Here is a 144,179-nt window from a genome sequence, read left to right as displayed (position 1 = left end):
AAAACACCAGGGCATATTTCTTTACAAAGAGAGTTTCTGACTCTGGAATGAATTGCACAAAAATGTGTGTGAGTGTGGAATCAATATAAGGGCATAAAAGGGGAGCTGGACGAGGTCCAGAACCTTGACCAAGATGTCCAGTTGTCCATGAAAACGTTGATAAAGTGATGCTGTCAAGAGAAGAGACCCAATTTGTTCTAATGACATTGGTCCAAACTTTCCATCCATTGCATGAGGCTCTTGAAAGGCAGCAAATGAAATCTTTTTCCCATTAGCACACAATAATGGGAATAATTTAAGTCCAATGCCCCTGCTGAAATTAACCTGCACTTGTGACTTGAAATGTGCACCTGTTAAAAGGGTAAGTGATCATTGACTCCAACCTCTGCTAGAAGGCAGTGTGGAGCTTGGGGAATATTGCTTTAAGAAAAGGCACAAGAACAAGTACCCTGCTTCACACCTTGAAACTCTAATGAAAGAGGGGAACAACAGAAAAGACATCCTGCTTATGTATTAGGCATCTCGTGCTGTAATGTGGAGTGTTACATGATTCACCTAGATTAGGAGCATCAAGAAAACATGTCTATTTATTAACAATTGCACAACAGCTCAAGCCAATGTACATATATTGCATTACTCACTCAGGGGTCACTCTGGGCCAATGAAACACCAATGGAATGAGAGTGACTCAAAGGCTCAATGCCTGAAATGATGCCCCAAGGACCTGGTGTCAGGCCCAGAAAATGTATTGACCTCATACAAATCTCAACTGCCAAGAACTGCACTACACTGCACTCAGCACCCTCATTGTAACATGCAGTAACACAGTTCCCTCTCTCTTTCAGCTAGCACTGGTCCACAGTTTGCTGTAGCAGACTGGAGGGAGCCAGGTTATATGCACAGACCAAGGCAACTTGAGGAGAAATAGCTTGGGATCATTGGGTTGGCCATCAAAGAGCACATGGCCAGTGGAGAATCAGAGGTCTTTTCTGGTAACTGGGGAGTAGGAACTTGAAGGAAAAGAGACACGTGATCCATCTGTTGCTCACATCCACCAGCTGGATCCTAGCAGGGAATACACAAAAATCAAAAAAACTGCAGATGCTGGTGAACTGAAATAAAAACAGAAAATGAGGTGCTGTTCCTCAAGTTTATGTTGGGTCTCATTACAACAGTGCAGGAGGCCATAGACAGATGGGTGAGAATGGGAATGGCATGGAGAATTAAAATGGCAAGCAATAGGAAACCCAAGGTTGCACTTGTGGACTAAAGGCAGGTGATCCACAAAGTGATCATCCAATCTGCGTTTGTTTTCTCCAAAGTAGTGGATACCACATTGACAGCACCGAATGCAAACCACTGTTTGGAAGAAATACACATGAATCACTCCTTCACATGGAAGAAATGTTTGTGTCTCTGAATGGTGGGAAAGAAAGAGGTGAAAGGACATCCCCTCATAAAGTGAAGTGAGAAAGGGAATGGTTGGTGGAGACAGAACAGAGGACCAAAGGATCACAAAGTAAGGGTCCCTTCAGAATGCTGAAAGGGGAAGGAAGCTGTTTCTGGTGGTGGAATCTCATTGAAGAAGGAACAAATTGCAAAGGATTGTTCCTTAACTCCAACATTGCACCAAAACCTTCAGCAAACAGAATTTCCCTCTCCAGTGAGTTTAAAGCTTTTTCTAGAGGTGCACAAACAGTGGAAATTCCGGTCCAAAATCTACTTAGGAGTGCGTTCATCACACTTTCATGCTTTGAGACAAAAAGCTGGCGTGATTGCCTCTGATTTAATCAGTGATGATAGAGGCAAAAAATCTCTACCTAGTGAGTGGTAACTCCCTCAGGAGGGGACATGCCCGAACCCCAATGAGAACCAACATATCTGAAGCAGAGGGACCTATACCTCAGTGAGAGCCACAACATTCAGGAGCAGAGGGTGCCTGAGAGAACTTCAGTAGGGAAGGACACTACTTTTCTAAATTTAACAACTGAGCCTGCAGTTTTTATGAACAAATTTCCCTTTGATCAGAGTTGAAACTGGGATCATTCCTGGAACCACTTCAATTGTATTTTATATTTTAAATTAGATTTTGATGGCCTACTTAAAATTTGAATGTACATGTTCTTTAATATTCAATTATTTTAAAAAACTGCAAAGTGCATTATCTTTGAAGGATATGGAACACTTCCAATTAATAAGATACCCCTCAGAAAGGTTATGGTAAGAAATGATTTAATGAGCAGGCTCTTACTTAGTTAAATGAGTTCATTTTTTCTTGTAATAGAGTTTGACTCATTGCCCAACACCCAGACTTGATATACTGCCCAGGGCACCCTTGAGGACTTACTGCATGTAGAGAGGAGGAATGTGTGGGGAGATAATGGTCTGTAGAGTATCCGCAGGCTCTTTTTGTTGCTGTTCATTAAGAGAAGAAACATGAACAGTGCTTCCAACAAAGCATCCTTTCCTGAAGGCAGTCAACAGCCAACTATCAGTGGCAGGTACAACAATGTATCAAAAGTACCATATGATCATACCACATAATATGCATATGTATGATGGTAAATTCACATCATACCCTGCTTCCTTTTAAAAAAGTTACAAACCCATTCAAACCATCAACTATCTACATGTATTAACTTATACCAGTTATTTACATATATAAACTTATACAATTAACTAATTATTCACACACACACACATACAAAGCAATTCTTTTATTTGCCTAAACATAAATTTACTTATTTCTTTCATCCTCTAAACTACAAATTCTTCTCATCAAGCTACACTCTGCAGTATCCATTCCAAATACTGCTATCCCCACTAATGACGTCTCCAAATAAATTTTATGCATAACTCACATTCCATACAGCAACTTTTAACTGTGCACAACCCTAAATGCTTCATATAACATATTTTCTAAACATCAACTGTAATACTAAACTTAACATAGGTTAATAATAGCTACTATAGGCATTACAATTATACATTGTTTGCAATATATTCCAAATTCCATAAACTTACTAATGACATGTTCGTATTTTAATCCTTAAGGCTCCTCACTTTGTGCTTCTATATTCCCTCCATTTCACATCTTGACTTCCAATATGGTTTTCCATGAACATCAGATCTTCTCTCTGCTGCCCTTTTCAAAGTTAGAAGGTCATCACCTCTGACCTTCCCTCTCTGAAATATTTCCAGTACTTGTAATTCATCTATAACTATTTCCAAGCTCCCTTGCTGCACTTTGGCCTCACTATATTGAACTGACATCAGTAAGTCCAGGCCTAGTCGGACAAGATCTTCAGAATCCTTAGATCACCTCCAAAGCACAACACAGTCTTCCCTCAAAGCATCCTGCTCAATCTGGCCTTAATTCTGTCTGCCCAGTAACTCAGTGAGGAACAGGTCTGCTTGGCATAATGCTCTTTCTCAGGACATACAGGCTCATCTACCGCACTAGACATCACCTGACTGGATTGAATTGGTCTCATAGACTCATATGGAAGCAGGCCCTTCAGCCCACTGAGAATGTACCCACCATTAAGCACACATTTACACTAATCCCATTTCATTCTCCCTACACTCCCATCCCCTGAGATTCTCCCATTTACCTACACACTGGGAGCAATTTACAGTGGTCAGTTAGCCTACCAAACCACACATCTTTAGTATGTGGGAGGAAACCACATTCTTCTTCAGATGGGCTACCATTAAGCCTTACCTGTAATGGTGCTGATGTGTTCTTATCTGTACCTTGATAATTGAAGAGAGCCATCTAATTTTGTCATACTCTTATCCCAAGTTGAACCTTCTCAGGAAGTGTGATGTCAGCCACCAGTTTCTCATTCTCCATGATCACATTGTTACAGCTGCCTGTGACTCTGGTCCGACAGTGTCCGTGAACTTGAGCCTTTTGGCACCTCTCAAGCTCACTGACCAGTCATCTGTTTGGGCAGGGCTAGTGCACCCTAAAACTTGAATGGTTCCTGGATTTCTTCACTGCCTGATGCTGCAATTCTCTTGCTCAGTCCAAATGCCCATGATCACCAGTGCACCCCTCTGACCCATAACCACAATTGGTAACTGGGTCCTCTGTCTCCACTGGCGATTAACAGTTCATCTTTCCCTCAACTTGGAGGGTCACCTCTGCAAAGTCTGCCTCAATGGAAAACATTTTTGGTGTTTCAAATAAACATCTTGGCTTACAACAGATTAACCTGGTGCAGTGTCGACATACATTATGATAATGTTGTTCTCAGTGACAACGTGACTATTAATGTACTGTCATTAAAGTAATCCTCACTTGTGTAGTAAATTCTTTTCAAACCAATTCTAATTCTTCATTTTCTGACTGCAGTACTTGGATGGTATCCCCACACTTTGGCCCCTTTGTGTCCAAAGCAAATGGAGATCAGTGCCCTTGTCACCAATTACCATCCCTAAGATTTATATTCTGCACAATGTGACTATTTTGTGACTATTAAAGCATCTTGTTCAGGCATTCTGAGACCAGGTTCCCACAACATTCAAGGCAAGAGCTGCTGCCTTTTACAACCAACTGACCCATTGCCTTCCTGCCTTGATTTAGAGTTTTCGCTGAGCCCACTTGTAATATCCACGTGAATCAGCTGCAGAGAAGACCACTCTGCCATTGCCATTTCTTGGTGCCCACTTTCACAGAAACATGCCCTGAGCGAAAATATTTTACATTTCAGCTACTCCATCAAGCAGCACTCTCACAAACTCATTGGCAATGTTGTGTCCAAGGATTCTTTCATGATTATTATGTGTTGCCGTTCTTTAAAGTAAGTGACAAGGATAGAGCTTCCAACAAAACATCCCAAATGAAGGTAGTCAACACCTAACTTAACAGCAGTGGCTGGTTCAGCATGGTATGCACAGTTCTCACATTCTCCTATACGGGGGTGTCTCATCATGTCTAATGGATTGGATGAGTGCGAAGTGCAGTCAAAGGTAAACAGATTTTCTGATGACTCCAAATTACCTCCAGCTTAATAGAGAGCTTAGATTCAGTCAGGCGTTGTCTTTCACCACTAGTTCTCACCCATCTCCTCCAAAAGATGCTGCCATTCTCTGGGCTGTAGTTCCTGTCCTTTAGGTGTCTCTCACAGAGCCATCACCTGCTCTTTGTTTGATTACTAAACACTTTTTCTACATGCATGTGTTCAGATAATGAATGGGAGGAATGACAGCACAGTACAAACTTTCTCTGATCTTACCCAATCACACATGTTTGGTTTCCAGCAGGCTCACTGGATGGAGATCAGATACAAGAACCCAGGCCCATTCTTCAATCACCTCATTCAGAGACAGGTGATTGGCCCATTTCTGTGATTTGTACACTGAGGTTGTTTCGAAATTGTACAATGATTGTGTGATACCTCAGTGTTCCGATCTGTGATCCACAAATATGTGCATGATGATCAAAGTACTGTAGAGTCTGGAAACCTGAAATAAAAATTCCACCAGAAAATAACCCATTCCATCTGTGCCATTTTCATTACATTCTGTAACATGTTTCCTCATTGGTTTGTTGACACCTTGTCCACAACTCAAACCCAACAAATGTTAAAACCTCCTCTACATCTGATTCTGATTCTGATTCATAACCAGGTTCAACCTATCCAACACAACCTTCCTCTGCCTCTCAACCTCCATATTGTCTGGTGCCCCAATGCATCCTCTGTCTCTTTGTGGCTTAGTCCAAAGCCACCTCTTACCAGCCTGTGTCCCAGGTTACACACCTCATTCGTCTTTCCACTGTGTCCTCCCCACGTCACCATCATCAACCCCATTGGAGGCCACCACCTTCTCACACTCTGGAATTCTTATCCTATCCCATTCCCATCACTCCTCTGTCACCTAGACAACAACAACGTGCATTTTAAAAGACCTTTAAAGTTGTAGCATTTCCCTAGGCTTTTAACAAAGTTTTGTCAAACAAAACCTGACCCCTAGCCATATAAGGAGATATTAGATTGTGGGGTGGTAAGAAAATGGTAAGTTCTATAGATCATCTCATGGGATGAGAGCGAGGAAAAGAAGCTGAAAGAATCATGGAGAGAATTCTGGAGTTGAGGGCTCTGGTAATTGGAGGAGCATTGATAGTGAAGTGTAAGAGACCAGGATTGGAGGAGGGCTGTGATGCCAATGGGTTCACCTGGTTCCTCTGGAGGTACCTCAGTTCAAGTCACTATTGAGATCAAAGGAGCTATTTGGAGTGGAGCTGAAGAGGTGAGCTTCTTCCCCTGATGAAATACAGGTTGAAATCTGATTACAAGTTTTTCAACCATATTTTTGTGCTCCTGTTGCTTGAAACACAAAATGATCCCCTGAAACACTGTAGTCATTGCTCCTGAGAAGGGGTCAGCAATGTTGTAATTCAAGACAGGAGCTCTGAATTGGTCATTTTACTGTTTAATTATCTGGTTAACTGACTGGTTTTTAATTAAGCTTCTAGAAATTCTTTGTGCTAAATCTATACATTGCAGTAGTTAATCTTGCAATCAAATTAATGAGAATCAGCCTTCCTAAACTCCAGATACTCCCATAAATGTCTTGCCTCATTGATTTTCTTTTGTCGGCTAGTAACTAGCTTCCACAAGCAACTGGCAACCTGAATAAAAGTATAAATAACAACACACAAAGCGCCGGAGGAACTCAGCAGGTCAGGCAGCATCTATGGAGGGAAATAGACAGTTGACATTTTGGGTCGAGACCTTTCAACTGGACTGAAAGATAGAGGGGAGAGAGCCAGTATAAAAAGGTGGAGGAAAGGGATGGAGCAAGAGCTGGCAGGTGATAGGTGGATCCAGGTGAGGGGGTGATAGGCAGATGAGGGAGGGAGGAGAGTGGGAATGATGTCAGAAGCTGGGTGGTGATGGGTGGAAGTGACAAAGAGCTGAAGTTGATGGAATCTGATAGGAGAGGAAGGTGGAGCTTGGAATCAAGGGAGAGAGGTGGGGAGGGGAACCAGTGGGTGATGGGCAGATGGAGAGGGTGGGGAGGGGAAAGAGGTAGGGTGATGGGAGCCAGTTGGATCAGGAGGCGAGAAAAGAAAAAAAAGGGGCCAAGGTGGAGAGGTTGCTGGAGGTTTGAGAATTTGATGTTCATGCCGCCATGTTGCAGACTGCCCAGGCGGAATATAAGGTGCTGTTCCTCGAATTTGCATTTAGCCTCAACCTGGCAGTGTTAAGAATATAGTCAGGCTCAAAAAAATTTCTGAGGGACAGGATTAATGATCACTTGGAAAAGCAGGGACTAATCAGAAATAGTCAGCATGGCTTTGTTAACTGTAGATCCTGTCTGACCAATCTGATTGAATTTTGTGAAAAGGTAACAAAGTGTATTGATGAGAGCAGTGCAGTGGATGTGGTTTACATGGACTCCAGTAAGGCCTTTGACAAAGTTCCATATGGGAGACTAGTCCAAAAGGTTAGGATTCATGGGATTCAGGACAAGTTGGTAAATTGGATCCAAAATTAGCTTGGCAATAGGAGACAGAGGATGTTGGTAGAGGGTTGTTTCTGCCGTTGGTTACCTGTGACTAGTGGTGTTCCATCAGAACCGGCACCGAACCCTTGCTCTTTGTAATATGCTTGAAAGAATTGGATGTGGATGAAGGAAGCATGATCAGTAAGTTCACAGATAATATGAAGATTGATAGAGTTGTTGAAAGGCTGAAGGGCAGTCTTAGGCTATAGGGTGATATCAATGTGCTGGTGAACTGGGCTGAGAAAAGGCAGATGGTGTTTAATCCAGATAAATGTGAGGTGACAAATTTATGGGAGTACTAAAGAAGCTAGGACACACACCATGAATGGTAAAGTCCAAGGGAGTATTGAGGAACAGAGCGATCTTGGTGTGCAAGTCCAAAAATCTTTTAAGGTGGTAGTGGAGGTAGATAATGTAGATAAGAAGGTATTTTGAAGGGATACTCGCCTTCATTAGTCAGGGCATTGAATACAAGAGCAGGGAGGTTATGCTCCGACTAGTTAAAACATTATTCAGACCTCAGCTGGAGTACTGCATGCAGTTCTGGTCATCCCACTATAGGAAAGATGTGACATTGTTGGAGAGGGTACAGAGGAGATTCACCAGGATGTTGCCAAGGATGGAGCATTTCAGTTATGAGGAGAAACTTGAGAGGCAAGGTCTGTTTTCCCTGGAGTTGAGGAGGTTAAGAGGGGACATGATTGAGGTATATAAAATGATGAGGGATACAGATAAGATAGACCACAGGAAACTTTTCGTCCTAACAGAGCTGGATAAAACTTGAGGACATAGATTTAGGGTATGGGATAATTAAAGGGGATCTGAGGGGAACATTTTTTACCCAAAGGGTGATGAGTATTGGGAATACACAGCCTGAGAAAGTAGTGGAAGCAGAATCACTGGATTTAAGAATTGTCTAGACAACCACTTGAATCACTCAGGCATTGAAGGCTATGGGCTGAGTGCTGGAAGGTGGGATTAATATAGATGTGTCACCTCTGGTTGGCATGGACACAGTAGGCCTGCTTCTATGCTGTATGATTCTATGACTCTATAGCTAGTGTGTCTGATACTCTGCTTGGAAACTGAGACCCAAAGGTTGCAGGGAGCGACTAGAAGATCACATAGACTGGGGTAGGGTTTCTGCCCAGCATTAGGCTCACATCCATTGGGGACCGCATGCAGCAAGTCTCACTGCATTTCATGAGCAGACTCCATGGACCAGATGAAAAATTATTTGTGAGCTACAGGCAGTAAGCATTTACCTGACTTCTGCTGCCCAACACTTAAGGGCTTTGAAGGTTGGTCAGTAGATTACACTTGAGATGTCCCAGGAAAAGAAATAGAGTTTATTTCAGAGAGTACAGTGCAGAGTTCACAGGGACTGCAACACCAGCGGAATATTGGAGCAGTGACATATTAATGTGCCCCTGTTGAAGCCCACAAACATGTAGGCCAGCATTTCTGAACAGTTACACCTGAACGTACAGTCATTTTGTGCTTTTACAACATAAATTCTATAATAGAACATTTTAAACTGGCCTGTCTGACAATAAAGGGGATTTATTAGAACCCTTAAATTTCAGTGCAGTCAGTTTGATTCAGCAACCCCTTGCCCATTGCTTCTCTGACTTGGAGTTTTAATTCAAACATTGATACCTAATGCCTGGCACGGAAATAGTGGGCTGAAGGGCCTGTCTCCCTGCTGTATGACTCCATGACCCTAAACCTTGGGAATTAGTATTAAATGAAACAATTACAGGTAACCAGCTATTTTTTTTCTCTCTCCATAAATGTAGCTTACCATTTGAATTTGTTTCTTTTATTTCCTCTTCTATCTCTAACACTGGTACTTAAGTTAACTGTTGCCTATCAGTTTTGGTCTGCACCCTATCACAGGCCTTCCCTTTGTTCCTTCCACCCCTTCCCCTCTCTGCAACTTCAAAAGCACTTGTTTTCTCAGTTTTCCAGTTCTGATGAAGTGTCCTTGACCTGAAACATTGATTCTGCTTCTCCCCCCCACAAATGCTGTCTGACCTGCTGGGTACTTGCACCATTTTCTGTTTTTTTTTCAGATTTCCAGCATCTGCAGTTTTTTTGCTCCAATCGTTGTCGCCTTTCCTTGGACGACTGCCTGAGGTCACTGTCACCTAAGGAATAATGTTACAACCAATATCTTATCCCTCCATCCTGGGCTATTGTCAGCCTGTCACTGACCAATATTGGCAATGTGGGATGAGATGAGGCAGCCAGGAATTCTATTGGAATTGGAATTGGTTTATTGTTGTCACATATACCGAGATGCAGTGAAAAACTTAGGTTTGCAAGGTATCCATACAGATCATTTCAAAACATAAGTACATTGAGGTAGTACAAGGGAAAAGCAATAACAGAAAGCAGAATACAGTGTTAAAGTTACAATTATATAGAGGGTGCAGTGCAGGTAAACAAGAAGGTGCAAGCACCAAGATGAGATAGAGTGTGAGGTCAAGGAGTTCATCTTTAACGCACAAGAGGTCCATTCAAGAATCTTATAACAGCGGGATAGAAGCTGTCCTTGAGCCCAGTGGTCCATGTTTTCAAGCTTTTGTATCTTCTGCCCAATGGAAGGGGCGAGAAGAGAGAATGTTCGAGTTGAACAGAAGGATTGTGAGGGAGGAGTTTTCCTGATGTCTCCTGCACGCTTATGTGTTCAATCTCACTCTCCTGCTCACTTTCTGACTCAGCAACATGTAAAGGCCTGGGGCTAAATTAATAAAATCCTGAAATATTGGAATAAAAATGTTCTCAAGTGCATTCACTGTTACTGGGAATAGAATTGCTGAGACTGAGACTTATATGACTTTGTCCATGGATGACATCACATGGAGGCTAACTATCACCGTTCCTATCTGCAACTAAAACCAATGCCAGTAGGTTTTATTGTTTGAAACCTCATGAAATTGATGTTAATTATTCCTCACGTCATCCACATATGACATGATTTTTGCCATTGGCTATCTTAGAGGAAGATGACAGGTTGAAGTTGGCACCATTCATCACACAGACAATCCTCAGGTGCATTGCTGGACAGGATTCTACAGCTCTCAGAGAGAAACAGAATAACGCACAGCAGAGGGAAAACTAGAAGGAGTGTGAGATGGAGATGGAAAAAAAAGCAAGTGAACTTGTAAAATGTCTTTCATAACCTCTGCATATCCCTTTATAGCCAATTAAGTATTTTGGAAGTGCAGCTACTGTTGTGATGAAGAAACAAGGCACTAAATTTATACACAGCAAGCTCCCACAAATTGCAATCTGCTTATACAGTGGTTTTTAGGAGCATTAATTGAGAGATGCACGTTGGCCAGAAGTGGAGATGGCTCGTCTGCTCTTCTTCAAAACAAACAAACATCAGGCACAGAATCCACCCAACACCAGGCAGCAGGAGCCCAGGTTGGAACTATGGCCGGATGACCAGGCCTGCTGGATTGGCTCTGTCATCTGCCTCATGTATTCCTACTTTCTCTACTGTCTCTTGGCTCTTGTGCCCTAGGCCTGGCCTTGTGTGTAGTACTGTGATCTCAGAATCAAATTTTTGTCTGTGCAAGTCCTATTTCTGATGTTTGAGCACAAAGCTAGGCTGATGCACTAGTGCAGTACTGAGTGAATTTACACTGTTGGACATGCTTTTTTTCAGGTAACACATTAAACAGAAGCCCCACCTGACTTCTCAGGGGCCATGGGCCTATTTCAAAGGGTCATTATGCTCTAACTAGTGATCGTCCTTCAACCAACAGGAATAAAACAGTTAGCAGATTAAAGTGGGAGCTTGCTGTGCACAAATCAGCTGCTATGTTTTCTGCATTTCAACTGTGTTTAATTGGAAGTGTTGTGACCTTCCTAAGGTCAGAGAAGGTGCTATTAAATTGAAAGTTATTTCTTTACTAGGATTTCCATGCAAGATTGTTCCTTCTTCAGTTCCTGATATTTTTAAGACACTTGCTTTTGTCATTGTGGTGTGTGCTAAGGGAAGTGCAACTAAAAGAGTGGTGGGTTTCTTCAATCTTATAAGACTTTGTCACGTGTTTATATCTCGTATTCTCTGCTACTTGCAGTTCCATAGACCGATGACCACAAAACAATATTGTGTTAACTTGAAGTTTGACATCTAGGTGTGTGAATGAGTGACAGTGATTATCTGCTCTTGGGACCAGTGCAAAAGAACCCACAGAGCACTACAGTCATCTTGCCCTGGGACAGGCTCAGGGATTGGACACTTACCCATATGAGTGTGCATACTGAGAGCTTGTTGAGCATGTCCTGATATTTTGCCAGCTTGCATGATGGTCTTAGTGGCTCCATCTTTGTACTGTATTATATCCCAGTTAATCCACAGTCGAGCATATAATAGAATCATAGAACAATACAGAGTGGAAGGTGGCCATTCACCCTGTCCATGAGAGAACACTTCAGAACCCACAAAATATAGGTAGAAGCAAGTCATCCTCGATCCTAAGAGACTGCATAAGAAGAAGAAGAAAAAAAGAGCTGTCAAACATGGCACATTCTTCAGATCTGCAACTTTTATCCTTATTGTGTTTTAATTTAACTTTCTTTTCAAAGTTTGCTCTTGAATCTGCTTCAACCATCTTTCAAAAAGTGGATCCTTGGATTCTGGATTGTATCAACTTGCCGCAATCCTTTTGAACAATTCTGTAAACATTCCATTAACAGAATGCTTATGATCAGATCAGAACCAGTTCTGATTATTTTGAGGGTTTTATTTCTTCATATTTATTTATTTGTTCCTGGTCTCTGCTGCCATTATATCAGCATCCAAAGTTAGATGGAAATTCCCTTAGGGTTCTAATGGTGCAAAATGCCCAGCAAAGCAATGCTGAGTCCATCGGTGAGGTCTGTATGTAGCTTGAATGATATTTATTTATCTGTCATTGTCCAGGACATTTTATTGAGCTCACTGTATGCACCAATTATCAACAGGATATCTTGCCCAGGTGTTCAGAGGGACCTGCACGTCCTTGTATATAAAAAAAATCACGGGAAGTACGGGAAGCAGTTAGAAAGGAATCACTATGTTTGCTTATTCATTATTTCATTACAAAGTCCAGTCGCAACCAGGTTCAGGCCCTATCCATTCTGTTTTAAATTCCCAATCTACCTGTGATTCTTTTGGATTCCCTAACCACTGCCACCCACAAAGATACGTGAAAGTCTTGAACATAAAATTAAAGGAGCATATCCTTCTCATTTGGATTGTACAGTAATCAATTCCTGAAGATTGTTCAATGTAATCAGTGGATTGGTTGGAATTCTTATGGAAATAAATTTACAAAGATCAAGGATGAAGATATGCTGCCAGTAAAGCAGACAAAAAGCTGTCAATTATTTCTGCCTAATTATAATTGGCTTGAAGTGTTTTGCCTGTAAAGACCTTTGATGTCCATCAAAAGGCTTAAGATCCACTGCACATTTGCAGATTTGCTGCAGTAATTGCAAAGTCTAACTCTGATGATTTAACTCAGTAACTAGCCCAGGTCATGGAGTCAGTATGAAGCAGTCAGCAATCAGGCCCCAGATAGCCTCTTGCTAAGTTCCCAATAAGAGTCCTGATATCAGCCAGAATGATCAAGCTACAATGGGAGCTCATTGCAGATTCACATCAGGCCTGTGCAGACAGTCAGATTGAGCTCATCCACCGATTTTCTGTCCTCTTGTCACAGAGCATGTTTCCATCACTAATCTGGTACAGGTCGACACGTGTCCTGTATCTGACACAATGTGTTATGTAAGTTGGGTACAAGGCTCAATTCACTTCAGATCAATAGAAATACACTTGCTATAATAGCAACAGAGACAGGAATTTCCACCCTTGCTAAAACTTTACATTCTTCTTGGTGCCACTGACGATTCATGTTCAGATGTTCTTTGGTCATTCCTCAGGTACTGTATTCCTGGTGAAGACAAACTGTTTCTGTTTTAATTGAATATCCTTCCCACAAGAAGTCACTTTTGGTGCATTTTTACCTTTTATCAAATAGAAAGCAGAATCTTTAGATTGTGTCTCTGGCATCTACAGAATTGTTGAGTTGAAATATATGAAGGAGCAAGGTAATGGTGCAGGGGTCTAGCCAGGCTTTGGATGTGTCAGTGAGGTTGGATGAAGGTTTGGAGGAGGCTCATGTTGAACATAGAAGTCAGCATAAATGCTTTGGGCTGAATGGCCTGTTTCTGTGCCCTAACACTATGGTAATACTTTCTGACATGTTTGTTTGGTCCATATACATAAACCCATTTTCTGCTGGTTGTTCAGTCTGTGATCTGTCACTATGTACTTTGAGTCTGCATTTGTTCTACTGAGGAATGTCCATGGCAGCTGGAGGAGGGGGCAGGAGGGAATCGAGCTCCCCCATTAATTATTAAACACAATAAAGATCTGGGCCCGTGGATGCATATATAAAGTGTAAGAGTGTTTAACATGCTTTTCCAAAAGCAGTCAGTTTTAAGTTTTTCTCAATCCTGCTTATAGACAACAGAAATTAGTCCTCTTGAATTGAATGCATAAATATAGTAGCAACTGTCTGTTATAGTCCATTGTGAAGTTCAATCCCATTAACTTCAAACAGACAAATTTTAGAAGCAGAGCAAACTGTGCAGATGTTGTATTGTATATCTCATTGAGTGCAAGCAACTAAGGAAGAGTTTCTACCCCAATGTGCCTACTAATTTCCAAAGTAACTACTTCATACTTCTTAGTTTATTAGAACATTGATTAGCTCCCTTCTCTCGGTTCCACACAAAAATCTTCTCTGCAATAGTGATTCACATAAGGATTTTAAACCCTTCAGCCAATCTCATTGAAAAAGATGAAGCTAGGAAGAAGAGAGATGAATAGGCCAGATACCCTGAGGTCTTAATAGTGAATGTGTTAAAGCAGCTAATCAGCAGAGGTGGAAATCATCCCTCTCTCTCACATGGAAGCTTTGCACCAGCTAAATATCAAGTCAGCCAAGCTTGCCTTGATGCCACAGACTCCCTCTCACCGAAAAATCTGCTTCTGTGATCTAATGTGCACGAATCACCCTGGGCTTGTGGTTCTCCATTAGCTATATCATCCTGACTGAGCAGTTTTTAAATGCTTGTTTTCAAGATATTTCATGTCTCTGTCTCTTCCAAAGTCTCTGAGTTCTTCCAGTACTGGTCACTTCACCTCCATGTCTTTTCATTACTCCACCTGTAACCACACCACCTTTATCTGCCGATGCTCAGAATTCCAGAATTCCCTCTCCACCTTCTCAGAAATGATCCTTGAGACCTACCTGTCTGTATTTACCTGTCCCAGTGTTTCATTACGTGGCAGGCATTAAATTTTGTTTGATGATGCTCCGTGAAATGCTTTGGACTACTCAACCTTGTTAAAGTTGGTACATACAAGCAAGTTACTTGTACATCAGAGACAGTACCTTGCTTCTGTGTACCAATCCATTACACGTAGTTGTCTCCCAATAACTACAGGTGAAACAACTCTCACCGATGCAGCTAGATAGGTGGAAAATGAAGTTATCTTCTAAAGTTGGCAATGGGGATACCCAAACCAGGTGGGGAGGGAGTATGCAGTAAGACTTAGTATTAATCTACCCATACTACACCCAGACTGACACATGACCTTCCAATGAAGTTAATGGAATTGAATATTTTAACAGGTTTAATAGTCACATGACCATCCAATGTTCATTCTGAAGAGGTCATTTGTGATGTTTGCCAGGAATGTAAAATGGGAAATCTCAGGCATGCTGCCTTCAATTTTCTGGGCATTGTGGATGGACAATTATGCCCATAGGACTTGCCACCACTCATAGTGGCAGCATGAGGATTGCATGATGAACCCAGGTCGTCCCCAAAAAATGGGCTCAACCAAAAAAGGGGCTGAAATAATTAGGGTGACAATTCCTCCAGGACAAAGAAGGTGCATGGAGAAGGATGAAGAGCACCATTGCTCAGACAACCATTGATATTGAACTCATTATCACTGAGGTGGCCCAATACAAGGCAAATAGAGTGCATGGAGAATGACCCTTGAGTAAAGATGCAAACTTGATGTGCTGCTAATTTTAGCCCTCAGACATCATTATCATTGAGTTGAGATTCTTCTGGATGGATGGATTTGACAGTCGAATGGTTGAATGATCAACGCCAGCCCTCATATGTGTCCTCAATGAAATTCAGGAGATTTGGGGATGATAGGAAAGAGGACAGTCCTGAGTTTACCATGGATTGGGAGTGCAGGGATTATGAGATTGAGAGGGGTTGGCAGTGATCAATGTGAGGAATTAGGTCACAATTGGAGGGAAGTTTGAGCAAAGGTGGGTTGCGGCCCTGGGTTATTTTGTAGGGTCAGGATTTCTGAAGCCCCCAACCCCTCCCCCCAATTTTGTTTAAGTATATTTTAGATACTTACCTCATTGGAGACAACCTGAAGCAGTTCCTTTAAGAACTGGGTACTGTGTTGACCTGGCATTCCTGGATGCATTTGAGGCAGCCTCAGTCAGCCATATGGGAAACTAATATTGCGAAAGTAATCCTTAGTGGCATACACAATGGATCTATTGTCTGTATTTGGGATTAACAATGGTCGATGAGGAATTTGCAACATGTGATGAGCACAGACTTGTGCCCAGCATTCTGGGAACTCCTCTGCCTGTGCACTGCATGGAAATTGACAGGGTACATTGAATTTCCAGGCCATTGTAATTTTTTTTTCTGTAAGGATATTGAAATTGTCACCAGGGGTTCACACGTTTCTACTGAAGCAACAGTCAATGGTCATTAAATAAGGAAAAGAATCAGATGTAGGTTATTGAGCTCAGTGATGCAAAAAGCTATTGACAGATCTTCTATCAACTGCAGCTTCCTGCAATATCCCCAAAGCTCTTGTTTCTCTTAGTGTTCAAATAGTTTCCCAGATCATGTGGTGTCTTGGATGTGGAGGGAATGTTTTTTCTTGTGGGGGAACCTGGAAGTAAAGGTGTATTGAAGAACAAGAGGTATCCCATTTAATACAAAGATGAAACAAAGTTTTTTTCTTTCAAGGGGCCGTGAGTCTTTGGAACTATCTTTCTCAAAGAGTGGTAAAAGTAGAGTCCTTGAATATTTTTAAGACAGAGGTATATAGATTCTAGATGAGCAAAGAATGAAAGGTTCCTGTGGTAAGCAGGAATGCAGAGTCGTGATTACAGTAAGATAAGCCATGATCTTATTGAAAGACAAGAGTAGGCTTGAGGGTCTTGGTGACCTACTTTCATTCCTAATTTGTATATTTGTAACTATTGGTCTCTTTCTTGAAAATATTCAACAACTGAGCCTCTGGTGTAGAAATTTCCAACAGAAGATTCACAAAGATGTTTTTTCCACATCCCAGTTCTATTTGGCCAACCCTGCATTATGAGTCAGTGCTTCCTAATTATGGTCTTCCAGCAAGGAAAATCATCATCCCAGAGTCTATCTTGTCAAGAATTTTCAATGAGGTAACATCACATTCTTTTAAATTTTGCAGATTGCAAACTTGACTATCTCAATCACTCCTCATTATAATATCATCTCATCCCAAAGATTAATCTAATGAACCTTTATAATACCTGTGTTCCCTAGTTGGTTCTTTAACCCACAGATCTAGAGATGACCTTGAATGTCTTCCGTGAACTTGGTCTCCACTGTTGTTGATGGTTGGTCTCCCATTCTGTAGGAAGATTAAAAACTGCAGAATTACCATGTTCCTGTTTATATTTGCTGCTAATTTCCACAATTCTACTCTGCCTGTTTCTACAACTACTTTCTAGGGTCCTAGTAACTTCTTCCATCTGCCCCTTGATATTTCTTATCTTTACCCAGACTGAGTCTACATCTCAATTTTTTCAGATTAGTTCCTTTCTTTGTGCTGTTCTTATCCCAATGTTTATTTTCAGAATGCCACCAACCTCACTTCCTCACTACTTTTCCATCTTGCCTCTATTTTCAAAAGTTCCAAGTTTTTTTTGAAACATTTAGTTCCCATCCTTGGCAGCCACATCACTATGATGCTATTAGATCAAACCCATTTATTTCTCCCAGAATTGTTAATTCATATATTTTATTTTGTCTCATAGTGAGATGTAGTGCTTTAAGTTTTTTTTCTTGTTTTCTTGTTGTGGATAGTGTGGAGGGCTGTCGGAGCTTGCAGAGGGATATTGATAGGATGCAGAGCTGGGCTGACAAGTGGCAGATGGAGTTCGGTCCGGAGAAGTGTGGGGTGGTACACTTTGGAAGGACAAACTCCAGGGCAGAGTACAGGGTAAACGGCAAGGTACTTGGCAGTGTGGAGGAGCAGAGGGATCTGGGGGTTCATATTCACAGTTCGTTGAAAGTTGCCTCACAGGTGGAAAGAGCAGTTAAGAAGGCCAATGGGATGTTGGCTTTCATAAATCGCGGGATTGAGTTTAAGAGCCGCGAGGTTATGATGCAGCTTTACAAAACTCTAGTTAGGCCACATTTAGAGTACTGTGTTCAGTTCTGGTCACCTCATTATAGGAAGGATGTGGAGGCATTGGAGAGGGTGCAGAGGAGATTTACCAGGATGCTGCCTGGATTGGAGGGTATTGAATATGAGGAGAGGCTTAAGGTGCTAGGGCTTTATTCACTGGAAAGGAGGAGGATGACAGGAGACATGATAGAGGTATATAAAATATTGAGAGGAATAGATAGAGTAGACAGTTACCGCCTCCTTCCCAGGGCACCAATGCTCAAGACGAGAGGTCATGGCTTTAAGGTTATGGGTGGGAGGTTCAGGGGAGATGTCAGAGGGAGGTTTTTCACCCAGAGAGTAGTTGGTGCATGGAATGCACTGCCTGGGGTGGTGGTGGAGGCAGATACATTGAACAGGTTCAAGAGCTTGTTGGATAGGCATATGGAGGAACGTGAGATAGAGGGATATGCGGGAGGAAGGGGTTAGGTAGTGTGAGGGTGTTCTGATGGACAGCACGACACGGTGGGCCGAAGGACCTGTTTTGTGCTGTATGGTTCTATGGTTCTATGGTTCTACTTTTTTCCTGATGTCACCATAGTCACTACTACCCTCTTCCCTTTGTTAAGTTCTCTGTCCCTTTCAGAGTGTAGTGTGTAAACACATGGACCTTCAAGAATTCAGTCTACCATAACCTGGATACATTGTTGTACATTGTTGTACCAGCTACTGCTGTTATTAAGAGTTTGCTTCCTTCAATAAAGATAACATTATATCTGTTAATTGTCTTAGTAAACAGCTAGACTAAACAACCTGTGTGTTATACTATCTGCTTGTTTTTTAATCATATTAGTATTTATTTCTACAGCCTTGATTTTCCTTTGAATTTGTCCCTATCTGAATCCTTCCATTATCTCCTCCTCTATCATCTGTCCTAATTATTCAGATCACCAGAGTACAGATCCCAAAATTCACATGTGATGATCCACCTTGGGTTTTATTCTCTCTTGGATCCCTTCTTTGTGATGTCGTGCTCATGTCCTTGGCAGTTTGTGGATGTAGTGTAGAAAAGGTTTCATTGGTGACATTCAGACAGCAGGAGAATATTTGCTGTTAGAACAATGACTGATGATAAATGAAGTCAACAAATCTCTAGGAACAGTAACTCATTAAGCCAATCCTGAACCTAATTAAACAAAGCAGTTTCTCTCCATTTAATTTTTTGACATATTTTAATTGGAAGTCCTGGGGTGAGTTTAGCAAAGCCTCATTGAGTGGATGCTGAGCTGCTGAGTTTGGAACTCCAGTAATGTGTTCAGAGTGCAGTGAGATTTACTGAACATCTGCAAGTCTCATCCATCATCAGGACCTCATATCAACTCTTACTCTGTTTACAATGTATTTCTGGCTCACTGTCCTTGATACCTTATCTGGAAAAGAATAAGATTAGATACTGATGCTCCCTCATCAGAACACAGACTGAAATACTGGAGATAAAGATCCAGTTCCATTTCCAAGATACTACTGCCTCATCCCCTCACTTCAGTGGCTACAAGTGAACATGATTGTTCAGATCAGAATGGAGGTTATTGGATAATTCCACAGTCAATCATGCATGGAGCCCGCTATGCTGAAGGTGACTGGGTTTGGCCATGCACATAATTTTGTGTTTTATAATTAATTTCCAATTAATAGAGTGAGGAGAAATAATCCTGCTTTTAGTGAAAGCATGTGCTTCATATGTGCTCATGAGTTCATAGAGATTCTGTTTGAACAATATCTTTAAATAGACTCAGTGGACTGATGGCTGGAGTACCCGGTGTAAGCAAACTGATTTAGAAATACTAAAGCCCCCTGATATGTCAGCTCCATAGACATCAACAAATGTTTTGTTTGTGAGCTCAAATCCTACAAGCTTGAGTTATACCCATGATCTCAGCCTCAGGGACAACTGAACAAGCAAACAAGCATTTTGTGCTTTTGAACAAGAGGATGGGTTCAAGGAATCATGATAGCCAGCAAATATAAAATCATTGGGGGCTGGTCCTGTTGTCAGTGTGGAGGGGTGGAAAGATTGGTCTTCAGTGGATTATGGAGCCAAGTGATTAGGGGTCAGGAAAGCAAAGGACTGGGGCTTATGACGGTGGGTGGGGCAGGTGAGTCAGTTACAACAGGTGTTGGTGAAGAAGTCAGCCCAACGTGGATGGGCTGGCGTGTGCAGAAAGATGCAAGATAAGTAAGAACTTATCTTGACAGGGGTCCTAGTGAAGTGTTGTATTAAGAAGACCTAGTTGTTTTTGGAGTGACCAATGTTGCTGTTTAGTAAATGATCTAATTTCCAATACAATGCTCCAAAAGGAACATTATGCAATGTATTGTGTCATCCCCGAAATTATACAAGGCCCTGGTGAGCCCCCGCCTCGTCTCCCTATCTACATAAGGAAATACAACCCATAGTGGGAATGTGGTAATGGTTCGCCAAATTGATTCCTGAGTTTGTGGGATTTGTCCTATGAGAAAAAGGTTAAGTAGGTTTGGAGTACATGAGTTTAGAAGAATTATAGGTGATCTTATTGAAGCAAGCAAAATTATTCTGGTGTTCCATGGGATTAATGAAAGGATGATGTTACCCCCGGCAGGGGTGACTGCAGCCAGGGCCAGTCTCAAAATAAGTTGTTGGCCATTCAGGGCAGAGAGGAAAAGAAACATCTTCACCCCAAAGGCGATGAATCATTGAAATTCATTACCTATGAGAGAGTGTGGAGGTTCAATCCCTGAATATATTCAAGGCAGAGATCAATCAATTTTTGGGTATTGAGGAGATGAAGGGATATGGAGTTGTGCATGAAAGTGGTGCAGGGGGAAAATATCAGCCATGACTTTATTGAATGGTGGAACAGGAGCAAAGGGCCAAATGACTTGTCCTGCTATTTCTTATGTTCTTACATTCTTATTCTATGTGTCTGTGATGCAGAAATCGTGTCAGAGTGTGTGACTAATGCCCAGAAGCACCTGGTCAGATTTCCAGGGAGATGTGAAACAAACCAGAAATGGTCTTTATCGTGTATCACTAGTGAAAATAATCAATTTTCAATCGCATAATGCTGATAAAAAAATACGGAAAAGAAACAAGGTAGTGCCATTAAATTTCTAGGCCATTCTGTTTGTTGAGTAAATAGTCTTTGTTTAATGTTAGTCTTGCCTTAAATCCAGCTCTTCCTTCAACAAATTGACTGATAGTGGTGTTGATACTCGCTTCACTTTCAACAACCTTTAAAGATTTTCCCATTGCAACTATCTGCAAGTTTGTTCTGCTATTTTGTTTTCTCTTTCCTGCTCCCTCCAACACATTGACAAGTTGTTCTGATATCCTCTGGTTGTCCAGTGATGCTTCATCTTTGACTTTATTATTCGCTTCCTCTCTGCAACATTGCTTTTGCGTGGACTGAACTCTGGAGCATGTTCAGTAGTAAACATGGACTGCCCCTTCAAGGATGCAACTGGTAATTCGTAATTGGTTTATTATTGTCACATGTACTGAGACACAGTGAAAAACTACTCCTACGGAGATCTAGACTATAATGTCATCACGAATGCATTGAGATACAGCATCCTGAATATCTTTTACATATTGAGTCTCAAAGACTTGCCGCTGATTGAATGTCTGTCATAGTGCCGTTACAATATTGAGAAGCAGGCACACCTCTCCAGTCTAATTGGAATACAATATGAATGGACACATGGCTACAGAGGAATCACATGTTCCATGCTTCAAAGTACATAGCACTCAACAAAGTCTTTCCATTGACTAACTTTGTATTGTGTTGACGGTCAGGAGTTGCTGACCATCTTTATCAATATTTAGTTGTGCAGCGGTATGGGAGAGATCAATTTTGTGAATACTCTTGATCCTGCTATCTCATGTACAAATCAGGCAAAGTAGTTAGCAGTTGTTGTATATCATCTCCAGTTGATTTAGTGTGACGTCATAGTCTCCACACAGCCACATGGTTTTGTCTGACTTTCTGACTTAGGCATAGCCTACTCACTTTGGTTGGTTGTTACAATCACACCAATTTGTTCTAGCCTGTCTAGTTCCTTCTTAACTTGATTCTTTAGAGCACACAGGACAGGTAAGGCCTTACAATAGACCAGCTTACATCTGATCTGATGCCGATGTTTTGCAGTACTTTGTTATCTAGTGGAGCAATCCAAGACTTTCCAATGATCTGTCAAAGTGTGCTTTCGAAGCATCATTGCTGAAAAATTCCTTCGCATTGAGCTGGAGTTGTCTCACCTAGTCCTTTCCCAGTAAGCTCTGTCTGTTTTCAAAATTTACTGTAATGATGGGTAGCTATACTTGCATAGTGTTGCATAGCCTGTAAAAACTTACCAAAGCATGACCATGTTTTCTGTCAAAGGACAGTTTCTGGTTGAACTTGCTAGGCTAATTGTTAGTCATAAACAGTGTGTGCAGCATCAAGTCACATATCAATCAATGCACTGGTTGTTAATCAACATGTTTACTTCAAGGTCTGTCTACCATTACTGCTTGTTGCATTGTTACCGTATAATCCCAGTTCCTCATTATCTGAATGAATTTCCAGACTGTGAAGCCCTTTCAGTTTTCTTTTAACTTGATTTTTTTGCTTGTTTTAGCCTCAGATCTGCAGATGTCAAATTGTGATTTTTAGTTTAGCAGCCAAAACACTTGGCTGGTGTAAACTGACAAGGCTGTGTTAAAATGTTGGCCTTGCAATGATAGCATCTGACTGAACTGGTCTCACATGGAAACGTAGAAAATAGGAGCAGGAATAGACCATTCACCGCTTTAGCTAGCCATTTAATGTGATCATATTCCTGCTGATTCCCCATTCCTCTTGATACTTGTATGCCTAGAAATCTGAATCAGAATCAGATTTATTATCACTGACTTACATGACGTGAAATTTGTTGTTTTGCAGCAGTAGTACAGTGCAAAAACATAAAATTACTTTAAATTACAAAAATAAATAAATAGTGCAAACATAGGAATAACAAGGTAGTGTTCATGGACCATTAGGAAATCTGATGACAGAGGAGAAGAAGGTGTTTCTGAATTGTTGAGTGTGGGACTTCAGGCTCCTGTATCTCCTCTCCAATGGGGATAACAAGAAGAGGGCAATCTATCCAACTTCTTAAGAGATCCCCATGACTCTTCCAAACTCTAGGGAACACAGGCATGCTGAACCTAATCTCTCCTCATACAATAGTTGTGTAATCCAGGAATCAGTCTGGTGAACCTTCATTGCACTCCCTCTGTGGCAAGTACATTCTTTCTTTTGTAAAGAAACCAAAACTGCACACAACATGCCAAGGGTACCACACGGGGGTCTTGTATAAATATAGCAAAGCATCCTTGCTCCTAAACTTAAAACTTCTTGCAATGAAGGCCAACTTATCATTTGCCTTCTTAACTACTTGTGCACCTGCATTTTTGCTTTCAGTGACTGGTGTACCCAGGTTGGTTCGTCCCCATTTAAATAATACCCTGCCTTTTTGCTTTTCCTTCCAAGGTAGATAATTTCACATTTATCCACGTTATTCTAGATCTGCTATGTATTTGCCCATTCACTCGATTTGTCAAAATCATATTGAAGTTTCTTTGTGTCCTCCCTGCACCTCACCAACAAACTTAGAAGTATTGCTTTTGCTTCCCCCATCCAAATCATTGATATATATTTTGAATAACTGGGGCTCAAGCACTGACCCATGCAGTTACCTGCCAGTCATTGCCTGCTACTCTGAGCAAGTCCTGTTTTTCCCTACTCTCTTTTTCCTGTCAGTATGATTTGGATTCAGTTAGCACAAAGCTCTGTCTCCCTAGCATCAGTAGAAGGTATTTGCATTAGGTGAAATTCTGTAGTATTCACAAGATCACAAGACAAAGGAGCAGAAGTAGGCCATTCAGCCCATCGTGTCTGCTCCTTTGTCTTGGATGCCATTTCCATTAACACAGCTACTTTGAATGTCAGATAATCCATGCGCAACAGTCTTGACTGAATTTGTTCATCCAACAGCCTGTACAATCTAAAAAGATGCCAAAATTACAATGAAAAGATATGTTCTTTTAATGAAACAGTGTACTCGCTAAATGTCACACCCTGCTTCTGGCTCCTTGTCCCAAAATTGCACTTTTCAACTATTTCTGATGGCTTTGGATTAAAGTAATCTTCCAGTTTCTACACACAGTCTCTAAACAAGACATCTTTCACTTGTGTAGTGTAAGATTTGTCAGCATGCCATATGCTTCTGGTCCAATCTCTATCAGGGGTATTATATTTTTATGCTCACATATTGCATTGTTTTAAGCCCTCATTATATCATCTACTCTTTTAACCCATAGGATATTGTTTGCTTTGAAGAATGTTTAAGTTTGTTCAACGCACAAACCGGTTCTTCTGTTCTGTAATACATGCCAGGGCCTTCTCAAAACAGTGGCATGGCTGAACTTAATGCATGTGATTGCCCAGTAATCGGTTAACACCCCCATCCTTTGCCACGGTGGCTTGCTGTGTTATGCATTTCATCAGTTCAGAGTATGCACACATGAGAAAATGTGCAAGAGGTCACAGGACAACATTGTGAAAAATCAGTTTTAAAGCTGCAAATGTCCTGAAACTTGCTAGATGACAGTCAACAATATCTTCATCAATGCTGAAGGAAAACTACCAGCTGCATCGCCAATTTGTACTATCTTCATGAATGCACTGAGATACAGAAAATGTATATTCAAATGAGGCAGAGTTTATTTACAAAGCAACAGCCTTAAAAGGTGTTGAATCTTTAAGATGCTGCAAACTGAATGTCTATTTGTGACAACGTTTCATAGTTGAGTAGGTAGTCCACATGACTTTATTATCCAGTAGGATCATAACATGAATACATGCATTGATATAAAGAGAACTGCATGCTGCATTTTTAAAGATATGGTACAGGTCGAAATGGTTCTGAAGATAAGTTGGAGACAAATAATTGTTGTTGAATCTTTTCCAGATTGGCTGACATTTGGTTCTTTTATTGGTCTTCAGATTCTCTCCAGGTCAAGAAAAGCTGTTATAGGTAATAACTGCTTTTCTTTTTTTTTTGTGACCTCTTAAATGACTGTTGATGTGATATTGATTTTGTACAAAGTGGATTTGACCACAGGTCCCAGAGGGTGATCCACTCCCCAGCCCACTTAAAATCAGAGCAAAGAGTCCTGTATCCCCTCCGGCTGAGAGTGGAGTGATGCATATTAAGATCCTCCCACAGCATTGTTGATATCACAGAGCAGGGGGAATAGAATGGAAACTGTTCTGCAGTAATGCTGATATGAATATAGATGGCATTGCATTAGAAAGACCAGAATCAGCATGTGGTGTTAACCACTCAACATGGAGATCAACCACTCAACAAATTATTACCTTGTAAAACTTCACAGTTACAATGTCATTGATCCTTTGCTAACTAGGGGCTAGAAATTATGCTCCAGCTGTACAACTCTGATTAATCTCCCAACCGGAATATGGATGGCATTCTTGAACATTGCACATCTGAAAGGATATGCAAGCCTTAAAGAAAGTGCAGTATAAATTCACCAGATTGATACCACGATGAAGGTCTGTCCTCGAGCGAACAGACCAGACTTATAATTCCCTGATATAAATCAAACTGCTTAAGATGATTCAATAATGATAACTATTTCCTCTATTTGGGAATCTGTAACAAGAGATATCATGAAAATGAGAGCTAAACTGCACCAGAGTTGTGTCAAGAATCATGTCTTCACTCTGTTGTGGAAATCCAGAGCTCTTTGTTCTTTAAAAAGCAGTATGATCACCTACTCTTCCTTTGTAAGGTCTCTTTCTAACAATGGATGCCTTCTGTTGTTGAGCCTTGCACAACATAGCAAGTAAGCATAACAGTCCACAACAGTAAAATGTCAGCAGTCTCTCAAAGTTAGAGTCAGAGTTAGAAGGTTGTGAGCTCAATCCTTGCTGCAGCAAAAGTGTGTCTTCCTGACAGAAAACAAGCTGCTGTGTTGCTCATGTTATAACAGTGATTACATGTCAATAGCACAATGTTGGAAAATTGGTGAAAGGTTTTATCGACGTGTGAATCTTTCCTACGTTAACAACAGGTAAATACATCTTAAATATGAGTAAAAGAAATAACCCTGGGTATTTCCTCTGGGTATCTCTTGCTCCATTGTTGTTCTGTTCATTACTAGGGTTTTCGAGAAAGTCATAGTGGGAGACTCTCCAAGAAGATAACTTTCATTATTGGGCTTTACTTGAAAGAAGGTGTTCTCAAACTTACAACAATTATCACCTGAATCAAACTGAATGTGCTGCGTGATAACAATATTTTTTCTTTCATGTACAATGATCTGGCATTGGAGTGGCAAGCATTGGGTCCAATATAAATTAGTGATGGGATAGGCTGAAATAGTTGAAAATGTTTTTTTAATTGCAATAGTCCAAAATGAACAGAAGGTGACCTACTGTTAATCAAAAAAAAAATGCCTTTGATGAAGAATGTTCTCCTCTTTGGCCAAAAAAGAAATGAGAGAATGTAATGTTACCTTACCTTCTCTGGTAAGGTTATTGAATTTAATAAGGCATTGGTCTTCAGTCCTGGAGCTAGAGTTGGTATATAGTGTCACTGCTCAGACTCTGTGAAAATGGTATCTTCTTCGGGTGCCAAGCCCCAGTTCCTAGTTCAATCAGTTGTGACATACTTGAATGCTAACAGGGATAGATTGATGCACAAACCTCACTTACTCCTCACCATGTGCCAGTCAGCAACCTCTACACAGAAAGAAATTAAATTAATGTTTCTGGTTAATCATCTTTCATTTATCCTGCTGAGCATTTCTAGCTTTATCTGTTTTCATTTCAGAGTTCCAACCTCTGCAGTTTTTTTGTGTTCTAATGAATTAATGGCCAGATTAAGAAGGGAATTGTTTATGTTTCTGTAGAGTGAGGGAGAACTTCAGGAGCTGGTTACATGTGGAGTCCCTCAGGGCTCTGTGTCAGGCCCATTACCCTTTACCATCTTGATTAATGACCTGCATAAAATGCTGGCAGAATGTTTTGAATCTTTTGCTAATAATGTGAAGATACTGTATGTATTGGAGTCAGGGCCTTGGATCTATACAAAACTTAGAAACACGCCAGACTCGTTTGGCTATTGGACCATTTTCTATATTTGATCTTAAATAAGCAATAAATTTGGCTAGGGATAACTCTGAGTGCATAATCACTGTGTGGAGTTCCACACATAAAGTTAGGAAATGGGGAAGGAGCTGGTAGTTGAAAGTCCAAGGCCAGTGTCACAGATTTATTGCAGAATTGGAGATGGATTGTTTATATATTTAGTAAAACATGCATAAAGGATATTTTGTTCTCCGTTATTATCCTTTAGTATTTTTACTCATTTTTTACTTTGGCCCAAGACTGGCAGTGGGGACAGGGTAGTGGGTCAATAAACCGACTTGACTTGACTGTGATGGGTTTTATGATATAAGTGGCTTTATTCCATGTCTGAATGGGACAGGCTTGATGAACCAGCTGGTTATTGCAGTCCAGGAAGGAAAAGGGAGTGAAGCAAGAGAAAAAAGTGGAGGAGTGAGACAAAAAGGAAATTAGAAGTCAATGTTCCACATCATAATCATCTTCTGTAAAAGAGATTCTCGATTCTCAATTCAAAGAATTATTTGCCATGAAGCAATAACGGAAGATTTGTATGGTATGTTTTTACATTGATTAGATCAGTCTCTAGCTATGATTGGGAGTTGTATTCTCATAGCCCAGTATGTAGGCTTGTTATGAACCATCTTTAAGGTTTCATGTACAATATTATGACATAGTAGAAGTTGCTTGGCCCTTTGTGCCTACCCCATCTCTTTGAAAGTGCTGTCCAATTAGTCTCACTCACTTGCTCTTTCCCCATGGCCCTGAAATTTTCTCCTTTTCAATTATTTATCCAATTTCCTTCAGAAAGTTACTATTATATCTGCTTCCAGCGCCTTTTCAGGAAGTAGGGAAAATCTTGCTGCATAAAATAAAGTCCTCCATCTCCCCTCCAGTTCTTTCAGCATATACCATAAATACGTGTTCTCTGCTTATCAACTATCTTGCCAGTGGATACAATTCCTCCCTTTCTCCTTCGTGTTTTTGAACTTATCTATGAAATCTCTCTGACATATTTGATTCATAGAGGCATAGAGCATGAAAACAGGCCCCTCGGCCCATCACATTCATGCCGCCCCATCCACACTAATCCTATTTTTTGTCTTGCATCTCCATCAGCTAGCCCCTTCTCGTTCACCTGCCACCCACTAGGGGCAGTCCTGGTGGAAACCCATGCAGTCACAGGGAGAACGTGCAAGCTCCACAAAAGCAGCACCCAGGGTCACAATTGAACCCAGGTGTGTGAGATGTGAGGCAGAAGTGCTAACCAGAAAGCCAGCACAAAGGAGAACAATCTTGCTTCTCTGATTTCTCCGCATCACAGGCTAGCCAGACTGTGAGCGGGTATTTTATAGTACTGTTTATGGGAAGGAAAAATATTAATGACACAGACTGAGATCATTTAGCCCATCATGTCCATGCCAGCTCCCAGGGGAGTAATCCCATTAGTCTCATTCCCCCTCCACTTATCTCCCTGCACACGCCCAGCAGCTCTTCCCAACTCTTCGCATCATTAACCTATGGAGAGATTGAATAGGATAGGACTGTTTCCTCTGGGAGCAAAGGAGGCTGAGGGGTCACAGACTTTTTCCCAGGTAGGAGGGTCTAAATAGTTTTAAACAAGGTGAGAGGGGAAAGTTTTAAAGGGGAATGAGGGGCAAGTTTTTCACACAGAGAATGGTGGGTATATGGAACAAGCTGCCAGAGGAAATGGTAGTAGCAAAAACAACATTTAAAAGACATTTGGACAGTTCTATGGATAGGAAAGGCTTAGAGGGATATGGGCCAAATGCAGGCAAATGGGACTAGCTCAGGTAGTCAACATAGATGAGGTGGGCCGAAGGGTCTGTTTCTGTGCTGTATGACTATCACTGTATGACTCTGCACTAATGGGCAATTTAATATAGTCAATTTATTTACCAGCACAGTTATGGGATGTGGGAGGAAACTGGAGCACCTAGAGGAAACCCAACCAATCACGGGGAGAACATCCAAGCTCCACACACGAGATCAGGATCAAATCCAGGTTCCTGGATCACCTTGCCACCCATGAAGTGTCCCATGAAATTCAACTTCAATGATAGGGAGAAAGTCAATGGTGCAGAAAGCAGCCAGAGGACACACAGATATTCTTGCTCATTATGCAGGAAGGTTCCCAGTTGTCCTGGAGCCTGAAGATGTTCACCAATAATTTGGTGGTGTCTCTAAATGATCCAACATGTCACTTCTAATTCAAATCCCTTTTCAATGTAACAAGTTAATGACCACTCTTTGCTACAGATTACACCCTTTGGGTGTTTGTTTGTTGCCTCTTTAATGGGACATGTGCAATATCTGTCAGCTAACACCTGCAGAAAGAAGCATCTTGTGTTTGTATTGAAAGAAAATTGGAATGTGTGAAATTTTCCTTTAGAGTGCCAGTAGTAATGGCTGTTTGTCCAGAGGATTCTCATTCTATCACAGAACATACAGGGGACAGATAATAGGTCCAAAAGAATACCCTGAAGGAGCGGGGAAGGATCAGTAAACAATTTCAGAGATAAGTTAATAAAGTGAATAGAAAGAAACTATCTTCTCTGCTGAGGTGTCCAAACTAGTTGGCATAACCCTAAAATCAGAGCTTTGTTGTTACACATGATAACAGCACTTCACACAATGGATGTTGGTAACCTGGAATTCTTTCACCCCAAGAGCTGTTGTACCTGAGGATTAATTTAGAATTTCAAAACTGAGACTGATTTTTGTTAGGCGATGGCATTAAGGAATAGGGAATCAAAGTGGATGGGATGCATTGAATATCATGGTGAAACAGACCTGAAGAGTAGTGGTTGGAAGGCAGGGAAATTGTGAGGGGAAATTATGGAGCAGTTGCAGAGGAAATTGGAAATCAGAACACAAGGAAATTGAAAACATTCATTTGAAGATTGGTGAATGTGGGTCAACTAAATGTTAGGATGCTGAAGAATGAGGTAGAGCATAAGTAACCTCTGTTAATAGTAAAACCTGTACAATAGACACAACTCTCCGCCACTGTATAGATCCTCTCCCTGTTTCCATACTTTTGTTTATGACATAGAATTAGGCCATTCACCCCTTCGAGTCTATCCCATTCCCCCATTAATTTTCCCTGTATCTTTTTCCCTTCATTCCCCTTGCATTTCCATCATCCACCCACCCCCCCCCCCACACCCCCCACATCCAGATTCTACCACTCACCTACATCAGTGGCAATTTACAGTGGCCAATTAACATACCAACCCGCATGCCTTTGAGATACAGGAGGAAACCGGAGCACCCGGGAGAAATCCATGCAGTCAGAAGGAGAGTTGCAAACTCCACACAGCACTGGAAATCAGGATTGAACCCAGGCTGCTGGATCTGTGAAGCAGAAGCGTTACAGTTGTGCCACTTTGCCATTCCCGCTTCACTCTCCTATGTACTGATAAAAATCTGTTAGGATGTCAGAACCACAAAGAGGGTGCAGAGCAGATTGACTACGTTGGTGCAAGGAATGAGGGCTTCATTATCTAGGTGGTACAGAGAAGCTGAGATTATTCTCCTGAGAAAAATTAACAGAGATGCTTAACATTATGAAATTCCAGATAAAATACACAGGACAGGGAGAAAGCAGAAGATCTGATAATCAGAGGACACAGAATTACCATAACTGGCAAAAGAGCCTGAAGGGATTTTTTTTCAAGTCTCTGTATATGTCAAGGCCTATGATCTGCAATGCTCAGCCCAAAGGATCAAGCATCTGTATCAACTTTTAAAAATTCAGAGAAATTTTTGAAAAATAAAATGTTGCAGAGTTACGTAGAATGATTAATGGGGTGTGGAACTAATTGAACAGCTTTCAAAAGCCTGATACGGGCACAAAATTAAAAATGGTTGCCATATATGTAATTCTCTTAAGAGTTCTATCTGAATGAGTGTGGATCTTCTCAATCCACCACAGAGTGAGCTTGGACCCAAGTTATGGGCTCCCTCATAGTGAACCTCACTCAGAGAAAGCAGAATGTCAGGTGCAAGAAATAAGAGAATATAAGTGTAATGAGATGGTGCTGACTCTTCCTCTGAGGTGTGGACTGAGTGAACACATGAACGAATGTAAACTTTACAATAATCTCTTCTTCCTTTCCATTGCAATTTATGAGTCTCCAACTCTTTCTCCTGCATAGCACAATATCAAATTCAATTTTAGACCTTGAATAGGCCCTCCCCTTTAAAGTGAAAAGACCTAAAGTTACAAGAGTAGGGATCATTCTGAAGCGAGACAGAGTGAGTATATTAAGATGGGGTTGTGATAAGTGAAATCCTGAAATGGCAGTCTGAGTTCAAGTATAGAAGATCTATACTCTGAAGTTAGTTATACAATTCTGTGTGGGGAATCAGCTAAGTAAATCTGGGCAGAGGAGATAGATGGACCCTTTTATGCTCAAATCAGAGCTTGGAAAGAAAATAACACAATTGTACTTGGAATTTCAATTTATCAGAAGTTCATTCAGTAGATTATTAGTTGGAATAACAGAAGCAACTTTCTATTTCTCAACATGACCATGGGCTACTGCATTAGTCCAGTGGTTGTGTAAATAATAACAGTGAAAGTATTGGGCTTACTGAGATGCAAGGATTCACAATAACAGTGATGACTATAATGTACACTTTCTGCCTCCGTTGGAAGCCCCCTGAGAAGGAGCTAAAACATTACATAGTGGTCTCAGAACAGAGACCTGGTAACAATCAAAAGGGAATAGACAGGCTGGGATTAATTGTACTAGAAAATTGAAGACTGAGGAATGACCTATTCATTAAAGATTATGTGTGCAGTTTATGTAAATATGTTGATGATGTCATTGATGATGTAATGGTTACACTGGCTATTTCAACTGAAGCTGGCAACTAGAAGGAGTCATCACATAAAGTGCCACACCTTGTACAAGCTCCTGAGTTCTCATCTATTTGGTGAAGCAGACCTTTCTGTGGTTTCATCAGGAGCCAGCGCTAATAATGAACAGATATGATAGGGTGCAAGTAAGAAAGGTGGTTCCTTGTACGTTTGCACATTAGGAAGAGAGGAAGAGTAGGATCTGCTTGGATGCAGCATAAATGCTGGCACAGAGCAGTAGGGCTGAATGGTCCATTCCTGCAATATAATTTTCCAATTTTTTCCTCTCTCCAAAAAATTGGGAAGTGTGGAACTGGGAGAGGGGAGGCAACATGCAAGATAATGCTACCTGCATTTGGAGCAGTTACATGAAGCAGCAGTTCAGGTACTTAGGGGGGAGCAGAGCAAGAATATGCTAGATGACCATAAAATTCAATGAGACGAGGCAGAAAGTCAATCTGGACAGAGGAGAAATAATAGAGGAGATAACAAATAATTAAGTATTTAATAAGGCCCAACTAAACAAGAAGGATAAAAGTGATGAAGAAATTGATTTAAAGCCAAAACAATTCATGAGGTTATAACTGCAGTACAAAACAAAAGAGTATTTGAATGATTTCTATAATATATTCCAGGAAAATGAGAGACAAAGGAGCAAAAGAAACCCTAGGGAATCTCACTGTCTATGTTTTCCTGGAATGTATTATAGAAACTGGTCACATTCTTTTTGATATTTTCTGTAATTGTAATCTCATGATCTGTTTTGGAAGATGTCATGAATAATTTCTAAATGTCAGTATTTACAAATGGATCTGAAGTCTGCCTTCTCCACACAATGTTTATCTTTAAAGACAAGGGGAATATTAACAGGTGAACTTAGAAATTAACCAGAATCAACCCATTGAGAGCAAAGAATGTGAGAAGGAAATATCATTACTCATAAATGGCTCAAGATCCCTCAAAGCACAATCTCCAGAGCAATTTCTTCAGTTTGCTGCTGCTTTAATTTTTGAATGCATGAGTGCCGAAATTACCAACAGCATCCTTTTAAGATCTGTTGGCCAAAGTTTGGCTAACCTTACCTCTGGTGCATTCACAAGGGACTACGTTATATGCTGAGATGATATAATGTCATCAGAACATCACGGCAGAGCACCTGCCCAAAGCTGTAAAAATACAACTAACCCAAAGAGCAATAGAGCATCTACTGCTAAGTATGGACAACATTATCTCCTCCTAGGATGTTGCATCATCCTTGTTCCTCCCTTTGGAACATGAGGAATAGAGGTCTGGGGAACCCATGCAGTCCCTCAAACCTGTTCCAAGATCATGTTGCTTTACCACCCAAACCCCAAATGCCTTTAGTTTCCAAGAAAGTATTCAATGATAGCTTATCCATAGCCTTCTGGAGTTAAGAACACCAGAAATTTCTTTACAGTTTATTCATGAATAGCTAGATCCTTATCGGGACTACAGCCACTCGTTTTATACTCTCCAACAAATGGAAGCCATATCTACCTCATCTATTCTGTTCAAAGTCATTTTATTTCAATGAGATCATATTCTCTCTCTTCTACACACTGCATTGATTACAGCCAGTTCTTACTCCAATCTCCCTTCATAGGACAATCCCTTCAATCCAGGAATTAATCTAATGGATCTACACCCGCATTGCTTCAGAAGCAGATATATCCTTTCTTGTTAGGAGACAAGAAAGATGCACAGTACTCCAGAGTGGTCTAAGCAAAGCCCTTTGGTCTTCTTGGTCCCAGCCTCAATCTGATCTCAAGCTCATTAAATTAGGACAAACTATTTTGATTTGTGTCCTCTTGAATAAAGATTTTACGTTACATAATTGAGAAATTATTCTGAGCCTATCTGACTTCTATTCTCAAAAATAATAACTTACATGAAGACCTTCATGGAACAAAACTTCCAAAGTCTTTCACAGGAGTGTAATCAAACAAAGGGTGCATGTCCAAAGATCGATAGATTTGAGTTTGAAGGGATCTACCTATATATCAAGAGTTAAATTTTATATTTAGAAAGAACTTATCTGTTAAGAGCTAAAATGGGTACACAGAAATAAGATGCACACCAGCTGTGGTCTACTTGAATGGTAACACAGGCATGAGGAGCTGAATAGATTTCTCCCATTTCTTCCTTGCTTAATATATAGCCCATAGCCTTGAATAGTAAATTTCTATCCATCTCCCTGGCTATGCCACCATTCTGTTGTCCAAAGCCCGAGGTGTCATATATGAACTCTAATGGATAGTACATCACTGCAGAATACAGTTGAAGTCCCAGTCCAAAGTTAAGCAAGGACCGCTGATGTACCTTGAATACTGGATAAGCTTACATAGAAATTGCAGTACAGAATCCAACCATAGTGCCCATCTGGTGCTTTTGCTCCACCTGAGCCTCCTTCAATCTCTCTTCTTCTCATTCTTTCATATGTTTATATTCCAGTCTTCCTTCTGTGCTTAACTAGCTTCACCTCAAAGGCATCTGACATTCAGCTTAACTACTCCTTGTTCTACAATCTTACCACTCCATAGATAAGAAAGTTTCTCCTGAATTTCCTTTTGCATGCATTGGTGACTTTGTTACATTTTTAGCCAATAATTCTAGTTTTTCACTGTACACATTCATTGATGCCATTAATCTTATGAAATTTCCCAGTCCATGGATATCTGTGACGTGGTTGAGATCACTGGGGAAGAAATGATATTTTCTTCACATGACAAAGTTATGTATTGTGCAGCAGACTGCAATTATCTCCAAGGGAGTAAAATGACTTGCAATCCCAATCGCAGTTAGTTGGTGAGGATGCTGTAGTAATCTAGATATTGTAGAAACATATGCTGTGAAAAATCTGACATGGATAAGACATTGGAAGTGTGGAGAATGTCAAGCATGTATGGAGATGAAGGTAGTTAGATGACAGAGGAAACGGGTCATTTTTCAGGTCACATTTACCCATCAACGTTTTTCTTCATTTAGACATTCATCGGACATGGCAGGCAATTGCGACGTTTATTATCTGTCCCTAATTGCTGCCAAACTGACAAAGCTATTGTGGGTCAAGCACACTGGTAGGTCTGGAGTCACATGTAAGTCAGACTAGGTAAGGAGACATACTAATGCAGCAAGATGATCAGCTATGATCATATTGAACAGTGGGGCAGGTTTAAAGGGGTGGAGTGTCCTGTTCCTGCTCCTATTTCCTTGTATTCTAATTTGTTTTACAACAGTCCCCTAGTTATGTGCTCCCTGTTACTGAAATGAGTGACTTTTTAATTCCAGCTTTATTTAGTTAGAATTTACATTCCCAGTTTGCATGTTAGGATCAATCAAGCAAAGATAAATTATCTGATAATCTGAGTCACTGTCACTTGTGATATCTTGCTGTGTGAACAAAGCAATGGAAGAAACAGGAGCAGGACTAGCTGCATTATTCAGTAAGATCTTAGCAGATCCAATCTTGGGTGTCCACACCACTTTTTTGCTCTCTCCCATACCTCCTCACTCCCTTGTGGTTCAAATGTCTGTCAGTCTCCATCTTGTATATATTCAATCACTTTACTTTCACAGCTTTCTGGGGTAAACCTCCTGAGAGAAGTCATTCCACCAGAAAACTCTTCATTCTAAAACTATGTCTCCTAGTTCTAGGTGCTCCCACTAGGGAAAAGATTCTCTCAGCGTGGCGTACAAAATCTTCTCAACATAGCAGTCAATTAGCAGTCCATGATTCCTTATATTTCAATATTCTCCAATCTTCGTTGGCTGGGGGGATCTTTGGGAAGTTCAGAAGATGCTGTCACAAAACAACAAATTTCATGACCTATAAGTCAATCATAATAAACCTGATTCTGATTCTGAAGATGCAGAATATTATCTTAAGTATGAAAGTTTGTTTTGTTTAATCAGGGTTTTATTTGAACAACCCAGTATGGGTAACATCATTCAGCTCATCTGCTGCTGATGTCCTGACCCTTACCCTTGTTACCTCCCACTGTCCGACAATCACTTATACCACCCCAGTCTACCCAAAATTCTTATTCTCCTGTCTTAACTTGTACAGAGTTCTGTCCACCCACCAGCCCTGTGCTCACTGACCTTCACTGGCTCCTGGTGCAGCATTCTCTCAGTATTAAAACTCTCAGCCTTCTTTTCAATTCCTTCCATGGGAATGGATCTCCCATTCTCTCTAACCTCCTCCAACCTTACAACCCTCCTTGATCTTCGCACTCACCCAATTTGGCATCTTCCTCAATCCTGTTTTGTTTTGCTTCACCATTGGGTGATTATGCTTTCATCTGTCATGGTCCTAAACTGTGGGATTCTCACCTGAACTTCTCCAGCTATCCACCTCTTTCCTCCTTAACCCATAATGCTTTGACCAAGCTGCTGGTCACTAGTCATAATATCTCTTTTTGATATGCAACATTCTTCAGTGGGTTTCTAACCTTTATAGAAGTCCACTACAGACTTTTACATGTGAGACATGATGAGCACAGACAAAGTGTAGTCTATTCAAGAGCTCTTCACAGACTGTCTCTGGAACTTTCTACAAACACAGTGGGACCCTCAAGCTGTTGGTCACATGACAAAGGGGTGACAGCCTTAATCAATATTACATAAACTACAATGTCAAATTTCTCTTGAGAACCTTCCTGTGAAACACCTTGGGACTTACTATTTTAAAGAGACTGTTTTAATATAGGTTAGTCCAGTTTCCTGGAAAAGGTTCCAAGATAATTAGCTTGCTGCATGTTATATTATCTTACAATATAATGAGATAGAATGTGGGGCTGAGGAAGGTCTTGTGGAGGAGAGAGAAGTGGAGGAAGCAATGTGAAAAAGCTGGATGTAATAATAAGATAGTTTCTGTCACTGGAAATCCTGCAACAGTAAATCACACCAACACTAATACATCCTAGAAACAATTCAGTTCCCAGTGTACTCAATAGAATCTTAAACACAGCAAAAGACGTAAAGTATCCAGGTGACAAAGTGGTGTTAAAGACAACAATAAATAGAATCATTCCGATGTTTTCCTGTGACCAGCACAGAATACATTCAAAGATCAACACTTGACAGAAGAGTGCACTTGACAGGCCTGGCTCACAAGGGCATTCACAACAAACCTGGATGACTATACACGAGGGGCTACACCGCAGGGCTGGGACATTGCACATGAGTGACTCCACTAAAGACCTGGGGCACTTTCATGAGGGAGAACAAGCCAGTCTAGCTCTTTATTTACACAGAGCTCTGTACATGAGGGAAGGAGCAAAGGCCTGGGACACTTTTCTTGAGGGAAGCTCATCAGGACTAGGATGCTGAACATGAGGCAGGTAAATCACACATTATAGGCCCAGAACATTGTACACAAGAGAGGTACCAAGGCCTGGAGCATTTTACACAAGAAGGACATTACAATCTAGGGCACTGTAATTGTGGGAGGCAGCAGAGACCTGGGGTTCTGCACATTTGGGAGGTAGGAGAGGCCAGGGTCACTCTGGAATTACCTATTCTTGGGAGCAGAGGCACATAAATAGCAGATGAACTTGCCATCTGGTCTCAATAAAATGGAGGACAAAGTCTGAAGGGTTGTTTTTTCTTAAACCGGGGCCATCTCCAAAGTCTGCTGGCCATTGGGGTCAGAGCAGAAGTGGCTGGTCAGTGGGGTCAGTATAGTGATTGGTCAGTCAGATGGATCAGCACCAAAGTCAGTTGGCTTGGCAGTGCAGAGTTGGCAACTCACTCGGGTCAGTGTGGATCTACGCTGCTCATCAACCCATGCTTGCTACAAAAATTTCCAACCCATGGTATCAGAACAGGTCTGAGGTGACCAACATCTGATACCAGACAATGCTTCATGTTTCTCTCATTCACTGCATGCTGGGAGTGCTGTGATCTCAGTGTGCACTCTCTGCTCACCTCACCATCCACACCCAAAACCCAGCGGTCCACTATCCTAGCACCATGACCACATGCTAACTTGAAGACAACACGAACAAAGTTACGCCATGCTTTATATTATCTCATGATGTGTCAAGGTGCATTAGAGCTGATGAAATGCTTTACGATGTATAGTCAGGAAATGCAGAACTAATTTGCTCACATTTCCACAAGCAGTAATGTGACTCTGACCAGATAATCTGTTACAGTGGAGACTCAAGAAACTTCAGACACTGGAATCTGGAGCAAAAAACAAACTATCCCGTTGTTATAAGATTCTTGAAAGGACCTCTTATGCAATAAACTCTTGCTCTGTCACTCTACTTCATCATGGCCCTTGCAGTTTATTTGTCTACTTGCAATGCACTTTCTCTGTAACTGTAACACTACATTCTGTTTTTTTCTCCTTTTGGACCACCTTGATGTACTTACGTATGGAATGATTTGTCTGGATGGTAACACAAACAAAAGCATTTCACTGTAACTCAGTTCATAAACCAATTACCAATTACTGCTGGAAGAATTCAGTGGGTCAAGCAGGCTCTGTGGAGGCAAAGGGATGGTTGATGTTTTGAGTCAAAATCCTACAGCAGGATTGGCTTCCTGGAGCAGGGTCTCAACCTGAAACATCACCCATTCCTTTGCTTCCACTGATGTTGCTTGACCCTCTGAGTTCTTCCAGCAGTTTGTTTTTTAATCTGTCACAGTGTTGTTGTTGGCTCTATTCATTGGCCAGAACACAAGGTAACTCCCCTGCAATTACAAATCATTCAGTGGCGGAAATAAACACAATCCACCCCCTCGACCCCCCCATGACAGTTTAACCTCTGAAATTAGCCACATCTTGCTCGAAAACCAGCTGATTCTTTATTACATGGATATTTTGTTATTGAGACCGGCTGTTAGTCATAGAGCCTATTAAAAGGCCCAATAGAACACAGCAACAAGGAGAGAACCAACCTTGCAGATCGATCGCTCACTAAATGCAACCAAAGCTGAGACAGCTTCTTTAGGAGTTCCACGTGTATTGTTCATATTAAAAATCACTAGAGTGTGACTAAGCCAGCAGCCCAAATCCCTCCACAACTGTCCCAAATCCGATAATGAGGGACGGGTGAGAATTTTATTGAAATGTCTGCACTAAGATGTGTGTTGTAGGAGGCAGCCTGCAGCAAGCTCATGCCTGTTTCATGGGAATCATTTCATTGTCCTACTCAACGGTGTGTAAATCTGATGTAAATTTTTGTCTCTATGGCTCGGGCAGTCAGGCATCAGGTTCCAAGGGAATGGGGCAAGTCTGATTTACATGAAGGGATGCTTTAAAAAGCACACAGAATTACACAGCAAGGGAACAGGCCATTTGACCCAACCTGACCATGCTTATTCTCTATACATAGCTCCATGTCCTGTACTTTCTACAGAACATATAGAACAGTACAGCACGGGAACAGGCCCCTCAGCCCAAGATGTCTGTGCCGAGCATGATGCCAAATTAAACTAATCCCTTCTGTCTGCACATGATCCATATCCCTCCATTCGCTGAATATTCATGTGCCTATCTAAAAGCCTCTTGAATGCCACTATCATATCTGCTTCTGCTACCACCCCTTGCAACACATTCCAGGCACCTACCACTCTCTGTATAAAAAACCAGCTACACACATCCCCTTTAAACATCTCTGCTCCTGAAAGCTATGCCATCCAGTATTTGACATTTCTATCTTTGGACAAAGATTCTGGCTGTCTACCCTATCCATGCCTCTCATAATTTTATAAACTTCCATCAGATTTCCCCTTTTTGCATATCCCTTTGTCTTTCTTTTCCTTCAACCACATGTTAACATGGTCAGCAACTCCTGTAGTGCATCACACAGTCTCTCACCATCCTGTGCAAAAGATTTTCTTGTCCTGGCCTTATGCAGCCCCTCACAAACCCAGTAGCATATCTTACTGTTCCTTTTCCCTCAATTGTCTATCTAGCTTTCATTGAAATGCATCCCAGTGAGAGCACTTTCTGCAGTCTCACTGCTATCTAGTTAAAGACATTTTTCCTGAATTCCCCACTGAACTTGTTAGTGACTTCCACATATTTAGGCCCCCCTCATTCTGGGCTCACCCATAAATGCAGCCTCTTCTCTACATCTATCCTATCAAACCTCTTAGTAATTTTAAAGTTGTTTGTCTCTCCACACTTTCCTTTTCAAGTGAAGTGAACCCACCTGTTCAATGTTCTCTGATAGACGTACCCTCTCAGTTCTGGTGTTAAATTTCTGACATGCCCTCTTGTGCACAGGACAGGCTTCGTTGTCCAACCAATCCTTTCCTACCATTGTTTTTCTGTGTTTGTATATCTTTGGTGCCTCATTCTGGAGTTCACAGTTACTGAACCCATCTGCTTCTATGACCCAATCCCTTCATAATTTTAAACATCTCTTTTAAGTCAGACTTAATCCTCTCATTTCTATTGAAAGGAGACAGGCAAGCAGCCTGTTAAACCACAGGACTTTGAACTCGGCCGGGGCAAACACTGACGATCTCTGGTACTGACCTCAAAGTTTCTGAAGTCAAGGAAGGTGATGTTATTTAAATAGTGGTTGCAGACAGCCACATCTAAAGGAGCACATCTCTGGTACCTGGGAATTCTGGTGGAGAGTGCTCAGCCTGTAGAAGAACACATGCAGGGTGCACCCATTGTTTTCCCTTATGAAGGGGATGAAAGTCCACAAGGAAATGTTTTAACTCTTTGGGTGCACAAGTAATGACCAAGACTACAGTCTCCTGGGCTGGTCACCAGATCTATCATTGGGTTGGTTAGTGTGCCTGCTTTCTGTCAATATTTTGCCTGTCACATCAAACATTCCCAGGGAAGGAACAGCATAGCTTAGAAACAGAGACGAGATTATCTGCATTGTCAAACACTCCCAGGGGAGATGTAGCACAGTGTTAGACACAGAGTAAAGATCCCTCTATACTGTCCCATCAAACACTTGCAGGTCAGATGCAGCTTAGAATGGATACAGAATAAAATTCTCCCCACATTTCCATCAAACTCTCCCGTGTATTCTCAACACTCGAGCCCAATGGAAGCTTTCAGAAAGAATCTAAAGCAGGAGGGTGCCCCTGAATTTGCAGATATTGAGCCCAATGTATTGGACACCAGACATCCACTAAAAAGCAGCAAAACCAGGAGAAGTGTAATTTATAATCTACAGCCACAGACCTAATGTCTGCCTAGCACCCTGAGATATATCCCACTTCAATACATGTTTTCATTAAAAGTAATAAAAGTTGTAAGCAACTTGAGCTTTATCTTTTTTGCTGTTTGTTTGTATGAGAGGCACATAACATCATCATAACATTAAAAACTCACCACAGCAGGAAGCAATTTGGCTGATGGTGCTAGTGCAGGTGCTACTTAAACTGGCATGGTCTCACCTAATCCCCTGCCTTGGCCTTTTTTCCTGCATTCTTCATCCTTTTGAAATGTTTATCTACTTTCCCAGCTGTCAGTGGCTGTGACAAAATGACACTTACTAGTGGGGTTAATTGTATGAATATTAATAGGACCCAAGGGGTTAATCCAATAATATGAATTACACAGCAGCTTTCACGTGTTAAATTTGAAAGCAGAGGTGATTACAAATTCATCAATTTGTGACCTTGTCACTCAGGGCAACTTGGGAAGTAAGTATGTAACTGAAATAATTTTGGTGCCATATGAATAACATGTCAAATTGGAGAACAAAGAGCAGCAACATAATAATTTTACATTTGACCCTTCAGAGGTCTTTTCACTGCCAAAGAAGTTTGGATGTTTTCAAACTTCTGTTTGTATGTCTAATTCATATTTTTTCCCCTGGTTGTGGTGTTGGTTTTGACGACCCTTGATGATTCTCTCCTGAAAACACTGAGGACTGGCTTAATCGTAATTCCCATCACTCATCCAATCACTCCCATCAATCACTCACTTTCTGGGTTCATCATTCACTCCACCATCCCAACACCCTCCCTGGGAACTGACCCCAGCGAAGCCCCTGTCGCTCACCCCTCCATATTATTCCCAGGACCGCTGCCATTATTCACCCCAACAGTTTTACAACTAGAATAGTCCCCAATGCCCCAATACCATCACTCCCGGGAGATGTCCCTCTCTGGTCATCTCAACACTCCTGGGACTGCTGTGGTCTCATCTCCCACCCCAATGACATCACTCCCTATTCAGTGTGAGCTGAGCTTCCCGTTCCCTGTACCTTTGTTTCCCACTTTGATGATCTTCTGGTTTCACTTGTTGCCAGTTTAGTGCAAAGCAGGGCAGTGTAAATTTGATCTTTTATATGAACACTTTTTATATTGAGTGAGGCACCTGGATTATCAGCAGCAAACTATTAAATGACTCAGCAGGAAGAAATAATGACACACTGATTAAGCTTCGGTAGGAGACAGGTAAAAACCGTTTCCTGTAACTGAATATGTAATCCCTCGGTTTGGCTCCTTGGACTCCATTCCCACAACCAGTAATAATTTCATGCTTTAAGTACAAATCCTATAGCGTTAAAGCTCTCTCAAAGCACATGAAACATATCCTTGGAGTGACTTCAATATAATGTCAGATTTAACATATATGGTAGTGATCACGTAGAAACAAATGAACAAGAAAGAAAACAGCACCTTATCTTCCATCTGGGCACATTCCAACCCTTGATACTTAATAGTGAATTTAACTATTTCAGGTAACCAGTAGTTCCTATCAGCCAGCTCTGATTAAGGCTATCCACCTGTCATGTTAACTCAGTTTTTTTTCCCCACAGATGCTTCCTAATCTATTGGATATATCCGGTACTCTCTTTATTTCACATTTCCAGCAACTGCTGTGCTTTACCTCTCACAGTTCCAACATGTGCTTTTATTTTTTTGCCTTTCTAACTGCCAGCACCAAAAGTAATGTTGTCTGGACAACCTTGGTCTTCTTCCTATCACAGACATTCCCTCTCTTCTCTGTATCCAAGCCTCTTGTACTTCTGGCCCCCACCCATTGACTCTCTACAACTTAAATTACTTTCCCAGTTCTGATGCAGGGTTGTTGACATGAAGTGCTGACTCTGTTTCTTTCTTCACAGATGCTGCCTGACATGTTGAGTTTTTCTGCCATTTTCTGTTTTTGCTTAGATGTCCATTTCTGGTTGGCTGATTGATTATTGTCACATGTACTGAGATACAGTGAAAAGCTTCGTTTTGCATGCCATCCAAACAGATCATTCCAAAACATAAGTACATCGAGGTAGTATAAAGAGAAAGGCAGTAACAGAATGCAGAATATAATGTTACAGTTACAGGGAAAGTGCAGTGCAGGTAGACAAATAAAGTGCAAAAGCCATGATATGATAGATTGAGAGATAAGAGGTCTTATAAAAGTGGGATAGAAGCTGTCCTTGAGCCTGGTGGTACTGCAGCCTTTATTTGCTTCAAAGAGAAAAAGAAAGTCTGAATCAAAGATCATGACTGAGAAGAGTAAAGAGGAGCAGAGAGATAAAAAAATCAATAATAGGCCAGATCATGTTCAGCTGTGGCTGACAGTTCCACAGAGAACTACTGGCAGGGTCCACCTCCTGGATCAACCCATCCCTCACTTTAGTGCCTGCTTCTCAAAACGTGGTAGTCAGGAATGAACCAGTGCAGCAACCTCCAGCTCCCTGTTTAGACTCATCACTGATTCCAGCAGCAGGGCACTAATGTAATGAGCTGAAGAGCTGTATGCACTTGGCATTTAGCCCCTCTGCTTTACCCCAGTGATGTTTGGAAGAGGTACTGTCACTGCATTCATTTGAAATGGAGTCACTGACCTTAAATTTAAAACGTCAGTGCATATAAGTGGTTTATTTTTCTTTATTTTGGCATTTTAAGTCAATTTCTAGCTCTTTAACAGGTTTTTAAATATTACTTTTATAATATTTTTTAAAATTATTTTAGACTGCTCAGCTTTTTTAACCTCACTGATTATCTCTGTTTCTTTCTCTATCTCTCTCTGCTATCTCTGGGTTACTCTCGATCTCTCTTCTGGTGTCCCAGGGTTACTCCAGTGTCTCCTTTTCCCTGTCCTCCTTGTCGAAAGGCCATCAGAATATTCTGGCAGTAGGGCGTCGGCTTAGCTCAGAATGGGCTGCTCCTCAAGTTTTGGGTGCATTTCAGCCCCACCCTCCTGATCTTCGGTCACCTGGTGCAGAGGGTGGTGGGCTGTTTGGGGGATCAGCTATCCCAGTCCTGATGCAGGGTTTCGACCCTAAACGTCGACAATTCCTTTCCTCCCACAGATGCTGCTTGACCCACTGAGTTCCTCCAGCAGATTGTTTGTTGGTAAAAAGTTGGACAAGCAGAAAATTAAAATACAAAGAGAGTGAGAGGAAAGTAGAGAGAGAGTGGTAGAGAAACAGCAAGAGAAAGAGAGAAAGAAGGAGGAAGTGAGGGTGGGGGATAGAGAAAAACAATGGCACAGAGAATGCAGAAGCAATTGAAGGTGACATCCGTCGTCTTGGGGCAAACTCTGCTGCACATTTCCAAGACCCAGATAGCCCGTCAGGTGGTGATAAGACACTATTCTTGGTGCTCCTGCTGTTCAATTCTTCCCCTTCAGGAGCTCTGCATTCTGTTGCTCATGTTTGCTGACACAACACGATATCACTACCTCCTGGCTTGTGCAGTCAGCTATTAGCTTTACCCATCTGTCGACATTGATATTATCTACTGGAGGTTGTTTTGAAAATTGGGTCCATGATTCTGCACTCTGCTTCCATTTGTCTGATCCCAGATCTTTCTGCTTGACTTTGGCAGTCTAGAATTAACTCTGGCACCCACAGTACAAACCCACCAGTTGAATTTTTTGAGATATTATCCAATAAACCAGAGGAATCTCTCCAGATATTATCTCTGTGGATTTGAAAAGGTAATCAATGAGGTTTCATGTAAACAATTCTAAGAAACAGTATTTGTGATATTAGAAATATTAAGACTAAGAGCATCATGAATTGCTGTCAAAATCTGGTTCCTGTCTTTAGATTCCCTCCTCTCCCATGATAGTGGCTGAGGAACTTGGTGGCTTATTTCAGGAGCCAGAATCTGTTTTTGTTTTGCTTTGTTGAGTAACAATGGGTCTGAGGACAACAAAAGAGTCATTTCCCACAGCAATTCCTTTACTTTGAACAACTAAACCTCCAATGCGCACCCTTTACAAACTGGCTTATGGCTATAAACAGATGACAGTCTCATTGTATGTTATAGCTTGTTACCCTTCTGGAGGGCAGTGGAGTGTGAGGCTGGGAGTCCACCCTGCTCCTAGTGAATAAACACGTCCAGGAACCTTGGCTCTCCAGTGAGCCACAATCAACTCCAATAAGCTACTGCAGATCTGTTCTCTGTGCGTGTGTGTGCGTGTGTGTGTGTGTGTGTGTGTGTGTGTGCGTGCGTGCGTGCGTGCGTGCGTGCGTGCGTGCGTGCGTGTGTGTGCGTGTGTGTGCGTGTGTGTGTGCGTGTGTGTGAGAAAGAGATTTGGGGAAAAAGGGAATGGTGATGATTTTCTTATTTTCCACTGCTGTTTTCCTTAGGTTGCTCATTTCAGCGATGTTGGTTCACTCAGATGAACTGCTGGATGAACCCAGCCTGCTCACCTCACTGACAAACCACCAAGATCAGTGAAAAAAACAGCCCTTTGACATTTTACTGATCATTGACCAAGCCCCTCTCCCAGACCCCAGACCATGCAGCTTCCCCTTCATTTGTTCCTCTCACCAACCTAGAGGTAGAGAGGTGCAGAAAAGAATTGCAAAGTTTAGGACCAAGGCAGCTGGGAATGAATCAGTGATGGAATGAATAAAATCACATCAAGAATTGATCAGCTTGGAGGGTTGTAGGGCTGGAATGGATTACAAGAATAGGACAGGACCAGGATGTGGATGGATTTAATAGCAAAATAAGAATTTTACAATTGACACAATCCCCAGCCAGGAGCTCATCTTGGTGAGTGAAAACATGCAGCTTAGGATACAAGCATCAGAATTTCAGGGGAAATCAGTTTATGCAAGATAGAAGCTGGAAGATCAGAGATGTGCACATTGGAATAGCCAAGTTTGGAGGTAACAGTGACATGGGTGAGACTTTCAGCAGCAGACAAGCTGAGGCCAGGTGGAGGCAGGCAATATTATGGAGCAGGAAATAAGCCGAGATCTCACCTTTGACTTGGCTGCATGTTTATCCTACCTCTGTTGAAAACACCACAAAATTGTGAATCTACTTAAGTTGTTTGGTCTAAACATTTTACATTCCTTATTTAGAGAGGAATTAATGCATAACATCCCAGGTATATGATTAAGCATTTGAGCTTCAAGTATCCTAATGAAATAGAATGAAATCTATTAGATCTACAATCAGTTAGTGCATGAAATTGTAATACTGTTATCTCATTAATATTCTATTCAAAGTTAATTTCATGGAATCAAGCTTGCTCTATGTTATCGAGGAATGTATTGAGCTGAAATTGTGGAGTTGAAGAGAGACTACACTAGAGTAGTAATGAATACTGAATGTTTTTCCGGTTCTAGGATTACATTTGCATCTTCCAACAAAGAATTCTAATACAGCAACTTAATAAAGAGTCTGCTGTGTAAAATTACTCCCACAGAGGACACAGAATACAAATCACATCAGCCTGACACAAACTTTCTCTCTTTTTGAATTTTAGAACTCATTCTAAATGTCCATAATTAACTATCGATTCTTTTATCACAATTGTGATTGTACCTAGTATGTTAGCTAAGCATTATAGCTGTCTGTCTACTCCAAATACCTATATAAAATCCAGCTCAAAATGCAGGATTTTCCACTTCCCATGAAATCATGAGCAGATGTTGGGCTGAACACATGTCACATCAGCATCTGCCAAAGTTTAATGGGTTATCCTGATTCAAATGTTTGACATGGAGTTCAGAAAGTAAGATTAGCTTGGATTGATACAGGACAACAGGAGAGAGTTGGTCCGTGGATCTAGTCTGGGATTCGTCAGGAGAACGAGCAAACAGTGAAACTAACCTAAGATTAGTGCAAGACCATAAGGAAAGAGCAGGCATTGGGATCAGATTGGGATTGATACAAGGTTATGGGGAGAGTATGGAATTGGGAGAATAGTTTATTATTAATGTGCACCTGATCAGAAAGCTCAACTAGATTCAGCTGTGGAGGTGCTGTAGGAAGTAAGGGACAGTGGAGGCTCTGGATAGCATGGAGCAGTATCCACCCCAAGAGACGCCAACCCAGAGACAGCAAGTAATAAGCAGAGGCAATCCATATCACCCCCCACACAACAGCTCAGCATTCAGCCACACCTATCATGAATACACAATACACATAATTTCTGTTACATGCTGAACATCTCACTCTACATTGTGACCTACCATCAGTTGCCAGGAAAATCAAAAAAGTGACTGGTATTTATAACTTGTCATTCATCTTTCTTGCGAGACATCCTCGGGCACTTTAATGAAGTATTTGGAAGTGCGCTCACTGTTTTAATGTAGGAGCCAATTTGTGCACAGCGAGCTCTCACAAACAGCAATGTGATAACAATTCAATAATTTGTTTTAGCAATGTCAGGTGAGGAATAAAAGTTGGCCAGGACACTGAGATAGCATACTGCTCTTCAATTCTGCGAAGGGATCCTTTTCATTAATTTGAGAGAAAAGGAGAAAGCTTGGTTAAATCCCTCATTATAAAGTGACACCTGCAACAGTACATCACTCCTTCAACATTGCACTAAGTGTCAGCCAACACTTTTCCGGTCATGTCTCAAGAGCAGGAGCTTCTGACTTAGTGGCAAGAGAGGTGGCACTGTCATTGCCCAGGAGGCAGTGCCGCTCTTTATATTTTTTATTTCAAAAATAAACTTTATTCATAATAAAAAAATATATACAAAGGTAGAAACAGCCCAAAAACCTTTACATTCATGGTCATTACATTCAGTAGTGGAAACTTTTTTTTAATAGCTCCATGCCATTCGTGTGACCCCCGGGGTGATAACGCACTTTTCATTGTTCGAGGGACTTCCCCACCCAACTCTGCCTCTCCCTGTGCGGTAGCGGAAGGAGCCTATTCTGTGGTTCTTCCCCACAGAAACTTAACATTGGCTGCACTGAGTTTCAGTGCATCCCTCAGCACATACTCCTGCAATCTGGACTGTGTCAGTCGGCAGCATTCCCTTACAGACATTTCACTCTGCTGGAAGACCAACAAGTTTCAGGCAGACCAAAGGATGTCTTTCACTGAGCTGATGACCTTCCAGCAGCACTTGATGTCTGTCTTGGTGTGTTTCCCTGGGAACAGCCCATAGATCAGAGAGTCCTCTGTTACGCAGCTGCTGGGGGTGAACCAACGCCAACTGGATGAGTTCCTCTACCTAAAGCTTTATATCCACTCACTTTACAGTGAAGCTTGCTCCACATTGAATTGGTCCCTATTCCCATTACTGGACGTGTGGTGGCTTCTCAGGTTCCTGTTCATCATGGTTTGTGAGCCTTTTGAATGGGAAGACTCAGAAACCACTCACAAGGCTAGGACTCATTAGCATGGTGTCAGTCAACTGCCGGGGTGTGCTGCCAACAACCACTGGTGTTGAGGATGAAATGTGAGGGTTTCTTTGCAGAATCCAGCTTGTACATAGTGGAAGATCTAATGAGGCAAAAAAAGTGATGCAAAGCATTCATGCTCCCCCCCCACCCCCCCCCCCCCCCCCAGCTCCTATGCGGTCAGTCCCACACTTTGTTTCTGTGTTTCAGTGTTGTATACAGCTGTCCATCAGAGGACTGCAGACCTTGTCTGCTGCTCATGATATACTGATCAATCCACCTGGACGGAACTTAGGAAAATACTGGAACTAGAATTAGTTTATTATTGTCACTTGTACCAAGGTACAATGAAAAACTTGTCTTGCATACTGTTCATACAGATCAATTTATTACAACAGTACAAGGTAAAACAATAACAGAATACAGAATAAAGTGTAACAGCTACAGAGAAGTGCAGTACACGTAGACAATAAAGTGCAAAGTCATAACGAGGTAGATTGTGAGGTCAAGTCCATCTAATTGTACTAGGGAACCATTCAATAATCTTATAACAGTGGGATAGAAGCTGTCCTTGAGCCTGGTGGTACGTGCTTTCAGGTTTTTGTATCTTCTGCCCGATGGGAGAATGGGAGGGGGAAGAGAGAAGGTCTGGGGTGGGTGTGGACTTTGATTATGCTGGCTGCTTTACGGAGGCAGCGAGAAGTATGGATTAGGTTTTAATAAAATTATCTACTGATATGCTGATACATCCCATCCTTCTTGTTGCATCTATTTTGTGAAGATCCTACCTTTGCACTAATTCATGTCATGAAGCTGACACCCATTCCCCAGCTGGGCATCATGACTTGGAGATGGGCGTATGATGGAAACTGGTGCATGGTAACCTAAACAGTGATGTTGATGTTGAAGGTTGTAGCTTGCTGACCTCTGCATAACAGGCACAAGGTTAATGCTCTGACTCCGGGTGGAAAAACAAGATATTCCACTACAGACTCATGAAGGTGTCTTACCCCTGACCACAACTGAGCACACTCCTTCATTTAATTCCAGAAATTCCACCCCCAAAAAATAGTTCCTACAGGAGGTAACCCAATGTTATTGAATAATTTCAAAGGAAGCTCAAAAGGCCTTTTGTATGGGGCTTGCCCAATACTATCAAACCCCCTCATGGAAAGGGAGTTATAGAGTCATACAGCCAAATAAGAAAGCTGACAGTCAGCAAATGCAAGAAACAATTGTGAGAAATTAGTTTCCATTTATTTTCCATTATCCATTAGCTCCTCTGGCCTTTCAAAAGACCTTCAGAACTCCATTTCCATCAGAAAAGATCTTCTAAAATAATCCAGGTCTTGCCTTCTGATTCGGTTAGTCCTTTCACTTTGTAACATGTGACTATAAATGCTTTCTGAGACAAGGTGTGGTCACAGTAGGCTTCTGACTATGTTAGAGGGAAGGCCAGTGACAGTAGCAACTCTTGTCATGGAGGAAGGGGGCTTGACTAAAGTAGAGAGAAGGGTTACTTATCAGAACACTAGGTGCATCTGGGCTCCTGACCAGGAATCAAAGAAATGCAAATGGAGTCTCACAGAACTTGGGAGCAGCATTCAGAGTCGGACAGCATTTGACTAACACTGAGACTTCTTGAAGAGAGAAAAATGATTGCAACAAAACAGGAATTGAACTCCTTGGGGAGGCGGATGTAACAATGAAGGAGATGAAGAGTCCAATTTGAAAAAAGAAAGTTATGCCCTTACTATCTGTTTCATACTGCTAAGCCAGTTTTGGATCCAATGTCACTCTCACTTGGATGTCTGTGATATTGAACCCTATCAAATACTTTGCCAAAATCCATCTAGACTGCATTGAGTGTGATACCCTCATCAAGGCACCTTGTCAGCTCCTCAGAAGAGACATTCAGATACATTGCTATCACAAGATAGTGAAGACATCTCTCAAGAACTTTCCTGGGAGCCTTTTTAAATAAATTATATGAAATGACATATGATTTACAGGATTAGAAAAAGGCCATTTGGTTGACTAGTGTTTGCCAGTATGTGTGACTAACACAAACTTCCTCTCTATTTTCATCTAACCCTAACAACATAACCTTTCTTTGGCTTTTCCCTCATATGCCTATACTTCACTGTAAATACATAGTGATCTTTGCTTCTACCATTCCACTTGACAGCAAGTTCCACCTTGTCACAATGCTCTGTGTAATGAAGTGTTTCCTAAATTCCCTTTTGACCTAATCATTGATGATCTTATACTTGTGGTCTCTAATTCAGTCTCACCTGCAAGTGAAAGCATCTTCTCCAAGTCTACCCCATCAACCCTCAGCCTTTTTTTTGAAAGGAAAAGAGTCCTGCCTCCTTCACCTTTCCACATAGTTATAATTTCTCAGAGCTGCTGTCATCTTTATAAATTATTTTTTGATTGAGGCTTGCTTAAAAGGGTAAAATAAGTCACAATTCATTGGGCTTCAGCAGTATTCAGCTGAAGTGGAGCAAATACTCAGTTCACACACTGCTGAAATGAAACATTGTCTGCCGAATGCTTAAATTCCATATGCATAAAAAAGTTTCATTTCAGTGTAAAAATAAAATTCCTGCCTTATGAGCAATAGCAGGAAATTGTTTTATCAGTAATTACTTCCCCCACAATAAGATTACTGCCAGATACTAGGCAGTAAAAATCTGCTGAGCTCAAATCCTCAAAAAACTGCAATGAAATAGAATATCTATAATCATAAGATCAGTGTAGAGGATTTATCTCAAATACAGAAACTGGCAGGTGTCACATGAGCTGCAGAAACTACCCCATCTCTCTCTGGCAGTACCATGGACACAAAGCTAGTCTAAGGAAAACCGAATCTCATTTATCCACTCACTGCGCTTGCTGGCATTGACATTTTCTCAATTTAGAATCAGTCTTTGTTTCAATGCCTCCCTGGCCGCCGTCCTCTCTATTTCAGTAAACTTTTCCACCCTGGAGTCCCACAGCTTACAAGATTTCCTCCATTTCTTGCTTCTTGCTCATCCCTGATCTTCATTGTTCCATCAGTGGAGGCTCTGAGTTCAACTCCACTGGTTCTAAACTCTTGAATGTTCTCCTTGCATTCTCCCACTGCTACACAAAAGTTACCTCATTGAGCAAACATTTGGTCACTCTAATATCCTGGAGGTTACTTTTAGAGTTGCTGTGACCCTATTGATTACTTCTCTCTAGGCGTAAGATGATGACATGGAGATGGCTTCACACATACAAAACTGAACTGTGGGTATTGCTTTGCTCAGTGTTTACAAACACTGAATGGTGCCACTTTGAAAGCCACCAGTTCTAATGTGGCTTTGTGTCAATTGTTGTCTGATCTCACTCCCATCAAGTCTCTGGGGAGGTTTTATCAAGTTAAAGGCACTATACAATTATAAGTTGTTTTTGAAGGAAAATTAGCTACACTGCACAATGAAACAGACATAACAGCTCATCCAGATGGAAGTTTGCAACATTAAAGCCACAATTGACAGCTCCATGTCCTGGCACAAAACTGCAACTGATCTCCAAGCAGGAGGATAAAGGTGCTGAATAATTAAACATGGGCCCAGGAATTCCACGCAGCCATTTCTGGGAATATGCAGCATAAATCCCTTTAATGCACCTGAATGGGGAGATAGTTTTTCCCCAACTGTGGTGGAGAGCTGCTTCCTGAGATTTTACTTGCCAGCAGAGGAATTTTGGTCTAACTGGAGCTAAACTGAGAGTTCATCAGTCAACTGTGTTGAGGCCAATGCCTAAGCTTTCTCCTTTTTATCAGAGTACATTGAATGCTGCCTTGATGTCAAGGGTGGTCACTCTCTCCTCATTCTAGGATTCAGCTCTTTGGTCCGGGTTTGGTCCAAGGCTGTGGTGAGGTCAGAAGCTGACTGATTCTGGCCAAACCCAGATTGGATGTCAGTCAGTACGTTATCAGAGATACCACTGTCATGTTGCCTTTCATCACTTTGCTGATCATCGAGACTTTTGCAGGTTACCACAATTAATTAAAATACATATTACTATCTGTAGTTTTGTCTGTCTTGTCTGCAACTCATTTGATGCACATCCCACAATCTAGGCAGGGCCTTCTGCATCATTCATTACTAAACTCTAGGCTTTTGGGTTTCTGCTCTGCCGAAGTTCCACCTCATCCTAATGCTTATGGTCAGCTGTGGGACTGAGCGAGTTCTGCACTCAGTCAAGTGTGGGTACTTACAGTGGGAGCCTTTGAAACATCACAGAAAGTTCAGGTAACCTCTTCCTGCCCAGGGCAGGCTTTGTCTGAAACAAATGGTTTTAACTTAAGAATCAGAGTTTTGGTTGATAGAATGAGTTGAAGAAATGCAGATTGTTTTAGACAAAATGAAAAGGAAATTTGGAAGAATAAAAGGGAGAGAAACTATTTGAAAGAAAGTAATGCTGGGAGGAATCTTATGTCTGCTCTGTATTTTATGTAAAGTAAATTCAAATTTTGTAAGTTTCCCAAGCCCTCATGTCGTGTCATAGAGTCATACAGCACAGAAACAGGGCCTTCAGCTCAATTGGTCCATGCAGACCAATTGCCTGTGTTTGGCCCATATCTCTCTAAATTTTTCCTATCCATGTACCTGTCCAAGTACCTTTTAAATGTTGATAATGTACCTGCCTCAAACACTTCGTCTGGTGGCTCATTCCATATACTGACCACTCTCTGTGTGAAAATGTTGCCCCTCAGGTTCCTATTAAACCTCTCCTCTCCCACCTTAAACCTTTGGCTTCTAGATCTTGATTCCCCAACCCTGGGACAAAGTAATCTGCATGACAAATAGATTAAGGAAATAATGCAAATAAACACCAACAAAAAATCTGCTGGAGGATCTCAGTGCTTTGGTGTCAATACTAAAGGTTTCCATAAAAAAAGCAAAATGCTGTAGGTTCTAAAATAAGAGCAAAAAAAAAGAACTCTGAAAGGCCTGAATTACTGTTTCACTCTCCACAGACACCGATGGGTCAGCTGACTATTTGAGCATTTTCTCCATTTAATATTCTAGTGAGAAAACTCCTGCTGACAAGCAAGTAAATTTCTTACTGCAAGAGTAGTTTTTTTTTATTTCACTGTCACAGTAGGTGAGATGAAAACTAACCACTGTTATTTTTAGAAAAAAAACAGTCACTTACTTGGATCTGGCAATTGCCTAGGGGTTGGTAAAGAGCAGATTCAGGACAATCACAAAGTTTCTGCTGTCGGCCAAAGGTAAAAGTAAGCCTTCTCAAACCTATAGCTTTTATCATTCCTCCTAATCTTTCCTAACATCTGCCTCTGTAATTATTTCTATTCTGGATTCTTTTATGATGCTAAGTACATTATATAATCTCAGCTGCTGTTGCCAAGAATGCAAATTAAATATATACAAATCAATTAGAAAAATTGCCAAGAACTGAAAATATTCCTCATCTTCACTTTTATCAATGGAACCTGCTGGAAGTATTTCTGATCACATCACAATTAACTCAGCTGTTGAAAGCAGACCTGAAACCATCTGATCAGGAGTCCACCTGGAACCAACTAACGAGAGGCATCTGTCTTTCTTTATCTTATACTTATGATGAAAGAAACTTAAGTCCATGCTGGCTCCTAAGGAGCAATCTCATTCATCGCATTTCTCCCCTCCTTATTTCTCTCTATCCCACAACTTATTCTCTTTCACACATGACCATCAACTTCCATCTGATTCTTTTTGCCGTTAACCTACACCAAAAGGTAACTTACAGAAGACAGTTCCCTACCAGCACATCTTTGCAATGTGGGAGGAAACTAGTGCATGCAGAAGTAACCCAGGCAGTTATGGATAGAATGGGCAAACTCTGCACAGACGATACCCAAGTTTAGGATTGAACCTGTGCAGCATGGGCTGTTGGCAGCAGCACTAACTACAGCTCCATTGTGCCACTGATCTTGAAACCGTCTGAAGAAAAGGCTCTTGAAACCATCTGAAGAGGGACCCACCTAAAACCATCTTTGAAACCATGTATTGAAGGATTACTCAAAAGCATCTATTTAAGGATTCACCTGAAGTATCGAATGAAGGGGCTCATCTCAATCCATCTCTTGAAGGGTTATTTGAAATCCTCTAATGAAGAGGCACTTGGAACCATCCAGTGGTGAAGACCACCTAAAACAATGAAATGACTGCAAATAAATTATTTGTTTTAATTGTTTTATGGACCCGGTGTTTCCTGCACCTTTTTAAGATGAGGTTTTGCTATGCCTGCTTCACTAGTTTCAGTTACATGGTGTGGGATTGAGCCACAGACACAGTCACATGAATTTGAATTTCAGAGTGTTTGTCCTTGAATGCATCATGGAGCAGAAATCTCCATCTGTTGGAAACTCTCTCTCCCTAACCACCAATACCTTCTGTTGACAGAAAAAAATCAATCTCAAGTCTCAGGGAATTTTTAAGAAAAGTATAACATTTGGCACCAGCACTTTGGAGGTTGAAATTTTTATAAAGGTTCTGTGGAGGTTAAATCGGAAATGTCCCAATTCAGCTTAAAATAAAACCTTCTAAATGTTGCATGCAATTTTCTTGAAATAATGTTTTACTTTGAGATGGTTGCACTATAATTGTCTTGTCTGTTGGGATGGTGACGGAATCTATTCCTGGAAAGTGTTGAGTTATGAATATTGATAAATCTGTTGCAGGGAACATTGATTATATCCTTCCTGAACAGCTGTCATCAGCCTGAGATGGGGATTGTGAGAGCCCCCGAGCTCAGTGGCAACCACATTCTAATCTGTAATGAACATGCAAGACAAGAGCTGCTATTGAAAGGCAGAATCGCAAGACCGAGCATCAGATCACTGAAGAAAATGATTAACAACTCATAATGAATACAATGAATGAATTATGATGGATTATAATGAAGACACGAATAAATTATAGTGAAGATGATTAAAGTGAAGGCAAGAAATTAAGCAAAGATGTTATATTAATTATAAGCTGCTAGAAGATTTCTGATTGCACCTTGTTCTGTTTATCCTCCAATATTTCTTAGCTCTTGGATGCTGGGTCTCGTAGTTTTTTTCAGGTGATTTCAGGCTCCATAACCTTTCCATAATGAAGGGGGCTGGAGAATCATGATATATGAGCTGGAACTCATTCCTGTTTTAAACAACTTGGACATGTTGTGTGCATTACCTTCACCAACAACTCAAGTGGATGTAAAAGATCCCAGAGCAGTGTTTTGAAGAGCTCAATATTTATCCTGCAACTAATACCTAAAATGAAAAGTTATCTCATCACAGAAGGTTATTGTGCACAAACTGACTACGTTACAACATTGACAGAGCTTCTGAAATGTTATTGGCTGTAGAGTGTCTTGGGACAATCTAAAGGTCATGAATGGTTTGATAGTGCTGCCAGTGTCCTTTTTATCCCTTCCAATCTCCCTTCTTCCCTTCCTCCATCCCCCTTCCTTCCTTTCCCCCCCTCACTCTTTCATTCCCTCCTTGCTTCTCTCCATCCGTCCTTCCAAAACTTCTGTCTTTTTCTTTCTATCTTTTTTTTCCATCAGCAATTATCGTCCTACAACCACCGAGATCAACTCCGAACGATCATTCACTTTTTGATGTTTTCTGCCTGTGCCATTAGAGAGTGCCTAGTGCACTTATAAACACAACTGTCACTGTTCATCAAAGATAACTCACAGTGGGAAGCACTTAAGAATGACATTGCACTGCATAAATTGGGCATTAATTATTTACTCTCAGATATTCAGAGTAAACTTCATGTAGAGTGCATTTTAAAAACGAATGGGTCAGAGTCTGCCGAAAAAGTAATGATGCCTGAAGAGTGGTCACAATTACTATCATGCAGCTTGTGAGGAACAGATATCCTGTTTACTCTGAGTCCTCGTACTGCCACATCCCTCAACCATTCTCTCCACCTCACTGTTAACCTAATTCTATCTGTTCCATTCTTCAAGTTCCTCAGTCCTATCAATCCCAAATCTCATTGTGGGAGGTGATAGCCATTGTTCTGATCATTCATTGAAGTTATAAGTTTCCTGCTACCCTCAGTCGATGTTGTTAGTTTGCAGTTATAACGAGTTACAAGGCAAAAAATGTAAAACATAAATAGACACAAATAAGTCATGGGACATGTCCAGCAACATCTGGCTGGAGACATTCTAATGTGAACTTTAATTCCTAAAACTCAGGCTGAAGAGCTCTCTGTGCCTGAGAAGCGCTGACATGTTTTTAAATGGCATTCAGAGCTTCCCTGCAGCATCAGTTCCATCTCAAGGTCACTGACTGCCATGAGTACAACAATTAATGGTGAGATAATTCAAGTTGTCAGCTCCATCTGATCATGCATTGCACAGGATTGTCACAGCTGCAAGATTGGCACAGTCTCTTCCAATTTGCTGAGTTCCCGGATTGGATTATGGCTCCACTCCTGGCCAATATGAAGCAGGGTGATAGGCTCTGGCCACACATTATTGTCTATCATCACCCATGCTGGTTTCTGATTAGTCACCCACTCTTGTATTGAAGGCATAAATATCTGGCTGGCCAGACTGCGCAGGGAGGTCAAAGACCAGCTACACTTTGCCTGTCCTTCCACGGTATACTGCTCAAACAATTGTTTGCAACGCATTGCAAGAGATTAAGCTCTGCCCAATCTTCTGTGGAGTGTAAGAATGTAGATTTCCACCATGGTGGTTGCGAAAATGCAGTCCTCTTGGGAAAGATGTAAGGACAACCTGTTTATTATCTTTAGATCTAATGTGCATCACCTCACACATTTGCAGACAACCTGATCTATCATAGTTCTGTCCATTTTGTAGATATAGCTCTTAGTTGCTTCACCAGTGAATGGTGCCTCTCCCCCATCCAGCTTAGTGACAAGCTTGAGACGGACTAGTTCCTAAATCAAGATCATTGAAATAGATCAGGGGCCAGCACTGATCCACAGAGTGCTGCATCAATGCAACTCATTGCTCTTGCCAAATTAGAGCCAGTTGCTCCTATAATTTCAGTCAATTCCTCATCTGTTGCCTGGTTTATTTGGGATTTCCTTAGGTTCTGTAGCAACCTTTCATGTATGAACACATTTATTATCATGTACTCAAACTACCAGGTTGTGGATGGATTAATGGTTTGAGTCCGTTGGTAGCACTCTAACCTCTGTCAGAAGATTCCAGGTTGAAGTTCCATTCTGGAGTGCAGGTTGCACTTTCAGAGGTGCCATCCTTCAGATGAGATGTAAAACGGAGGTTCTGTCAATTCTCCGAGATGGATACACCACATTAGTTTAATGAAGAGCAGGAGAGCTTTCCCCAGATGGTCTAGCCAATATTTAGCCCTCAAACATTACTACAAACAGATTACCTGGCCATTTTTCAATTTGCTGCTTATGGGAGCTTGCTCTGTAGAAGTTAGCTGCTATGTCTGCTATAAGATTAATGTGCTTTAAAAGTACTTCATTGGTTATGAAAAGTTTCAGATGTCCTGAGTTCATGAAAGGTGCTACATAAATCCAGGTTTCAAACAAAAGTCAATTCAGTCCTAAGATTGCTCTGACACTTTAGATACAAGAATAATCTTTACATTTTATGTGATTCTCAAGCAAAGTGACCTGTTGACATCCTTTGATGCTCCAGGTATGCTACTACAACTGGCAAACCCGCATCTCACTCTGCTTAGCTTCAAAGTACAGGCAGGATCAGGTGTTTCCAGATGTTTCCAGATGTTTCAACATGTGTGAAATGCTATCTGATTAAATTTGGGGATCAAGGTATAATTGAAGGAAATACTGAATGGTCGAACAGAGCACTGGGTAGGATGGATTGGGCAAAGCGGATCTGGTTGGGCTGTAGATATGGTTATTTTGTGAGTTGGATTTAACATTAAACTTAAATGGAAATTTTCATGCATTATTGCAGACTCCAAAGAGGACAGTGGATGAGGATCTGAGTTGCAGTAACCAAATTACACACCTTGAAACAGCACAAAGGGCATTCCTCAATTCGTGCTGTTTGTGGGAAGAGAGTTGGTGTAATGACTGCTGTTAAACAAGAGGATTTAGACTAAATCTGGCACCGTAATCTTTCCAGATCAGCCCAACCTCTTTCAGGTGTAGATGTAAACGATCTGCATCTTGTGAGAATGAATCCAAGTGAAGATTATACTCAACTGAGCAGAAGAAAGGTTTACACTGAAAGCCTCATTGCAAAAGATACAAGATTATAGAAGGAACAGAATAATCAATGTGTTTGTTCATAAATTAATAGTAAAGCTTTTTACAAACAACAGAGCAAGACATTCTTGATTAAAGCACAGGATAAAACTGGATAAAACTGATGTATAACAAAGCTGAGAGCTTTACTGAATAGCACAGTGTCCGAATTAATCATGAAATGAAGACATCTGCTCTTCAGATTTCATTCCCCACAACACTGGAGCAGGTCCCGTGATAATTGACAGTGACACAACCACGTTGGATCCCTTCGGATATAGACATTTGTGGCCTCTGTCTCGATTGACTTTGATTCCAGGTGCGGAGACAGAAGGTCACTATTCCGAGACGCGATCTTAATCTTAGACAGTGACATATGAACGTGTTAAGCACTAACAGCAGGATTAGGCTGTGCCAAACACAGCCCAGAAGTAGCTGCATATTGACGGTGACTGGTCCGCACAATAGGAACTTAACATCACAAGGAGGCCATTCATCTCCATGTACATTATCTATCATTCAACTAGACCATGGCAGATCTGTTTCTTAAATGCATCTAACTGCCTTGATTCCATATTACTCTACATACTTATCCAACAAAAATGTATCAATCTCTGGACTTCTCAATGAATCAACAGTATTTTTAGGAGAGAAAATTCCATATTTGTATTACCCTTGTGTAAAGAAGTGCTTCCTAAAATAACTCTTGAATGGTTTGGCTCTAATTTTGTAATGCATCCTTGTTCTAGAGCCCCGCCCATTTACACAAATCTTATACTAATCCCATTTTATTCTCCCCACATTCCCATCAACTCCCAACAGATTCTGCCACTCACGTATGCACTAGGAGCAATTTAAGGTGGCCAATTAACTTGTCTTTGGGAGAAGACTGGAATACCTGAAGAAAGTCCATGCAATCACAGGGAGAATTTGCAAATTCCACATATGTAGCACTAGAGATCAAGATTGAACCCTGGTGACTGGAGCTGTGAGGCAGCTACTCTACAATGAGGCAGCATCATTGTGCTGTCCTAAAGAGTAATAAAAAATTGATAAGTGTGGACAGAGTTTGATACTAGTTATGTGATAATGAGTGTAGAACTGTTGGTCGCTGGCAATGAGTGGATGGAATGGGATAACCTTGGAGAGAACAAGATGTAAAAGGCAGTATCATGCCATAGTCAGTGGAAAGATTCTCAAGCAAGGTTCCTAGTGTATCCTGCCTCTAAGTGACAAGGAAACCTAAAACAGAACATTACTTACATTATTTGACACATTTGTGGTCATGGATCTGTGACCCAATGTTTGCTTGATGTGGGAGCCAATTCTGCATCCCTCAACTCCAAAACCCACCCCCCAACTCTGGCTTTCAGCTCAGTGACATCATTGGATGCACAAGAGACTGCAGATGCTGGAATTTGGAGCAAAAAAAACGGACTGCTGGAGGAACTCAGCAGGTCAGGCAGCATCTGTGGATGGAAATTGACAGGTTGAGACCCTTCATCCGGACCAAAAGAACAAGAGAGGAGAAAGGCAGAATAAAAAGGTGAGAGGGAGGGGTGGGGCAAGAACTGGCAAAGCAACATCATTGGATGTTGACCTCCATACTTTTGGTAGGACTATTGCCAGTATCCTTCCAGCCAATACCCTGGTCAAGAGATAAGGTTAACATCAGATCATGACCTGAGAGAGTAAGTAACCATCATTTTAAATTTCCCCCATACTCTGCCACTTTTACACCAGGCAAGTGCAGTTAGATTAGGGTTAACGTGCATTGCATTCACCTATCAATGGGTGTATCCAACTCAAGATGACTGAGCCCTGGATTTGACTTAGGGAACACTGAGCTTGATAGGGAACAGGGAGACAGGCAGAAGAAACATAGAGCAGAAAGAAGGAAGATGGAACTGGGGGTGTATTGATCAAGAGCAATGGAACCAAGCTGTGTTTGCTTTGGTACCATTAGTTGCTGGGGCAGCAAGGCCATGGTTAATATACAGCTGGGCGACAGACAGTATAAACTCTCAGTGACAGGTGGCTGGAGGGAACAACTCATTCTGCACAGCTGAAAGAATGCTAAAGGACAGATTGAGCTAAATTAACCCAGACATTCACAGGTCTATCTTTTGTGAGGAGGAGGACATGTGTGGACATATTTGTGATTTCGAGCATTGAATATAAAACACATAGGACATGATTCAAATGGTAAATTATGGGAGATTGGATCTTTCGTGACTTATTCAATACAAATAGCTCAGCAAGGATTCGCCCCATGCGACTTGTCTTGACGGTAAATCTCAGTACAACAATGCAAATTTCAGCTCTTCACAACTGGTCAGGCATCAGTTTGCAACCTTCCCCCACTGCCCCTGCGGCAAATAAACATCAGCACTGTGATAAAAACAGCTGATGAGCTGTGAACTAATGGTGCTACAATCCTCAGCAGACCAATGTCCCAGACCAAGTCTTGAGCTCGTGAGGAGGCAGCCAGAGACCAGTTCTCAACTCAGGTCTTGTCACACGAGGAGGCACTCAAAAGCTAACCTTCTACAAACATTTGAAGACAGTTAAAACTAACATGGAGCAATAGTCCTTCTGCACTGCTCCATCAAGTATTCCCAAGTCAGATACAACATCGTCCTGATTGTTCGGCCCTCTCCCAAGGTTATGCCTGTGCCTAAGTGTCCCTCCCGAGGAAACACAGGGCAGCCCAGCCACCTGAGTGCTTCAGTGAGCATTGAGGTTGCCACAAGGGCAGATGTGCATCCTGGGTACCAAGGACAACACCTTATTGAAGATTTTTTATTACTTTTAATAAAGTTATTTTAAAGCCAAACAAGAAAAACACACAGAATTATTCTCAACACTGGTGCCCCACAAGGCTGCGTCCTTAACCCCTTACTCTACTCCCAACACATTCATGACTGCATGGCCAGATTCTGCTCTAACCCCAGCTACAAGTTTGCAGATGATACCACCGTAGTGGGCCATATCTCAAATAACAATGAGTCAGAGTGCAGGAAGGAGGTAAAGAACCTAGTGACATGGTGTCATGACAACAACCTCTCCCTCAATTTCAGCAAAACAAAAGAGCTGGTCATTGACTTCAGGAAGAGGGTGCAGCATGTGCTCCTGTTTACATCAATGGTGCTAAGGTCGAGAGGGTTGAGAGCTTCAGGTTCCTAGAAATGAACATCACCAATAGCCTGTCCTGGTCCAACCACGTAGACACCATGGCCAAGAAAGCTCACCAGTGCCTCTACTTTCTCAGGAGGCTAAAGAAGTTTGGCATGTCCTCTTTGACACTCACCAACTTCTGTCGATGCACAATAGAAAGCATCCAATCTGGATGCATCGTGGCTTGGTATGGCAACTGCTGTGCCCATGACTGCAAGAAACTGCAGAGAGTTGTGGACACAGCTCAGCACATCACAAAAAGCAGCCTCCCCTCCATGAACTCTGTTTACACTTCTCGCTGCCTCGGTAAAGCAGCCAGCATAATCCACTCACCCACCCCAGACATTCTCTCTTCTACCCCCTCCCAACGGGCAGAAGATACAAAAGCCTGAAAGCACGTACCACCAGGCTCAAGGACAGTTTCTATCCCGCTATTGACTATTCAAGACTATTGAATGGTTCCCTAGTACAATAAGATGGACTCTTGACCTCACAATCTACCTCATTATGACCTTGCACCTTATTGACTACCTGCACTGCACTTTCTCTGTAACTGCAACACTTCATTCTGCATTCTGTTATTGTTTTACCTTGTACTATCTCAATGCACTGTTGTAATGAATTGATCTGTATAAACGGTATGCAAGACTAGTTTTTCACTGCACCTCGGTACATGTGACAATAATAAACCAACTTACCAATTTAGAAGCAAAACTGGTGAGATACCAAGTGCCTTCCACACTGCCCTAACTAACACTCCCAGGGCAGGTCAGAGTAAAGCTCCCCATACACATTCCCATTAAACCCTCTTTTGTCTAGGTACAGCACAGTTAAATACAGAATAAAACTCCCTTCACACTCTCTCATTCCAGGGACATATACAGTATAGGTTAGATACAGAATAAAGCTCCGTTTACATTGACCAAAAGAGATTATACAAATTCGATACAGAATAAAGCCACTCTACAACGTCCTCATGAAACAGTCCCAACCCAAGGTAAGGACTGCACCAATTAGATACAGAGTGAAAATCCCATGCCTTGTTGTTCAATATCTGTTGCATTGGTGTAGATTTAGTTACATTACATACGTAAAAATATAACATGTGTAATGTAGCTAAATCTACACCAGAGGAAGGGGTTGCATATCCATAACTTCTTTCTCTGTGGCGACATATTAACGTAGCTTATGCCACCATGTCCTATAGTCAGGTAATGCCTCTGCAAAATGCCTTATTGGTTCTTTCTGCTTTTCTCATCTTGCTGTTGAAGACCTCCTGGTTTATGTTTGCCTTCTGACTAATTCCCTGAATAAGCAACTCTGGTGAAGCAGCCCATTGTGTCGCACCATGTGTCTTCAATGGCCCTTGCAGGATTTGACGACAGCCCTGCTGTACATGTCCATCATTCACTGTTTACGCAAATTTACATAATCCGGTATTACCCAGATATGAACTAGCTAGCTAATCAATAGGAAATTCTTGATAAGCCTCCAGTATTGACATCACAATTGTTAATCCCTAAATCAATGGTTCAAGGAAAGCAATTTCAAAGCTGTAGTTTAATCTTGGAATTTAGGTAACAGATATCAACCTTTCCATTTCCATCTCCTCTGAATTTCTCAATTAAGTTGCAGACTAGTCCTCATTCCATACTTATGACTCATTGACCCTCAATAAGAATTGCTTCACTACTGCTTACTAAGTGTATTAACATTCTAGGAATCAGAGTAACACTTGTTAAAGGTATCCAGATATCAATTTCAAGTTTTTTTAAAAAATTTCTTAAAAGCTGTTCTCAACTCTGATTTAAACTGAGATATCTATTACATGTTATCTATTAGTTACTTTTCTCTCACTTCAAGCCTTGGATAGGTCACACTTGGAATTCTGTTCTGGTCTCCATACTATATGAAGCATATAGTTATACTGGAAGAAAAGTGCAAAAAATTATGAAGGTGAAACAGAGCTGAGAGGTTATATGGGTCAGAAAAGACTGAGCATATTCTTGCACTTTCTCTAGAAAGGAGAAGGTTAAGGGATGAACTAACAGGGGTCTTCTTGATTGTCAAAGGGTTTCACAATGTCAGCCTTTATTGAAAGATGCTTTGAGTACAAAAGTAGAGATGTCTTGCTCGAATTATATAGAACTGTCTCCTTACCTAAGAGAGGATCTTACATGTGATGGAAGGAGTGCAGTGAAGGTTCACTGCATTAACTCCCAGGATGGGATGGCGGGGGCGGGGTGGGGGAAACACATGAGGGGATGGAGGGTTGTTGTCCTGCGAGGAAAGAATAAGCATGTAGGGTCTATACTTGGTTGAGATAAGGAGAATGAGAAGTGATCTCATTGAAACATAAAAATATTCTTGTAAGGTTTCACAGAGTGGATTCAGAGCTGATGTTTCCCCTAGCTGGGGCACAGCCATCCAGACTGGAATGCTGTCCTGTTCTGTCCGGAATGGCTGGCAGAAAGAGACATCCCATTCACCCAGAAAGTAGGGAATTTGGAATTCTCTCCCTAGGGGGCCGTGGAGGATCAGTCAAGACAGGGGTCAATAGTTTTTTTTAGATATTAAGGGAATCAAGGCATATAGTTGGTGCAGAAAAGTGGCATGAGGTAAAAAATCAGCAATGAATAGCATGTTGGGCCAAATGGCTAGTTCTATTTCTCATGTCAGCACATATGTGCAAATGTACTTGTGAGCATATCGGCTTGTATTTTAAGATGCACAAGTGTGGGTGCATCTGACTCTCTACAGACAGTCCCCAGGTTCCATTCCTGGGATTGGTTTGTAACCCAAATTGTTGTAAGTTGGAAATGAACAAAAACAGTGTGTGGGAGAGGATCACAGAAGCAGCTGTGACATGAGAGTGAGCAGGCACGGGAAGAGCGGTCACCAGCTGGGATCATAGAATCATAGTATCATAGAACAGTACAGTACAATACAGGCCCTTCAGCCCACAATGTTGTGCCGACCCTTAAACCTCGCCTAAGACTATCTAAGCCCTTCCTACCACATATCCCTTGATTTTAAATTCCTCCATATGCTTATCTAACAATCTCCTGAATTTGACCAATGTACCTGCTTCCACCACCACCCCAGGCAGAGCATTCCATGCCCCAGCCATTCTCTGGATAAAAAACCTTCTTCTGATATCTCCCTTGAACTTCCCACCCATTGCTTTAAGGCCATGCCCTCTTGTATTGAGCATTGGTGCCCTGGGAAAGGGGCACTGGCTGTCTACTCTATCTATTCCTCTTAATATTTTGTACACCTCTATCATGTCTCCTCTAATCATCCGTCTCTCCAAAAAGTAAAGCCCTAGCTCCCTTAGTCTCTCCTCATAATGCATACTGTCTAGATGAGGCAGCATCCTGGTAAATCTCCTCTGCACCCTTCCTTTAATGAGGCGACCAGAATGGACACAGTACTCCAAGTGTGGCCTAACCAGACCTTTGTAGAGCTGCATCATTACCTCACGGCTCTTAAACTCGATCCCACAACTTATGAATGCTAACATCCCATATGCTTTCTTAACTACCCTATCCACCTGTGAGGCAACTTTCAGGGATCTGTAGATATGAACCCCCAGATCCCTCTGCTCTTCCACACTACCCAGAATCCTGCCATTAACTTTGTACTCCGCCCTGAAGTTTGTCCTTCCAAAGTGTACCACCTCACACTTCTCCGGATTGAACTCCATCTGCCACTTCTCAGCCCAGCTCTGCATCCTATCAATGTCCCTCTGCAATCTTTGACAATCCTCTACACTATCCACAACACCACCAACCTTTGTGTCGTCTGCAAACTTGCCAACCCACCCTTCTACCCCCTCATCTAAGTCATTAATAAAAATCACGAAAAGCAGCAGTCCCAGAATTGATCCTTGTGGGACACCACTAGTCACAGCCCTCCAATCTGAATGCACTCCCTCCACCACAACCCTCTGCTTTCTACCAGCAAGCCAATTCAGAATCCACACGGCCAAGCTTCCCTGGAACCCATGCCCTTTGACTTTCTGAAGAAGGCTACCATGTGGAACCTTGTCAAATGCCTTACTAAAATCCATATAGACCATACCTACTGCACTACCCTCATCAATCTGCCTGGTCACCTCCTCAAAGAACACTATCAGGCTTGTAAGACACGATCTGCCCTTCACAACGCCATGCTGGCTGTCCCTGATCAGTCCATGATTCTCTAAAATGCTCGTAGATCCTATCTCTAAGAATCCTTTCCATCAGCTTGCCCACCACAGACACAAGGCTCACAGGTCTATAATTCCCTGGACTATCCCTACTACCTTTTTTTGAATAAGGGGACAACATTTGCCACCCTCCATTCCTCTGGTACTATTCCTGTGGATAACGAGGACTCAAAGATCCTAGGCCAACAGCTCAGCAATCTCCTCCCTTGCCTCTCGGAGCAGCTTGGGGAATATTCTGTCAGGCCCTGGGGACTTATCTGTCCTAACATTTTCGAACAGCTCCAACACATCCTCATGCTCTAGAACATTAACCTTACCAATGCTGTCCTCAGAGTCATCAAGGTCCCTCTCCTTGGTGAATACTGAAGAGAAATATTCATTGAGGACTTCACCCACTTCCACAGCTTCCAGGCACATCTTCCCACCTTTGTCTCTAACCGGTCCTACCTCTTTTTCTCATCATCTTTCTGCTCTTCACATAAGTGAAAAATGCCTTGGGGTTTTCCTTAATCCTACTCGCCAAGCCCTTTTCATGTCCCCTTCTTGCTCTCCTCAGCCCCTTCTTAAGTTCCTTCCTTTCTACCCTATATTCCTCAAGAGCCCTATCTAATCCTTGCTGCCTACACCTTATGTATGCTGCCTTCTTCCTCCTAACTAGATGTTCCACCTTTCTTGTCACCCATGGTTCCTTCACCCTGCCATTCTTTCTGTGCCTCACCGGGACAAATTTATCCCTAACATCCTGCAAGAGATCCCTGAACAACAACCACATCTCCATAGTACAATTCCCTTCAAAAATGTCATCCCAGTTTACACTCACCACTTCTAGCCTTATAGCCTCATAATTTGCCCTTCCCCAATTAAATATCTTCCTGTCCTCTTTTCTCCTATCCTTGTCCATGACAATGCTAAAGGTTAGGGAGCGGTGGTCACTGTCCCCCAAATGCTCACCCACTGAGAGATCTGTCACCTGACCTGGTTCATTACCTAATACTAGATCTAATATGACATTCCCTCTAGTCGGTCTGTCAACATACAGTTACAGGAATCCGTCCTGGACACACTTTACAAACTCTGCCCTGCCTAAACCTTTGGTACTAAGCAGGTGCAAATCAATATTTGGGAAGTTGAAGTCTCCCATGATAACAACCCTGTTATTTTTGCACCTCCCACTCTGTTCAGCTCGAGCCAGCCCCCAATCGTTGCAGCTCAGGGGGTGGAGGGGGATGTGGGGAGAGAAGACAGAGAAGTGCCCCATTCACACCTGGCAGCAGGCAAGAAATCCATCTCCATCCATCCCGCCAGTCTCCCAAACACTCGTTTGTATGTATGGGCTGTCCATAAGTCCGGCATTCATACCTTGGGAGGACCTGTATCTGCATGCTTTGTTGCTTGTGCATAGTTGGATATGAATACATTTTGTGTGCTTCTGTGTGCATGTATTTGTATGTGAGTGTTATATGTGCATGTCTGTCTGTATCAGGGGAGTGCATTGAGACTTTGGTTTGGCTGCATTTTGCTGAAACTAATGATTTGCTTCAATTCCAGAATTCAATTTCTCACTTCAAATCATTGCCCCCTTTACATTTCAACTACACATAACATCGACATGCAAGTCTCCTAACTGCTAATCTCATTTCCACCTTTCGCCTGTTGGTGCTCTTTGAATTCTACAGTAATAGGAACAACCCTGCAGGATCTATAAAAATGGGATTGAAAATGAGCATAGGTCATTAACATTCTGCTTTCCAGATTTATGAATGACACAATGATCATTTCATTCTCAATATGCTCATTTACAAAGTCTCCATGTGTAGAATCACACTATCTAAATCAGCAACAGACAGGGAAAACCCTCATCAAATGTCCATTAACTACTTTCTGCCCCATTGGATTCTGGTGCTGATCTCCAGCAAATCTTCAGCTCTTACATTCTTGTCACCTCGGAGAGCTTCTAGTTAGTGCTGTCATGCTATGAATCATTAGCTCCATCTCAATGTACAGCAAGCAATGTCCCTAAGTGTATATGAAAATTTTTAAAAACTGCAGATGCTGGAAATCTGAAATAAAAACAGAGATGCTGGAAAAACTCAGCATGTCAGACAGCATGTTTGAAGGGAGAGCAACACACAAGATGCTGGAGGAACTCAGCAGAGTCCAGATGAAGGGTCTCGACCCAAAACACTGACTGTCCATTTCCCTCCATAGATGCTGCCTGACCCGCTGAGGTCCCCCAGCATCTTTTGTGTTGCTCCAGATTCCAGCATCTGCTGTCTCTTGTGTCTCTGTGGAGAGAGAAGTAGCTAATGTTTCAGGTCTGGATCCTTTATCAAGAAGGATCTTGGACTTGAAACATTAATTGTTTTACTGTATCTGATGTTGTAGCCTGGCATAGTTTCTTTGCTTCTGTAAGAACTTAGCAACATGATGTTTGGTATGGCTTCTGGTCACATTCAATGCTACGAAGTAAGAAGGCAATGAGGTACTTCAGCTTTGGGTACAATCTAGACTGTACAGTCGTGGAGGAATGCTGCACTGTTGGAGTTGGTTATCTTTAGAATGCTAGACTAAACTGAGTTTCCTATGGTTTGTATCGACATATTAAGCCCAGGAAACATAGGGTTAAAATCTCTAATTTTTTTTGGCCAAGAAAAGCGAAAGATAACCTTTTGTTTTTGCAGTCTCCTTAGAACAATCAATTCTCTCCACAGGTAATTAATTACTTTGAAGTGTAATGACTGTTGTTAAGTAGGATTATGCAGCCACAGAATGATGGGAGACATCCAAAACTTCGAAAAAATCCTCAGCAGGTCAGGCAGTATCTGATCTTTCATTGCAACAGATGTGACAGCCTTGTCTCATCCTCCACAGACACTGCCTGACTTGTGGAGAACTTCCTGCATTTGTGTTTTTGCCTCATGTTTCCAACACCTACAGTACTTTATTTCTGTAATTTAACCATCAGTTTATCTATAGCTGCTGCTCCATGCTCTTCTTCCAAGACAGTCTCGGGATCTTTGCTGATCACTAATTAACATAATGTCATGCGTAGCTTTCAGATCTGGATCAGAATGCTGTGGGCTTGGGTCTGCTCCAATGATTACAGTACTAAATACTGACTGGTATACCCAGTGCAGTACTCCTGGAGAGCTCAAGGTGCTGTCTTTCAGTTGAGACTGGTCTATTTATCAGGTAGAATGTAAAAAGATCCCAAGCCTTATTTCAAAGGACAGGTGAGTTCTCCCAGTATCCTGGCCAATATTTACCCCTCAACCAACATCACTAAAGTCTTATGTGCTTCAAAAGTCATCCCTAATCAGGAGCACTAAAAAATAGATTTTGTTTCACATGTAAAATGCAACACATGATTTGGCTAAATGGTCTGCTTAGTGCTACTGACCGGGGATGAATTTTGAAGCAGTGCACTGCTCGTTCATTTTCCTGCTGCTCATTGGATCCTACTGTGTACAATCAAGCTGTGGGTTTGCTACATTAAAGCATGATCACACTTTAAAAGTTCTTCAAAGGTTATAAATTACTTTTGCCCATCCTGAGGAAGTGAAAAAGTGCTGCATAAATGCAGGTTCTTTCAACCTAGAGTTGACAGGAAACCTTTCCCTTTTGAAGTCACGTGCAAAGGCTGAACTATTCTGGCATTAGCTTAGATTATAAATGTAATTACTTCTTACTGGAGGTCATTTCGTACTGCACAAGCCTTTCATACCCTCTTTGTCTTCCCCTACCATCAGATTTTGCTGTCTCTTTTGTCCTCACACGTCTGTCTGGCTTTCCCCTAAGTGAATATCTGCCATCATCTCACTAATCCTGGATGGCAGCAAATTCTACATTCTAATCTCCTTAGGCAAAGAAATTTCTCCTGAGTTTCTTACTGGTGACTATATTATTTATTCTCCATAATCCCGGACTATTCCACAATTGGAAGCATCCATCTCTTCAAACTCTTTCCTTAACCCAAAGACCCCTATCAGCCAATTCCCAGCTGCACTACTCTGGTGTCCATACTTTCAGCTCACCAGTATTGCAGAAGAGGTTCACCAGGATGTTGCCAGGAATAGAGGGCTGCAGTTATAAGAAAAGATTGGATAGACTGGGATTATTCTCACTGGGACATAGGCATCAGAGAAGTGACTTTATAGAGATTTAGAAAATTATGAAGGGCATAGGTAGGATAGATAGTCAGAATCTTTTAACCCAGGACAGTGGGCATAGAACTAGAGGCACAGGTTTAAGGTAAAAGGGGAGAAATTCAAAGAAGATCTGTAAGTTTTCCCCAGAGAGGGTGGTGGTTTGTCTGGAATGAGCTGCCAGAGGAAGTGGTGGAGGCAACTACAATTAAAAGACTTGTGGACAGGTACTTAGACAGGGAAGATATGAGCCTAATGTAGGTAACTGAGATCAGTGTGGATAGGTATCACAGTTTGCATGGTGAGGTGGACCCAAGGGCCTGTTTCTGTGTTGTATGATTCTGTGATGACATTTCTCAGTAAAAAATCAGGAAAGGAAAACACGTATCTTGTTTATTGGTAAATTGAACGAAGGGTTTTTGGCCCATCATGCACATGCCGGCTCATTGTCACTCTTACCACAACCAGATAGGGCTAAGTCATGAAGAACCCATCTTTTAAAAATCCCAACAAAAGCTTCAAACTTGAAAATCAAGTACTGAGTGGAAAGTTTGCAAGCTATATAAAAATCAAACCAAACCAAACCAAACCAAAGTCAGGCTGCACCTGCTCCTGCACAATGTCACACCATCAATTGTTAATCATAAGAAACCTCCCAGAAAATGCCCTTGTGGAAATCTCCGAGGAAATGAATTATTCAAACTGGAAAATATCATCGCTTCAGAACACAGGGTCATCAGAAGTAATGGCCTAAAACATAGCAACAGGCTGATTAGAGAGCAGCAGCTGTCCATTCAACCACCCGCATACACAAGGAGAATAAACATGCAAAATACTGCTTTGTCATTATTATCTAAGTCAAATTATAACATTTTAATTTTGTGCTGGTTCCTGACTATTTACCAAGCAGCTGTGCGTCAGATTACCATGTAGAATTTCTTGCGAAAACATACTGAGGACATTTTGTGCTCATTAACCTGAGGCTTTCCAATGATGGGGAACACTTTGGTACCAAGCAATGGGAACTCTAAGGCCAGGTGTAACATAGTATAAACATGGAGAAACTCTATGGCACTGCATTCTTTCCTTGAGTACTAACTATGACAGCCAGGAAGTACACAGAAACAATTGAGACACAGTAGCAATGGATCCAATAAACAATAGAAATCTGAGCAAAAACATTTTATGAGGGATTCAACACCCATTTCAAACTCTGCAAGTCAAAGAAGTAATTGTGCAAATACACAAAAACACACACTAGAAAATAGGAGCTGGAGTAGGCCACTCGGCCCCTCAAGCCTGCCTCACAATATGATCAAGGCTGCTCTTTCCCGGACCTCATTTCCTCTTCTATACCAATTCCACATTATCCTTAATTCCTTAATATTTAAAAAAATATCTACCTTCTCTTCAGATACTTCTAGTGATCTGGCCTCCACACCCCTCTGGGGTAGGGAATTATAACTTTCACCGTAATCCACTATAAGAAATTCCTGTGCACCACATTTTTTAATGACTGCCCCCTTATGTTCCCTCATTCCTTTAATGGAAATGTCTCTGTTGCTGCCTTGTCATGTCCCTTCAGATCTTAAATGTTCCAATAGGATCACCCATTATTTCACTGAACTCCAAAGAGTACTGGTCTACATTTTTAGCTGTTCATGACAGGACAACCCATTCATCCTAGGAATTAGCCTAGTGAATCTCTTCTGGACCACCTCCAATGTTACTATGTCCTTTCTTAAATAAGGGGACCAAAGCTGTAGACAGTACTCCAGGTGCAGCTTCACAAATATCCTCAACAAGTGTAACGATATCTCTCTATTTTAAAATGCCAACTCCTTGGAAATAAAGACCATATACCAGTTGCCTTCTTGATTACTTTCTGTTCCTACCTGTTGACCTTTGGTGTTTCATGTGCAAAAGCACCTTGATCTCTTTGCACTCCATCCCGTTTAGATAACAGTCTGCCTGTTGATTCCTTCTACCGAAGTTTATGACCTCACACATTCCTACTGTAACTCCATTTGCCAAGTTTTTGCCTACTCACTCAACCTATCTAAATCCTGTTGCAGAGTCCAAATATCCTGACTGCAGCATTTCCTCCTGCCTAGTTTTGCATCATCAGAAAGTTAGGATACCTTACATCTGTCCCCTCCTCCAAGGTCTTTATATAGGTTATAGATAATTAAAGTACAAGTACCAATCCTTGGGACACACCATTTGTTACACCTTTCCAGTCCAAAGAAGACCCATTTATTCAAACTCTCTGTCTGTAATCCGTGCTAACATACTTCCCCCAACACTATGAGCTCTTGTGCACCAGCTTTTTATGTGGCAGCTTATTGAATACCTTCTGGTATCCAAATATGCTATATCTAGGTTTTTCTCAAATGACTTTGCTTGTTATATGCTTGAAGAACTTCAGAAAATTTTTAAAGCATGATTTCCCTTTCATAAAACCATGTTGACTTGGTTTGATTGTATTAAGCTCTTCTAAATGACCAGCCATTTCTTCATCCCTCCTATTTGAAATTAGCCCATCTGTTATCTTTGGGATGTCTTCAGTGCCCTCTGCTGTGATGACGGATGCAAATTATTGGTTTAAATGATCTGCTGTTTCCTTGCTTCCCATTATTAATTTCCCTGTCTCACTCTCTAGGGCCCGATCCTTAACTACCCCATTTCTTTATATATATCCATTGAAGTCTTGCTGTTTGCTTTCACATTATTTGCCATATCTTTGTAATTAGTCTTACTTAAGATGAGGGCAAAGTGTTCCCCCACCACCTCAAATTTCACCTGGAATTCTACCAAGTTGTGATAACTACTCAGTGAAAGATTCTTATCTACAAAAACTTCTTAACGATCTTACCTCATTACACAAGAGCAGATCTGAGATAGCCTGTTCCCAGGTAGTTTCTGTAACATATTGCTCAAAGCAACAATCCCTGATGTCGTCTATAAACTCCTCTTACATGGCTTTCTTATCAGTTTGATTATTCCAGTAAACACTCAGATTAAAATCACCCATGTTAATTGCAGTTCCCTTCTCATACAACTTTGATATGTCCTCATTTATGCTTTGTCTTGCTGTGATACCACACTTTGATGGCCTATAAATCACTCCCACCCTTCTCTTTCCCTTGTTATTCCTTATTTCCACCCATATTGATTCCATATCACGATCCACTGTGTCTATATCATTACTGACCACCGCACTAATACCTTCCTTGATTAACAACACTACTCCACCTCCTTTTCCTTTTTGCCTATTCTTTTGGAACATCAAATAACCTGGAATATTGACTTCCCAGTCCCGGTCACCCTGCAACCACATCTCCGTAATAGTTACTAAATTAAATTCATTTATTTCTATTTGTGCCATCAGCTCATCTATCTTGTTGCAAATGCTGCATTCATTCAGGTAAAGAGCCTTAAGCTTTGGCTTTTTAAGTTTTTACTTACTCTGATTCTTGTTTCTCCTGCTCACTTTTGCTTATATTTTCTGTCTCTTTCTGTCATGTTTTGATTTGCATTCACCCTTCCCTACCTCACACCACTACTCTCTCATCGCTTTTTGATTTATTAAACTTCCTAATACTTAAGTACTCTCTCCCTCTAATTAGTTTAAAGCCCCAACTATAACCCTAATTATGCAATTCACCTGGACACTGGTTCCCAGCATAGTTCAAATCAAGCCCATCCCAACGTAACAGCTCTCTCTTTCCTCTGTACTGATGCCAGTGCACTATTTCACTCACACCAGTCTGTGAGCCACACATTTACTTTTCTGATTTCATTTATCCTCTTCCAATTTGCACGTGGCTCAGGTAATAATATGGAGATCATCACTCTTGCAGTTCTCCTTTTGAATTTTGCCCTGATCTGCTCATAATTTCTCAGCAAAACCTCCTGGCTAGTCCTACCAAGTCATTAGTGCCTACATGGACCACGACAACTACAATTCCCACTCCCACTCCAAGTCCTTCTTCAGCTCAGAAGGATGTCCTTAAGCAAAAAAAAATGCTGAAGTAACTCAGTGGGTCAGACAGCATCTGTAGAAGGGAATGGACAGTCAACATTTCGGGTCGAGACTCTTCATTTGGATTGATACAGTAGCGGGGAGAGAGCCAGTATAAAGAGGTAAGGGGGTGGGGTGGGGCAAGAGCTGGCAAGTGATAGGTGGATCGAGTTAGAAAGGGACAAAGGGAGAGCAATTTTACCTACAATTGGAGAATTCAAGTTCATGCCGTCAGCTTGCAGACTACCCAGGCGAAATAGGAGGTGTTGTTCCTCTAGTTTGCATTTGGCTTCACCCTGGCTGTGGAGGAGGCCGAGGACAGATAGGTTGGTGTGGGAATAGGGTGGGGAATTAAAATGTCTAGCAACCTTACTCCTGGCACCAGGTTTTTGGGACTCTGTGCTGCAGAGAACAGTGTCTGTTCCCTTGACCATGTTATCCACTATAACTCCTGCATCTTCCTTTTCTTTCCCCACTTAAATAGCCCCTTTTGCCATGGTTAATGTGATCAGTTTTCACATCCTCCCTGTAGTCCTCAACCTCATCCAACGAGAGAGCAAGAACCTTGTTCTTGTCAGACCAGGGTAAGTGCTGAGGATCCTCCAGAGCTGCTCTCTGGATTCCTCTACCTGCCTCCTTTGCAGTCACACTCTCCTGTCCCTGACCACTGATTAAATTCAAAGTAATTAATCTAAAGGTTATAACTGCAATAGAGGCAGGTATAGGGTCACAAGGAACAGATAACTCTTGCTCTGTCCCATTAGTTGTTTCAGACTCTCTGTAGCTCAGACTCAAGCTCATCAACTCTGAGCTTTGCAGGCTACTCCATCACAACCCTGATTTGTGCCTTGTAGATGATAGAATGGCTTTGAGGAGTCATATACAGAATACCTCGCCATGATCTGTTCTAATACATACAGCATTTGTGTGAGTTACTTCTGTTTCTGATCAGTGGTGACCCTTGATATTTCGATGGTGGACATTTGGTTTTGCATATTGACTATTTTTCATGTGACTTGGTGGTTACTTGTCATTCTGGATACTGCCCAATCATCAGCAAACAGATCTACTCTTAACTTTTATTGAAAGGAAGATAAATGGTAGAGCAGGTTGAGATTTTGGATCTAGGATACTGCCCTGAGGAACCCCTGCAGCGATATGATAAGACCATAAGACGTAGGAGCCGAATTAGGCCACTTGGCTCATCACGTCTGCTCCACCATTCGACCATGGCTGATTTATATTTCCCTCTGAACCCATTCTCCTGCCTTCTCCCCATAACCTTTGACACCCTTACTAATCAAGAACGTATCAACTTCCACTTTAAATATACCCAAGGACATGGCCTCCACAGCCATCTGTGGCAATGAATTCCACAGATTCACCACCCTCTGACTAAAGAAATTCCTCCTCATCTCTGTCCTAGAGGGACATCCTTCTATTCTCAGGCTGTGCCCTCTGGTCCTAGACTCTCCCACTACTGGAAACATCCTCTCCACGTCCACTCTATCCAGACCTTTCATGAGCCAAGATGATTGGCATCAAAATAGCCTTGACACACCTTCCTCCAGACTTGGTTTTACTGGAGCTTCCTAGTTTCAAAATTCATTCAAATGTTCCCTTGAAAGTGTTGGTTCTGAATGTCTTAACTATAATTTGTCCAGTTATAGAATTTACATGCCAGCATGCACGGGGATCCAAAAGGAGTTTCAAAATAAAACTCCTAAATGTAGCTGAAAGCTGAAAATCAAAAAATACAGATGCTGAAAATCTGAAATATAAACAGAAAATGCTGAAAATACTCAGTAGGTCAGCCAACATCTCTGTAAAGAGAAACAGTGTAAAATTTTCAGTTTGAAGACCCTTCATCAGAACTAGAAAAAAGAGAAAGCAAGTTAGTTTTAAGTTGTAGAGAGGGAAGGGAGGGATGGTTGGACAAAGGCTATATCTCTGATAGGGTGAGTCCAGGGTTGCTCTGGGGAATAAGCTCCAGCTGAGGATATCTGGTTGGTGGGTTAATGGGGAGAGTTAGGGAGGAAAGCATGGTCCTGTCTCCTTTGGCACAGACTGATCTACTGGGCATGTCCTTCAGCCCTGCGTTGTGCAATTCCGTTGCCTGTGTTCTCGCTCTCTAATGGCCCTCATTTCAGAACTTGTGTCCATGTTCTCTCTCCCAAACTGCCCCCATGAACACATCACCCACATGGCCTCATTTATGGCTAATCCCCAGTGCAACTCCCACCTCACCCTATTGGAGATCCATCCCTCCCCAGCTTCCCTACAATTTATTTTCTCTCCATCCCAATTCTGAAGAATGGTCTTCAGCCTGAATCATTAACATTGTTTCTCTTTCCACAGATGCTGCTGACCTGCTGAGTGTTTCTTCAGTTCTCTGTTTTTATTACAGTTCCAAGTTGCTTTTAACAGAAAAGATGGCAGACCTTGACAGAGAGCATTGTTTGAAAACAAGAGCATCTCTAGACAGTGAAGTATTGAGAATTCAGCCACTGAGCATCTAATGATTATGATTAACTGTCAGTGACTGACACAAAGAAGAAACAAACAACTACAGCCATTACTCTTTCTAAGTGGAAAATTTCTATGTTGAGAGACTGGCAGGTTTTAGGGTATCAAGGGGCTGCGAGGCAATATTCAGGACTTCAGTCAGAGAGGTAACCTCAAAAGAGCTTAGTCAAGCTGAGCTTTCCACTCACTGGTGCTTCCCTGTGTAAGTTATCGATCTGTGTTTATCAGTAATCATGGATTATGTATGTGTAGCAATGCTATTAAATTGTATTAGTATTACCGTGTATGTAATACCGCTAACTTGTAATGATTTATTTATAATCTTTTGCTAATTTTTAAGTAAGCAAAACATTCCAGAAATCTTTGCCTTTCCCAGAGGTCCAAACTCAGTTCTGACAAAGGGATTTTGATACCATATGTTAGCTCTGTTTCTCTTTCCACAGATGCTTCCTGACCTGCTGAGTGTTTCCGTCATTTTCTGTTTTTATTTCAAATTTCCAGCATCTGGAATTTATTGATTCCCAAACTCTGTTCACTGTTGGATAGGGAGGTTAATTCGTGCCTGTCTTACAGTATCAAGGGTTGTCACTGTCACCTCTCCACTGGGATTCAGCTCTTGCTCTTGTTTGTACCAAAGCTACAGTAAAGTCTGGATCCCAACCGAGCATTAGCAACCAGGTTACCGGGAGGTGGAAGTATCACTGATGTCAGCTCCTTAGCTCGCTTAGCTGATATAATTGTTGGTTATGGTCATATTTATCCATTTTTTCTCATAACCAGGAAGTACCAGGATACTTGTCCACATAATTGGGAAACTTTCACCTTGTAACTAAGAGAACAGTTTAGGGTTGTGCTTGAGAATGTGTCTTCAGCACCATTGTGCCTTTGCCGTGTCCATTGTAAATGACATTTGATCACATAGTGTGAGACTGGACAGCATAAGACAAGATCCTGAACATACAGTACTTTATCACAATCCAAGAGCTCTCATTGTTGCTTGATGCCATCTTTTATTCTTGACTGTTTTTCAAAGCTGTATCCAGATTCTCAAATGGCCCATGATGGAATCTGAATTCACACTCTACTGAGGTAATTGGCCAATGCCCTGGATTACTTGGCCAGAAACATTACCACAATGTTGCCTCTCCAGAGAAGATTTAAGTACTGATTCACAGGATCCCAGCTCCTGTACACTATCCTATTTCAGATTTAAATGGTGTTGAAAAGGACTGTTTCTAAACGAAAAATCCCTTTGATATCAGATCTACAAACAATGAAGGTGCATGTCAAAGGTACAATAAACTGTGAAAAAACATTTTGCTATAGAAGTGACAAATACTCCAGTAGATAAAAACTCTTGATTCATATAAAACACTCGTAAATCATGTCTCATAGTACAACTTGTTTCAACTTGCAGTTGCGAACATCTTAAAACCTACTCATCAATTAATCATCAGTAACTTGAACTGAACTCCTTTCATCTCTCGTGGATAATATGTTTAACAACTGAAAGCGCGGAATATTTGTAACTTTAATTAAAATGAATGAATTGGTCAAATTCTACATGCTTGATACTTGATAAAACCTGGAGCTAAACTCAGTAGTCCCAGGGTATAATCGTAGGATGCACAACTAATCTGCACCCATTGATTGCAATGCAGAGACGGCAACAGCAAACAGTTCCTTTAATGTTGTAAAACATCACATGGTGCTTCAAATATTAATAAGAGTTGGGGATCATGCCAACTTTAGGCTGCCTGCTCAGTCTGATGAGTTTGGTGTCAAGACTCAGCTAATCAAGTTGTTGATTGGCTGGTCTCCGAAGCAGTGAGCCAATGTCATGATTGGCCGACTCCAGTTAAAGCTAGCTGGAGTTTCTTAAAAATGTGGTATGTTGTGGCTGGGGCAGGTGCTGGCAGTTATCACATGATTTAGTCTGACATGGCACAATATTGATGAGTATGGGCCCTAGTATTGGGACTCTGCACTGGACCCAAGATGAAGAAGGTGCACCAGAGCCAAGGGTCATGACATCTATGGATTTTTCTTGGTCTCAAGAGCCACCTTCTGATTTCTGATGCTGGGTCAAATTTGGTTGACACAGCGGATGGCCAGAGAATAAAGCCATCAAAACTGGTGCCTGGATTCTGGACACTGACCGTCGCAATGCGATTTGTGCGGTAATATATCCATTGGATGCTGTGCGACTGGAATCCATTTTGTATGTCTCAGAACTGACAGTGATACAGCTGCAAAATGGTGCATTCAGTGCCACTCCACACCTGAGGAAGCCTATCCACCTGAAAGGTTTCCATCTGCTGCTGTCTCTCAGGAGACAGAAAATAGTACTCAGTTTGTGATTGTGGTGATCTTGAGAGCCAATCACAGTATCACATAATCGTAGAATGTTTTTGGTACAGAAAGAGGTTGTTTGAGTTTGTTAGCAACTAATTAGGGAGGCAAATAGTAATTTGGCCTGTATTACAAGAGAAACTGAGTACAGGAGTTAAAATGTCTTACTACAATTATAAAGGACCTGGGTAAAACCATATCTGAAGTATTGGTCTCTTAACTTAAAAATCTCCCCTTGTCTTGACGCAGTGCAAAAAAGAATCACCAGACTGATTCCTGAGATGATAGATTTGCCTGTGAGGAGAGATTGGGTAAACTCGGCTGTATTCTCCTGAGTTTAAAAGAATAACAGGAGATCTCATTTAAACATATAATTCTTACAGAGCTCAATAGGGTGTATGCAGAGAGGATACTTCCACTGGAGGAAGAGTGTAGAATCAGGGGTCACAGTCTCGGAATAAGTGGTAGGTAATTTTGGACTGAGATGAGGAAAAATGTCTTCACTCAGAGGGAGGTGAATTTTTGGAATTCTCAGCCTGAAAAGGTTCACTCAGTGAATTCATTCAAAACAGATATTGGAAATTTCTGGATGTTAAATGAATCAAGTGATATGAGGATGGGGCAGGAAAATGACACTGAGGTAGATCAGACCTGATCTTGATGAATGGTTGAGCAGGCTCAAAGGGCTAGGTGGCCTGCTTCTGTTCATAAATCTTGAGCTCTTTTGTTATATTTGTATGTATCTCTGTTGAAATGCAATCCAGTGAGATCCATTCCACTCCCCCATCACCCACTCCAGAGATTGTAATTTTTTTCCCTTCAGACAGTTATCTAGCTCCCTTTTTGAATGTGACAATTGTATCTGCCTCCAGGACTGGCCCCCACAGTGCATTCCAGACTCTAATCACTCTCCATTGTCTCACTTCACTTTCAGTTCTTTTGCCATTCACATTCATTTCATTCACCTGGTTGTTGACCCACTCCCAGGTGGAATGGCCTCTCTCTCTCTTCTCTCTCTCTCTCTCTCCTCTCTCTCTCTCTCTCTCTCTCTCTCTCTCCCCCTTCCCCCCCCACCCCCCACCACCGCCCCCCCACCCGCCCAAGGAGAACAATTCTGGTTTCTCTGTTCTACCCCACATAACTGAAGTCCCTCATCAATGGATTCAACTTAGAATTTTTTTTCTGCACCCTCTCTAAAGTCTTTAATTCCTTCCTACTGTGTGATGCCTGAATTGGATGCAATAGTCCAGTTGTGGCCAGTGTTTTATATTTATCATGACCCACTGAGTTCCTCCAACAGGTTGTTCCTTCATCATGACTTCCTTGCTCTTATACTCTAAACCCCTATTTATAAAGTCAAGCATCCTGTATGCTTTTTAAACCACTTTCTCAACCTGCCCTGCCAGTTTCAATAACTGAACCAAATATAGAACAAAGAGTGCAGCACAGAAACAGGCCCTTCAGCCCACAATATTTTGCTGAACTAATTAACATAGTAATTAAAAGCCTACTAAACTAATCCCTTCTGCCTACACGTCCATATCTCTCCATTCCCTGCATTTTCATATACCTATCTAAGAGCCTCTTAAATGCCTCTGTTGTATTTGCCTCCACTTCCAACCCTGGCAGCGCATTCCAGGCATCTACCACCCTCTATGTAAAACACTTGCCCGCACATCTCCTTTGAACTTGCACCCTCTCACCTTAAATGCATGCCCTCTAAAACTAGACATTTCAACCCTGCAAAAAAGATACTGGCTGTCTACTCCATCTCTGCCTCTCATAATCTTATAAACTTCTATCAGGTCTCCCCTCAGCCTCCACCACTCCAGAGAAAACAACCTAAGTTTGTCCTACCACTCCTCATAGCACATGCCCTCTAATCCAGGTAGCATCCTGGTGAACCTCTTCTGTATCCTTTCCAGAGCCTCCACATCCTTCTTATAATGGAGCAACCAGAATTGAATGCATGACTCCAGATGCGGCCTAACCAGAGTTTTATATAGTCCCAAATCTCTCTATTCTTGTTCACATTTTTATAAGAATCCCTCTAGCTTATATTGCCTCTTATCTTTCTATCAAAATGTAACCCACATTTTTCATCATTAAAATTCTTCTCCACCTACTCACCCATTTCACCAGCCCAACTATATCTCAATCATCCTCACAATTAACAATGCCTTCAAATTTTGAGTCACCTACAAATTTGGAAATTGTACCCAACACCAAGTTATTGATATATCTTAAGAAAAGCAGTGCTCCTGCAGCACACCTGCCTGCTTTTCCCTCCAATCCGTTTCACTACTACTCTTTGTCTTCTGTTACTGAACTAATTTTCTACCCATGTTGTTGTACCCTCTTATTCCATGAACTTTGGTCTTGATGACAAGCCTTTAAGGGCGTTTTATCGAACACCTTCTGGAAGTCCATGTGCATCATATCAAAAATTATTTCCTTCTCTGTTAGTTCATCAGAAAACTCTTTCAAGTTAATAGGACATTATTATACTGGCTTTCCCTGATTAATCCATATTTGTCTAAGTGACTGTTCTGTTCATTATCAATTCTCGAACTGTCTCCACCAGTAATGTTAAAGTGAGCAGTCTATAGTTCCACCAGTACCTTGTTTAGTGATCATGGTGCACTCACAGGAACTGGAACACCATTGAGATCAGCAATAAAAGGGGTTGCTTCTCATTAGAGAGAGCAAAGTGCATTACTGAGAGTGTGGTGCAAATCCCTGTGCTCCACTGGTGCTCCTGCAGTATGGATTGAACCTGTGAGAAAGGGGCAGTGCCTGCCTGTGAGGGCTAGTGTTGGTTGGGATGGGATGCTCTGCATTATAATGTAGGGGTCAGGGCTGCTCCCCGGCCTGAGAGATGTGACACAAGCTGCTCTCTCCCCCTCCCTTCATCTGGCTGCACAGCTCTTCCCAGCCTGCACACTCCTTAACGGTGGCAAGCTCAATAACCAGTGACTACAAGCAGAGCAACAAGGAGGGGAAGGGTCAGTGGCAAGTTCCCAGCAGAGCAGTGTGCAGTCCGAGCGATGTCTTTTTTAACGTATGGGAAAACATACCAGTAAGTGTTCAGGTTCCAGAACATTCTGTGGGGGTGCATTTAATGGGTTTATCCCTACACCCTTGCTTTGAACAATTTTTCAGTCCTCAGGCATCACTCCTGAATCTGTAGATGTTTGGAAGTTAATGCCCAGGACCTTTGGAACTTCCTTTCTTTCTCCCCTCAGCAACCCAGGGTGTATCCTATCCACTTTCAGCACATCCAGTGCCCTTTTTGGTACCTCCTCTTTATCAATCCCGCAAAATCTTCTTCCTTCGTAAAGACTGATGTAAAATACTCATCGTGTAGCTTGCTCCTGCCATGTGTCAGTGTGAGTCGATCTTCTTTTCAATCTCTTATCATCCCCACCTCTCCTCTTAAAAAACTTTTCCTGTTTACATGCCAACAGAATATTTTGGATCCTCTTTTATGTTTGCTGCCAATCATTTCTTACTCTTTCACCTTGTTTATTTCCTTTTTAACTTCCCTTTTGTAATCTGCCTATTCTCACTTGCATTAACAATCTTGCATCTGTCATACATTCTTTATCTCTCTCTATTTTACTCTCTTTAAGTTATCTAAAGAAACCTTCCCTCACTTGGGGATGCAGTCCTAAGCCAGCTCTAAATTCGTAATTGTGACTGGAGCAGTTGACATGTTTTAACAAAGATATCTTTACTGAGAAGCAGTGGTTTCATGAATGCAATACTCCCTGCTGAGGTTCAGGTACGACAATTGCTTCCTGAACAACTTTTGTGCATGTGCCTTCCTGGTGAGAGTCTCCTAGTGAGGTGCCCTTATTCTTCCAGTCATGCTGTACCCCAAGAGAGATGCATTCAAATGCAAGCAACTGATTTGTAGAGCAAAAAAAGGTACCCAATGCAATACATATCTTCACATAGTTGGAATGCCGTATTGCAATTGATCTGGCCTCTGTGAGGCTGAGTTTTACAGCTATGTTTTCATTGGAGTGAGGATGCAGTCACTTGGGGTCTATTTAAGATGTTGATCATATAAATTGTTTTGACATGGTTAAATTATTCGCATCCCTAAATAAATCTCTCTGATGTGACTGCTGTTCTTACCTCTGCACCTCACTGTTACTCCACATTAACTTACAAGATTTGAATAATGAGTCAAACTCTCATTAAAATTCATCTGTCTCCTTGTCCCTCGCTACCAGATTTGTTCCTGGGTGTTGCAGTTCATTGGTGCCTCAACTGAATCAAATAAAATCAGGAAACGCTAAAAATGGACTACATTATTTGAAGAGAATGATGTTTCTTTACTGCAGTTCTTTTGATTTGTAATGTCCAGCAATTCCTTTTGTTCAGCTCCTAAACAAATGGAACACTCAGTCTTCAGTGACAGGGTGTGGAAAGTCAGGGGACTGACCGGAGACCAAAAGTATGCGGAGAGGGCTGGTGCTTCACTGAGAACTCTGCAGTAATTAAGGAAAATTTCCAGGACTTCAAAGAAAGCTCTGCATCGCCCAAACTCAAGCCTGTGTGAGCCCATCCACACTGCTTTTAGGCAACAAGCTCCAACTGGTGTGTGTGCAGCCAGTAGTGGAGGATTGTGCCTATGCCATCTTCAGCTTACAGCTTGAGGGGTCCAATGGACAGCTTTACAGGAAAAGTTAATGGAGTTACTGATACAGGAGTGGCAAGGCCATAGAGGAATTGGAAGTACAAGGGTGAGGATTTGAAGACTGAAGCATTGACTGGACCAAAGGCCATTGTAGTTCAGCAAATAATACTTCCCACCCACACCACCATCCCAAAACTCCTGCCATTGGCTGTCTGACATGTCCATTTTTAGGATGCCCTACCCTCCCTGAATAGTTTGAAAACCCTAATACTGATTTTAATAAGCCATTTTGTCCTTCGACTGGCAATATTTTCTGAATTAAAATGTTCAAATAAAATGAGAAAATATTTTTTAACCTTTAAGTTCAAGTTTAAGTCTATTGCCATGGGCTTACCAAGGGTTTACATGCCATAAAAACTAGCATTTTGCAGCAGCAGCACAGTACATTACAAGCAATACAAACATAAATTAATGTAAATTTAAATTAACATAAGTTATACATAAAATAAACTTAATGACATTAGTGCAAGTTGAGAGAGAGATAAAAGAAAAATAGTCCGAAGTAGTGTCAGGGTTTTTCAGGTTGGTTCAAAAACCTAATGGCTGTGGGGAAGAAGCTGTTGTTGAACCTTGAGGTGTGGGTCTTCAGGCTCCTGTACCTCCTGCCTGATGGCAGCATCAAGAAAAGGGCATGGCCCAGTGGGGGGGTCCTTAATTATGGATGTCATCATCCTGAGACATCTCTTGTACATGTCCTCGATGGTGGGGAAATCTGTACCCATAATGGAACTTGCTGGGCCCACCACTCTCAGTAACCTCTTGTGTTCCTGTGCATTGGAGTTTCCATACCAGGGAAGGAACATTCCTTTATGGATGTTCTCCATGAGGCTTGCTTGGTACCCTTGAATCTTTAATCCTGGAATCTCCAGGACAATCCTGGAATTTCCAGGACAATCCTGGCAGTTTAGCAATGCTCTAATGCATGCAATTTAGGAGTGGATCAGTATTTGTGAGACATATTCTGTGTAGCAACAAAACCGGGCAGAATCTTTACAAAACAGAATAAGAGTCCCTTTAATTCAGCATGGCTTGCTCATGGCTGGGTAATGGAACACAGCAAGGTTTTTATTTCTGGCTTAGAGCAGATAGAGCAATATTGAAAATAGGTCTTACTACTGTGTGAGGTGTGCATTTCTGAGCCTCAGTATAATTTGGAGCCTGATTATAAAGTGTCAATTATTACTGTGAATTGCTGATGCCATGACAACCATCACATTTGTCATCTAGTGAGATCTCAGCTTTAATAAGGGGATCTCAATTCTCTTATTGTTTGTTGGTTTTGTGCTACTGATACAGGGGGCGATTCCTGACAGCAATTTCACATGCTAATTCTGTAATGGCCAAGATGGGATCTTAAACTGAAATGGTGGTTTCACCCACGTTTAATGCAAGATGCCATCTTGGGTGGTGCCAACTGCTTCTAAGGCACAAGTTTCCAGGTTCAAGTTCTCCTCAAAAACTGAAGCAGAGAAATCTTAGCTGACACCCTAGTGCAGAACTGAATGGGTGCTGCACTGTAGGGAGTGCTGTCTGTCAGAAGGGATGCTAACCAAAGTCTCATCTGCACTTTCAGACTGCACACTACTATTTTGAAGAGCAGAGGACTCCTGGCAAATATCTATCCCTCAACCAGCAAGACTGAATGTTGATTATTATCTCATTGGTGTTTGAGGAATCTTGCCATACACAATATGGCTTCCAGAATGGAAGTCCATTAAAAAGGACTTTTTTGGCAATAAGTACTTAGTGTTGTCCTGAAAGGGATATGAAAGGTGCAATGCAAATGTGATTTTTCCTATCTTTAGTATAAGACTTGAAGGTGGGAACAGCAGTCCAGATGATTGTTAAAGATCTCTGTGTATATTGCCTCCCCTGTGCTCAAAACTGAGATTGTACAGCATTTTGCTGAATGGCAATTGATTCATCGGCCTTTCCCCGTGATGGCCAAATGACTCAGAGTGAACAAGGTGGTGCTTCAAGTTGTATCACTTTTTACTATTCAATTGCTTTTGGAGGTCTGTTAGAGAACTTCTGAAACACATGGGAGAATTTCTGGGGCACTTTGTCATGAATTCACCTCCACTTAAAGAACATTTATTCTGGCAATTCTCTGAGGACCTCTACACAGAATTGGTACTGTGCCTCTTCATCACACAGGAGACACCAGGAGAAAGGGAGTGCTTGGTCGTTGGCATCTCACTAATTGTCGGAAAGGGGAATGGGAGAACACCAGCCGCTGTAGGAAAAAGGACCAGAGGGAGAGGTCCCTCTCTCACACCCCATACTGAACAATGCTCCATCTCAGGACATGCTCTGTCAGGACCTCCTGTTCAAAGGACATTTCCCTGAAACTCGTGGCTGTGTGTTGGTCAGACCACTCCAGTCCTTCAGTGAATGTTGTAGAAAACAGCATAAAAATTGCAATGAACCAATGCCTGATTGCAAAACCAGCAGGTCCAGTTAAGTATATCCAGGAAAGTTCAAATTATGGTAATCAGTGATTAGGACGAAAACCTAAAATCAGGCTTTCAAATGGGGGCCCATCACCAACCATCCAGAGCACCTGGTTTCACTCTTTCCTCAAAGGCTGCATTTCGGGAAACCGCTACAGCCACCTAGAGTGAAGGTGTTTGGTTAATTCCCCTGTCAGCCAAGCCCAGTCACCACTCTGCTGTAAGTGGCTATCACTGATATAAAGCGTATAATGTGCAAGTAACGATCCTCTATCCATTTACTTCCCTTTTCTGGATAAATTATCTTGCTTTAATTGCAAGAAGGTGCTGTATTTTCTGTTACTTCCTCTCTTTGTTTTCTGAGTAAATTGAGCTTGCTGTACAACAGTCTCTTTTCTACAAGCCCCGCCCTTCCTCCATGTCATCGGCTATTATGATCAATAAATTGTTCCCAAAATAGCCCCCTCAAACTGTACCTCAGGGTGGGGGTGGAGGTGGGGGGGAAGAGAAAGTAATACAGAGGATGTACAAGTCGTCCCAGAGTGCTCTTATATTGGGTCTGTGGAGAAATGCATGCAATGTCAAGTCAGCCAAAGCAATTTGGCTTCATGCTGAGTTTACATACACCATTTCTTCAGTGGAGTGGGACATTATCCTTAAATTTCTTTCGGGCCACAGAACAGAAGGTGAAGCAGTCTGGAAATGCTGATTTTCATAGAATGTACTTCACAGGAGAAGTCCTTCAGCCCAATTGGTCAATGTCAGTCTTTATGTTCCCATCTCTCTTCATTTCACCCCTATTTCATTCTCCTCCTTGTCCTAATTAGATGCCTTATAATTGCTGTATACTTGGTTTGATCTTGGTACTTTGTTCAATCTCCATGGAATACCTTGAAGTAAATTAACATTTTTTACACACTTGCTAGAACATCAATTATATTCCTCATTGAACCTGACCCAAAGAGAATTTTGTGGGAGCTCAGCGGGATACATCTTCTCTAATAAAATTGTTAACTTTAAGTTGAAGGGAAAAGAGAAGCTATTAGTTTATTTCTAAATCAAAATATTCTATACCAATCTTCAAAAAGTAGTACAATGTTACACTGAGAATTGTCCACTGTAGATCCTGTACTGGAATACTGTGCACAATTTTGATCTACTTGCCCAAGCAGGAATAAATTTCCCTGAGGCGGTGTATAAGGGTTCACTAAATTGATTCCTAGGATGAGAGGGCTGTTGTAAGAGACTGAGCAGATGGACTCATTGTTTCTGGAGTTGAGAAGAATAAGAAATGATCTCATTGAAACATATAAAAATCATTGAAGGTTTGACATGCTGGACTTCGAAAAGCTGTTTCCTGGGCTCTAGAGTCCAAACCTGTGGTCATAGACTCAGGATAAATAGACAGCTATTTAGGACAGAGATGGAAAAAAAAATTCTTCACTCAAGGGATTGTGAATCTGTGGAATTCTCTGCCGTAGAGTATATGGATAGAATTGGATAGAGGTGGATAGAATTGTGAGTGCTACAATGAACTGGGATCAGATTATCTACACCTGCCCCTATTTCTTATGATCATGTTACAAGAGAACGTTACAACAAAGAATTGTGTGCAATGATCTTCCTGCTCTGAGGAGGCTGAAGATGTCCTTGTGTCTGACACTCCCAGTGTTTGTTCAAACATCAGAGTTTGGATGTGTATGTTAACCCTCCTCTCTGCCTTAGTAACTTCTTCCCAAGGAATTAGACTATCCTCAGACACCACATTGGGATAATTCCTATGAATTTGATATCCATCAATAGTGACTCTGATGTCCAAAGGGTCAATTGTAATTTTAGGAGTGGCACACCAAAGTGGAACTGAGAAGGCCCACTAAAAATGGCCTTTTTCCCCTAAAAAATGCCCAAAAATGCCATTTGGCCCATCCCTCAGATCCTACAGCCCTTTCAATTGCTGGCAAACATTCAGGCTGTGAATTCTCCAGCAACTTGACAGAATTTCTGTCTCCACAAGGTGACTGTTGCAGGACAGGGTGACAGTGGATGCAACAGCAATTTTAACAGTGAGGCCAAATTCCTCCCTAGGGAGACAGCAGGCTCACATTCAATTTCCAAATTTCAAATATCAATTTTCCAGCCTAATTATTGTCAGAATTTCCATTATCAAGTGTCAGAGCTTGACGATAAGCTGGAGACAGATTGTCATGACATTTACTGATGGCTCTCTCTCACCCAGGTAGAATTGCTCTCGCCCCTGTCTCGTAATCATGATCAAATATTCTAATGTCAGTCAGATACACTGGAGGAAATAGCAAAGCCTTAAATGCATGTTTGGGTAACAGTATTGGCCAAGGGGCTCAGTTTTGTAGGTCAGCGAAAACCCAGATCTAAAAAGGTCCAGAAGGGTGGCTCTGAGATTCCAATTGCCTGTCAATCCACTCCCACTGTGATCTCTCTGTCCTTCACCTTTGCACTGTTCCAGTGAAGCTCAATGGCAGCTCAGGAAAGAGCATCTCATTTTTTGCAATCAATTTTTGATTAGAATCACGGCTCTCATTTTCTCATACAGCAGGTGCTGAGAATGATTCTGATGCAACTATTCACACCTCCTCAAGCTTCCATTTTTATGTCTGTACTTGTCCCACTAGAATCTCATTTTGCTTTGAACCATCATCCTTTTATGATTTAATGAATCCTTCCTGACCTCTATACAGGGGCAAGGACAGGTTATTCTCTATGTTGCTATGAAGCTTCCAGCCGAACAACCTTTACTGATGACTAACAGCACCCAACTAAAAGCCATGCTTGATACCACAATGTATCTAAGGTTATAGCTCATGGAACAATTAATTCTTGAAGATATATGTACAAAATATACACTGCATTATTTTCCCCTAAAAATTGTAACAAGCTCATGAAAACAATAACTATTAAATTATTTGTTAATCAATTAACTATTTACATGTAACAAAAAACTATAGAAGTAACCAGAAACAATCTGCTTCAGGGACTCAGCAGGTCAAGCAGCATCTGTGGAGAGAAAGGAACTGTCAATGTTTTGGGTCAAAACCTTGCATCAGGACATAGAGTGGAGAGGGAAGTGAAGAAGTAACCATGTTCATAAAAAACATATATACAAAATCAACAACTCTAAATTTAACTAAACCTACACCTGTTTCTTTCCAATCCTCACACCTTACACTATATATAAACTGGAATTGGCAGTTCAATGTGCCCCTGACACTAATACAATAAATGATCAAAACAAAAAACTGCAGATGCTGGAGAGACCTGAAGCAAAAACAGATAATGCTGGAAGCACTCGGCAGTGGGGTAGAATCCAGGGGTGAGAAAGTGAGTCAACGTTTCAGGTCAACAACCTATTCAGCAGAACTAGAAAAGTGAAGCTTGTGGAGCTGCTACCTCACAGCGTCTGAGACTCAGGTTCAATCCTGACCTCAGGTGCTGTCTGTGTGGAGATTACATGTTCTTCCTGCAACTGCATGGGTTTCCTCCAGGTGTTCTGGTTTCCTCCCATACCCCAAGCACGTGGGGGATGACAGGCTAATTGCCACATAAACTGCCACTAGTGTGGAGGTGAGTGATAGAATCAGGTGAGGAGGGGAGTTGTAGAGAATCTGGGGAAAATAAAAAGTGGGATTAAAATCAGAATCATGTTTGTTATCACTGACATATACCGTGAAATTTGTTGTTTCACAGCAGCAGTACGGTGAAAGGCACAGAAATTACTATAAGTTACAAAATAAATAAATAGTGCAAAAGAGGAATAATGAGGTAGTGTTCATGGGTTCATGGACCATTCAGAAATCTGATGGCAGTGAGAAAGAAGCTGTTCCTAAAATGTTGAGTGTGGGTCTTCAGGCTCCTGTACCTCCTCCCCAATGGTAGTAACATGAAGAGGGCATGTCCCAGGTGGTGAGGGTCCTTATTGATGGATGCCACCTTCTTGAGGCACCACCCCTTGAAGATGTCCTTGATGGCGGGGAGGATTGTGCCTGTGATAGAGCTGGCTAAGTCTACAACCATCTACAGCCTCTTTCGATCCTGCACGTTGGAGCCTCCATACCAGGCAGTGATGCAACCAGTCAGAATGCTCTCCACCATACATCTGTACAAATTTTCCAATCCTGATGAAGGGATTCGACCCGAATGTTGACTATTTATTTCCCTCCATAGATGTTGCCTGACCTGCTGAATTCCTCCAGCATTTTTGTGTGTTGCTATGGAAATTTGCAAGGGTCTTTGGTGACATACCAAATCTCCTCAAACTCCTAATGAAGCAGAGCCACTGGTGTGCCTTCTTCATGATTACATCAATGTGTTGGGCCCCAGATAGATCCTCTGAGGTGTTGACGCCCAGGAACTTGAAGCTGCTCACCCTTTCCACCACTGACCCCTCAATGAGGACTGGTGTGTGTTCTCCCGACTTCCCCTTCCTGAAGTCCACAATCAATTCCTTGGTCTTGCTGACGTTGAGTGTGAGGTTGTTGTGACATTACTCAACCAGTCGATCTATCTCACTCCTGTATGCCTCCTTGTCGCCAATGTTGGATTAGTGTAAATGGGTGGTTAATGTTTCGTGCAGACTTGATGGGCCGAAGGTCCTATTTCTGTCGTGTATCTCTCTATGACTCCAATTGTGTTTTACAGTGAGGGGGAGGTTGGGGAGAATGGAGGGAATGCCCCTGATAGGGCGCGGACCAAAGTTAATGAGGTGAAAGTTACTTTAAAAACTGGCATCTGCAGACAGAAAAAAAAGAAACAAAAAGAAAGTGAAAAAGAAAATTCAGCTACCTCCACAAAGAGAGAGAGAAAGGCTGCCTACCAGACATTGTTAAATTCAATATTAAGTCCCAAGGGCTGTAATGTGTGCAGACGGAAGATGAGATGCTGTTCCTAGAGCTTCGGTTGGGGTAGTTGGAGCAGTGTGGGAGGCTGAAGGCAGAGAATAAAGTGGGAGTGGGCCGGGGAATTAAAGTGACAGACAACTAGAAGCTCAGGGGACACTTTTTTCTTAGCAGTGTGAATATTTTCAGTGGCAACCAGTTGAGATAGTTCATCAAAGACCATTCATCACTCCAGGACATCTCTCCTTGATCTGTACTTCCAGCTGGCTTGGCACTGTGCCCATTAGCATCTCCTTTCCAACCCATGGGGCCCCCAAAGGTGCTTCCACCATGTAGGCTTTCTGCCCAAGTATCTCACTCCCATTGTACAGCCATATTTGCTTTACTTGCTCCCCTGACATGGTTGATCTGTGCCCAGCTCTTGCTCACAGACACTCAAACACTCTTGTCAACACTGCAAATCCCTGGGTTCAACAAACACTTTTACAATACAACAGAAGGTACATTCTTCATTAATGTTTCCAACTCATATCTGGGAGTAACATCTCTACTTGTGCCATTATGTAATTTCACTTCAGCCCATAGCTCCACACTACTGCACCTTCTAGCTTCTCTTGTTCATGACACTGTAGTGTGCTTCTGACTTTCCTCATCTCTGGAAAATCTTGCATTTGTTCACTTCATTCACCAATTGACCAAAGTCCTCTTCAGAGTTCTGATGAAGGGTTTTCGATCCAAAACATTAAATCTGTGTCCCTTTGCACAGATGCTGCCTGACCTGCAGAGTATTTCCACCACATCTAATCTACCTGCAGTGGTTCTGGTATCTTACTGCATGTACTGCAATCATAATACTTACCCTTCACCATGCTCCCTCCCCCAGTCTCACCTTCCCAGATGATGGAGCAGTGGCTACTGAATCTCCATGATCACTTAGTTGGAGCTGTAGCTGTGAGTCCTGGTGAGCCATGTGCACAAGCTTTGGACTTCTTGGCACCTCTGGAGGCCAATGGGCAGGAGTCATGCTTTCCTTCATTTGAGTGACTTCAGGATCTGGTCCCTGTTAAACACTGCAAATTCTTTGAAGCACGCAATCCCTCCAGTCAAGTGACTCAATTCAATCAATGCCCATGATTGCAGGTACACAGCCCTGGCCATAACTATAATGGGTAACTGGACCCATCTGCCTCCACAGTCAACCCAAGAGTCCATCTCTCCCATAACCTGCAGAGTTCCTCTTGCATAGGTACTCAGCATCAGTTTACTCTGCCTTACAGAAAGGGCTTCAGATATTCTCAGTACACATCTTCTATTCATATGCATACTGAACTTGATATCTTCAATTGATCTGGAGATTACTGATGTATTTTTCATAACTCCCTCGGCAGGTATACAGAAGATTACTGTCTTGTGCTTTGGTGGTGTTGTGGTTAAGTAACTGGACTAATTACCGGAGTTCTGGATTGTTGGTCCAGAACCATCAAAACCCAACATGGGACTTGGGGAATTTAAATTCAATCAAATAAATAAAGCTGGAAGTTTTATTTCTTTAAAAATAAGCTAGTAAGCAGGAAACTGCAGGATTGTCACAAAAACACATTTGGCTTGCTAAAATCTGTCAGGGAAGGAAATCTGCTTCCCTGACCTGATTGGGTCCATGTGTGACCCCAGGCCCATAATGTATTGACTCTTAACTGCCTGCTCAGCTCATGAGCTATAAGGGATGGATAACAAAAACAGAAAATGCTAGAAGCACTCAGTAGATCAGACAACAAGAAGCTTCCACGCACCCACTGGAAATGCAGTATCTGTCCTTTTATCTCTCCCTTCTCACCATCCAGGGATCCAAACTGCCTTTCCAGGTGAAGCAGTGATTCACTTGCATTCTTCCAATCTAATGTACTACATTTGATGCTCATGATATGATCTTCTCTACATTGTAGAAACCAAACACAGAACTTGGTGGATGGAGACAGAGGGTGGTAGAGGAGGGTTGTTTTTCAGATTGGTGGCCTGTGACCAGTGGTGTGCCCAAATGATCGGTGCTGGGTCCACTGTTGTTTGTTAAATATATATATGTGCGTGTGTGTGTGACTGTATATATATACATGATTTGGATGAGAATGTAGGTGGCATGATTAATAAGTTTGAGGATGACACCATAATTGGTGGTGTGGTGGACAGTGACGAAGGTTGCCTAAGGCTACATCAGGATCTAGGTCAACTGGGAAATTTGGCAAAGGAATGACAGATGGAATTTAACTTGGACTAGTCCAAAGTGATGCATTTTGAGTAGTTAAACCTAGGCAGGACATACACAGTCAATGACAGCCCTGGGGAGTGTTGTAGAACAAAGTGACCAGGGATTACATGTACATTGTTCCATGAAAGTAGTGACACTTGTAGTGAAAGTAGTGAAAGGTGGTGAAGAAGGCGTATGGCATGCTTGCCTTCATCAGAAGCAGCACTGAGTACAAGAGTTGGGATGTCATGTTACAAGGCATTGGTGAAACTGCACCTGGAATATTCTGTGCCATTCTGGTCGTCATACTATAGGAAGGATGTGATTAAGCTAGGGGGTGCATAAAAGATTCACAGGGATGTTGCCAGGACTGGAGAGCTTGAATTATAAGGAGAGAATGGGTAGGCTAGGACTGTTTTCCCTGGAACGAAAGAGGCTGAGGAATAACCTTGAGGTTTATAAAATCATGAGGGCCAAGGATAAGATGGATTGTCAAAGTCTTTTTCTCAGTGTAGGGGAGTCTAAAACTAGAGAGCATATGTTTAACATGAGAGGGGAAAGATTTAAAGGGGACCTGAGGGGCAAGTTTTTCACACAGAGGATGGACGGCTTGATTTTCTTTCCTAGTTCTGACGAGGGGTTTTCGATCTGAAACATTAACCGTGATTCTCTTTCCACAGATGCTGCCTGATCTGTTGAGTGTTCCCAGCATTTTCTGTTTTTATTTCATATTTCAGCGGCTGCAGATTTTTTTAAATTTCCATTTGAGATGGACAGTAAATGTCAGCACATGGATAACATAGAACGTAGAACAATACAGCACAGAACAGGCCCTGTGGCCCACAATGTTGTGCCAACAAATCTATTCCCTCCTACCTACAGAATGCTCATATCCCTCTATTTCCCTCTCATTCATGTGCCCACCCAAGCCCCTCTTAAAAGCCCCAATGAGTTTGCCTCCACCACCCTATCAGGCAACGCATTCCAGGCATCCAGGATAAGTAAAAGAAAATTCCATTAGCGTCCATCAGACCACCTCTTGTCTCACTGTTTGCAGCACGTAGTTGGGACTGGTTTATATATTTGCCCCTTTACACCAGAATGCAGAGCACCTTCTTTAAGGGATTTACACACTGTGCAATGTGCCCTTTTAGGTGGTAATTAAAATATCAAGCCATCTTAAGTGGGAATTCTGAGGCTGAAAGGATTCAATGGCAGCAATAGCAAGTCCTCTCTTCCCTATCCACATATCAAGCAGCTTTCCTGCCTTTAGATCTGATGTTCTCCCGCCAAAGATACTTGTGGCATTTTTGTGTCGAGGTCTCAAAGAAGAAGACCATATCACCATTACCACCTTTGTGAACTTGCTCCCTGCATAGAAACCAGCCTCTCCTCCATAGACTCTGCCTATACTTCTCGCTGTCTCGGTAAAGCAGCTGGCATAATCAAAGACCCCACCCATCCCAGACATTCTCTTTTCTCCCCTCTCCCATAGGGCAGAAGATACAAAAGCCTGAAAGCAGATACCACCAGGCTTAAGGACAGCCTCTATCCAGCTGTTATAAGTCTTTTGGATGGTTCCCTAGTACAATGAGATGGACCCTTAACCTCACAATCTACCTCATTATGAGCTTGCACCTTATTGTCTACCTGCACTGCATTTTCTCTATAACTGTAACACTTTATTCTGTATTCTGTTTTGTTTTACCTTGTACTACCTCAATGCACTGTGTAATGAATTGATCTGTATGAATGGTATGCAAGACAAGTTTTCAACAGTACCTCGGTACATGTGACAATAATAAACCAACTTACCAATTTACCCACACCTCAGGATCTGGTTTTGAGTCAAGCTGTTTCACATTCATCAATGCCCCTTCCATACTCATGGTTGGACACTTACAACAACTTTGCTCACATTCCTACTTTATCACCGAATGATCCTGCAGGGCCAAAACTAATGATGTCCAAAAGTTCTATCTCTGGCCATTGCCTTTAACCCAAATACATTTTCAGCCATCATGTTTCTGTCCCTAATAGCATGTACAAAATGTATAGCTCGCAAAAAATTCTGAAGCACATTTATTATCTATAAATTCCTGCCTTAGTCATCTGAAACAAACTTTAGCAATTTTTCAATACCAGGTTATACCAAGAGTGTTAAGAGCAAAGTGTCCCAAAGGTATGTCAGGAAATGTGCTTACTAAATGGAAATAACAAATTATGTTAGAATTGGAGGCCTGTCAAACTAAATTGAAATATCAAATTTAAGTTATATACCCCTTGCATCAAAGAAATATTTTGTATGTGCATACTGAATGAGTATATCATATGAAACATCAGAACAGGAGACGCCATTTAGACCCTCAAGCCTGTCCCTCCATTTTGTTAGGTCATGATTGATTGATCAACATATTTTATTCATACTTGCTCCATATTCCAGGCAAATAAATTGAACAGTTCTGAAACCGTCCCTTGACCCAGCTTCCACAGCTTAACAAGAGGAGAGGGTTCCAGTTTCCACAGCTCTGTGTGATGTCTGTGCTCCCTAATGTCACCCCTGAACCCCAGCTCCAATTTTTAAACTATGCCCCTTTGTGCCAGATTCCTGTGCAAGAGGGAATATTTTCTATAAGCCCTCTCTATTCCTATACTCATCAGAGATATCCCAGAGAGATGGCCCCTTAAAGCTTTCATTTTCAAGGGAAAATCAGTCCTTGTTTAAACTTTCAGTTTTGTTTTCAACCTAGTAAAGCTCTGCCATATCCTCTTCAAGGGTAAATGTTTCACATGTCAAATATGTGCATTAAATGTGCCAGTATCACCACTATCTCTGACAATGAAATCTCTGCCACTGCTTCCAACACAACCAGTAGGGCAACCATAGCCAATGCTACCACCAAAACATCACTGCTACCACCAATATCAGCATCACCGCTACTGCAACTCTTCCAACACGACCACCACCAATATCAACATTGCTACTAATACTGCCATTGGCCTCATCACCAGTGCTATGCCAACACTATCACTGACAACATCATCACTGACATCACTACCAGTGCACTTACTACCAACGTTGCCACCAACATCAATACCCCCTACCCTCACTGCCAACATTATCACTGCCAACATTGTCTTTGACATCACTACGCACCTCACTGCCACCATTGTAAATGACATCAGTGCCACTACCCTCATTGCCAACACTAGCACTGCCAACATTGGCATTGACCTCACTACCAGCACCCTCACCACCAACCCTGTTACTTGATTGTCTTCGTCATCAATGGGATACCAGTAACCTCACTACTAACACTATTACTGACAGCATTGCCACTGACATCACTATCAGCACCTCATTGCCAACATTATCACTGCCAACGGTTTCTTTGACATCACTACCAATACCTTCACTGCCGACGTCGTCACATTGCCACTGACATCACTACCAGTACCCTCACTGTCAACATTATCACTGCCAACATTGTCATTGATCACCACCAGCACCCTCAGTGCCAACATTATTGCTGTCAATATGACTGGCACTTTTGCTGACAATATTGCCGCCATAATTGCCAAAAAATCCACTGCCAACACTGCTTCCAACAAGATCACTGCCAACTCCACTATTGGCAACACCAATATCAATGAGGTCACAATCACCCTCACCTCCTGTTAAAGTTGTCTTCAGAAGGATATGAATTTTGTGCTTAGAACTGATGTTTGCCCTGGAGCTTAATGTTATGTGGATGCAGGGCAGTTAGAATGTTATGATAGGTTTTGAATTTCTTGAACTAGAAGGACCTGTGTGATGTGCCCTGTAGAAGGTTTCTTGCTTTGATCTAGGAGCTGGCTGTGAATGGCTGCTCTGTCATCATCAGCACTAAGCTTATCTCCACATCTCCTTCATGCATGGTGAACTCTGGCCTCACCAGCATTTGACGTGAGTGGATCAGCAGGAACCTGTTCAATGAGCAATAACTGGCAAGGAGGACTTGAAATAACTAAATAACACAGAAATCCATGCAACTAATTAACAAATAGATGGTTATTAAATCTGTTGTTTTCTTGTGCCTTCACCTCATAAATTAAGCTTATCTTTCTCTTTTTCAAATCTGAATCGAGCTCCATTTCATAGCAAGTTAGACTGGTTGGTTCCTTCGATCCATGTAGCTGTTAAGAACTGGAGACACCAGAGAGACTGCAGATGCTGGAAGTCTGGAGCAACTCACAAATGCTGGAGGAACTCAGCAGGTCAGGCAGCATCTATGAAGAGAAATGGACAGATGATGTTTCTGGTCAAGACCCTTCATCTGTGGGAAGAGGTGCTGTTTCAGGTTGAACATCCTTTATCAGAATGAAGGATCTTCAACCCAAATTGGTAACTCTTTTTCTCTTTCCACAGATGCTGCCTGACCTGCTGAGTAATTCCAGCATTTTTTTTTAATTTCACATTTCAAACATCTGCAATTTTTTTTTGATTTTCATGTAACATTTGTTCTCCCCTGCAATGTGAACAGGATGATTTTCCAAGTATAGCTTTTCAATCTTTTCAAAGGCAGATGGAGAAAGCAATTGGACAGATACATAAGGCACAGAAGGAAACCACACTCTCCATTGTGGTGGTGGAGTCTTCCTGAAGAAGCTTTTCAATTAATTGGCATCAGTTCGTCCTTCAACTTGCAACCCACACCCCCCCCCAACCCTACACACACACACACACACACACACACACACACACACACACACACACACACACACACACACACACACACACACACACGCACGCACACAAATTCTGTGAAATAATATGTACTCCAGATATTATCTCACTGGGACCAGGACTGTCAGATGAAATCTAAACTCCAACACCTACAACTAAGGCTCCACAGTGCCTTCTCGTCTATAGTAGAACCATTAACTCTCCTGGATGTAAGTCCCCTCCAGCTCCTGTGTACTGATGTCCAGCTGCTGTGATGACTTGGGAACAAAGAATGATATTGCACCATTATTCTGTGTTGTAATTGAAGTGTTTCTACTTGAAATACAATCTAACTTCTCAATTAAATGATTGAATGGTCCAACTGATCAATTTCTCAAATGTTTGTGGTGGCCATCATTACAATTTGCCACTCAAATAACATTGGTTATCATTCTTCCAACCTAAAAGAGTAATCTTAGCACATACAAACCAGGCTGTTGGGAGGAGAATTTCTTTTCTGAAGCTGGATTGAGAAGAGCAGGAAGGTGAACAGAAACTCCTGGAAACACTCAGCAGATTAGGCAGCTCCTATGGAGAGAACAACAGAGCAAACATTCCAATTTTTCATTAGAATATCAGCTGGATTGTCATAAACAGCCTTAGCAGTATTATAGGTTTTAAACAAGTATAGAGTTTGGACAGGGTGTTAGGAGAGGAAACACCAAAAGGAAGGTCTGTGACAAGATGGAGAGCAGGAGAGGTTAAATGTCAATGTAAATGATGTGCAAGACTAAGGGGGTGCATAATGGAACAAGTATGGTTAGGTCTGCAGAAGCTTTGAATGTCACCTGCAGCCCTTAGTCTAAAGTAAAGTGAATGGTAGCACAATGGTTAAATTGCTGGACTACTATTCAATTGCCTCATCTGGTGATATGAAGACTTGAGTTCAAGTCCCACCACAGCAGCTGGGGAATTTAAATTTAAGTGATTAAATCAACTCTGGAATGAAAAGCTAATATCAGTGTCGGTGATCATGATTCAGCCGGATTGTCATAAACACCCATCTGGTTCACTAATGCCCTTCTGGGAAGGAAAACTGCATAAATTACCCAGTCTGGCCCATATAGAAATCCAGATCCACCAATGTGTTTGACTCTTAATTGTCCTTGGAAAGATCCTAACAAGGCCAATCAGTCAGTGATGGTTAAGGATGGACAGTAAGTGCCAGCCTTGATAGCAACCTCCACATCCTGTGAATAAATGAATAACAAAAATTGTTGAGCATGATGCCCCATCTGAAAGATAAAAAGGATAAGAAGATGTTTTCAGAAGCAGATTAGCAACTGTAAGCAAAGAACAGCTGGAGTGAGGCAAAAGGATTTGTTTCTTTTTTACTGCAGCGCACCAGACTACAAAATCTCTCCATGTGGCTGCTATTTCCATCAGTCCCAATTCTCAACCAACGGACAAGTGGGCAGAGGTACTCTGGAGAGTAGGCAGACAGGCTGCTCGACTGGAGAGCAGGGTTTGGCTGCTGCCAAATAAGTGTGAAGAATTCAAAAAAAGCGAATTATTATAAATAAGCAACAGATCTGTTGGCTTCTGAGAGAAGGATGTGTGTGATATTGAGAAGCAGAATCATCACCTCAGGGATTTTTATTTCAGCTTTCCAAAATTTACTTTTGCTTTCTCGTAACAGCTGGTATGTACAGATCAGAGAGAAGATCTAAGCTTGTCAAGGGTGACTGAGAATTCCAGCCACTGTTTATAGTCCTCAATAAGCTACACCAGGGCAGCTCCTCTTTCTGTCTTTAATTGTCCTCAGTGATGGACAGATATGGGTAGTTTCCAGCTACAATCAGAATAAAACTCTGGACTAATCTAACAGCAAGGCTGATGCTGGAAATCTGAAATGTAAACAGAGAATGCTGGATATGCTTAGCAGGTCAAGCAGAATCCAGAGAGAGAGGAACAGCTAATGTTTCAGCTCAATGAGCTTTCATTAGAAATGAGAAAACTAAAAGCACCACACAAAGGAGCCGGAGAAACTCAGCAGGTCAGGCAGCATCTATGGAAGGAAATGGATGGTCGATGTTTCAGGTCAGGAGCCTTCGTTGATGAAGGCAGGGAGGGGATTGGTGGGAGGGTGGTAGGGGAACCAGGATTGGAAGAGAGGAAAAGACCAAAGAAGTATACAGAAGAGATCAACAGATGGAGGGAAGAAGGGGTAGCAATGGATGATTAAAAAAAAAAATGATGTAAATGGGAGGAGCCAATTCATCATCTGTAAATTTTAATCTCAGTTTTGAGTTCAGAAGGCTGTAACATGCCTGATCCTTAAAGTTGTATTGAACTACTTTGGAACAGTGTTAGGTAGCTGATTTCAGTGAAGTCCGATCAGGACTGTGGCGGAGAATTAAAGTGACAGATGATTGGAAGTTCTGAGTAACAGTTGCGTTCTGAGTGAAAGTTTTCTGCAAAGTGGTCAACCAGTCTGCATTTGGTCTCCCCAGTGTAAAGGAGACTACACTTTGAGCTGCAAATACAATGCATCAGTTGAAAGAAGGACAGGTAAAATGATGTTCCACAGTGAAAGATTGTCCAGGACCCTGGACAATGGAACAGGAGGTAGTACAAGGCAGATGTTGTTTCTGGGCTCCAATCTTTCACTCTCTTGAGATAAATACAAAGATAACTAACTGGGAAGCTCAGATAAACTTTCAGGAAGATAAATACATCACCAAGGTAAATGTATAGAAAGAGAAAACAGATAAGGAAATATAAATAAATATGGAAGCAAACCTAACCACAAAAGGTTAAGACAGAAGTAAGAAAGGTATACAACATGCTAAATATACAAAAATACATGGAGTAACTGAGTTAACACAGATGTACAGAGACATGCAGAGTGTGAAGAGTTTTCAGTGTATGCACGAGTGCTGGAGAATATTGACTGCTGAGGGTGGCTATTCAGGCGGTGTTGGTGTTAAAATAATAACATTCGAACACTAGGGGCTGAAAAGAGACTGGAACTCATTACTAAGGCTGCAAGTCCAGATTTGGAGGAGTGCAGAACACCCCTGATGGGAGGAGAATTTAGGCATTCGGGGACATTTCTAATGAAATAGCAGGAGATTGTAGGGAAGTGACAAGGTGGTGTAAGTTCTACAGGATCCAAGCTGCTCAATCTCTTGGCAGCCTTTGCCAAGCTTGAACAAGGAGCTGGACAAGAGGTGTCAGGCAATAAATAATTAAATGGACGTAATGCTCACAGAGGTCTTGAGTGCTCTGCTCGGTATCACATCTATTGCTGCCTGCAATTGGTTGGCCCGTTACCATGTTTACAGTGTCATGAGCAGACACCTGGTGCCAGGATTTTTTCCCCTATAATAGGCATGTTTAGACAAGCTTTAGATGTTTGGAACTGCATGACTCCCTGACCTGCTGTAACGCACAGCTCAGCTCCAAACCACTCCATCTCCTCAAGTCCTGTCAACACAATAAAGGGCAAAGGATACAGTCCATGTGGAGCAGATTAGAGACCCTGCAGCAATTTGCACGCTGTTTCTTTTGAGTGGGATGCTGAGTATCTGATTGAGGCTCATGTCTCTCTCTGCTTGTGGCCAGCTTGGTTAAATTATCCGCACAGTGATCACCTGCCCCTAATTAAATCTGAACGATCTCCATTCTGGCCAAGAAAACACACAAATGACTGCAAATTAATTAGTTTTACACCAGCAGCTTCAAAAATTATTCCCTGGTGGCTAGTCAGCTGGTTTTATTGAGCAAACTCCATCCATGAATGGGGCAGATATCTTGTGAGTGATGAGAGAAGGGGTAATGTTGCGGGTTTCATTCAGCTAAGCACATGCTTTACCTTAGGTACAGAGAACCAAGACACACATGAAAATGTTCACAGAGAACCTAAACACACATGAAAATGTTTAGTATGCTGTGTTTGTGCAAACTCCCTGAAAGATTTGGCCGATTAGTTGTTTCCCACATTCCTGCAAAATTTTTATCGTCTTGGAAAAGCAATCTACATAGTATGCATTATATACCGGCACACACACACACACACACACACACACACACACACAGACTCAAGTTCAAGTAACTGGCGATCAGTCTTTTGATCTTATCAGAATGTTAACAGATTTTAACTGCCAAAATTCCCAACTGTAGATCACCGGCTGCAACTTTCTTCTGTATCCTTTGGCATCCGTGTTCTTTCTCAGCGTTTTCTGGTGGTTCTCTTTCTCTGCTTTTGATGGATTTCTTTGATTGGAAAGCGAAAGGCAGCCATGGAGTTGGATCGATCCCAGGGAGCAATGCTGGCTCTACACTGGGAGATTTCTCGTTATGTCTGTCCTGAGATTCATAGTACAATTTATCCTGGGATTCATAGACAGGACCAAACAGGGATTCATATTCCCATCTATCCCAAAATTTATGGTTGAATCCATCTCAGGATTCATAGTAGGACCCATCCTGGATTAATGGTCTGGATTAGCCCAGGATTGACAGGTAAACCTGTCCCAGGACTGATCATCAGATACAGTATAAGCAAGTCCACCCTGGGTTTCAAAGATATGCCAGCCCAACATATTTTTCTGTTGAAAGATTCTAGGTTTAATTGAATTTCTTCTTTGCAGAATGAAATAAGTGATAGGCTACAAGTGATTTCTGTCCCATCTGCCTCTTCCATGTGTGCAGTTATATTGAGATTTCTCAACCACTACTCACCTTAAAATAAATTGCCATTCCCAATGCTGTGGGTACAAGTTCTCACACCTCATAATCATCCTTATGAGTGCGAGGAGTGTGCACACACTATATATAGTTCCTGTCAGAATCACCTTTCAAAGTGTTGTATTCACACTTGCAAGATCAGAGTAATTGTTGACAAAGAAACCAGCCTGATGCTTTGGAGTACTACAGTTTTGAAACGAGATGCCCTGTTTTGAATGTGATGGAGAGAGGTGGTAAATCTTTGTTCCTGCAGAGTTACACTAGCACTGGTGTGTCAGATGTCCTACAGTATGGGAGAAGATGCTTCAGACACAACCCAATTCAGACAGGTAATTCCACTGGTATACAATAGTGAATGGCATAGTCAGGTTAAAAAGTAGTGTTGATGGGGCTGAAACATATGACATGCTGGTATTCCCATCCATCCCGGTCGGAAGCTGGCTAGGTGCCAGAGTAGCTCATTGACTTCCCACTCACCAAGGAAGTCAGATCCTCATTCTTCCTCTAGGAGCTCAGAATCAGCGTTCCTCTGCCACCAATTCAGCTTCCACCACGATCTCTTAACCTGGCCCACAGTTCTGGAAGACCTCTGGTTGAATGAGGCCCCAGCAGAGAATAGGAAGAATGGGGATTCCTGCTCATTCTGGGACCCTGGGAGCACTCTGAGGCTGGAAGAAGACAGGGATGAAGAGAGGAGCTGTACTGTTATTCCTCATATCACTCTTCTTGACATGGTGACAGCTGATGACACAGATTGAAATTTGCACAAGGCAACTCTGAAGTGAAGTTAGTTTTTATATCTCCAAACAGTGGCAGGTGATAATAATCAATAACCTGGGTTTAACGCTGCCATCTCACCATGTCACCGGGATGCCTGCTTTGAACACTTGCCACCCAGCATCCTGACAGCCAGCGCAGCAACTCCTGCGTCCCGGATCCTGCACCACTGCCCTTTCACAATAGATTCAGCACACTTGTCTTTTCCACTTGTAACGATGAACCATGAGCTGTGTGAAATGTCTCTGACTGTGGCAGTGCAGATGGGATCCTTAAACTGTGCCACTGTCAGGGAGTGAGACAGGGTATGCAGAGAGCCACTATGAGCAGTCTCATGAGTCAGTGATGCTCCCAATATAAGAACATAGAACATTACAGCACAGTCCAGGCCCTTCGGCCCACGATGTTGTGCCAACATTTTATCCTGCTCTAGGCTAAACTTTGATCTTGGAACTTTTCACAGGCACAAGAGCCAATTTTACTCGATCGTTCTGGGTCCCCACATTAGTAAACCCAGCTGAGGGTCTGCTGCCTACTGCAGGGGTTTTGTCTGTCAGGGATTGGTGGTATTGGCACGACACAGATATAATTGTAGATGGGGCACAAGGTAAATTTCTGCAGCAAGAGCCCAGCTACATTGAAGCTGTGGGATAACTGGCAGTGATCCATTCCTCAAGCCTTTCACATGATAAATATAACATTGACCACACCCTCCAAATCAGAATGTCATCCTGTTTCATCTGCACTGCGAATACTTGGCTACAAAATAAATTAGAGTCGGATGCAATGAATAGATAGTGTGAGTGGAGTACAGGATGTATTAGTCTGGTGTCCTTCTCACAAATTACTCTAATGCAGGCGTGCATTTTAAACCAAGGCAGGAGCACTAGTAGTACTGTAGAACACAGAACAGTACAGCACAGGAACAGGCCCTTCGGCCCACAATGTTGTGCCAATCCAATTACATTAGTAATAAAATGCCCAACTAAACTAATCCTTTCTGCCTACACAACATCCATATCCTATCATTAGGATTAGGGTTAGGGTGCCTATCTAAGAGCTTCTTGAACGCCCCTATCATATTTGCCTCCACCACCACCCCAGGCAGCGCATTCCAGGCACCCACCACTCTCTTTGTAAAAAACTTGCCCCGCACATCTCCTTTGAACTTACCCCATTACCTTAAATGCACGCCCTCTGGTATTAGACATTTCAACCCTGTGGAAAAGATACTGGCTGTCTACTCTGTCTATGCCTCTCATAATCTTATAAACCTCTATCAGATCTCCTCTCAGCCTCCACTGCTCCAGAGAGAACAACAAAAGTTTGTCCAACCTATCCAAATAGCATATGTCCTCTAATTCAGGCAGCACCTTGGTAAACTTCTTCTGCACCTTCTCCAAAGCCTCGACATCCTTCCTATAATGGGGCAGCCAGAACTGAATGCAATACTCCAGATGTGGCCAAACTAAAGTTTTATGAAGTTTCAGCATAGCTTACTGACTCTTGAACTCAGTGCCTCGATTAATGAAGGCAAGAATGCCATATGCCTTTTTTATCACCCTATCAACCTGTGTAGCCACTTTCAGGGAGCTATGAACTTGAACCCCAAGACCCCTCTGCTCATCAACACTATTAAGGGTCTTGCCATTAACAATGTACTGTCTCTTTACATTTGATCCCCCCAAGGTGCAACACTTCACATTTGACTGGGTTGAACTGCATCTGCCATTTCTCCAGCCTTATCTGCAACTGATCTATATCCCGCTGTATCCTTTGCCAGTCTTCTACGCTATCCACACCACCAATCTTCGTATCATCTGCAAACTTACTAACCTACCCATGTACATTTTCATCCAGGTCATTTATATACATCACAAACAGCAGAGGTCCCACTATGGATTCCTGAGGAACACCACTAGTCACAGACCTCCAGCAAGAATAAGTCCCATCGACCACTACCCTCTGTCTTCGACAGGCAAGATAGTTCTGAATCCAAATGGCCAATTCACCATTTCCTAGTTCCTGCCTAATGCTCTCGTAATTTGCCCTGCTCCAATGTAATACTCTCCCGCAAGGTCCATACTTACCCTTATCTATAGCTACCTTAAAACTTAAGGAGTTGTGGTCATTGTTCCCTAACTGTTCTCCCACTGAATGGTCAGTCACCTAGCCAGGCTCGTTACCCAGCACCAGGTCCAGTACGGCCCCTCCTCTCGTTGGACTATCTACATATTGATTTAAGAAACCCTCCTGGATGCACCTAATAAATTCTGCCCCGTCTAAACCTCTTACACTAAGCAGGTCCCAGTTTATATTAGGGAAGTTGAAGTCCCCCATGACAACAACCCTATTAGTTTTACACCTTTCCTTAATCTGCCTTCATATCTGTTCCTCAATGTCCCGGTGGCTATTGGGGGGGTCTGTCATATAATTCCATCACAGTGATTGCACCTTTCTTATTTTTGAGTTCTACCCATATAGACTCAGTGGACGAGCCCTCCATTTTGTCCCCTTTGAGTGCAGCTGTGATATTGTCCCTGATTGGTAGCGCAACTCCTCCCCCTCCCCCCACCCCTCCTCCTTTACCTCCCTCTCTATCTTTTCTAAAACATTGAAACCGTGGAACATTAAGCACCCATTTCTGTCCCTCTCTCAACCAAGTCTCTGTTATAGCCACAACATCATAATTCCATATACTGATCCATGCTCTAAGCTCATTACCCTTACCCATAATACTCCTGGCATTCAGATACACACACTTCAAATTGTCCATCCATTGTGTCTATTACTTTGATCCTGCCTATTTTTACCGGTCCTGACATTTACCTGCCTCTCAATCCCTCCACTTTCTGACCCGGTGCGCTGGTTCCCATCCCCCTGCCAAACTAGTTTAACCCCTCCCAAGTAGCAATAGTAAATGACGAACTATGAGAAAAGGCTAGGTTACAGATCTGGTTGCTCTCCTAAAGGCCACGGTTGATTCCAGTTCCTTATTTTTTAAGCATCAAATGCAGCAAGTTGTGAAGAATCAAACAGGGAGACTTCTATGCCACTAAGATAGCTGACCCAAATTTCTATCTGTTTAAGTGGTTGATTGTGTCCAATATGACTTGACTTGACTGCATCCTTTTTTCGGATGGCATAGAATTTGCCAGTGGATGTGACTGCTGAACTCTGTGGGGGATTTGGCCAGGGTTTACCAAATGGCAGCCATTATGGCCGTTACTGTCAGGGAAGGAGCCGATGAGTGGTGTGTGTTAGGCATTCGGTCCAGTATTGGAGCTGAGGGTTAACAGTGAATGGAAGCCACTGCCCCATTGGGCATGCCTCATCTCACAGTGACAGATTTGACTCAGCGTAGTATTGAAGGATGCTGACAACATTTAAGGATTGTCTAGAAGAGCACTTAAATCGCCAAGGCATAGAAGGCTACGGGCCAAGTGCTGGAAGATAGGATTAATACGGATGGGTGCCCACTGGTCAGTGTGGATGTGATGGGCTGAATGGACTATTTCTATGCTCTGTGACTCTATGCCAAGCTGCCAAAGTGCCACCATCCATCTGGTTTGCGATTGATTGCTGAGAAGCCTCTATTGTGTAAATTGGTCGTCAAAAGGCTGCTTTTTAAAGTTAAATCTCTGTCAGACAACAAGCTGGATCAGGCTTTATTGTGGGCAACAGTTCTACAGAGTTCTGAGGGAGACACCACTGCAACACCAAGGTCAGAAACTTGCTGGAGATCAGCTGCCAGCACACCTGACCACTGAGTCCAGAGCTGCTCCAAAACATCCTGACCTGACGGCCTGGACGCACTTTGCATATGGCCCCTCAACTCCAACACAGCCATGCCTGGCATACACATTACATGCCCATTCATCTGACTGCAGTCATCTACCTTTATTAAAAAACTAAATTAAGCTTTTTTCAAATTTATTTTTCTTTATTTCACTGTATATGATTTTAATTCAAACTTCAGTATTTTAATAAATTTTATTTTGGTTTTAATTACTGCTTTTCTATAATTTCAACCCATTTCCACTGCCTGTGAATGTCTCTGAGCGTCAGAGAAATTTAAAACAGTGAGAGATGTCTGAGCAGCGAGCTGTCATTAGGGTGGTGCTGGGGGCAGGGCCTAAGGCTCTGCTGCCTGGGACCTAGGGGTGGAGGCCTCCAGCACAGCTCATTCCACAGTACTGGAGAGGTAGGTACAGCTGTGACGTTAGCGCAGGGACATGAGGGCAAGTGAAGGAGGAAGGTCAAGCTCAGTACAGCCCATTCATACGAGCATGGCTGATACGATTGTAACTCCACATTTCTGTAATATTTCACCCCTTGCCTGTCAAATATCCACCTACCTCTGCCTTAAATACATTCAAAGACACTCCATATCCCCCTCCCCCCATCCTTTGGTTTAAGAGGTCCAAAGATTCATGATCCTCAGAGAAAAAAAATCTCACCTCACCCATCTCAAATTAGCAACCCCTTTGAACCATGACTCCTTGTTCTAGATTCTCCCACAAGAGGAAAGCTCCTCTCTGCATGCACACTGTCCAGATCCCTCAGGATCTTGTATGTCTTAATTAAATCCCCTCTCACTCTTCTAAACTCCAGCAGACACAAATCTAGACTGTCCAAACTTTCCTCATAAGATGAGCCCATAAACCCATTCCAGGTATAAGTCCAGTAAATCTTCTCTGATCTGCTTCCTATATGTTTCCAATCCTTCTTTAAATAAGGAGGCAATACTAAACTCGGTGCTTCAGATGTGGTCTCACCAATGCCCTACATAACAGAAGCATAACCTCCCTGCTTTTGTACTCAATTCCATAAGCAATAAATAACATTCTGCTAGCTCTCCTAATTTCCTGCATTTTATCCATCCTCTAGGACATCTAGATCTCTGCATATCATGAATAAAATGTGGCAATTGACCTTCAATGCAAGCCCTGATGTTTAAGGCATACCATGGCCAGACTTGTGGCCAGTAACTCGAGACCTGCTCTCCAGTGCTGTGGCTCACCTTAACACTCACCCATAGGATTGTTTCACATAGAACCATCAAACAGAGAAGGAGGCCAATCAGCCAATTGTGTTAGTGCAATGCTTTATAAGATTATTGCCATCCCTCACTCTCTCTGCATGGTCCTGGAGATCTTTAATAAAAACAGAACATGCTGGTAATACTCAGAAGATCTGGTAGCATTTGTGGAGAGAAAACCAGAGTTTTTGTTTCTTGTCAATGCCCTTTCACCTCAATTATTTCCAATTTCCTTTTGAAAGTTCTTGTTGAATCTTCTTCCCCTTATATTTAAAACAAAGAATGATAGATCGACAGATTTCTGGGTATTTAAGGGATTTGGAGGAAGTGCAAGAAAATAGCATCAGTTACTGATGAATAGCAGAGCAGGCTTGAAGGGCAAAAGGTTATTTCATATGTTCTTCAACAGAACATTCCTGTTCCAATCATCTCCTCATGGACCCACCCCAAGTTCTTTTCCCAATTATTTTAACCTGTGCTTATAATTACTGAACCTCTTGTCATTGGAAACACAGCCTCTAATGATTTTGCCTGTACTGATGTTGCTAAAAGACCTTCGGAAACTAACAGATTTTGATTTTTCACTGAAAGGTCAAGTATCAAGTCCCATTTAAACAAACATGAACCCCAGGTAGGAACACTGAACCAGAGTTACTGAGAGCTCCAAAACTGGACAGACTCCTTCCTGAAGAGTGAGGGAGTGAAACAACCAAGAGTTTAAGTATAGCAATTTGTAAATGATGTTGTTAATGACGGAGAGAGATTGTCTTGTATCATACTAATAAAAATTACACTAGTTGGGTTGGAGAAGATGGGACAGAGATTCTCTCTGTCTAAAGTACACATTATATTAAGGCTTTCCCAGCTCTTTGGCTGATCCTGGCTCCCTAAATATTTAACAACTGTCTTTTCTTCTTCTATGGACATTCAATGACTTGAGGCAACTGTGGCTTAGTAGGTAGCACACTCCTTCTGAATCAGAAAATAGTGGGTATAAGTTCCAGTCCAGATACCTGAGTGTAAAAAATCTAGGCTGGTCAAAGGGAGTGTTGTACTGTTGAAGGTGCTGGCTTTTGGTTTTGATATTAAACCAAGACCTTGTTTGCTCTGTTAGCACATGCAAATTTCACACATTACTTTGAAGGTAAGTGGAGGATTTATTCTTTGTGCTCAGGCCAATATCAACCATTGAGATGTGCTTCCCTCGTTATACCAGTGACTGCAATGCTAACAGTACCTTGAGATGGTGTGATAGGTGCGAGACAAATGCAAACTTTTCTTTCTTTTTTGTGAGGAGATAATCGAGTCCAAAACCTCACAAAGCAAGAGCTCACTCCTTATCAGCTTCTCTCAGTCTGTGTGACGTAAGGAATCCAGGCTGTCAGCAGGATCTGATTACAGTGGGACCAGGGGTCACAGTTTGATGTGATGAGGAACATGTGCTGAACATGGGAGGTCCAGGGTACACCAAGCAGAGGGCCAGCAAGGTGGGAAACAGGTCTGATGCAATCAATCAGGCAGTGTGGCAAGGGCGAAGGAATAACAGAGACCCTTTACACAGATATAGAGAGAAAGTGACATAGTGAGAGAAATATGGGAAATGCAATAAAGAAGGTTACAGAAGGAAAGGAGGAATAAGAAAGAGAGTGTGGAGGCAACGGAGTAGAGAGGGAACGAGAAAAGTAGGAGATTCAAAAGAGAGAAAGGAAGGAAGCTGAGTGAAAGGGAGAGGAAAAGGAGAAGATAAGAAAAGATTGAAGGAGACAGGCAACGATAGGGAGGAGAACAGCAGGGAGAGGGAGCCAGAATGAGAAAAAGATTAACAAGGGAATGATTATTGCAGTTAGTGCAGTATAGTAATGGTAACACTGAATAATTTGCTTTGGGAAAGAATATAATACGGGTGACGCAAATAATTCTTAGAGCAAAAGTGAGTTCAACACTGAGTAATTAGTGAGTGATGGTGGCTGTACCATTGAGCAACAGTAGCTGTATCGTCAAATAATTAGTGACGGGCAGTGGTTGTTAACAGAGCAATTGAAGGGCGACACTGTTCCATCATTCTGAAGTATGGCAGACATGTGGCATTACTCTATATATATTCACCTTTTCCCCGTAAATCTTGAACATTCAGTTACAAAAATCACTCACTTTTAGCTCTAAAATTAACAGCTGATCTGGCATTAATAGCCACTTGTGGACGGGATCTCCAAACTCTGTAATATTTTGTGTGTACAAGGAACCTTAAACACCAAGCTCTAGTTTTTATATTATGCTTCTGGTCTAGCGCTAAGATGTCTCTCCGTATACCTCATCACTTTTCCATAACACCTTGAAATCATTAATCAATGCACCCATTGACTTTCTAAACTTCCAGGGAGTACAAACCCAGTTTGTGTAATTTCTTGTAATTTAGCACTGAATATCAGAATCAGAAAAGCTGATGGAATCCTGGCCTTTATTTCTAGAGAAAAGTCAAAGGCAGTACAAGTTGTAACATGCCTGTACAAAGCCCAGGTTAGTTTACTCCTGGAGCATGTGAACAGTTCTGGGATATTTTGGTCTTGGAGGGATTGGAAAGTAGGTTTAGCAGAAAAATCCTCGGATTCTGGGAATCCATCTCCCCACACATGTGCCGAAACTGACATCACTGCTAAAATTGGCACCATGCCTATGGAGACAGTGATAAATGCTAGTGAATGTATTACAACATGTCTGTATGATATGCCTCCCTGGTTGAATTATAAAGGGATGACCACTGAATCCAACCCCAGCTGGAAGTCATTGTGCAGCTTTAAGGTTACTCATGACAGCCATGGCAGCACCAACAGGGAGCAGGCACCTGTTTCACAGCCCCTGACAGTGCAAGATATCATCCTGCATATAAAGGGCTCTGAGGAGCCAACACTTGCTGAGATAGGAATTTAGATCAGGTAGATAGATAGATATTTATTTATTAGTCACATGTACATCGAAACACAGTGAAATGCATCTTTTTGCGTTACTGAGAATGTGCTGGGGGCAGCCCGCAAGTGTCACCACTCTTCCAGCGCCAACATAGCATGCCCACAACTCCCATGCAAACACACGGGGAGAACATACAAACTCCTTACAGACAGCAGCTGGAATTGAACCCGGGTCACTGGCGCTGTAATAGCATTATGCTAACCGCTACACTACCATGCCGCCCCAGTGTCTTGCATTTTGTTAGCTACCCTATCCAAGTCAGATGAAAAATAAATATTGGATGAAAATTGGGGACTTGGTGCATGGTTCACCAAGCATAGGGCAAGGAGAGGCGTTCAGCTGTATCCATATGTTCAGTCACTTGGGGGAGAGGGTACTGGTGATCATGGTCTCTGCCACACCAGAGCATGTAGCCAACCATGGTTCAGAGGTCACTAAAGATGGTGGGAGCCAAACAGTGCTTGCAGGTGAATCAGTGATTCATTTGATCCTCTTCCCTTTTACTGTGCATTCGATGTTGATAATACGGTCTCCCCGACATCGGAGAAACCAAAAGCAGGTTGTGTGACTCGCTTTGGAGAACTTCTCTGTTCAGTCCACAGGGTAGCCTGAACCTCCAGTTGTCTATCACTTTGATTCTACATCCCACCCCACTCTGACCTCTTGTTCTTCAGCCTCCCTCACTGTCCCGATGATCCAACGTAAGCACAAAAAGCAGCACCTGACCAGGTCTGACGTTATGTCGTTCACCTGTAACATTGACTCACTTTTCCTCCCTTCACAGATGCCACCCGATCTGCTGAACATTTCCAGCATTCTCTTTTATTTCAGGTTTCCAGCAGCTGCCACACTGTGCATCACACAGCTCTGCACTGATTTTCCTCTCCCTATTGCCTTTGTACATCTCCCATTATTTACACACCTGCCGACAGCCCAGCTGTGGTTAACCCCAACAGCCTTTGTATCACCTGCACAATCTTGGTCTTCAGCTAATCACTATTCTCTCCACCCCTATCCATCTCTGCAACTTGAAGCATATGTTCTCCTACTTTTCCCATTCTGATCAAGGTGAAATTTTAACTGTGTTTCCCCCTCCATAGATACTGCCTGATCATAAGAAAGAGGAGCAGAATTAGGCCATTCGGCCCATTGAGTCAGCTCCACCATTCAATTGTGGTTGATTTTTTTTCAACCCCATTGTCCCACCTTCTCCCTGTGACCCTTAACCCCCTTACCAGTCAATAACCTATCAATCTCTGCCTTAAACACACCCAATGACTTGGCATCCACAGCCATCTGTGGCAACAAATTCCACAGATTTACCACCCTCTGGCTGAAGAAATTCCTCCTCATCTCAGTTTTAAAGGGATGTCCCTTTATTCTGAGGCTGTGCCCTCAGATCCTAGACTCTCCTACTAATGGAAACATCCTCTCCACATCCACTCTGTCCAGGCCTTTCAGTATCTGGTAGGTTTCGATGAGATCCCCCTCTTCCTTCTGAACTCTATGGAGTACAAGCCTGGGAGACATCAAACACTTCTCATATGTTAAGCCTTTCAATCCTGGAATCATTTTTGTGAACCTCCTCTGGACCCTCCCCAGGGCCAGCACCTCCTTCCCTAGATACAGGGGCCAAAATTGCTCACAATGCTGAGCTGCTGAGTACCTCCATCATTTTATTGTTAAAGGTGATGCTGTACTTGTAACTTATCCTCCTGCATCTCTGTGATAGCGCAGTCTGCTCTCTAACGTCCGGGTAGTTCGAATGTGCCCCCATTACCAGCCCCCATCTCCTCATTTTAGAAACCCAAGCCTCACCAGCTGGCCAGGGCCCTGTTGCAGACCCCAATAGCCAGAGGCGGTGGAAGAAGGCTCAGTGTCCTTGCATCTGCTTCTCCCCCACCCACAGCACAGATTCTAGCACAGCAGAGTAATTCAGAGGATCTGCATGTGGTGGATAACTGGGCTTTGAGGAGAAGAGGAGAGAGGGCTGATAAAAGGGCACATGCAAACTACCTGGATGTTAGAAAGTAGATTGTGGTCTTGGGGGTGACAGGAGGATTAGCTACAAGCACAGCACTGCCTTTAGTAATAAAAACAGAAAATAATGGAGATGCTCAGCAGGGTAAAAAGGGAGTGCATGTTTCAGCTACCTGGCAAGTGAGGGCTCACACCATTCACACTCATTTACAGACAGTTGAGGCATCCATTTGTTCTGGCACGTGGATCATCAATCAGCCTTATAGGTGCCTCAAGCACACAGACGTGAGTTGTATGCTCTCCCCTATTGTGTGTCCCGATTATGCTCTGCAATCATTTTTACACTTCAGTCACATATAAATTAAAAATATTCTGTGCTTGAACTTACAGCCAAGTAACTACAGCTAATGAGAAACAGTGATTACACTGAGACTATTTAATGGGTGTATGTAATGGTAACAATGAGTACTTAGTGGGAAGTAGTGAACACAACAGTTATTAGGAACGCTGAGCAAGGAAAAAGAAAGCAGTGACAATAACTATGAGTAACTAGAGAGTGCCAATCATTATAAAACTGAGTAATTAGTGAGTGACCTCGGTTGTAACTCTTAGTAATTATTGAGGGATGTTGGGTATAGCATTACATAATTAGAAGCGATAGTGATTTGGGACTGAGTTATTAGTAACAGTGAGTGAAACATGGTGTAATAGGATACTTGACAGTCTTTAACCAGACCTGTAATACAGAGTCTGGAGTGTCTAGTCATCTGTGAGAACATAGCTAGTGAGGGACCATTGTATCACCAAGTAACTAGTGAAGGGCCTTGACTGTAACATTTGGTGTTGAGTAATTACTGAGGGACACTGACTGTAACATTGACACCGAGTGAGGAACAGCGAAAAGTGAATGATTGTGAATGTAACACTGAATCATGTGTGAGGAAGTATGACTAACAGTAAGCAATTTATTCAGTATAGTGATTATAATGCTGGATAGATAGTGAGTAATAATGAGAAAAAAACTAAGTGGCGGATGCCATGACCATAGCACTGAGTAATGCCAAACAGTGATTAATTAGTGGTGCATTAAGTGATTCATTTTGGAAGGTCAAATGCAAGAGGAAAGTATACAGTAATTAGGAGGACCTTAGGGTCATTAATATGCAGAGGGATCTTGGACTGCAAGTCCAAAGCTCCTTGAAAGTGGCAACACAAGTAGATAGGGTGGTAAAGAAAGTGTATGGCACACTTGCCTTCAGTGGTCAGGGCATTGAGTATAAGAGTTGGCAAGTAATGTTGCAGCTGTATAAAGTTTTGGTTATGGTGTGCAGTTCTGATCACCACCTTATAGGAAAGATGTGGAAGCTTTGGAGAGGGTGCAGAAGAGGTTCACCAAAATGTTGCCTGGATTGGTGTGTATTAGCTATAAGGAGAGATTGGACAAACTTGGATTGTTTTCTCTGGAAAATTGGAGGTTGAGGAGCAACCTGATAGAAATATATCAAATTATGAGAGGCATAGACAGATTAGCCAGTCAGTCTTTTGCCCAAGGTGGAAATATCAAATACTAGAGGGCATAGCTTTAAGGCGAGAGGAGGAAAGTTTAAAGGAGGTGTGCAGGGCAGTTTTTTACACGAGGTGCCTGAAACAGGCTGCCAAGGGAGGTGGTAGGAGCAATACACTAGCAACATTTATGAGGCATTTAGACAGACATATGAATGGGTAGGTGATAGAGGGATATATACCATGTGCAGGCAGAATGGATTAGTTAAATTGGCATCATGGTCAGCACAGACATGATGGGCCAGAAGGCCTTTTCCTGTACTGTACTGCTTTCTGTTCTTTGTTCTATATTGCATTAACATTAATTAATTAATGAGGGACTGCACTTGCAAGTCCGAGTAACTAGTAATAATTAGTGACTTACTGTGATTGTTGCATTTAGTAATGATTGAATGATGGTTACCATATCACTGAGTAATTAAAGTGGGACTGAAACTGTAAAAGAATAATTAGTGAGTGACAGTGAATGTGACACTAATTTATCGGTGTGTAACAAAGTGATTGTGAGTAATTTGACACAGATTTGTGAGTAACAGAGAAAGAAAGTAATCGTAAGTAATGAATAGTGTAACAGAGTAATCTATAGTAGACACGGTAACACAGTAATCTGTGAGTGACTGGGACTGTAGTACTGAACATTTCCAGAGACTGAACCAACTAGGGCAGCTCCCTCTTCAGGACAGTAGGAACTTGAACTAAACATGCCAGCAACAGAATTCAACAATGTAGCACCGGATGTAGATTAGCGTCTGATTTGGCATGGAATGAGCACACACTAAATTATAGCACAGACTACACAGCTGCCATTTTGGGAAGGGTGCATAGAGATCTATCGCTTGCCAGAAACATGCAGACTGGACATGGCGTCAAACAGCAAGGTATGCTGGTGCAACATCAGCAGTGCCAAACTAGAGCTAACACCAGGTGTTCAACATGCATGAACGATCCAGCTTTTAGGCATAGGAAGGACATCTCATTTGCCCTTTTTAAGGAGATCATCAAGTACTTGAGTCCTTGCAAGGTTTCTACCCGAAATGTCGACAATCCCTTTCCCCCCACAGACACTGTTCGACCTGCTGAGTTCCTCCAGCCGATTGCTTGTTGATCAAGTACTTACAGGCTGGCAGCTGATTGATTTCCACTGAGTGTTCTCCAAACCCACTCGAGCTTGGTGTTGCTAGACTGCTTTAGAGTTGGAAAGTCTCCAGGGGCTGTGGTACCTGGAGCTGATGTATTCTGCCTTGACTTCAGTCTTTTGAAATAACCACTACTCACAGATGTGGATGCATTAGTGAAAATTCTCCTTTGAGTGCAGCAGAACAGAGAGAGTGAGCAGAGCAGGACAGCAGAGAAAAGAGGAGGCCATATCCACCCAAGTCTTCAGGGACCAATAGCCCACCTGCACTGTGAGGCACCGATCATTCAGCAGGGACCTCCTCTCTGAGAAACATCATGTTCTCAAGCCAAAACTAAGCACAGACAAGGACGCTGATGTCCATTAAGGTTACAATAGCCATCAGTGTTAATGATTCCAGTTCTCACCTGGGTGGAGCTGGAGATATCTGGAACATACCACAGTTTGCCCCGCATCATTCCACGTAAAGGGTACACTTTATTACAGGGAAGTTAAACACATTTCATTCCCCCTTGCAGGCAGACCAAGACAGCAGCTTCCCAAGGGTTGCATTGCATGTGTCGTATTGAACTTGGAGACATACCAAAGTGAGACTAATTTTCAGTGCTCACATGCTGCACGACCATTCCCAGTGACCCATATGGGTCATTCCTGGTACCCTAGCAGTGGGAATGATACCTTAATCCAATAGCTGTTTGCAATGAGTTTCCACAACAAATTAAAACATGTCTACTGGTTGACAAAGTCTGTTGGCATGGATTTAAAGTCAAGTACAACCTGTGTACTCAACGGCAGCAGCCATGAAGTGAATCCCATCCCACCACCCACAACCTGCTAGAAGAGACCACTGATGTGATCAAGAATGATTCCACTGCTTAGACCACTAGAGAAGCGGAAAATGCTGAGAGTATTCAGCAGATCAGACAGCATCTGTGGAGAGTTAACTTTTCACATCAGAGTCCTTTCGTCAGAACTCTGTGTGTCTGTGCATGCATGTGTGTACATTCTGCATGTGTGTGTGTGCGTGCACCTTTGTGTACATGTTATGCATGCATGAGCATGTATGTGGGTGCAAGTGCACACATATGCAATTACTTGGGTGCATTTGTGTGTATATTGCATGTATTTGTGCATTTGGGGTGCAGTTGTGTATATGAGTATGCAGGTCTGTTGTACATATCAGTGTGTATGTATGCATCTTGTGTGTTCATGTGTGCTTGCTGGTATGTGCACATATACCAATGGATGCATGTGTGTGCAATGTATGTATTTGCATGCACACTCTGTGTGGCTTTGTTTGTGCATGTGTATATAAATTTGTGCATGTGGGAGCATGTGCTTTGAGTTTCCATTATTTGTGCCTGTGTGTTGCTGCATGTGCTTGTATGTGTTCCCATGTCTGTATGTATGAGTGAATTGGGTATTTGTATTCTTTTGTATATATGTGCGGAAGTGTGTGCAGGTGTTTGTGGAAGTACATGTGTGAATGTGTGCATATATCTATGTCCATTACTGTGTCTATATCTGGGTGTATGTTTGCGTGTAGGTGTGGCTGAGTGTTTATATTTGTTTGTGGACATCTGTGTGTCTGTGTGTGTGTTCTTTAGAGTAATGGTTACAGATAGGTGGTGATCATGGCAACGTATGTGTGCGCATGACCCTATATGTATGTGCATGTATGTGGTGTGGGTGTGTATGTGTATATTTGTGTGTGTATTGTATGTAACTGTGCATTAGTGCATATGTGTGTACATGTGTCCATATATTTGTGTTTGCATGTGCTGTGTGTATCTGTGAATCACATATGTTTATGTGTGTGCCCATGTATATATGAGTACGGATGTGTGTTTGTGTGTATGGCTGTGTTGGTGTGGGGGTGGGGTGTATGTATAAGTTGTGTGCATGTATTTGTGTGTATGTTTTGTGTATGTGCCTGCATGAACATATGTATATGGATGGGTTGATGTGTTTATGTTTACAGGTATGTACATATTATACTGTATGAGTTTATGCATTTGTTTATGTATATGGATGTCTTTGCATGTATTTGCCATGTGAACATGAGTGCGTGTGTGTTTATGTGTCCATGCGTGTATAGGGAGATATGCAGGGTTGTGTGTATTGTTTATATGTAAACTGTGTAAATGCACAGTGGGTGTGTGGGTGCTTGGTGGTAAATGTATGTGGGCATATATGTGCGTTTGATTTTGTGGCTGATGTAGAGGGAGGTGTGTGTGTTGATGTAGATATTGTAAGTGCATGTTTGTGTATGTGTTTGTGCATGTGTGGGTGGGTGCGTTTGAATGGATATCAGTATGAATGTGTGTATTTCTGTGTTGTGTTGTTTTGTGTGTGTATGTGTGTGTGTGTGTATGTGTGTAGGGGTGTGTGTGTGCGTGTGTGTGTGTGTACGTGTTGAGGGTAATTTTCCTTTGGGGAGGGGTATGTTACTCCAAATAGTAAGACTGTTTCTTAAAAAAGAATCAGTGTGTGCAATTGTATGTGGAACTCATGCCCAGATTTAATTCCTCTGCTTAAAAATGTGGGATTAGGTAATTCTGAAGGGACAATGGACAAATCGATTTTGATGAGTTTGGCAGCGAGGAAAATATAAACGAATGTCAAGCTGAGTCGAGGCAATGTGAAGAGAGATTTCAATTTGCTTTCAGATCACACTGGTCAAGATTTATCCAGTGACCCCACAGGCATGGAATCCAATCATTTTAATTTAAATAGCATTTAACTCTTTCTGTGGTCCTCCTTTTGGACTGGGAGACAAAGTCACTGGATACATTACTCCTGCCATTGTCCTGAAGCACCCAGTACTTCTCAGGGGAAGGGGGTGCTCCTTCACTCACCATGTTACTTTCTGCCCTCCAGCAGGCACTAAATAGAAGTGTTTTTTTCTAAGTCAAGAATCACATCAACAGCAACTGCTCAACACTGAGTCCCTGCTGATTATGTATTAACTCTACACTGCAATTGAATAGCTCATTACAATAATTCAAAGACATTCTGATGACATCATTCAGTCCCTTCTGATTATTCATTATCCACAGTGATTAGTGAATGCCTGCAGTGATTAGTCAGTGTCCGTGGTGATTAGTCACTGCACTGGCTGATTACTCGCTACTCCATCGATTATTCAGTGCTCCGCTGATTGTATAATGACATAACGATTGTGACCTGTGGCACAGATAGTGCACTGCATCAGAGTGATCTAGCATTGTCAGTGAGAGTGCACCGTCACACTTGGACGTTCACTGATTGTGCACCCCTACATTGGTCATTCATACTCTGTGCACTGTCACACCAGTCGTCTGCACTCCTGCACTGATTGTACACTGCCACACTTATCATGAACTCACACACTGGCCATACACTGTGATATTGATTGTCTACTCTGTACAGTAATTGTGCACTACCACACTAGTTGTGCACTCCGCACACTGATTGTGTAATCCCCAATAATTATCCACAATAAATCTGGACTTATGCTGTGGTTCTGCACTGCCATAGGAATGAACCGACATTCTCGTCCTGCACATGTTCTTCATGCTGAGTGGGTTGTTCCTCTCCTGTAATATTGAGCCTGTATCTCCATCCTCACCATTTTGTTTGTTATGATCATGTCAATATTTTCACAAGCAGAGATACTTTAATAATTTTGACACAGATCCTGCTTCTCTCTGCAGAGAGTGAAGAGAATAAGCAAACCTCTTTGTCTCTGTCTGGTGTAAAAATATACTTTCAAATTCTTAGGCTGAGCAAGAAATCTAATCATCCATTACCAATCTCGTTCTTTTGAGTGGATTTGAAATTAAACTTCTCACTACGTACCTGTGTGTGTTGATTATATAAATATCCAGAATTTAGGTGGATTACCTAAGTGTCAAGTATATTATTTTCTGCAACATGTATGTGAAAAGTGTGGATTGGGAATGCCTGTACTGTAAATTTGCACTGCAGTGTGCAAATGTGTGCAAAATGTTAATTTTCTGAACATTTATGTGTGGACTGCATGAGTCTGGGAAAATGAGTTTCCATACATTCACACACTATGCATATTCACATGTGGGTGTTACATGTGTGAATGCATTGGGAATGGCTTCTGTAAAAATGAATGTGTGCGGTGGGTGAATATGTGAAATTCAGTGCATGCATTAAGTATATGAATGCGCCAGAGTAATTGTGCATTGAGTGAATATGTGATTATGTGAAAGTAACTGTGAATGTGTGAAAGTGAGTATGTGCATTGTTTGGGTATGTAGAAATTAGAAAGTAATTACGTGAATGGAACGTGAATATGTGAAAATGAGTGTGCAATGGGTGGGTGTGTGAATATATGAAAGTGTGTGGATGCAAGTGTAAAATGCGTGAACCGTGTGATAGTTGAATTCGTGAAACTGATTATGTGCAGTGGTGAACATGTGACTATGTTAAAGAGTGCTGTTTTATTGTGTGTGTAAATGAGAAAGTGAGGCTGTGCAGAGTGAAAGTGAGTGTGTGTGTGTGCAGTGTGTAAATATATAAAAATATCCATGTGTAATGTGTGTGCAAATTCCATAATGACTGAAAGACAGCCACTTTTACCTTAACGTGGGATCCCCTGGTGTTCTCCCAGAGAATCCTTTGTCAAGACTGAGGATTATTAGGCATTAATTTAATAGTTTTGCCAAAAATTTGTAAAAAACAATTTTTCCCAGATCGTTTTTAAAACTGCTTTTATGTTTGACAGTTTTCCACAGAACCTGAGTTTAAGTGAAACCTGAGTTCTGTGCAACTTACCACCAGTTTATTTTGTTTTTTTCGTTTTCTGAGCTTATAACATTTGTGTACTGTCCTCTTTGGATGACAAGTTCTAAGAAAGTATTTCAGACTCAATAATATCACAAAGTATCACAGAATCAATAATGCCTGTGTGGATTTTTGAATTGGTCATCAACATTTCAGCTCAGAATTACATTCTGTGACACCCAGAGCAATTTTTCTCTATATAAACCTGCCCTGAGCCACCTGTAAACCCACCTCATCGACGAAGAGCATCAAATCCAGCCCAGTCTGCATCAATTAAGTACAAACAATGGCTGCACAAATGATTCTAAATTAAGTAACTGCAAGGAGGCAGACAATGGCTTCACTCGCAGACAATGCTTCCCAATGTTCTCTGGGTTCTTTAACAATGCACTTGCTAACTCGTTTCCTTGGATTTTTTTATGTTTTTGTTCATGGAATGTGAATATCACTGGCAAGGCCTCTATTTATTGTCCATTCATTATTCCCATTCAAGATAGCCACATTGTCATTGGTCTGGAGCCACATATGCACCAGACTAGCTGAAGATACCAGGAGAGACCAGGAGAGTTCAAGGCAGACTAGGAATCCCATAAACCACAACATAAATATAAAAGCCACGTTAATATTGCTATAATTGTGTAATTAACATCGAAATTGACAAGGAGGTCCATCCATGGAGTTTCTTGGTTTCAGGCTAACAGGAAAGTTAATTGCAGAAGTGACAAGTTGGGACGTTAATGCACATTAAAATTCAGCCCAAGGATTCCAACCTCACTTCTTCCACAATCCAATCCCTTGTCATAGACTCCATCCACACATTTAATAACTTCTTTGGCCCTTGCAGATTTCACCATTCATAGATTCTATCCAGAAACACAGCTGCAGGATAGACCTAGAATGGGAGACGCTGGATGGACCAGTAATGTACCGATATATACCAGTCCATGGTAGTCCAGGGCTGTACCCAAGTACACAGGCCCAGGGTACTCCCAGACAATGCCTAAAGCAGACTATTGCTGTACCTACAGGTACAGGGTAGATCAATACCAAACTCAATTACATAGACCCAAGATAGGCCAGTACTGTCCTCAGATTCCTCCGTAAATGAGGCAGCCCATATCTGCATTCAGCAAGACCTGGACAAAATATAAGCAAGGACTGAGAAGTGGCAAATAACTTTCACCACAAACATGCCAGGCAATGATCATCTCCAACAAGAGAGAATCTAAACACCTACCCTTGACATTCACCGTCATTACCCTCACCAAATCCCACACCATCAATATGTTAGGACTTACCATTGACCAGGAACTCAATTGGACCAGCCACATAAATATCTTGGCAACAAGAGCAGGTAAGAGGCTGGCTTTCCTGCAGCAGGTGACTTATCTCCTGACACCCCAAAGCCTTTCCACTATCTACAAGGAACAAATCAAGTGTATGAAGGAATACACTTCATTTTCCTGGATGGAGTCAGTGCCAACAACTCTCAAGAAGCTAACCTCCATCCAGCACAAAGCAGCCTGCGTGACTGGCAGCCCATTAACCACCCTAGATATTCATTCCCACCAACACCAGCACACAGTGACTGCAATGTGTACCATTTACAAAATGCACTGCAGTTACTCACCCAGGCTACTCTAATAGCTCCTTCCAAACCTGTGAACCTTGACTGCCAAGAAGGACAAGTGCAACAAGTGCATAGGGACACCACCACCTGCAGATTCCACTCCAAGTCACACACCATCCTGACTTAGAAATATATCGCTAGTCCTTCACTGGGTCTAAATCCTAGAAATCCCTGCCCAACTGCACAGTAGGAGCACCTTCACCAGAAGGACTACCGTGGTTCAAGTAGCCAGCTCACCAGCACCTTTGCAAGGTCAATTAACGATTGACACCCTAGTTTTGAAAATGAATATATAAGAAAAACACAGGGCCAGAATAGGCTGGTGCTGTACATTAAAACAGGGTCTCAGTCTCAGGATAGATTAGCATTGTACCCATATGCACATGTCCCATAAGATAAGCAAGTACCATACCTGTAGATGCAGACCCAAGATAGACCATTTCTGTACCCATATACAGAGGCCGAGGAGAGACAAATATTGTACCCAGAAACATACTCAGGCTAGACCTGAAATGCATGCAGAATCACAGGTCCAGGTAAACCAGTACTTTATGTATTGGTATTGGTATTGGTTTATTATTGTCACTTGTACTGAGGTACAGTGAAAAACTTGTCTTGCATACTGTTCGTACAGATCAATTCTTTACACAGTGCATTGAGGTAGTACAGGGTAAAAAAACAATAACAGAATATGGAATAAAGTGTCACAGCTACAGGGAAGTGCATTGCAGGTAGACTATAAGGTGCAAGGTCATAACAAGGTAGATTGTAAGGTCAAGAGTCCATCTCATTGTATAAGGTCGATGCCCTTCAATAGTCTTATCACATTGGGATAGAAGCTGTCCTTGAGCCTGGTGGTATATGCCCTCAGGCTCCTGTATCTTCTGCCTGATGGGAGAGGGGAGAAGAGAGAATGACCCGGATGGGTGGGGTCTTTGATTATGCTGGCTGCTTCACCAAGGCAGCGGGAGGTATAGACAGAATCCACGGAGGGGAGGCTGGTTTCCGTGATGTGCTGGGCTGTGCCCACAACTCTCTGCAGTTTCTTGCAGTCCTGGGCAGAGCAGTTGCCATACCAAGCTGTGATGCATCAAGATAGGATGCATTCTATGATGCATCGATAAAAGTTGGTGAGTATCAAAAGGGACATGCAAAGTTTCTTTAGCCTCCTGAGGAAGTAGAGGTGCTGGTGAGCTTTCTTGGCCATGGCATCTACGTGGTTGGACCAGGACAGGCTATTGGTGATGTTCACTGCTGGGAACTTGAAGCTCTCAACCCTCTTGACCTCAGCACTGTTGATGCAGACAGGTGCATGTACAGTGCCCGCTTTCCTGAATTCAATGACCAGCTCTTTTGTTTTGCTGACTTTGAGGGAAAGCTTGTTGTCCTGACACCATGTCACTAAGCTCTCTATCTCCTTCCTGTACTCTGACTCACCGTTATTTGAGATACAGCCTACTACAGTGGTATCATCGTCGAACTTGTAGATGGAGTTAGAGCAGAATCTGGCCATGCAGTCATGCGTATATAGGGAGTACATAAATAGGGCCAGTATAGTCCTGCACTGTACCAAAATATACAGTCCCAGGAAAGAAAAGTATTCTACATTGGTATGCAAGACTGGGATGATCTGCATTGTACCCAGATACATAAGCTCAGGATAGATCTGTGTTGTACCCAGCTGCACAGGTCTAGGGCAGACTATTGGTAAGGCGTCAGTTGATGGAACTTGTTGTACTGCAAAAGGATTTTCAAGCAACACCTATAAAGTAGAATTTCAAAATAAAACATCTTTAATCCTACAACTATTGTGAGTTTGATAGATTTATTCTCGAGGGAGCAGCAGTGCAACTGACCTGGAACGAGAGACTTGGTATATGAATGCCAATGAGCCAAAAGGCAAACCAGAATCCAATGATACCAATAATCCCACCTTGACAAGATATGTTCCGGATGTATTTTCTCTGCTGAGTAATGTGGCTGATTTTTATTCCACCTCAGAGTTGGCTCCATTGCTGCTTCATTCTGTGGACTTTCTCTGAAACAACCAAGAATGCCCATTCAGCCTTTTCCCCCACAGATGCTGCTCGACCCATTGAGTTCCTCCAGCAGATTGTTTGTTGCTCCAGATTCCAGCAGTCTCTTGTGTCTGCATTTAACTTACCTAATATGTAGGCAGTTCCCTCAAACCAGGACATTTCTAGGTAACACAGCATGAATATTTCAGGCCATGTGCTCTGGTGCAAGATTCTACTCCTGAACCTTGGCAGGAACAGTGTCAATAGAATTACTGGGGCTTCCTCCTCCAGCTGGTTTACCCCTTACTTGGCCTGGAAAAAGTATGGAATTTTAAAAAAGAAAGACTTACACTTCATCAGCCCTTTTCTTATCCTAATACACTTTACAGCCTATGAAACATATTTTGAACAGTAGTTATTTTTGCATTGTAGGAAACACAGCAGCAGTCTTGCACACTGCAATTTCCCACAAACTGCAATGTAATAATAATTGATATGTTTTAGTGATGTTAAATGAGAGTCAAATACTGGCGAGGGCATATTCTTTAGGTTTTTCATAGTGTCGGGGCATCAGGAATCACTTTATTGTTCACAAAATACTCTTGAAGTGCAGTCACCTGTAATGCCTCAAATGTCACAGCAGGTTTGCACACACAAGCAGTAATGAGATGATATGATTCAATTGGTGACGCTTGTTGAGAGATGAACACTGGACAACACACGGCAGTGAATTCCTCTGCTCCTCGTTATGGTACCATTAGGGTTTTTATGTCCATCTGAGGGGGAAGCCAGAGCCTCAGTTTAATGGCAGCATGCCCAAAGGTGTTCCATAGCCTCTGTACTAGAGCGGTAATGTAGCTTGGACTATAGGTTTATTTGTTTGGAATGGATATTGACACATTCAGGACCTTCTGACTCAGAGCTAAGTCTGATCCATGCATTAATTCCAGTTTCTACTGATCTCCATTGGGTTGCTGAAAGGGTGTCCTATGTGCCTCAGTATTACTGGCCAAGGGAGAGGGAGGGAATCTCAGCAAGGAGTCTCTATCCATTTACTGCCACCTGATGTAGCAAAGGCACAGTTTACCCTCCAGAAACCCAGGTCATTACACTGCCTTGGGCACTGCTCAGATCAATAAATCAACACCATCCAATGGAACAAAAGAGCTGGTCATTGACTTCAAGAAAGGGGGCGCTGTACATGCACCTGTCTATATCAACAGTGCTGAGGTTGAGAGGGTTGAGAGCTTCAAGATCCTAGGAGTGAACATCACCAAACTTCAGGAACGGGGGCAGTGTACATGCACCTGTCTACATCAACGGTGATGAGGTCGAGAGGGTTGAGAGCTTCAAGTTCCTGGGAGCGAACATCACCAACAGCCTGTCCTGGTCAAATCACATAGATGCCATGGCCAAGAAAGCTCACCAGCGCCTCTACTTCCTCAGGAGGCTAAAGAAATTTGGTTTGTCCCCTTTGACTCTCACCAACTTTTATCGATGCACCATAGAAAGCACCCTATCTGGATGTATCACAGCTTGGTACGGCAACTGCTCTGCCCAGGACTACAAAAAACTGCAGAGAGTTGTGGACACAGCCCAGCACATCACAGACACCAGCCTCCCCTCCTTGGACTCTACCTCTTGCTGTCTTGGTGAAGCAGCCAGCATAATCAAAGACCCCACCCACCCAGGACATTCCCTCTTCTTTCCTCTTCCATTGGGTAGAAGATACAGGAGTCTGAGGGCATGTACCACCAGACTTAAGGACAGCTTCTACCCCACTGTGATAAGACTATTGAACCGTTCCCTTATACGATGAGATGGACTCTGACCTCACGATCTACCCTGTTGTGACCTTGCACCTTATTGCACTGCACTTTCTCTGTAGCTGTGACACTTTACTCTGTACTGTTATTGTTTTTACCTGTACTACATCAATGCACTCTGTACTACCTCAATGCACTCTGTACTAACCCAATGTAACTGCACTGTGTAATGAATTGATCTGTACGATCCATATACAAGACAAGTTTTTCACTGTACCTCAGTACAAGTGACAATAATAAACCAATAGCAATATTAATGGACTCTGCAATCACCCCTCCTACCATCCCCAGTGTGGCTGAGAAACTCTCTCAGTGGATACACCGAGTCCCTAGGGAGCACTTCCCATTCTGACCACGGATACCCAGGACAAGAACTAAAGTGTGTGCCCTGTATTCTTCATCTTGTAATATGGACAGCTGCCAGGGTTTAGGTTAGGTCAAGTCAAGTTGACTGTGCACAAGTACAGTGAGGTACAGGTACAATGAAAAACTTACTTGCAGCAACATCACAGGCACATAGATCAAGTTATACATAATTATACAAGACAGTGAAAAAAAGACTGTGCAAAGCAAGACATTAGTGCAAAAAAAACACCATTAGAGGCAAGTCCATGGTAATGCAAGAGGTGGTCTGTAGTGTTCTACTAGAACTGTTCATGGATCTGCATGCACATTAAGTACGCCTTAAGTAGGCTCTGCCCTATTGAACAGAAATCTGTGACTGACACAGAGGATTGCCCTTAAATTCAAACACTGTGCTGAAGAGAAGGCAGACAGTTAAATGCTGAACAAAATACTTTGTTTGGTTTATACGCCAGTTTATTTTATTAAAACATTCAGCAATAAATTTCCCAATTGATGTATGAAACCTGTTGCTGTAACTTTCAGACTCTGCTTTAAATATTCAGGGATCAATGAGTAGATGTGATTCACACTGAACATTAATGCCTATCCAGATTTGTTACAAAACAGTTTCCTGACAAGCCTTCCAGGTTTCACAGAGAGACAGAAAAAGAAAAATAGAATGAAAGAGAAAGAAAGATGGAGAGAGCGAAAGACCAGAAAGTGGATAAAACAGAGAGCCAGTGACAATAATTCAGCTGGAGAGACAGAGAGAGAGTCAGCAAAAGGGTTAGGGATGGAGAAGTACACAGATGCAGAGAAAGAACAAGACAGTCAAAAGGATGGAAACAAAACAGAGGAAGAGTCAGAAAGAGAGGAAGCAGTCTTACCATCAAAATGCAACAGAAGTAATTTGGTTTTAATTTGCTTGTGTTTTCATAAATATATGGAAGTCATTGATTTAAAAATTGGTTTAAGTCATCTTCTATGCCTGAAATAGTTGGTGTGAAATCATCATGGGAGACCAAGGCCCAACGGAATACTTTTGATGAAGCTCTCAGTCATGTTCCACAGCAATTCAGGCGGGTCGTAGCAGGGAGTGGTGGACAAGTGTGGACAACAGGTCCTCACTGGTGCCATGGAGTCAGAAGTGGAACTTCTGCTCCTCCTGTTTCTACATGAAAGTAAGTTACAGCAACTTCTTTGGCAGCCTCCGACAGTCCGTTTTATGGCTGGTGCTTTTGCCACAGTAAGAGCGTTGACCAGTTTCTGACCGAGGACTTTTCACAGACTTTTGTCCTATCAATAGTAAATGCAATGTTCCTGATGTTCAGCTTGAGGAACCTGGGCTGCCAGACAGACTCACAAAGCTAGAATCTTGCTTCACAGTGACCTTAACTGTGAGTTGAATGAAGACAATCATCTCCCCTACTGAGTCCAATATGTTGTTTCTCAGTCAAGATTGAAAGCCAGAAAGAATCAAGTATGTAATTAGAAATCTTATTATCTAAATGTTCATTCTATAGTGAGATATGCAACTCAGAAATCAGAAAAATTGCTGAGCTCCCACACAAGAGAGAAATAAATAAAATGACAGGAAAGTTAACACAGCAAAGCTAAAAGCATTTTTTTTGTTACTCAGGAATCTGACACAAACATCAATGGTTTCCACTCAGACGTACAACAAATCACCCCATGCTCTATCTCTAAAGATCTGGGAGAGTGGGATGGGGGAGAAGCTTATCATTGGAACTCAGTGCTAAACCCATGCATGAGTACTGCCTGCCAGCTTTTCTCAACTCTATGTGTTCAGATCCATTGAATACATTGAGAAGTGAAAGCAATAGGCAGCCAATTCTCACACATTGCCTAATGCTAGCCACAGAAACTACCTTCTCCTTAATATTTATACAGCCTGCAATCTTAAATAGAAAAGATTGCAGACCTTAATCTGAATTGGCTTAAACTACAGAGGAACAACACATACTTTGAAGATTAAAATACAGCAGGTGTTGGAAAACTTAAATACGAACAGTAAATGTTACACACACTCAGCAGATCAGGCAGCATCCGTAGGAAGAGAAACAGAGTTAATGTTTCAGGTTTAAGACCCTTCTTCAAAATTAGAACAGAAAGAAAACACATCTGTTAGCAAGAAGGTGGGGGTGGGATGGATAGAACAAAGGAAATATCAATGAGGGGGTGAAGCCAGGGTTTCCCTCTATTTAAGCAGTAACTGAGATCACCTGGTCAATAGGTTAATCCTTATCTCGAGTACTGCTTGTATTTACACGTTCTCCCTATGACTATGTGTGTTTCCTCCAGGGGCTCCAGCTTCCTCCCACATCCCAAAGACTTGCAGGGTGGTAGGTTAATTGGCCACTATATATTGCCCCTAGTGTGTAAGTGCATAGTAGAATCTAGGGAGAGTTGATAAGAATGACTGGAGATTAATACATGGGATTAATATAGGATTAGTGTAAATGGGTGATCAATGATCAGTGTGGGTCAAAGGGCCTGTTTCCATGCTGTATCTGTCTATAACTTTATGGCAATGAGCGAGAGAGAGCATGGTCCTTTGTTCATAAAAACTATGAAATGAGGGCAGTTAGAGAGTGGGAACACAGACAAAGGAGTGTAAAAATGTAGCCCTCAGCCTCCTCCATTCCAGGGAAAAAAGCCCCAGCCTACCAGTAAGGAGTAAGTAATTATTCTTTTTCTATTATCCCACACATTGGGCTTGTCTGAAAAAGACTCAATTCCGAACGGTAAAGAAGTGGTGAATATTGCACAATACTCCCAGATCCTACATGTGTATGGGAAGTGCACCAAGTTATTACTCATTGTCTCTGAGTGTCATTAGGAAGCAGTTCTAAGAAGTTCCATTTGTAAGAATGTGCTGACCCCACCCTTCGATCACAAGTTAATTTGAAATGGATGCAGCGAGCAGGGACATGAAAGCCAGAAAGTTGAGAGTGAATGAGCTCCAGTCATTCTCCAGACACATCTGAGTAACTAAAATCATCCAGGATTGAACACACATGTTTTTTTTATGCAGCATTCGTGCATTAAAGGCAGTTTATGCAAGTTAGATGTCGCTAACAATCAGCGATCATTGGGAAATTGGCTTGGACTTTCCTGGCATGATTCCCTCTCCCTGCTCCCTGAGCATCCAATGTTATCCAGCATCAAGTTGCAACTAACTGCTTCATCCAGTGCACAGTGGCCACTTCTGCATTCACCAACAAAGGATGGCTGCAAAAGACGTGACCTAATACCCACTATTTTTGCTCACAGTAAAACAAGGAGCAAACCCCACAGTACGTCAGCAAATGGACGTGAACTAAATGTTGACAATGTGTTGCCTACAACCTTTGCTAGACAAGATTTTGTGCTCCAGTTTTGTCCACAAGTAGTTCTGACAAAGATCACAGAATTCTGTATTAAATGCAATGTAAGATACAGCGATGGACGGCACTGATGGGACCACTCACGACCCAGAGACCCATAGGGCCAGACTCTCGTAAGCGGTGCCCAGACACACAGGACAGGTCCTTGTCACCTTCTCCTCCAGCAGCTGCTGTACTGTGGGTGGACATTGGGATTGTTCTTTCAGACTTGACTTGCTTCAAAGTAGTCAGCACAGCAATGACACGACAGGTAAAGTCATTGTGCATAAACATGCATGAAGTCTTCTCTGCATAAAGTCATAGAAGTCAGAAGGTGGTGGTAGATGGAGCGTATTCTGCCTGGAGGTCGGTGACCAGTGGTGTTCTGCAGGGATCTGTTCTGGGACCCCTGCTCTTTGTGATTTTTATAAATGACTTGGATGAGGATGTGGAAGGGTGGGTTAGTAAGTTTGCTGAAGATGCAAAGGTTGGTGGTGTTGTGGACAGTGTAGAAGGTTGCTGTAGATTGCAACAGGATATTGATAGAATGCAGACCTGGGCTGAGAAGTGGCAAATGGAGTTCAACCCGGAAAAGTGTGAAGTGATACACTTCGGGAGGTCGAATTTTAAGGCAGAATACAAGACAGGACTCTTGGCAGTGTGAAGGAACAGAGGGATCTTGGGGTCCAAGTCCGTAGATCCCTCAAGGTTGCCGCGCAGGTCGATAGGGTTGTTAAGAAGGCATATGGTGTGTTGGCCTTCATTAGGGTATTGAGTTCAAGAGTATTGAGTTCAAGAGTTGCGAGGTAATGTTGCAGATCTATAGGACTCTGGTTAGACCACACGGAGTATTGTGTTCAGTTCTGGTTGCCTCCTTATAGGAAGGATGTGGAAGCTTTAGAGAGAGTGCAGAGGAGATTTACCAGGATGCTGCCTGTATTGGAGAGCATGTCTTATGAAGATAGGTTGAGTGAGCTAGGGCTTTTCTCTTTGGAGAAGTGACTTGTTAGAGGTGTACAAGATGATAAGAGGCATAGATCGAGTGGACAGTCAGAGACTTTTTCCCAGGGTGACAATGGCTAACACGAGGGGACATAATTTTAAGGTGATTGGAGGAAAATATAAAGGGAATGTCAGGGGTAAGTCTTTTACACGGAGAGTGGTGGGTGCATGGAACACACTGCTGGCAGAGGTTGTGGGGACAGATACATTAGGGACATTTAAGAGACTCTTAGATAGACACATGAATGATAGAGAAATGGGGGGCTATGTGGGAGGGAAGGGTTAGATAAAACTTAGAGCAGGATAAAATATCGGCACAACATTGTGGGCCGAAGGGCCTGTACTGTGCTGTAGTGTTCTATGTTCTATAACTCTTGGTGCAAGCCACCCTTACACTCTCAAAAACAGCTGTTTTTGAAGGGATATGGACCATGTGCAGGTAGTAGGTGTCATTAGCTTAATTAGTTTGGCACAACATCGTGGGCCGAAGGGCCTGTTCCTGTGCTGTACTGTTCTATGTTCTATGTTTTTGTTCACCAATTTCCAATTACTTGGTTTGTCATCTGATTACCAGTAAATAGTGAACCCCAATTTCTAGGCGACTATACTTACAGAAAGTGCTGTGCAGTTAGCCATAATAAAAAGCACATTTTATACTCTGATTGTGGACATATTGGTTGAGGTAAAATATTGAAGAAGCCTCTGTGATAAAAATTTGTGGGTTCCCACTTCAGAGTCATGAATATAACACGTGGGCCAATACTCCAGTACTGCTTTGAGATGAGACTGCCTTTGAAAAGGTACAATAGTGAGCCCTTGTCTGCACTGAAAAATATCCACCAGAACTAAAAGAACAGGGTGCTCATCCCTAGGGTCCTGTCAATCAGCATCACTAAAACAAAATATCTGATTATTGCATGGCTGGTTGCAGGATCTTTCTTAGCATTAAATGGCCGCCATGTTTCCTAGGTTACAACAGTAACCACACTCCAAAAGTTGTCTATAAAGGTCTGTGTGATTCGCTGAGGCCAGGGAAAATGCTGTACAAATGCAAGGTCTTTCTTTTAAAGATTAAACACATTGTCTGAGAGTGCGCTGTTGAGTCAATGGAGGGTGCACCAGTGAACATCAGTCTCATGTGCAGTTCATAGTAGTTTATTGATAGGCAACTTGTGCAGACTGTACTGAGAGAGCATAACTAACACAGAGCAGCTTGTGACATGCATTCCTTCAGCTAATGGAGAGAATTCCAGTTAATGTCACTTAAAAATGCTGCAGTATATCTACAGCTCTTCTGTTTTGAAGATTTAACTGATAAAATCCCACCAAGCACCAAATTTAAAAGCCATCATTTAATATTTTAAATTCAAACAGAAAACCAAAAATTACTCCCAACCAGCACAAGTGCACAGCTGCCCACTGCACTCTGCCAGATCACCTTCCCTCTTGTCTGCAGTAACACCTCCAGTGTAGGTGGGAGAAACATCTGGATAATGTTTCTGAAATCTCGATGGTAGCACACTCTACAAGCTTCCCCACCTCCTCCCTCTCCCACACCCTCACCCAGTTGGTACTAGCACAAAAACAAAATCACCAATTTTGAACACTGAAATGGTATCTCTGTGACATTGGGAGGATTGGGAGAAACAAGGAGGATATTCCCAAGAAATAAAATTGTCAAAGTTAAGAACTCTGCATCTGAAATGAATAAAGCAGGGATGTAACCCTCAGACCTTGCATATTTTCCATTGCTTCATGTACATTGCAACAAAGTAGGAGGTCATTCAGCCTATCAAGTCTATGCCAGCTCCAAGCAGAGCAATCCCAACAGTCGAGCATCCCTCCATCTTATTACACTGCAGCTCTGCAGCTTATCCTCTCTCACATGCTCACCAGCTTCCCCTTTTGATTATTCTGCCATTTACAGTACCTGCACTAATGTGTAATTTACAGTGGTAAATTACCCCACCAGCATGTCTTCGGGATGTCTATGAGGGTGGGTAGGGAAACTGGGAGAATGCGCAGTCTCAACATACAGGTAATAGCTGAGCCAGGTTCGAACCTGGGTACCTGGAGTGGAAGACTGCACCACCATATTGCTGCACTGCGTCATCTGAATATTTCCATAATCAATACTCCAGAGAAGCAAAATCTGGAGAACCAGCTTCAACTGCAGTGGCCTGTCACACCTTTGGCCCATTTGTAACAGTCGGGAAAACATTCTGGCCTCGGTAGCACAGCTTCATCCTTCAATACCTGCTCCGCCATCCATCAGGATCATAGTTGATCTTCTATATTAGCACTGATCCCATTTCCCTTGATTCCCTTAATATCCAGAAATCTATTGATCTCTGTTTTGAATGAACTCAACAACTCAGCTTCCACAGCCTTCCAGGGTAGACAGTTCCAAAGATTCGCCACTCTCTGAGTGAAGAAATTTCTCATTCAACTCAATCTTAGATGGTCTACCCTTTATTCTGAGACCGTGCCCCTGGTTTTAGATTCCTCAGCTGGGGAAGCATCCTTCCTCCATCGGCCCTGTCAAGCCCTCTAAGAATTCTGTAAGTTTCATTGAGATCTTCTCTCATACTTTAAACCCGGAACCAGTCATTGCTGCATCTTTGTTGCATGCCCTCTCTAGCAAAAGCATCCATTTTTAGAGCAAGGATACCAAATTCATAAAGTTATACAGCACGGAAATTGGCCCCTTGGCCCACTGAGCATCATGCACATATTTGCATTAATCCTGCATTAATCCCAATTAATTCTCCTCACATTCCCATCAACTGCCTCCAGATTCTACCACTCACCTACCCACAATGGGCAATTAATCTACAAAATGCACATCTTTGGGATATGGGAGGAAACATTAACACCCAGAGGAAACCCATGCAGTCACCAGGAGAAGATGAAAACTCCACAAAGAAGTTAGGATTAACTTTAGGTGGTTGGAGCTGTGAGGCAGTAGTTCTACTCACTGCAGCACTGTGTTACCCTGTACATAAACAGTACACAATACAATCTCACCAAGCCTTTGATAATTGCTGTATGACATCTTTACTCCATTTCTCAAATCCTCTTGTAATAAAGGTCACCTTTGCCTTCCTAATCACTTGCTACACCTCCATATTAGCTTTCAATGATGTATAAAAAGGAATACATAGGTTCCTTTGGACATCAAGAATAACCCAGTCTCTCATCAGCTTTTCCTTTTTGTGGTAACTTCACAAAGTTTCCACATTATATTGCAACTAGCACGTTCTCACCCATTCACACAGCTTGTCTATATTCCTCAGTACATCCTTCTCCCTACTCCCAATCCTGTCTGGTTTTATATCATCAGCAAATTTAGAAAAATGGCATTTAGTCCCTCTGTCAAATCATTGATGTAAATTGTGAACAGCTGAGGGTTCAAACACTAATCCCTGCTAACTAGTAACTGGGAGTAGTTTCCTATTACAGGATAGAATCGAAAACACTTTCCACAACAGTAACAAATGAATGAACAGATTACACTGCCTGAAAAATAAGCAGCAGGTGTTATTTGGGTGAATGATGTCCAATTAAGATGTCACTGCGAGAGGTACCCCAGAGAGAAGTAATGACTACTTCCTGTTTCTGATCGACATCAGTACTCCAGGATTCAAAAGGCCAGCATCAGATTTTCAGACAATGCTGAACTTTAAGCCTCAATGAAGCGGAAAGACTGAGCCAATACTTCCAAGTAGCAGAACTGCAGGAGGTAAAAGTCATTTCAGATAAGTACAAGGTTTGAACCATTATGTGGAAAGGCTGAAGGACATCTGGGACTGATGGCAGATCCTGATGGTAAAGCAAAACTCTGCTTCCTTTGGAAAACAAAAACAACACACAGATACCAGGAATGCTCAGGCAGCCTGGCAAAATCCATGGGGAGAACAGACCAGTCAGAGTGGAAACACAAGAGATTGCAGATGCTGGAATCTGGAGCAAAAAGAACAAACTGCTGGAGGAACTCAGCAGGTCAAGCCGCATTTGTGGAGGGAAATGGAGAGCCAACGTTTCGGGTCGAGACTAAGTGTGTCAGAGGAAGGGTCCACACACCAAATATTTGGCCAAAAAGTATTATATTTGGCCAAAACCAACAAAACTTGGTTCTGAAGGGAGCTGCTGGAACAGTGCAAGTCCACAATATTGCTGACTCTTCACTCTGCTGTTGGGTTGGGAGAGCCCAGTTGTAGAGCCTCTCTCATCCTACACCAGCCAGGCCTAGCATAGGAGTTGCAACCCCATTGATTTAAATGGGGGTTCCTCACCCTGTTGATTAGATGGGAAAAGGAAAGTAAGTTGTTGCTTATATTTTTACATTAAAATATTTTAATTATTTCTTATTATTTTAATAATTTTAATTTTTAAAACCATTCCTAATACAACCAACAGTCTTTAAATATTGCTGTATACCAGTGACATTTAACAAGGTACAAAAAGCCCTGAGAGCTGTGATATAAGGTGAGACTCTGTCCCAAGCTTTTGAGTCCTTTCAAAGGCTGCCGGAGTATTCTGGGTACATGGCTTCAGCAGGAGACACTTGAGGCCTACTCACCACTGAAGCCTCAGTACGAGTGCACAGAGTCAGTTCCTTGGTCTTTCCTTCTGGCCCAGTAGGAGTGTGCAGACAGGGATTGTGTGCAACGAGACAGGATGGTGGCCCAGATCAAGTTAGATTCAGCCTGATAACCCTTCTTGTTTGGTCAGTTGCTGTCTATCCTGCTGGTTGCTTCCAGCATTGTCTACTTCTGTTCTATACAAATCCTATGAAGTCACTACAGGCAAGAAGTTAACAAAGCTACAGGACGCTGATGTATATTGACAAATCACAAACGAAGGTTGTCCTGCTGGCACTGTACTTTGCCAGATCAGCCTACACTAAAAGCATTGGGTTCCAATTCACTGTGGGCTATAGAGATGCATTATGGATTGGATCCAGGAATTTTTGGAGAAAATTTGAAAGAATGCAATGAGATAGGATTTTATGGAGTTATATGATCAACTGGGATCATCTGAGAAACATAGAGGTGTTCTGGAAGATATATGAGGAACTGAAGATATGATAAAGCAATGCATGGATAGTGGACATTTAATAGAAGTGTGAGTAACAGCAGGCAGTACAGAGATAATAGTGGAACACAGGATGTGGATGGCTCCTTAAATGGATATTTCTGTGTTTGTCAGATTAAGGGTAATCAATCCCAAGAGTGGTACATTTTTACATCTAAAAGAGTGGACTATATCCAGAATGAAGGTCTTTGACACCATCAAGCATCTTTCTATAGTCTCATAGCCCTTTGGCACATGAATTTTCTTTTATAATTAAGATTCTACAGCCATCTACGAGCTCAGTGCATCTCCAAATCTGGACTGTTGTACACCCCTGACATTCCATAGTTGGTCTTCAGCTGCCTAGACTAGATGCTTGGGAATTCCCTCCCCAAATCCACCTACTGTCTTAAAGAGGCTCCTTAAAGTGCTCCACCAATGAAAGGCCACCCTTCACTCATTGGCCACCTATTCCAAGGTTTCATTATGTGGCTCCTTAAATATAAAATGTTTCCTGTTTATCTTCCTGGGGACATCTGTCACAGGTCCTGTGCAGCTGTGGGTCGGTGTTGGTAATGTTCCATCTATTTTCAATCATCTGATACGCTGGTGACAAAGGAAGATTTGGAATGTGTTGCTGCTGCCCTAGGCAACCAATAGTCTGATGCTATGGGATCTTGGTGAAGGTAAAGTGTAGGTTGGTTGCAGAGTAAAATTCCCTCCACATCCTCCCATCAAGCCCTCCTGGTATAGGTTCAACATGGGTTAGACACAAAGTAAAATTCCTTCTGCATTGCTCTTTTGAACATTTCCAGAGTAGGCACAGTGTGGATTAGTTGCGGAGTAAAGCTCCCACTAAACTTGATAAAAGCACCCACAAGTACAGAGTTAATGTAGAGCGGCTTCCTGTACTCTGTGTTCACATTAAGCAGAGCTGTGAACAATGTAGTGCTGTGGGCTGGTGCTGATTTCAAACTGGGGCATGATTGCCCCATGGCATCCTAATTAAGATTCTGAGCACCAGCACACAGGACAGTTTCATCCATCTATCACCCTTGGTTTCAAAGGCATTTCCCAGAGGGGAAACTACAGCACACCAACCAGGCGCATGCATTCCCCAATCTACTGTAGAACAGTACAACAGAATTTATGAGAATAGTCAATAAGATATATTTGAAGTAATGTATCTATTAATTTTTTATATAATTTTGCTCCTGCTATATTAATGTTGGCTTTCCATTAAGGTAGTTATTTCAGATTATGCCCTGCCTCATTACCCATTAAGAGATGGCTGATGTGTTTAATCAAGCACCCTTTGTATTTTCAGCAGTAAAGCCCTCCTCCAGCACAAAATGCAAAGGCAACCCTATTCTCTCTAAATGGAATCCTGAAATGGTAACAGATCCAACGGGAGAAATGTGGGTCTTCCTTGACTGCCACTATTGGGGTTTGTGACTGGACACAGCACCAACTATTAAATGGATCCCTGCAATAGTTCTGCAGTGAAATCCTTACAGTGGTTATAACCAGCAGAAACAAATTATTAAAAATAATGCCAGTTGGCAGAGAATATCAGTGAAGGGACCTTTGGTATTTAGCGTCAGACTATTGGATGCCTAGGGCAGTAGCAACACTCTCTGAATCTTCCTTTGTCACCAAATATATCAGGTAATTGAACATAAATGCAACATTATCAACACCAACCCACGGCTCACAGGACCTTTAACAGACGTCCCCAGGAAGGTAATCAGGTAAAGAGTTATATTTAAGGAGCCACTTAAAGGAACCTTGGAATAGGTGGCCAACAAGTGAAAGGTCGCCCTTCATTGATGGAAGATTTTAAGTAGCATCTTGAAGGCAATAGATGGTTTTGGGAAGGGAATTCCCAAGCCTCTCATCTTGGCAGTTGAAGGCTGACTTTGGAATATCATGGATGCACAACAATCCAGATCGGGAGATGCACAGAGCTTTTAGACGGTTGTAGGATTTGTAGAATCTTCATTGTAAAAGAAATAGTGACTAACATAGACACAGGAGGCTGAAGGCCTGTTTCTATGCTGTATGATTCTATGATCATGACTCAGTAAGAGAGGCAAGTTGGAATACAGTTCTCCAAGGGCCTCGAATTAAGTCTCAGCTACACCATAACAATAAAAAGTTTGATGGGGCCACTAACCTTCCTACTATGGCAAGGTTGGATTTCATGTGTGTGTGGGGTGGGAGGATATGGCCATTGGTAATGATGGCAGGCAGGCTCTACTTGCTTTTGGAAGGAGAGGAATGGAGCCAGGGACCTGCCATTTTAACTACAATAAAGCAAATGAGGAAATTAGCCCCCTGCTTCCCACCCACCCACCCCCATCTGGAATTGTCATCTCAGCCAGATGTTGTCTCAGTCTTGCCAATCCAAGCACAGGTTGTTGCAGCTACAGTTTGAATATTTGTACAGCTTCATGCACCAACGATTTTCTTCCTGATTTCAGTCCTGATGCAGGGTTCCTTTCCTCCTGCAGATGCTGCTCGACCTGCTGCATTCCTCCAGCAGATTGTTTGTTGCTCCAGGTTCCAGCAATGTGCTTAGTGATAATTGATGGAGGATGGGGGGGATATTGCTGCCCCCTTCAATACTCACCCTTCAGCCCACCTGAGTAGCAGCGATATGAATTCTCTTCCATTGCTCCATTCCCTCCTTTTAGACACCCCCTGAAACTTATGTCTTTAAACAAGCTTCACGTCGCCTGCTCTAACATTTCCTTCCCTGCTTCGCTGTCAGTTCTTTTATCAGGGATAGTGTTCCCACGATGCACCTTGCCATGTTTTGTTGCGATAAATGCAACTCCTTGTTGCTGAGCTAGCCTTTGGTAGGCTCACTCCATTCACAGTCCACAGGTTTATAAATCACCCTGACTTCATTATGCTTGTAATATCTCGCTCATCAGTGTTCAGGCAGCATTTTATTGGCTTCTAGGAAATGAAAGTAAAAACACAAAAGTGTAGGAGGCTTTCCGTTGAGATTTTGCAGCTCAGCATCCATCATTTTCATATCTCTGCCATCAATCCTACAGGGTAAGTCTCAGAGCTGTGACAGTCAGATGCAGAGAGTTCAGGCTACCCTGTTAAATTGAAATTTTTAATTCAATAAGTGGGCATTGCTGGCAAGGCTGGCATTTATTGCCCATCCCCCATCGTCCCTGAGTAAAATGGCTTGAAAAGCCATTTCAGGAGTCACTTCTTGGCCAGACCAAGTAAAGTTGATGGATTCCCTCTCCTGAAGGACACGGTTTTTATGACAATCCAGTAGATCTGTGATCACGATGACAAAGATTATCTGTTCTTGTTTAAATAATTTAATATAAATTGTACAGCTGTCATGGTGGAATTAGAACTCAGGTCCCTGAATCATTAGTTGAGGATTACTGGGTTATTAGTCTAAAAACTTAACCACTGCGCCACCACCTTACCCTACACATCAGTGCTAGCTCCATCTCTAGCTCCAGCTCCATCTCCACCTATCTTTCAGCTCCTAGTATAGGGAACCACAGGAAAACCTAGCCAATAGTTCAGGTGAGAGAGACGACCTGAAGCAGGCATGGTAGTGTAGCGGTTAGCGTAACACTTTACAGTGCCAGCGACCCGGGTTCAATTCCGGCCACTGCCTGTAAGGAGTTTGTACATTCTCCCTGTGTCTGCGTGGGTTTCCTCTGGATGCTCTGGTTTCCTCCCACATTCCAAAAAGACGTACAGGTTGGGAAGTTGTGGGCATGCTATGTTGGTGCCGGAAGCGTGGCGACACTTGCAGGCTGTCCCCAGAACACTACACAAAAGATGCATTTCACTGTGTGTTTCAATGTACATGTGACTAATAAAGATATCTTATCTTATCTTACTCTGTGCAAATCCCATTCTTCTGTAAACACTAATTGAAAAGCAAAAAAATGCAGGTGCTAAAAATCTGAAATAAAAACAGATAATGCTAGAAAGACCCAACAGATCAGGCAGCATCTGTGGAGACAGAAGCAGAAACAACATTTGATGAAAGGTCATCATCCTGATCATTAGCTTTCTTTCTTTTCCACAGATGGTGCTCAATTTGCTGAGTGTTTGTTAATTCCTTTGAACACTTGGTCAAGAGGTGGGGCTTGCAACCACAATTTGAGGGGATGATCTTTGATGCGTTCAAAGGGACGTTGAATGGAGCAAGGAGCAGCATTAGGGGAAGCTCATAGAGACCATAAAACTGACCTGTACTCGTTGGCTCAATGGCTCATTTTGGTGCTCTAATATCTACATAAATCAGCGTTTTAGGACATGCCATTGATTCATGGATTGGGAAGCCTGTAAGTAGACTTTGTAAAGATGATGAGAGAGGGCCTGTCAACAACTCTTAGGTTGTCCATTGAGTTGTCCATCACTATGGAAACAGTCCAGGCTGTCCCAAACTCTCCCACCATTGGTACACGTAGCCCACTCCTGGTTAATACATCCCACACAGCAACTAAACTTTGTTCCGTCTTTGAAAGAATGCTCCTTTGGGAAAGATTATTGAAAATGTTAAGATTTTACTGTGATTTATAGAATCAGCAAGAGCCTGTGGGACATTTCCATAATCTTATCAGATTTACTGCAGAAAGTACTTGAGGGTGTCATAATAAAAGCTGCTCGCCTCTCTGCTTGCCTGCCCTCCTCATTCCATACCTCTGTCACCTCCGGTGCTGTGCTGTAGCTGCCCCTCCACAGTGAATCAGCAGAAAACCCATTCCCCAACAATTGTTTTGCTTTGAATCCAGTTTCATTAAAATCCTTCTACTTAATCCCTAATTACAAAAAGTAAAACAGCTGTTGTGTCCGCATCACTCACTGACACTGGTAATAGAGACCCGCCGTCTTACACATTTAACAGGAATTCCTCTGAAACTCACCATTCAATTACATTCAAAACATCCATTTTCTACGCTTGTTGCTAATGCCTGTAATTAGCACTCGATTATAATTTATGTTTTAGCTCCTTTTTCACTCAGTGCCTTGCCTTGCACAAAAGGATGAATTCTATTCTTATTGAGCAAGCTGACTCCCTTACAATAGATAATTGATGATAATGCCTCTTAATGTGTCTTACTTCTTCAGTCCTTTACCAAGCCCAGAATGTACAGGCTGTGTGAGTTTTTATTCAGCTTGTCACACTGTGCCCCACTGATTGGGGCTCTTTCTAAAAGAGGAGGCAGGTTGGGAATATTGGTTTTCTTTTTAGCACAATCCCCTTGACAAATGTTTTTCTCTTTGTTACCTAAAAGGGTCTCATAATTAAAATTTTCACTAATGGCAATGAGTGAGTTTGAATCTATTAACAATATCATCATTGTGATAAACCTGATTCTGAGGCCTTTCAGCCCACCAAGTCTGCACTGGCCAGCATCTCCATGCCAACCATCAAAACCAATCCCATTTTTATTCTCTGCCACCCCCCACTCCCCCCCCCCATTGTCATCAACTCCTCCCAGGTTCTATCATTCACATTGTGAGTGGGCAATTATAGAGGTTATAAACCTTATAGTGGTTTATAAAATCATGACGGGTATAGATAAGGTGAAGAGCCACATTCTTTTCTCCGGGGTATGGGAGTCCAGAACTGGAGGGCATAGGTTTAAAGTGAGAGGGGAAAAATTTAAAAGGGACCTGAGGGGCAACTTTTTCCACATAGAGGGTGGTATGTATACGGAATGAGCTGCCAGAGGAAGTGGTAGAGGCAGGTATAATTATGATGCTTAAAAGGCATTTGGACAGATACATTGATAGGAAAGGTTTAGAGGGATATGGGCCAAATACAGGCAATTGGGACTAGTTTAGTCAGGCATATTAGTCGGCATAGATGAGTTGGGTTGAAGGACCTATTTCAGTGCAGTATAGCTCTTTGACTCTATGACTCTAATTAACCTACCAACTTGCAAATCTTTGGAATGTGGGAGGAAATCAAAGCACCCAGAGGAAACCCACACACTCACAGGGAGAATGTGCAAACTCCACACAGACAGCACAAAAGGTCTGGTTTGAACCTGCACTGCAAGAGCTGTGAGGTAGCAGCTCTACAATTGCACCACTGTAGAGAGAGAAATTAGTGGCTGTCATGGGATTAAAACGCAGCCTTGTCTACCTCAGTCTGTTACAACAGATCAGTAACACAGCAAAACAGTATTCCTGTTGGTGTTGCTGTACCTTCCAAAGCTCTTTAAATGAGCAGCTCGAGAGTTATGATGGGGATGCGGCAGGAAACAGGAGCACCAGGAGGAAACCCAAGCAGTCACAAGGAGAACATGCAAGCTCCACCCAGTCAGCACATGATGCCAGGATCAAACCCAGGTTGCTGGAACTGTGCAGCAGCACTAATCCCTGTGCCACCATGCTGCCCATCTTATGTTATCCTATTTGATATTCTTTTATATTTATAACAACACAGGAGGAGGCCATTTGGCCCATCAGTCCCATGCTGACTCCCATAGAAGCAATGTACAAAAGTCCCATTCCACTGTACCTCTGTAACAATCTGAACCTCCCATCGACTCCCCTTTAAGTCTTTTTTGCCTTTAACCTGTACTAAGGGGTAAGTTACAGTGGACAATTAACCTATCATCATGTCTTTTGGTAGATGAGAGGAAACAAAAGCAGCCAGAGGAAAAGCACATGGTCACAGGGAGAACTTGCAAACTCCACACAGACAGTATCTGAGATCAGGGTCTGTTCTGGGCACCTGGAGGTGTGAGACAATACACTAACTGCTGCATTTCTGTGAGCCTCAATGCAGAGCATACCAGGGAAGAAGCACATACACATTCTGTCAGCTGGCTGTGCTTACTGATATTTACCTGCATTACAAGTAAAGACACACTCTAGATCATAGGAGACATGAGGTTCAGTTACAGGAGCAGTGAGAGACACTAAATCTGTAAAATATTTAATGTAAAACCCCAAGCCCCAGTAGAAGGTATTGGTCCATCAGGGACTTAGGGTTGCCTCAAATTGAATGCGCTCAATGGAAACTCTAGTGTGGAACCAATCGCAGAAAGCAAGGTGCTACCTTGGTGTCCTTGTATCCTGAATTTTCATAATAAACATACTTTGCTGAAACCTTAACCCCTGTCTTACCATAGATGATACAGAATGAAAAAGAGGGGAGATAAGAATCGGAAAATTACTTTCATTTATATTGCTGCTTTCATATTCCCAGACATGCAATTAAAAATAAAGTTAAATGTTGTTACAATTTAGAACAGAAAGAAGCAAGAGAGAGATGGAAGGACAGAGGAAGAAGTAAGGGAGGGGTCAATGTTCCATAAATAGTTCTGCCAACTCTTTTACACAGTTTCATTTGGACAACATTCCATTTCTGGGTTCCATTACTTATCAACATTGGGTCCATTAGTACTGGGAAATAGATTATAGCAGCAAGTACCCCCAGTTTTGATGTAACCAGGTAGTGCAAAGGAAGGTTCCAATTCCAGTGACATCCCAATACACTTCAGCTGCAACTTCC

Source organism: Pristis pectinata, chromosome 27 (genome assembly GCF_009764475.1).
Source record: "Pristis pectinata isolate sPriPec2 chromosome 27, sPriPec2.1.pri, whole genome shotgun sequence".
NCBI classification, from domain to species: Eukaryota; Metazoa; Chordata; class Chondrichthyes; order Rhinopristiformes; family Pristidae; genus Pristis; species Pristis pectinata.
Note: the sequence above shows the minus strand (reverse complement) of the source record.